Source organism: Periplaneta americana, chromosome 9 (genome assembly GCF_040183065.1).
Source record: "Periplaneta americana isolate PAMFEO1 chromosome 9, P.americana_PAMFEO1_priV1, whole genome shotgun sequence".
NCBI lineage: Eukaryota > Metazoa > Arthropoda > Insecta > Blattodea > Blattidae > Periplaneta > Periplaneta americana.
The window spans coordinates 173,845,805-173,989,983 of record NC_091125.1 but is presented as its reverse complement, the minus strand read 5'-3'; the positions used below and the strand labels follow the sequence as shown (position 1 = coordinate 173,989,983).

The following is a 144,179-nucleotide window of genomic DNA, read 5'->3' as shown; positions in this document are numbered from 1 at the left end:
TGTTTGGCTTAACAGCAGAAAAGAATTACTGACTGAGGAAGTTTTCAATCACTGTGAGAGTGTTTTAGATCTATAATATTATTCACATGATATGGAATATCAGTTTAAAAATACATTGGACACATTTTTATCTAACCTTAACAAACGCACAATGAATCAGAACGCAAATCACTAGCTGGACAACATTAATAACTTCTTTGCAGTCTAACGCATTGTTATGAAACTTTGTACATGACTTACAGGTGGCACATATGAATTATGTACAAATTCTGATTACGTTTGCACAAGAAAAACTACCCCTTTATAGCGAGTGTATTTAGACAGAAAATTAATAACTTCTCTCCTATCTAAAAGATTTTTATGATACATTGTACGGAAGTTACAGGTAGCATATATTTTTTCTGCACAAACTATATTTAAGGTTCCATAAGTGGAACTACTCCTTTTAGGGATGCATTTAAACAAAATTAATAAATTCTCTCCTATCTAACAGATTTTTATGGAACTTTATGCAGAAGTTTCAGGTGGAATATATTTTTTTTGTCTACAAAGTCTTCTTATGTTTTATAAGAGGAACTATCTCTTTATAGTGGTGCAGTTAGACAAGATTAACAACTTCTCTCCTATATAATATATATTTATGCAACTTTGTACCACTACTAGGCCTACAGGTAGCATACAGATATAATCAGAATTTATACACAAAAAATATATGCTATATGTAAGTCCTGTACAAAGTTTCATAAAATCTGTTATGTAGGAGAGAAGTTAATCAAGTGTAAATACACCCCCTGTAAAGGGGTAGTTCCTCTTTTGGAACTGTAAATATAGTTTGTACACAAAAAATATATTCTACCTGTAACTTCCTTATTATATTTCATAAAAATCTGTTAGATAGGAGAGAAGTTACTATTTTTGTCTAAAACCACTCTGTTTAAAGGGGTAGTTCCTCTTACACAATCGTAGTCAGAATTTATACATAAAGAATATGTGCTATCTATAAGGTCTGTACAGAGTTTCATAACAATCCGTTGGAATGCAGAGAAGTTATGAATTTTGTCCAGCTAGATTTGCGTTAATGCACACTGTGCGTTCCTGCAATTCACTGTAACTTACTGTCGCTGCGAAATGTACCTGAGCACTGCACCACTTGTATGAACATCACAACCATGTGAAGTACTGAATTTTAGAAAAATTGCGACTCGTGGGGCTTCTGCAATTCAAGATTCAAATAGCAAATTTGTTGTTTTAATTGGCTAGTGTCGTACGCGGCTTCGAGTCTTAAAGCACCAATCATTCCCAGTAAATTTGAGAGGAAGTTTCGACATGAGTATCTTGTAAACGTTCACATAGAAGGCGGTTTGCCGCCACTGTTTTATGCTTTACTTTTCAATTTCCCTCTTCAGTAGGTTTAAATTGTAGAGGAAGCGAGGGCATGTGCACACAGACCTTGATGATCTGTGCTGGGGGCAATTGTTATTACACACGGAGTCCTTTCTCTTCCCAGGCCTTCTGTAATGACGCTGGCATTGGTACACATTTCCAAATAGATCAGGTTTCCGCACCTCTCCACGTCTGGCGAACAATATTGCAGCATCAGTACGACCAGTGTTGCCACGTCGAAGAATAGGAAATGTACGGGTCCAGGGTCTCTAGCGTGTTTTGGGAAAGCCATTGATTTAATTCCCAGTATAGAAAGTTTTCCTTCTGAAAAGGAATTTTAAAGTGTTACATTTGTTCCGATCAAATTTCTGCATATTTGAAGAACAAAATTAAATTTCTTTCCCATCATTTATTATCATAATACACTGCTTCTTGAATTTACTGAGCATATTGGGAATTAAATCAGTGGCTTTCCCAAAACACGCTGTGAAATGTTTCATATAAAACCATTTTTATCTCGGAAAGTCTAACATAATTAACGAAAGATTGACTCCTATTACTGAAGCATTTCTTTTAGAAAAAGAAGACCCTACGGTGACTGTATATTCGCAATTACGCAAATAACCGAAAAAAGAAAAGAGTTTAATGTACTTTACCCATATATTAAGTATTTGTAGACTGTGAAAAGCAGTCGCGGACAGCCGATGAGGGGTGGTCCTCCAGCTTGGGGGTTGGGCGAAGGGCTAACAATCCATCACCGTAAAAAACAGCTTGTTACGAATCCTTCAAATAGGCCTCGGAATGGGATCCAGACGTTTTAGAAGGGCAGGGCATGTAGCACGTATGGGAGAATCCAGAAATGCGTATAGAGTGTTAGTTGGGAGGCCGGAGGGAAAAAGACCTTTAGGGAGTCCGAGACGTAGATGGGAAGATAATATTAAAATGGGTTTGAGGGAGGTGGGATATGATGATAGAGAATGGATTAATCTTGCTCAGGATAGGGACCAATTGTGGGCTTATGTGAGGGCGGCAATGAACTTCCGGGTTCCTTAAAAGCCAGTAAGTAAGTAAGTAAGTAAGTAAGTAAGTAAGTAAGACTATGAAAAGCTTTTGATAGAGTTTACCGGAACTTACTATTGGATATATTATGAAATTATAGAGTCCCATCACATCTCATCAATGCAATTAAATCCAATTTATGGAAACAATACAATAAAAATCACAACAATCATACCCGGGATAAATTCTGCAGATAAGGTGTGAGATTAGGATGTCATCTTTCATCGACACTATTCGATGTCTATATAGACGACGTCGTTAAGAAGTAGTACATGAGCTTAACAAATCATTTTAGCATAAATGACAATGATCTGTCAATACTATTATTTGCAGATGATCATCTAATTATAGATCGAACAGAAAATGAAGTATAAATAGCTACCCATAAACTGTATCAACTTCTTGCAAATATGAAGACTTTGCACCTGTCAGACAATACCTTGAGCTGGATGGACTCCTACCTACGTGACCGTCAACAGTGTGTTTCACTTCATAATTAGTTCTCCCCATCACGATTCAAAAGGCGGGAGTGCCGCAGGGCTCTGTATTAGGACCACTCTCTATCTACATTAATGACGTAACAAAGAACTTACGGTATTGTCGATATCACCTCTGTGCCGACGACCTACAAGCTTACATACATTCCAGACCCAATACGATCAATGAATCAAATGCTAAGTTGAATTGTGACTTAGACACTGTTTCCACTTGGGCAGCCAAATTCGGACTCGCACTTAATCTAAGTAAGATTCAAGCTATCATTATTGGATATGAACATTTAGTTAACTCTCTTAATAACATTAATCTTCCAGTTGTTACACTTAACAACACACTAATCCCTTATTTGTTTTTCGTAAAAAAACTTGATTTCTTTTTCGATGGACTGTAACTACTGCAAAGCAATTCCCATGTATAGTTACACACTGCTTATACATCCATCGCTTATGCATGGTTTATTAGTAACGTTTTCTGTCCCAACTCTGCATAAGTCTCGTATAAAAACTAGCAATACACGGTTTATTCGTAAGACTGGTAATGTTTAATATAAATTGACGACATGCATTCACTATGATTTTTTTTCAGTCAACAACTGAAACTTCAATGTATCTTAATTTTTATATTATGCATGTTTATTACAAACCTCAGTTTTTGTTTTGTTGGGATTTGCCTGAACTTCTTTCATAAATCTAACTTCGTCTTCTAGCGAGCAGCTAGTGTCACACATGACTGCTAGACAGATAAGCTTACTGAGAGACCTGCAACTGTTTTAAAATGTTCGAAACAAGATAAATACGGAGCTTGCCTGACTGTGTGAATTAGCTGTCTTGTCGGTGGCCTTGAGACCAATGGCCTTCAGGGTTGTGTTTCAAGTCATAACGCAATTTTTGTGAAGTTAGAATTAAATTCATTACAGTATATCTAAGGGAAAAAAAATAGGTACGTACAATTCAAGCTCGATTTAAAAAAAATTACTACTTACAAACGCGAATTACATCCAATTCAGAACTAACTCACATGTAATTAAATGCAATTTTGCAAGGACCTGTGTAAAATTACGTACAAACAAGAACTATGTAGGCCTGTGTACTGGTACGTAGCCTATAACCTATAGTCGCGACGCTGTTATTCCCGGCGTGACTCCTCCTCTTTGCTTACGTCTTAGGAAGTGAAGGCTCTATAAAGTCTAGGTAGGTGGTGTCGTTCGCCATTTTTGTTCTTTCGTTGCCGAGCTAGCCACACCGTTAAACATTATCATGCCGTAGCTCCTATGATAATAAATTAAACGCACTGTAATTCAGCAAATAATTGAGCGGCAAATAACGTCCTCGTATGCTTTCTGCGAACGCCAACGAAAGAGCCAAAATGGCGGGCGATTATATTATGTATTTAGCGAGCCTTAGCAAATGTATAACGTCATCATCAGAGAATCACAAGACGCACACGTTTAAATGTAGCCGACCTGCAACGTGATTGGCTGCCGGAAATAAGAGCGACGGGATTATAGGTCGTATTCTTTATGCCACAAATTACAAAACACTGGACAACTTGGCCTTAACATTTTCAATAGCAGATACGGCTGGCGCTTCATTTATTTTTTGCTCTAAGTGATACACTAATTGACGATTCGAAAAGTTTAATACTTGTACTGAAGTACTTGAAAAACTGAACAGCAAGAAATGAAAAACGTACCGAGAACCCAACCAGAAACCAACGGTCCTCTCGTGCTTCACCATATTAATAAGAAAGTGAATGTACTAACCGTGAAGCGTGTCGTTGAGCTATACTCTGTTTCTATTGGATCAGTGTATTTCTTTTTAAGTAGGTTATTTTATGACGCTGTATCAACATCTTAGGGTATTCAGCGTCTGAATGAGATGATGATAATGCCGGTGAAGAATCCGAGGTTCAGCACCGAAAGTTACCCAGCATTTGCTCAAATTGGGTTGAGGGAAAACCCCGGAAAAAACCTCAACCGGGTAACTTTCCCCGACCGGGATTCGAACCCGGACCACCTGGTTTCGCGCCCAGACGCGTTAACCGTTACTCCACTGGTGTGGACGGTTCAGTGTATATAGTTGAATAAAAAATATAGATAGATTCAGTAACTTATGCTAATCAGTACCGTCTCGTATGTATATGGCCTGGTTAGTGTACCAATGTAACCCGAATTCAATAGCATAACTCTCCTTTTTATCATGGAATTTAACAAACGTTATACTTGTAATAGCTATAATGAAAGAGATTTTTTCCTAAATACAATTTCAAGTTCAGACTTCTCCTGATAGATTATTTGTTACGATAAAATGGCGTATACTGGATTTTTCCCCAGAATTTCAAGTAGGCCCTACCATATTTCAAAATAGTAAGCCTAAATGTAGTTGCAACGAGAGACTTTCTAACGACCTCTGCACCACATTATTTGTTCTTATAAGATATTAATTAAAACATTTTCCCACGACAAGAGAAATAACTGCTTGTGTTGGATGATTGCATTCATTCAGGAAGATGGACGGCGAGGTGAGTGGGTCCTGAAGTTCAGTGCCGCGTTGCATTCCTGCTGTGGACATGCGACAGCGACAGTGACGCGAGGGGCCTTGACAGGTGAAAGGAGCATCAGCGACCTTCCGTGTTTAAGGAGACATCGCCCCAAACTGGATTGTGCTGTCTTCCTTGTTCCACTGCTTCACACCCAATCAACCATAATGTATGTGTAATCTATCTATCTATCTATCTATCTATCTATCTATCTATCTATCTATCTATCTATCTATCTATCTATCTATCTATCTATCTATCTATCTATCTATCTATCTCTGTCTGTCTGTCTGTCTGTCTATTTTTTATAAATAAGCAGCTTGCTCCATTACTTTGTAGTCGGTCAGTGCGTCTGGCCGCGAAACCAGGTGGCCCGGGTTCGAATCCCGGTCGGGGCAAGTTACCTGGTTGAGGTTTTTTCCGGGGTTTTCCCTCAACCCAATAGAGCAAATGCTGGGTAACTTTCGGTGCTGGACCCTGGATTCATTTCACCGGCATTATCACCTTCATTTCATTCAGATGCTAAATAACCTAGCTGTTGATACAGCGTCGTAAAATAACCCAATAAAATAAAAAAAAAAATACTTTGTAGTAATGCTACATGCTTGGGATATGATAAATTACGTAAGTGTAATAACATTGTATGTATGTATGTATGTATGTATGTATGTATGTATGTATGTATGTATGTATGTATGTATGTATGTATGTATGTTGTATGTATGTATGTAATGTATGTATGTATGTTGTATGTATGTATGTAATGTATGTATATGTATGTATGTATGTATGTATGTGTGTATTCCCCTCCTGAGCACGAGTCTTACTCATTCAGCAGTGGGCTAGTTTATCTTTCATTGTATTCATTAATTTGTATTCATTTAAAACTTACTAGCAATAATAAATAAATAAATGTATGTATGTACTGTTATTGCAAGTTATCTTGAACTTCCTGGGCGGAGACAGAGGGGCAGAGGGAAGGAAGCGCGTAACGTGGGTGGAGCCAACTGAGTTGTTTGCTCATGCACCGCATCATAATCTCTTGTCAAGAAACATAGAGCTATTTCCTTCACTGCGTACCAGCAGCATTAACATGGAGCAGCAACCACAGGGTAGTAATTATGGTGAAATCACACCACCGCACCGGGGAGAAAAAGTAACACTGTTATCCACAGCGGAGAAAGAGAAATTATCGCAAATATAATTAAATGTTGTGAGGAGGAAAAATTAAACAAATGTTTGCTGGAACTTCTTGATAAGGAATATGAGAGAACAGCTAAATACTCTGGCAAAAGTATTAGTTCTGTGAAGAGAATTAAGAATAATATTGAATTACAAACGAATGAACCTCACGCTACTCCGGGAAAGAATAGGTATGTAATGTTTAGAAATTATTGATATAATAGTTACGTACAATAATGTGTGTACTGTGAGCGACATAATGAATTACTGTTGTAAGTTATTATTTTGTTATAGTTGTGCAAAACATATTATTTCATTCCAGAATTAGGACTTGTGTAAAGTGGAAGTGGACGACTTCGATCAACATGTCATTCGGGATACAATCGAAGAATTCTATCTTGTTCAGAAAGTAGTACCTAGGATTAAGAAGATATTCCGAATGGATGATGCCATTGACGAAATAATTAATTTTGGACCAAGCGATGTAGACGATGATGATGATGGCAGCAAAGATAGCGATATGGATTGTGTATAATTGTAAATTAATGTAAATTCAAATAATAAGCCTGTAAAATATTGTTATAAGAATATGTACATATCAGCTGCAGGTGTAAGTCATGCAGGCCTATATAATGTATAGAAATAGCTGTAGTAACTCCGCCATTGCCGGTCCCCAGCCCGGATGAGAGAGGAGTGTACACACGATTATATTTAAATACTTACTCATTATAGGTTAATTAAATCCTGCTACGAAACCGTGTTCTCCTCTCAAAAACGGAGTGTCGTGAGTTCTTTTACAGTAGAGAGCCGTGAAGTGAAAGAACCGACGTTTTTTGAAAAGAGTCACGTTACCCGAGGGAGGGGCATCCTTGCCGTGCTGTTACGTTGATGAGTACACGCCGTACCGAGCAGTTCCAAAGACAGACTTAGGGGATGTAAGGTTCAAAATAACTTGCAATAACAGTATGTATGTTATATTTAGCATATGAAGATTGATACGGTATTTTAAGATTAGTTTTAATATTAGTTGCAAGTATAGCTTCCACAATATCTCAAATATCTAATTTCATAAACTGCATTTGCACATAAGTGGAGTTGCATGCAGTGCCTGTAAAATAAGACTAAATTAAGTCAAATTTAAAACATAGACAAAATCTTTAAGACTGTAGTATACGATACTACAGTTTGAAATAATAAAAAGTACATTTTCATACTATGTTCCAGTGCTGACTGCTCAGCTGTTCGCACGCCACTGATCTGCAGTCTCTCCAATGGCTTCCATCGGCACGTTAGTGAATGGAGTACACGCAGCTGATTGCGTGAACGTCAGGTGCAAAGTCCATTCGTATTGAAAATATATTGCTCAATTTTATTTTGATTTGTTATTGTTGCTCCAAGGTATTAGAATTTTTTCACCTCTTCAAAGGATAATTTCAAATTTGTTTATCATAATACACTGCTCTCTGAAATTAACTGAGTATATTGGGAATTAAATCAATGGCTTTCCCAAAACACGCTATGAAATGTTTCATATAAAACAATTTTTATGTCGAAAAAGGAAGCAAAAACGAGCAAAATTGTATTAAACTTTTTCATTTGAAATATATTATTTTAATGTACCGAAGTACATATGATATTTCCATGCAGATATTCTGCGTCATCATACGATGAAAGAATAATGGAACGGAGAAAAATTCTCTCCAGCACCGGGATTTGAACCCGGGTTTTCAGCTCTACATGCTGATGCTTTATCCACACCGGATACCCATCCCGGTGTCGGACAGAATCGTCTCAGTTTAAGTTCCAACTCTTGGGTTCCCTCTAGTGGCCGCCCTCTGCACTACGTCATAGATGTCTATGAACGTAGGACTGAAATCCACACATGATACTGATATGCATATTCAGTAAAATTTCAACTGTCTAGCTGAAAAATTGTGAATCTTAGAAATTTCAGTAGTGCATCACCTTAAAACTCGTGCTAATGTGTACAGTCACAATCATAGCACCTCAAGAGCCTATAATAATGCACACGTGTAATGTTGTGGAGGTTGCATTATTTATTGAATGCTAATGTTATCCCACTTCACATAGAAACATTTACATCTCTTACTTCTGATCATAATCCTGTAATACTAAACTTATAGATCAGATTCCTACTGCAAGTACATTGAAGAAAAAAGAACTTAAACCCGAAACTGATTGCTTCATCTTTAGAATTACCGGTATTTAAACAAGTCTGTAACTGGCAACATCACGCTACAGTACAAAGAAGAACTGGATGATGATGATGATGATAGCCTACATTAATAGTGTCACCAGTGTATTAAGAATTCCAACGAAATGTTTCAATGAAATTCCTGCTGGTGGCTTCAACAAATCAGAACATTATGTATGCCACTTGAAAAAGAGAGCCAGAAAGTACGAAATATAAGAAATCTGACTGTTAAAAATATGTGTAATAATTAAAAAAAAACAATCTTCATGGGCTAGAAAAAATATGGTTTATTTAACGACGCTCACAACTGCAGAGATTACATCAGCATCGCCGGATGTGCCGGAATTTTGTCCCACAGGAGTTCTTTTACATGCCAGTAAATCTACTGACATGAGCCTGTCACATTGAAGCACACTTAAATGCCATCGACCTGGCCTGGGATCGAACCCGCAACCTTGGGCATAGAAGGCCAGCGCTATACCAACTCGCCAACCAGCTCGACTCATGGGCTAGAAAATTAAGAAGTGTGAAGAGGGTGTTCAAAATGTTGCTTACTCAAATAATACATAATACCAAAAGATGGACACAAAGCGAAAAGATATAAAAGCAATAGTAACTAATCTGTTAGAATACAGTACTAAAACACAATCCTCGTGGCGGGGAGGGGTTGGGGTAGAAGAAATTATCACTAATTATCTTGAGAGACATTTTAATGTTCCACACTGACAGAAATTACCTAAATTTTCATCAAGAAATTCTTTTGACTGTACAAAATGGAATTACAGTATCAACGATCATGAAAATTAAATCCAATACCGGTACACTACACTGTCAGAAATCAAGAAAATCATTGAAAAGCTAGCATCTTTTAAAAATTTAAGAGGCATGATGGGGCCGGTAAGCTAATTACTATAAATGACAATTAAAATTTATTACATGTGCCGTCTATGCTTATCCTTATTTAACAAATATATTGGTTGTACAATATTTTGTTACATAATGTATCATCATATGGCTCCATAGAGCCGAAAACGTTTAAATAGATATATTATGTAACAAAATATTGTACAACCAATATATTTGTTAAATAAGGATAAGCATAGACGGTACATGTAATAAATTTTAATTGTCATTTATAGGATCTTTTAGATTTCCTGAACCTGATCAAGTCAATAATTTAGCACTTACACAAAAAAAAAAAAAAAAAAAAAAAAAAAAAAAAAAAAAAAAAAAAAGTTTGTCTCATCCCAAACTTTCCACTACATTACCAGTACTGAAAGTACAGTAATGCCCTCAGAAATAGAAACATGTTCGTATTACACACATTCCAAAACAGAAGAAAAATATCCAGTTTATCTAGAAAATAGAAACCCAGTCAGTTTACTTGACACACCTGGAAAGCTATTAGAGAAGAGACTGTTCCCATGTAGCAAGTTAGTTACACAATCGTGACAACAGCTTCTCAAAAAGAAAACTCATAAGTCTTAATATTCTTGCCTTGATAAATGATATAACAAAAGGTTTCGATACTGTAGCTGTCTTTCTTGACATAACAAGCTGAAACTATTTGGTTTGCTGGCCTTACACATATAATTTGCCAATTTTTATTTTCCTCAGTCATTAACAACATTAATTTCCAGTTACTTGGGTAAGAGAAATTTTCAAGTTAAAATAGATGGAGTGTGCTCTACTACATAAATGTAGACACTCCTCTTCTAGTGTCAGCATTTGGTCCAATTTTATACAGAGTTGTAATTGTAATAGCTGGTGTTTTGGGTGTTGTAACTAATGCTGGGTTCTTGTCAATAAAGCCATTAACTCTTTGCTCTCCAATATTTCTCACACACAGTGGGTTTAGAGAAAAGAGCTGGACATGGCTGAAGATGATTCAGATCCATTTTTTCCTGAAGACTGCACAGTGAACAAAGTGATGAAGAAATAATTCCAATTTTATTCAAGTGTTTTGGCCAACAGTCATGCCCATGAGTAATGGAAAGGATGCAAGTGCACTTTTCCTTGGAGACTTAGGAATTATACTTTCTTCCATGTTGAGACACTCTCATATTGTATTATTTGGAGTTTCGTAGAAATTGAGCGATATTATTTAGATCTTGATTTTTTAGTTAATTAATCTTTTAACTGTTGAAAATGATAAAGTTGGCATGGGGTTTTATATGATAACACTTCCTTTGTTAGCAAACAAACACGGAAATTTTCTTGAAGCAAGTAAAGGGATAGGTTTGGAAGTAAATCCCGAAAAGACTAAGTATATGATTATGGCTCGTGACCAGAATATTGTACGAAATGGAACTATAAAAATTGGAGACTTATCATTCGAAGAGGTGGAAAAATTCAAATATCTTGGAGCAACAGTGACAAATATAAATGATACTCGGAAGGAAATTAAACACAGAATAAATATGGAAAATGCGTGTTATTATTCGGTTGAGAAGCTTTTGTCATTCAGTCTGCTGTCAAAAAATCTGAAAGTTACAATTTATAAAACAATCAATTATACTACCGATTGTTCTGTATGGTTGTGAAACTTCGACTCTGTCTTTGAGAGAGGAACAGAGTTTAAGGGTGTTTGAAAATAAGATTCTTAGGAAAATATTTGGGCCTAAAAAGGATGAAGTTACAGGAGAATGGAGAAAGTTACACAACACAGAACTGCACGCATTGTATTCTTCACCTGACATAATTAGGAACATTAAATCCAGACGTTTGAGATGGGCAGGACATGTAGCACGTATAGCCAAATCCAGAAATCATATAGAGTGTTAGTTGGGAGGCCGGAGGGAATAAGACCTTTGGGGAGGCCGAGACGTAAATGGGAGGACAACATTAAAATGGCTTTGAGGGAGGTGGGATATGATGATAGAGAATGGATTAATCTTGCTCAGGATAGGGACCGATGGCGGGCTTATGTGAGGGCGGCAATGAACCTCCAGGTTCCTTAAAAGCCAGTAAGTAAGTTAGCAAGACGGTCGGCAACTTCATTACCAGATAACCGACAGCATGCCAGTACCCTTGAAAAACTATTCTTTTGTTAAGCTTCATTACATAGTGTATAATTTTCCGGCAATCATTTTTTTAAGGTGACGTATTGGTTGTTATAGCAGTAGTAGTTGCTCTAGAATCACTGACTACAACAGCTTCCTGAAAATAAGAGACCTTATACAACAGATTTTGAAGTATTGAATAGATGGCTTCAACTTCTCCATCAAAATTTGTAGCTCCATAACCTAGGGATTTATAAAACGAGAAAAGTGGATATTTTGGTTGGACAGTAGGGATCCATAATTAAACATATGAAGCCATTCTTTGTTAGGGAATCAGCTGTGAATAGTTTCCAATGCTAGCTATTTTAGGACATCTTTTGGAGTGTGACTTTTCTTGGTATCTTCAATCAAATCCAGATAATATTCTAGTTCTGTTTTTTGTATAGGGTTAGTTTTTATTAGATTTTCTTTACTTGTTGGGAGATTTATCTTTTTCTTAATTTCATGTACTTCAGAGAGAAAGCTTTCCTGAGATTTAAGCTAACTGTGAAGTTTCTTAGCTCCCAATTGCTAAATGGAAGTATGATAAATGTTTCATATTGAACAATAGCATCCTTTTCTAATAGCAGACTGATGCATTTGCAGGTATTGGAGTAGATTTGACAGCTCCTGTAATTAATCAGAGACTTTAATTTTCTAATTGTTTTATCTTTTTAAGATTTGCTGTTATTAAAACTTCACCACAGTTTGTAATTACCAGTACTGTTTTATAAGTAGTAGCAAGAGAATTTCAAACGTTTTATAAATGATAAATGCCTTCCAGCTTATCATGTTATATGCCTATGTTTATTCCAAGTAAGCTTAGTATCAAAAATCACCCTTAAGTGTTTTACTGAATTCGTAGCTGATAATAGTTTTCTATTACAAAGTATTGTATTGTATCGTATTTATTAACATTCCATGATATTCATACATTGCTTACAGCTAGAATATGGAACAAGTCAAAAAACTTAATACTATTATAAAGTCTTAATTTATAGTCACAGTCTAGATGAAATATATACAGACGAGATTTACAATATAGTCTACTAGTACAACACATAGTTTTAGTATCAATTTCATGAAGTATTATTGAATGTCATGAATTCACCTATAGAATAGAAGGCGTGAGAAATTAGGTACTTCTTTAATTTGGCCCTAAATAATCTTATGTTTTGAGTTTCATTTTCTATATCCATAGGGAGGCTATTAAAAATTGTTACTGCCATATAACGCACTCCTTTTTGATAGCACGATAGACTTGCCGATGGAGTATGAAAGTAATTTTTTGACGTGTATTTATGCTATGAACTGGTGAATTAGTTACAAAGTTTTCACGATTACTTACGAGGAGGATTATTAATGAAAAGATATACTGACAAGCCATGGGCATTATTTGTAGTTTCTTGAAAATAGTAAGTAGCTCCATTTGCAGAGTATGTGTGTCTGACATTGTATTTATTTACATTTCATGTTATTCATAGATTGCTTCATGGAACGTGTAAAAAAATCTTAATAGTGCTACAAAGTCTATAGTCACAGTTCAGTTCAAATATATGCAGAAGAGTTTTACAATATACTGGTGCAAGGGGTGAATATTGATACTTAATACAAGACAGAAATATTCATGAAGCGTTTTTGAATGTTATAAATTCACCTACAGAATAGAAGGCGTGAGAAATTAGGTACTGCTTTAATATGACCTTAATCTTATGTTTTGAGTTTGATTTTTTATATCCATAAGAAGGCATTTAAAATATTTACTGCCATATAACGCACTCCTTTTTGATAAGAGCCAGTTTTATCAGAGTACCGGGTACCGGTATTTAAAACAATATATACAGTTATGTCATTTGGTAACCATAACATTGTTAGAGTTTCTCTGACATCTTTAATTTTTTCCTGCTTGTAATAAACACTTATTTCTAAACAGTGGACTACTCTCAGACATGTAGAGTTCTTAATTTTAATACAGTTAATATTTTATGTAGGCTGTCCTATTGTAACATGTGTTAAAATTTAACTTACATCATATTTTGCGGCCTAATTTTTTTTATTTTCGAAGATATGTACATGATTGCAGTCTATTTTTTGCATAACTGGATGTGAAATCAGTGTGCAAAATTCCAGCATCCTATCTCTGATGGTTGTGGAATTATGAAATAATATGTGTGGAAAATTGCAACTTTTGGGAAATTCAATTAAAACTTAAAAGTGAATGTTTTAGCTGACTTGTATTGTGTTAGAACATGACCATTTAAATAGCAAACATAAATAAACTATGTAAACTATATATCTCTGGATTCAGAAAACTTTGCGTAATTCTTTAATACAAAAAAAAAAATTAAAAAATATTCACGTATATATACCCTTGAATGAATTGCAGTTTTGCATGCTATGTAGAATTGTATTAATATATTAAATTCCATAATTTTTCTTGTGTACTAACGATGCCATGAAAGCTTGTATTTCCTACAGCTAATAAAAATCAAATGAAATCAAATTTACAGAAGAAAGCTACAAGGATAATGATAAATGTGCATAAAAGAACAGTGGTAATGAAAAAAGACCTTCAAAATTTAGAAATATTGATCTTACCATGTGAATACCAGTACGTTCTTTCCCTGATGGTATTTTATATTAAAAACCAAATATATTTAGTACTAATAAAAACATTAATAATTTTAATACAAGACACAAATCAGATCTGCAGCTACCTCTGTTAGTCTAAGCCAGCGTTTCTCAACATGTGGCACACTAAAGTTGTAATTTAAAATCCCACGACACACTCATGTAATTTTGACCATTGGTTCCTAACTAGGGGGGAATTTTTTTCATAAAACAAGTAAAGTAAGATATTTTTTTAAGGTTGGTTCATAGTAACACTTGTGGCGGACGAAGTTACAGTTGGGGTTTTTCTCCATAATTTCTCCATTCCGTCATCATTCAACACACTGGCTGGTGACGTGTGAGGGGGCTGGCCTAGGGAGGAGTGAAGTTGCCTGCTAGGAACTTGGGTACGCAGCGAATCTCAGTGTGGTCAGCTGGTGTAGGTTTTGGAACATGCCGAGGGTCAGCGCAATAGATCTAATAAGGTGGTAGTGCTGGGTCGTAGTGCCCTCTCCCGTAAATTCAAATTCAATTCAAATCAAGGTTGGTGCAGTACTGATCTGGCAACTCTGGCTGTACGGCCGTCATTTTCTCTGCTTATCGCACACCTACACTGCGTTCCTGAGTGCTGACTTCTGAACCTGTGCCACTTTCGCTGAAAGATGACTCTTGTGGATTCACTTTTTTTTACTACTTTTTTCATTTTAATTTTTTTTTAATTTTGCTGCAACAACTTTTACTATTTTAATCTTCTCGTGGCACACCGGTTGAAAATGGCTGGTCTAAGCTGTTATAAAAAGAAGTTCACTATTCGAGTATTACTGTAGTCAATGCACTGCCTAATTTTCTTTAAACTTTGAAGGGTCAAGAGAAAATGTTTAGAAGAGAATTAACAACATTTCTGCGTTACTCATACCTCCTATTCAACTGATGAATTGTTTATGCTTGTAAATTGAATTATTCTGCTTGATGTGTATTGTATATATTTGCACAACTTTGGTTGTTTCACACTTAAAAGCTATAGTGCTGATGTAAGATCTATGGAATTCAATAAATGAAATGAAATCAAATTTTTTTTTTTAATATTCTGGATTTAGCTTCATTAAGTCTGCTTGTGTTTTTAGTGTTTGTTCTTCTGGGTTTTGTTTTGCCCACGTTAACCCAGGGAGAGATTTAATTTTGAAGAAGTTTGATGCTGTTTGCTGTCTGATTTCTTCCACTATAGGCTTCTTTTGTGTATAGATTGTATTGTATTGTATTGTATTTATTCATTCCCTGTACAATCTATTACAGATTATAGATTCGTCATTAAGTACAAACACAAAATACAAACGCAAAAAATACACACACATACACACACAAATAAGATTTCTAGTATGAATTTAATTTTAACACTCTTAAGTTTTCAAAGAATAGTAAAACTGCCAAAAGACACAATAAATAACAATATACCGGTATATAATACATGTTCCGTTTACAAGACATTAAATAAATAAATTAACAGAGATTAGGTAACAGCAAGATAGTCCTACATTATTATCAATATTGTTTGGAGAAAAAATTATGTGCAACAGTAGGCCTAATGAAGGTAGGTATTTTGCTTTATAGCTTTCATGCAAGAAATCGGTGATTTTGAACGGCATGGACTGGAGCAGAATAGTTTTTACCCTGGTTTTGAAACCTTCATAATTTAAATGTTTAATATGCTAGGTATCTTGTTATATAATACGATACCTGTATGAGAAGTACTGTTGAGACTTTTGGTAATAGATTCTTGGATGGAGTTGTTTTGACGCTCCTGTTATGAGTTTCAAGACGTCAGTCTGGGTACATTGTGGGTTTCTTAACAATCTCTGAATTTTGGGTGGAAGTTTTTATTTCATTTTATTTTTTTTTCAATATATTATTTGGGTCTTCCTCTTTAAAATGGTACCTATATCCATTTTAATTTTTCAGTTTTCTGAGAAGAGGTATACAATTTTTAATTTCAATGATAATTCTTCTTAAATTTACGGATTTTGGGCAGGAAATTATATATTCATTTATTTTTAAAATTTAGTACCGGTATATGAGTTTTCCTCCTCAAATGGTAACTCACATGTGATTATACTAAAATTATACCGAGGTTAATTTGAGGAGGAGGGTAGTGTACGTATACAAGCCTATTTTAACACTCATTTTTCACATGTATTTTTCCATATAAAGGGAACTTTTTTTCAGCTTATATTTAATCCAGGAAGTTACAATTTTCAGGAATTGTTTCTTTGGATGTTTTACATTTATGTTTTTGAAATTGTTACATTTTGCAGTGAGAAAGAAACATCGGCCCATGTCCTTGGCTATTGTCCACGTGGTGAACTTCTGTGCAATACAAGACATCATGGCAAATTGCAGCCGCTCTGTCTAGTGAGAATTACGAAGTTCTTGAAGAAGTGCATTGCCTTGCTGCTGATGGGAGCACAAAGAGAGGCGATATAATTGCCATTAACAAGACGAATAGAAGAGGCTTCATCATAGATCCGACAGGAAATAGCTGTGGACCCGGTGGAAGCTGTTGGCTTCGAGAGAAAAACCATATATTAACCATACTAGGCTTTCAATAGAAATACAACATTGACAGTTTCCCCGCCATTGGGTTGATGATTGGAAGCCATGGCACCATTCCAAGATAGTTTTTAAACTTCAGTAAAAATTTCGCCATTCCAAAGCGAATTTGTTTAGATGTAGCCCTTCTTGCTTTGAAAGGTTCTATTGAAATATTAAACAACCATTTATACAGTATGAACTGAAGATCAAATTATATACCTACTACTCCCATTTTCATAATTTTTCTCATATTATCACGTATTAGCAAATTTGTTACCTTTGTTACTGTTACAACTATTGTATGAAAAAATGTAAGTGTATATAGTATTCTTTGTCATTTAGGCAGTCTGCTATGGCAGCAAGAATGTTAAATCTGGAGGGAGGGGGGGTAAAGTACTGAAATTCGTTGAAGAAATATACGAATGGGGAAAAAATTATTCCTCAGTAAGAAATTAATCAATCAATCTTCTTAATGTATCCAGCTGTTTGCTGACAACATAAAGTCCACTATAGTCCACTGTAGTCTATTCAGTTTTTGTTTTTCACGAGAAATGAGGGGTATTTTGATCGGTGTTCATTATAGTTGCCTGTTGGTAGGAGCCAGGGTTGAGAGTGTAGTTAATATATACTGCAGGGCTGTGTCTTCTGCAACTGCTACTGATGATTTTAATTTACTTCTTTTGTGGTTTATGGATGGACAGTATAGAAGAATGTGTTCCAGATCTTCATCATGATTATTACACCACAGACAAGTAGGATTATCAGAAATGTGAAATCGGTGGTCTTCAGTGTGTTACTCAAATTTCTGAAAAATCTATTTAGAATAAGTGTCAAGTAATCAATCTTCTTAATGTATCCAGCTGTTTGCTGACAACATAAAGTCCACTATAGTCCACTGTAGTCTATTCAGTTGTTGTTTTTCATGAGAAATGAGGGGTATTTTGATCGGCGTTAATTATAGATGCCTGTTGCTAGTAGCCAGAGGTGGGGTGTAGTCAATATATACTGTAGGGCTGTGTCTTCTGCAACTGGTACTGATGATTTTAATTTACTTCTTTTGTGGTTTATGGATGGACAGTATAGAAGAATGTGTTCCAGATCTTCATCATGATTACTACAAATTCCACAGACAAGTTCCCTCATTTAGGAAATAAAATAAAGAAAAACTACTGTTTCAGCATAGAATGAAGTTACATTACAATTTCATGAGCTGTGAAAGAGTCAGCGGGTATTGACTGTTCGTCATTCACCCAAATGAAGCCAATTATCTAGACCAATACCATAGCAGGCTGGTCTACGATGGTACCTGCTATGAGATGAGATGATGATTAAGATTTGTTTGGGTGCCACAGAGAAACTGGAGCTCCTGGAGGAAACTCCTGTGTTACCTGGACCATGGATTTGTCCAACTCAAGTTATAAATCGGGGGTATGCCAAGGATCGAATCCGGGTCTACAGGATTATAAGTCCGTCAAAGTTCCTTAAGTAAGACATAAATTGACATTATATAGAGAGGCAATTCCGTGTCCCTTTAAGCTTAGTTTTAATTTACTGTGGTTTCAGCATAGTTGTTCCAGTTGAGTTTGTTGTCTAGCTGCATAACTAAGTAGTGAATATTTTTTTATTCGTTTAGTATTTTATTTTTTATTGTTAGGTTGAAATCATAATTTCTTGGTGTATGGAGTAGAATTTGTAGCATGTTGCATTTGTGTTTACTTGCTTGTTGTTTTGTTCTGTCTATGATTGTAGTTCTCTGTTTGCTTTGTTCTGTCAACAATTGTAGTTTCTGAGTGATTCATTTATTCTGTTGTCTGTTTGTTTTGTTCTGTCAACAATTGTAGTTTTTGAGTCCTTTAGTTCTCTGTTTTGTTTTGTTCATGATTACAATTTTTACTGCTTAATTTATTCTATTCTCTGACTTTTGTTCTCTTCATGATTATAATTTTTTTGCTTCATTTATTCTATTTTATTATTTTTGTTCTGTTCATGATTATAATTTTCGGTGCTTCATTTATTCCATTCTCTGACTTTTCTTCTGTTCATGATTATAATTTTTAGTGCTTCATTTATTCTGTTCTCTGTCTTTTTTGTTCTGTTCTTGGTTATAATTTTTAGTGCTTCATTTATTCTATTTTCTGACTTTAGTTCTGTTCATGATTATAATTTTTAGTGCTTCATTTATTCCATTCTCTGACTTTTCTTCTGTTCATGATTATAATTTTTAGTGCTTCATTTATTCTGTTCTCTGTCTTTTTTGTTCTGTTCATGATTATAATTTTTAATGCTTCATTTATTCTGTTCTCTGTCGTTTTTGTTCTGTTCTTGGTTATAATTTTTAGTGCTTCATTTATTCTATTTTCTGACTTTAGTTCTGTTCATGATTATAATTTTTAGTGCTTCATTTATTCTGTTCTCTGTCTTTTTTGTTCTGTTCATGATTATAATTTTTAATGCTTCATTTATTCTGTTCTCTGTCGTTTTTGTTCTGTTCTTGGTTATAATTTTTAGTGCTTCATTTATTCTATTTTCTGACTTTAGTTCTGTTCATGATTATAATTTTTAGTGCTTCATTTATTCTGTTCTCTGTCTTTTTTGTTCTGTTCATGATTATAATTTTTAATGCTTCATTTATTCTGTTCTCTGTCGTTTTTGTTCTGTTCTTGGTTATAATTTTTAGTGCTTCATTTATTCTATTTTCTGACTTTAGTTCTGTTCATGATTATAATTTTTAGTGCTTCATTTATTCTGTTCTCTGTCGTTTTTGTTCTGTTCATGATTATAATTTTTAGTGCTTCATTTATTCTGTTCTCTGTCGTTTTTGTTCTGTTCATGATTATAATTTTTAATGCTTCATTTATTCTGTTCTCTGTCGTTTTTGTTCTGTTCTTGGTTATAATTTTTAGTGCTTCATTTATTCTGTTCTCTGTCGTTTTTGTTCTGTTCATGATTATAATTTTTAGTGCTTCATTTATTCTGTTCTCTGTCGTTTTTGTTCTGTTCATGATTATAATTTTTAATGCTTCATTTATTCTGTTCTCTGTCGTTTTTGTTCTGTTCTTGGTTATAATTTTTAGTGCTTCATTTATTCTATTTTCTGACTTTAGTTCTGTTCATGATTATAATTTTTAGTGCTTCATTTATTCTGTTCTCTGTCGTTTTTGTTCTGTTCATGATTATAATTTTTAGTGCTTCATTTATTCTGTTCTCTGTCGTTTTTGTTCTGTTCATGATTATAATTTTTAATGCTTCATTTATTCTGTTCTCTGTCGTTTTAGTTCTGTTCATGATTATAATTTTTAGTGCTTCATTTATTCTGTTCTCTGTCGTTTTTGTTCTGTTCATGATTATAATTTTTAGTGCTTCATTTATTCTGTTCTCTGTCGTTTTTGTTCTGTTCATGATTATAATTTTTAATGCTTCATTTATTCTGTTCTCTGTCGTTTTTGTTCTGTTCTTGGTTATAATTTTTAGTGCTTCATTTATTCTATTTTCTGACTTTAGTTCTGTTCATGATTATAATTTTTAGTGCTTCATTTATTCTGTTCTCTGTCGTTTTTGTTCTGTTCATGATTATAATTTTTAGTGCTCTATATGTTTTGTAAGCCATACTGTTTTGTATGCTTCTTGGATATGTATATGAATACCGACACAATTAGAATTCTCCCATTTTTCTTGAATACCTTTTTCGTTTCTTGTGTGAAGTTTGTTATTTTTTATTATGTTGTCTGTTAAGTAGGAATCAAGCTTGTTCACTTGTTAGTAGCTTCGTTTATCTAAATATCAATTTAGACTCGCACATATAATCTTTTCTTGTACTTTTATATTGCCATTGAGATAAGGCCTTCAGATCTACATGAAGGAATTTGTTTATTTTTGCCAGGTTTCGGTATTATGTGTAGTTATGGCTTTTGACCAGTCAGCTAACAAATTTTATGTGGAATTTCAGATTTTGTAGGTATTTGGACTCTTGGTGACTTTGTTAAAAAAAATTGTATGCTTTTGTAGAATCAGTTTTATAATTAAATTTAGATTTTAAAGAGAAACATGAACAAGGTTTGCTTTTCTTTATTTATGTTGAGGCGTAGTATTACTGCTGCTTTCCTCCATTGTACTGCACCCGATTGTTTGCTTGCCTTCTCTGCTCTTGCTAAATCCCAACTTTAATTAGAATATATCTAAAGAAAAGCTGTTGATTATAATCAATAATTATCTCACTGAAAAATTGTGTAAAGGATTTAAAGTCTTGAAATAAAATTTATACCAATATATGACATTATTAAGTTTTGCACGAGTACCATACATAAAACTCACACAAATTTCAAACCATATGGACTACTCATAAATATAAAGCCAAAGGCATGGAAACAATACGTTTATTTGAACCCAAGTGTTTAACGAGCATACCTTCAATCACAGTAGTGATTATACATCTTGATTACACAACTTTTAACACTGTATCACTTCGGAATATGTATGATAAGAACTTTCTTGTGTTAAATTTTAATGTGTCTTGTTAACATGTTTCGACCTATTTTAGGACATCTTCAGAACTGGTCGTTGTTGGTCTTGGCGCCTCTTGTTTCCTGTGAGGGTGCGTTCATAATGTAGAGTCAAAGAGTGTATGTGTTTTGAAATTGAGTTGTGTGTTGAGAATATTGTTGGGGTGTGATTTCGTGTGTCTGTATATTTCATATTGTTCTATTGTGTTGAATTTCTGGCTTTTTGGTTGGATGTGCAGTATTTCCATGTCTGTGTTGATGTCTCTGTAGGTGTGGTTGGCATTTGTGATGTGTTCTGCATATGTGGAGGTGTTTTGTAATTTTGTTATGGCTGTGATGTGTTCTTTGTAACGTGTTTAAAATGATCTGCCTGTCTGCCCTATGTAGTTGTTGCAGGTGTTACATTTGAGTTTGTATACGCCTGTGTGGTTGTATTTGTTTGTGTTGTAGTGATATTGGCCCTAGAATTTATAACAAATTAATAAAGAAATATTCTCAATCAGTTAGCTGAAATAGTTTTAAATTTAAAATGTATGTAAACATTTTATTACTAATGCCACCACGGTGGTCTAGTGGCTAGAGTGCTGGACTTATAACCCTGTGGACCCGAGTTCGATCCCCGATGTACCCCGGATTTATAACTTGTTTTGGGCAAGCCCGTGGTCCAGGTAACACAGGGGTTTTCTCCGGGAACTCTGGTTCCCCTGCGGCATCCCAACAAATCTCCATCAATATTATTTCATCTCATTGCGGGTGTAGCGTAGACCAGCCTCCTATGGCGCACCCTGGGTAAGACTATGTCAGTAAACTGGTCTACATAATCAGCTTCATATGGATGAATGACGTCAGTCAAGTACCCTCCATTAGTAGTTAAAAAAAAATTATTACTATTGGATATTAATTGTTTATTTAAGTAATTTTGTTATGTTTTGAATCCAGATCTCAGATGCTCTTCAAACTGTCAGATGATATCCTGTGTAATTTCTATAACATAAAAAAAAAGAAATACCAATCTATATCACAGACACACTCATTACTAAAACTCCAGTTATGATCGAAATTCCTCCATGGAAATGGGTGATTCCAGAACATAGCATACAAATTCCAGGAAATCATTCCAAAAATGATCCTCCATACAGTCTTAAGTTAGATGCGATGAAACTACTCTGCAGCACATATAAGGATCACCTCCAAATTTATACAGATGGATCTCTAAATCCTAATAATGGGACATCAGGAGCAGGGTATTATATTCCAAAATATCAAGAAAGTTATTTCATACCATGTTCATCCTCCTCCAGTCTTGACACTGAATTGCTAGCTATTGATGCTGCTCTTCAATGTGTTACTCAAATTTCTGAAAAATCTATTTGCATACTTACCGACTCCAAGGGGGCTATATTTAATATAATAAATATGTACCAAACCTATATGCACAAAGAATTATTCCAATTCAGAAACAACTAAGTAAACTAAAAGAACTCCAAAAGGAAATGACATTTCAATGGATACCTAGTCATTGTGGTATACCTGGAAACGAGAAAGTCGATAATATTGCAAAACAGGCAACATATTTGCAACCAAGACCCCTTCAAGTGATATCTCTATCCAGTGCTTTTGCTTCAGTAAAGTTTCATTTTACAAACCTATGGATTAACAATTGGCTCTCTTCTGACAAAGGAAAAATTTTACAGTCTGTACAAAAGAAACCAAATGACCTGGAAATGTACAAAAACTTGCCCAGACATGTTCAAACATTTTTAACAAGAGCCAGAACAGGTCACATTGTCACTCAATTGTACCTACACCGATTTCACATTTCTGATAATCCTACTTGCCTGTGGTGTAATAATCATGATGAAGATCTGGAACACATTCTTCTATACTGTCCATCCATAAACCACAAAAGAAGTAAATTAAAATCATCAGTACCAGTTGCAGAAGACACAGCCCTGCAGTATATATTGACTACACCCCAACTCTGGCTACTAGCAACAGGCATCTGTAATGAACACTGATCAAAATACCCCTCATTTCTCGCGAAAAACAACAACTGAATAGACTACAGTGGACTACAGTGGACTTTATGTTGTCAGCAAACAACTGGATACATTAAGAAGATTAATTATTTACAATTTAAGTCAGGTGGGGAGTCCAGAATGGTTTGTATTTTGTTTGCTTATTTGGTTCTTTTTTTTTTCTCATTCTCGGGTTAAAGCGCAAATCTGTTTCATTGCTGTGTATGGCTTGCTTTGTGTACTTATTTTGTTGGTATGTCCATCTATGTAATTTCTGAATTTCTCCAGTCTGCCCTGTGGAAGTTGCACGATATCTTTTCACTCTTCACTCTGCTGCTGCTGCTCGTGGTCACAGTTTGGATCCTGTATTACTTCTCTGCTTGTCTTGTGTGCCAGTTGTGAGGTGACAATTTCTACGTCTGGGTTTGTGCTGTTCTTGTGTTGGTGTATCTTTTGTTGGTATATTAATTCCATGTTTTTAGAGCAAAAGAATATTTCTATCAATTTGCCTGCTTCATTTGTACAGTTGTTACTCCATGTTGGGGATGATGGAGTGATATTGTCGGACCATCGGATCTGTGCCCCTTCAGTGTAGTCGTCGTTCTTGGTAAAGTTAACGCCTGTACTCACTCCATTCCACCCGCTTTCCTCCCACCACGTCAAACAACAGGCCACGAACCTTGCCGAATAGGGATGTTGCCAAACTTCCGTCAAACGGTGTCATAAATAACTGGTCCTCCATGCTAGAATATTATTTCTTTCAATCAAAATACATCTTGTATTTCTACATTTTTTTTAAACCTAAATCCCATGTCTCGAATCACTTTCCTTAGTTTTTCTCTCCAACCTTGGAAATTTTTGTCCCTCGCAACCTTCAGTAATTTCTTCAATGTCGGAACTTCATTCTACATGGTATAACATTCTTGTATCTTTCTTCTTAAAATACATCTGTCCATATCATCTACAAGAATTAAAGGTTCCCTTGGTCTGTTCTTCCCTGGTGATTCTAGCTTTTCATCTCCTGCACAGACTCCATCTCTCCTGATTTCCTTTGCAAATCAAGATTTCAGGTACAACTCCCTGTAAAGTTGATTTGAATAATTTCGAGGGAAAAATTGTTCCGGAGCCGGGTATCGAACCCGGGACCTTTGGTTTAACGTACCAACGCTCTACCACTGAGCTACTCGGGAACTCTAACCGACACCGATACGTTAAACCAAAGGTCCCGGGTTCGATACCCAGCTCCGGAACAATTTTTCCCTCGAAATTATTCTGATTTCCTTTGTTAGGTGCTCTGACCTGCCTACGTAAATTACATAAAATGTTGTATTATTAGTATTAAGTAAGTAATTTTAATACGTAATCAATTGAAATAAAGTAAGGCTCAGCTGTGATTGCAGCTGCTCTTTTCCTTGCCTGATTTATAGGAAAGAGATATTGACCTGTTTGTTTCTCTTCATCGCAAAATGTTATTACGTACTTGCTTAATAATATTTCTTTCGCCACTCCGTGCTACAGTATTCATGTTGAGTTGACAACACCGGACTGCAAGTGCAAATAAACTGTCCCGCAAAATTGTGAGTAGTGGGAGAGAGAAAGGGAGAGAGCTAGAAAAGAGAGAGATAGAAATGCAGGGAGAGAAATGAATTACCGAGGCTGAGAAGGAATTAGGGTTCAGTTCGCATATCTTACGGGGGCACAGATCCGATGGTCCGACAATATCTCTTGTTAAAATTGTTTGTGGCGTTATTTCCAGATCTTTAATATTCAAATTTAGATTTCTTGATGGTCTGTAGGTACTGTACACTATAACTTTTCTGTTTCCTGTCCACATTCTTACTTTTATTGTGTCTGATATGTCTATGGTGTCCATTTCTTCAACAACTTTGAATTTTGAAGTAAAAAATTTTTTTTCAAGTACTAGTATAGCACTTGCCACTTGTCTGTTCTTCAAGGTACATGTCGCGTATCTTGGTTCATTGTAGCACTTGATACTGTCTGCAGGTATATTTGCTTCATACTTACTTACTTACTGGCTTTTAAGGAACCAGGAGTTTCATTGCCGCCCTCACATAAGCCCGCCATTGGTCCCTATCCTGAGCAAGAGTAATCCATTCTCTACCATCCCACCTCCCTCAAATCCATTTTAATATTATCTTCCCATCTACGTCTCGGCCTCCCTAAAGGTCTTTTTCCCTCCGGCCTCCCAACTAACATTAATAAAATAATTTCGTGTTTCAGTATCTGCTTGATTTCCAAGAGTTTTGTAATTGAAAAGCCTTCTACGTCCCTTTGGAAGATTTTGCATTTAGGTCTTGTTTATGTCTGAAAAGAAACTTTTTCTTGATTTTCTGGCTTTCTTTATTTTCTTCATGTTTCGTAAGATTTGCTTATGCCAGTGTTGTTGTTCGTTTAGCACCACTCAGGGATAGGCTACCTGGCTTTTGGATTGTTATATTCGAAAACAACATTGCCCCTCTATTTTATTAATGTAATCGTAATATATCTTAATCAAAATGTAACATTCAAATTATTAATAATATGTTTATGTTCAAATGCAGACTACACTGTTTTTCCATACAGGATGAAAACAGTCAAATCTGATTCTTATTCCATTTCATGATCTCCGAAGTGAAGCTATCTATAATCTACATTTCCAGTGAGTAAATTAATAGAGAAGTAAAATGTGATACCCAGAATTATTTTCTAATTTTCAATGGTTACAAGAAGATGGGATGCAGATAGATAAATATTTCTGGGTCTACGTGCTGTAACAAAATATGCAAGCATACTTCGAATTTGTAAATTACTTATAAAGGATTTGTTACCAACAGACCAGCAGAATAAGAATCGTAGTGTTAATATCAAACCTGAATCAGTGGAGACTGTCTTTCATGGACACATGATTCCTTGTTAACATCACAAAAATTTACTTCTTCTGTTTTAACAAAAATTCCACCCTGACAATACAATAGGGGTAATAGTTTTCTATTTTATGCAAAATTTCTGTCTTCCTCATATTCCGGTGCAAAAAATATTCTATACGAAACTGATTTGATTGTACTGTTTGTGTATACATTTTATTTAAGACCTGGAAATTTTGACAGTTTGTCTGTATTACTGGAAGGCAAGAAAAGGGGCAAATAAGTTTTCATCTTTTGTTTGCGGCTATATAACAAAAGACTTGCTTAATCTTGTCACAGACATATTTTTGTCCTCCAATGGATGTTCGGGTAGGAACAAAAACTACACTGGGCAGGAATGCTGAAGACTATCATTCACTATCCTCCTGTGAGAGGGAATTCCGTTTTGCCTTGTGATCGTAGGCAAAAAAATGAGTTAAAACACTTAAGGATAAATTAACTTAAAAAATACAATTCCAATTTAACACTTTAACAAGTATATATTCTTGAAAATGTACATTCCTAATACTAATTTTTTAATTTGATGGCACTAAAATTTTTTCAAATATGGATCTTTTTCAATTATTTTGTTATATAATCTTGGACCTAAATATGTACCTGATTAAGAGCTGTGCTTGTGAAACACATTGGTTCCTCTTTCGTGCCCCCAAAATAAAAAACTCCCATGGTAACATACAGTTTTGGCCAGGCTGCAGACGAAGGGTTATAAAAGAAGAAATGAAGAAGTCCATAATGTTTTCTGTTATTCTAATGCAACTTCAATAAATACCTATATATTTACAATAAATTACACATATTTCGTTACTGTTATTTCCTTGTAAGTTCCTATAGGCCTAAACATTTGTAAACTGAAATCCAATTTAGACAATTAGGCCTGTAATAAAATAATTTTTGTTTCAAACAAATATGTTGTCATATTGTTGTTGTTTAGTCAACTGTCCGAAGACAGGTCTGAACCTCATAACTGATACCAAGAAGGTATCACTTATGAGGCAACTGGGCCAGGAGATAATGGAGTAGGGTGGCCAGTTCCTTTCCCCCTCCATTGCATACATCTCTGACTAGCCACATATTACACTAGTCAGACTTCAGATGCATACAAACAATTGTTCTTCCTCTGACACATATCGTCAAGTGAGATGTACTGCTTGGTAATAGATGTACATATCAGCCAGAACCTCAATCAGAGGATGTCATATTAAAACATTTATTTACCAGTATAAGAAAACTATGTGAATTTTGAAGTTATTTGAGTTGGGACTTGTAGTGCTGTCATCTCAGAATTACTATAAAAAATGTTATTTTGTAGCATTAACCAATTTGTTTAAAAAAAAAAAAGCAACAACAATTTTTTTGTTTTCCTGAAAGCTTGAAAATTCTTACTTATTCGGTTAAAAGATTCAATGTGTCATGACACTCATTATATCAACAAAGAATAAATATTAGTTTATTTTCAATGGCAGGATTTTGAGTTTCACATTATTTTCGTTCATGTTCTTCAGTATAAACTTAATATATTCTTTGCTTGTTGCATTTCTAAATCCAGAAAAATCACAGTCAATCATTGTGGGCCATTCACGTTTGTTAAGCACTATTACCATACCAAATTTGTCCCCGATTTAAATATACGGCACCGAAATTCCGTTCAGTGAATCAGTAAAGAATCTAGGTATTTATATGGATAAGAATTTAAATTGGAACATTCAAGTTGCAGAAACCTGCAAAAAGGTATTTTCATTAATCCACTTGTTTAGACGATTGAAGAATTTTCTACCCTTTTCCATGAAAAAAATGTTAGTGCAAACACTCGTGATGCCCCACTTCGATTACTGTGATATTCTGCTTACTGACTTAAGCGTTACTTCAGCGCAGAGACTACAACATGTTCATAATATGTGCGTCCGTTTCGTCTGCAATATTCGCCGGGCTGATCACGTAACACCATCCCTCGAAATGTTGTCCTGGCTCCGTCTAGAAGATCGTAGGAAAATCCACTGTCTTTCCCTTCTCTTTCATATATTGCATTACTCCACTCCTGTCTATCTTGCGTCTCGTTTTCAAAATTTATCCACCCATCATAACCTAGACACACGATCACAACACTCCTCAATATTATCCATTCCCTCCCACCGAACATCCTCATATTCATCTTCTTTCACTGTGGCTGTTCCTCGACTTTGGAATTCCCTACCAAGTAATGTCAGGGACTGTCAGACATCAAACCTATTTAAGAATAGGCTAACGAGATATTTTTCTAACAATTATTGTCAACAATAATAGCTGTTTCAGGTTTCTCAATGTTTAATGGTTATATATATCACAGATAAATATCTAAATTATCTCATTATTATTATTATTATTATTATTATTATTATTATTATTATTATTATTATTATTATTACTATTATTATTATTACTATTATTATTATTACCATTATTATTATTATTATTATTATTATTATTATTATTATTATTATCATTATTATTATAACTATTTCTTACCAGTGTTTATTATTGTCACACTAACATTAGTTATCCAACTTTCATTATTTACTTTCATGTTGTTTTATGGTCCAGATATTAATGTAATAACTATGTAAGCAAATGTATTTAATTAGAATTAGAGTCTGGCTGGGCGGAAGAGAAGGCCTACTGGCCTTAGCTCTGCCAGATTAAATAAATAAATTATTATTATTATTATTATTATTTCTTTGTTCAATGCTGGGCACCTTAGAAGATGTTCCTCATTCATGATAGAATTTGGAATCTAAACAAACTTGACGTCTATGAATTGGGAATTTTAAAGTAGTGCAGATTAGATTAGATTAGATTAGATCTTTATTAGCCGAATAGACTTACAAGCATTCATGGCGTCGTCAGTACACAAGAAAAATGACATAACATACAATATAATACAAAATTAGACTTAATTCTAAATAAATGTAACAATTTAATATTATAGGACAAGCTTGGTCTTCAGTCTCCACTGTTCTATCTAGTATCTTCTCTTTTTGCTTTTCCCTGTGTTTTCTTCAACTGTGAGTTACCTGAAACATAAATGGTCAAGGGCAGTATCAAGAAACGTTAAATTCTAAAATTTTAAATTTAGATATTCATTTGTGCAAAATGGCATATGTGTCAATAAAATGTTCTTTACCTCTTTTTTGAATTTTCTTATGTTAAGTTCTTTGATTTTCTGTGGAAGTTTATTATATAAATTGCTGCCTCTATGTGATATGCTGTTAAGACTTCTGGTAAGCCTGTGGTAATTCAGATGTATGTTTTGGGATGTTCTGGTGTTATACTCATGATATGTTGAATTTGTTTTAAAGGAATCTATGTTTTGATGAATAAAGCACACTGTTTCTAAAATATATATGCAGGGTACAGGTAAGATTTTTAGTTCTCTGAAAATTTTTATACTTTCAGTCCGAATAGGAACATTTTTAATGATTTTGAGTATTCTTTTCTGCAATTTGAGGACTTGTGTCACTTTTGGTGAAGATCCCCAAGTAATAATTCCATATGATAGTATTGAATGAACATATCCAAAATAGACTGATATTAAAAGATCCTTGGATGATATCTTCGCAAGGACTCGAAAAGCATAACATAAGCGACTCAGCTTCTCAGTTAGATGTTGTATATGCTTTTCCCATGTCAGACTGGAATCTATCCATATACCTAAAAATTTAGAGCATTCTACTTCCTTAATTATGGTATTACTAAGAACTATGTGAATCTGGTCAGTTGGATATTGATTGAAAGATACATAGACAGTTTTATTTACATTTAATTTAAGCTTATTATTTGCTAGCCATTTGTCTAGTTTCGTTGATGTTGCATTAATTTTCATTTGCAAGTTCTCTTCCTTATTATCACTCAGTATTAAAAGCAAAGCAGACATGTCAAACATTTATTCGTATTTTGCAACTCCTTTTTGCTCTATAGGCTGTGCAAGGTAGCAGAGTGCTAAGGGCAGCAGCAAAACATTTACCAGTACGTAAGAAAGGAAATGTCAACTATCTCATAGACGTGACTTGTTTGAAAATTCCTGCATCAAGAAAAAATCAAAAGAATAAATGCTCAACAGACGAAGGTAATAAAATGGGGCTCGTTACAGCACTTGTGAACTTACAAGCTGGACGCAAGCTGCTGCACTCTACATGGCCAACACATGAGCGTGCCAAGCAGGGAATGATGCAATCTGTAACTTTCCTGCCAAGGAAATTCAAGAATCTGTACAAGAGAGGAGAAACAAACCCCCAATTCTTCCAACAGCCTTCTATTGTCTTTTCACGTACACCCAGTGCTATTATGGTGGTGTTTTTCTTGACTATACGCCCTACCCTATATTTTTCTCCCCTAAAATATATTTTACTTTCCTCTTTCTCTACCCCTTCGACTGTAATTTAATGAATGTTTTTATGTTGAAGAAGAAGTAAAGAAAATGTTTTGGCTTACCTTTTGATTATAAAACAAGGTCTATATGAATCCTGGGGCATATATGTACAGCATTAAGGGGTTTTCAACTATCCTTTTGGTAATTCTCCACAAAAACTACACCAAGGAAAAAACCCTTTTTCATGGTTTCTGTGTGACATATGTAATGATAAATGTGATTTTAGTTTGCATCCACAAATACTTTCAACATAAATGTCGTTTGATACTTACCTGTGCGGTATATTCTAATGCTGTTACAAATATGACACTCTAGACGTCCAGGATACAGCACTAGGGAGACGGACCATTTCCTATTAATTCGTCCTGGACCCCTTGCATTAGTAACAAGTGCGGGGGGGGGGTTTACAACAATGCATTAGAATGAACAGGTTAAGTATCAATAATTTTTATGTTGAAAGTATTTGTGGCAGCAAACTAAAATCAAGTGTTATCACTGACATATCGTCGCTTTACAAGTAAAAAATTACTTCTGAGAAAAAGGCATACCTATATAATGTACATAATATCTTGGAGCAACAGTAACAAATATAAATGATACTTGGGAGGAAATTAAACGCAGAATAAATATGGGAAATGCCTGTTATTATTCGGTTGAGAAGCTTCTATCATCCAGTCTGCTGTCAAAAAATCTGAAAGTTAGAATTTATAAAACAGTTATATTACCGGTTGTTCTGTATGGTTGTGAAACTTGGACTCTCACTTTGAGAGAGGAACATAGGTTAAGGGTGTTTGGGAATAAGGTTCTTAGGAAAATATTTGGGGCTAAGAGGGATGAAGTTACAGGAGAATGGAGAAAGTTACACAACACAGAACTGCACGCATTGTATTCTTCACCTGACATAATTAGGAACATTAAATCCAGACGTTTGAGATGGGCTGGGCATGTAGCACGTATGGGCGAATCCAGAAATGCATATAGAGTGTTAGTTGGGAGACTGGAGGGGAAAAGACCTTTGGGGAGGCCGAGACGTAGATGAGAAGATAAAATTAAAATGGATTTGAGGGAGGTGGGATATGATGACAGAGAATGGATTAATCTTGCTCAGGATAGGGACCAATGGCGAGCTTATGTGAGGGCGGCAATGAACCTGCGGGTTCCTTAAAAACCAGTGAGTAATATATGTGTATAAACTTAGAATTTTAAAATTAAATACACATAAAGAGAAACAACTTACTAAAAATATTTTGAGGATTCAGTTTTGTTAAGAGCTTTCAAAGTGCCATTTTCTCAGACGCAATATTTTTGAGTTAATGTATTTTGCTAGTAAGCCGGTGATATGTCACACATAAGCCAATGAGGCAAAACATTAATTCCAATTAATTCTGAAGATCTTGCGAGGCTGGTCGCGTTATATTATGTTTTTTTTCTACCTTCGATAGAAAATATTTTCCTCTTGCTGTTCCAACCAGTCCCCAATCTATCTTTCCTATTCGACTGCCTTTAGTCTGGCCTCTCTTACTCCATTCAGGATCCAAGAGGCACTCAAGCCCTCCAACCACGTCAAGGTAGCTGTCCTGAGGAGGACCACCCACCCACCCACACAATAACTTATAAAATTAGGCAAAACACTAAAGAATTTACAAAAAAAAAAAATTACTAAGGAAAATTTTGGAGGGAGCAATTAGGTCCGTGGCCCATTTCTTTTAGTATCATCCCAATAATTGTCTTAGCGCCCAAGGGAAACATGGAAAAAAGAGCAGGATGAGTTATCCTATACTGACGACTAAGCCAATTAGCTTGTAGCATGAGTCTGTTAAAATTGAGAGAAACATTCGATCGGCAATGTCAAACCCCATTCTCCATTGTCTTTTGTTCCTCGTGTGAGGAGCAAAGACAACATGAACAGTGTTTGTTGTTGCAGATCGATTCTTTTTCTAAATTTTAACGGACTAACGCAACAAGCTAATTAGCCTAATCATCGGTACGACAACTCATCCTGCTCTTTGAATTCCTCTGGTTTCCCTCGTTGCGAAGACAGATGTCGGGATGAGCCCTGAAACAAATCGTCATGGACCTAATCACTTCCTCCAAAATGTTCCCTTAGTATTTTTTTTTTTTTGTAAATTCCTTATTAAGTTTTTTCCTCATTTTATAAGTTACTGCCAGGCAAGAGCTGTCAGGCTAGTGTGGGCAAAATCAATAGTACTTAATGATTAGGTACGGACTGTCGAGAAAACATCAATGTCGTCGCCTAAAATTAACGTGTGAAATGAACAGTTGGAGAATTCTGGTTCAAAACCGTCTAATTAAGAAATAAATTATGTTTTATATTTGTGTCGTTTATTTTAATAACTTGTAAATATATTCCTACTTTATTTTGTAAGATCTAAATCGCCTTTTAACGAGAAGAGCAGACATTATAGCCATCGATCGCCGGACTCAAAGAAGCCTCATTCTTGACCCCGCTATCCGTTTTGAGAAGGATGATCAACAAGCCAATAACGTTAACAATGGAAAAAAGTCTATTTACAACCCATATATTCCTCATTTCAGTGAGAGATACAAAATGAATATTAATACATGGGAAGTGAAAGGGCTTCTTTTTGGCGCTAGGGGAACTTCATTTAAGTTAACCAAAACCATTCTTTCTCTTAAATTTTCTAATGAGGACATTAACAAAATTTGTCTAATGGTATTGAGAGATTCATTATCCATTCCACGCAATCACTTGTATAATATTACGTAATATTTTTTTTTTTACTTCATTTCATTTCTCTTCAATGTATTTTCATCTCATGTTTCTCCGAAATCAATTGTACTTTATTTTTTAAATTTATCATTGTTCCATATTCTCTCCGCAATCATATTGTATTTTTAATTTAACCTCTGCTTTGTATTCTGGATCCTAGTGGTCAGCCGTAGATTTCGGCCAGATGTCCCAAATTGTGGAATTTGTGTGTAAATTTAATTCATCTTAATCTTTTTTCATGCATGACGTGCATTTGTTTCCTTTGAAACGATTTCCTAATAATGGAGAATATTTCCATGGAAACAATACTCAAATCTTTTTTCCTCCTTTTCCAAACAGGATGAAAACAGTCGAATCTTAATTCTTATTCCATTTCATGATCTCTGTAGTGAAAATATCTAGAATCCACATTTCCAGTAAGTAAATTAAATTAGCAAGAAAGTAAAATGTGATAACCTGAATTATTTTCTAATTTTCAGAGGTGACAGAAAGCTGGTATGCAGAGAAATAAACATTTCTGGGTCTACGTGCTGTAACAAAATGTGCAAGCATACTTCGAATTTGTAAATTACTTACCTATAAAGGATTTGTTACCAATAGACCAGCAGAATAACAATCTTAATGTTATTATCAAACCTGAATCAGTGGAGACTGTTTTTTATGAACACATGATTCCTTGCTAAAACATCACAAAAAATTTACTTCTTCTGTTTTAACAAAAATTCCACCCTGACAATACAATAGGGGTATAGGGGTAATAGTTTTCTGACAAACTTTGGTGTATCTCACATAGTGAATGTGAATGTGAGTATTGTTCACGTGAAATAGCTAGCCCTTCATGGGACACAGTGGCTTCATTCATTCATTCATTCATTCATTCATTCATTCATTCAATAGTTTTCTATTATATGCAAAATTTCTCTCTTCCTCACATTCCAGTGCAAGAATTATTGTACACGAAACTGATTTCGTTGTACTGTTTGTGCATATATTATCTAAGACCTGGAAATTTTAATTTTCTGTATTACTTGTGGGGGTTGCAAGAAAAGGGACAAATAAGTTTTCATCTTTTGTTTGCGGCTATATAACAAAAGACTTGCTTAAACTTGTCACAGACATATTTATTAAGAATGCAGTTATATTGTCAGACTCCAAAGCAGCTATTCTATCAATAGTCTCTAAACACACACCTTCAACTCAAACAGCAGAAATAACTAAAATGCTCTCTCAACTAATAACACTCAATAAAAGAATTGTATTCCAATGGATACCATCCCATTGTGGAATCCTGGGAAACGAGAATGCGGATGCTTTAGCAAAGAAGGGCAGCACTGCTACTTACAGACCTGTTACTAAATCTACGTATTACTCTGTGAAGAGATTTATTAAATCTACATACTTAGACTTCAACAAACAAAATTTGATAACACAATCTCAAGGGAAAAAATGGAACTCTCTGCATCATAATCCACAGTTAATTCCCGATTTACCACGCAAATCGTCTGTAGCTGTATTTAGATTGGCAACAGGCCATGATTGTTTGGCCAAACACCTGCATAGAATTGGAATATATCAGTCCCCTAACTGCCCATTGTGCAACTCAAACCAAGAAATGGATTCGGAACACCTCAAAATCTGTGCTTCAGTGGCTGACCATGACAATATCTTTGAAAAATATTGGAGTGCAAGAGGTCAAATGAGTTTACTGTCAAACGCCTGGCATTAGAAAACAACAACATATTTTTGTTCTCCAATGGATGTTTGAGTAGGAATAAAAACCACACTTTCATACTAACATGTACCGGTATGGGCCTGTTACAGGCAAGAATGCTGAAGGCTATCATTCACTATCCTGTGAGAGGGAACTTCTCTTTGTCTTGTGATCGAGACTTCACTACCTTCAAACAGACGATAAAATAGTGCATCAGAATCTACATGCTCCCTCCATACAGTACCTTGAAGTAACAGCAACTAGAAAACAAAATGTCACAGCAGTAAAGTTCACTGGGAACCACGAGGTGCTATATTTTGATCGTTGATGGTCAGCTTATTACAGGAAGACTGCTCTTTCTACGAAATCCATGGGAAAACCTCGTGATGAGAGATCTGTGTTCACTTCTCCCAACCTCGTGCTCAGGGAATTATCCAAACACATAGGCTACTTAACAAAGATAAACTTAATGATAAGGCACAAAGTGGGTTAAAACACTCAAGCATAAAGTAACTTATCAAATACAATACCAATTTTAACAGTTTAACTCGTCAATCAGTCAACAATGGCACAACAGCCCTGTGTGAGCCCCTGCCTTCTGTAGAAGCTTTCTCCATTCCTCTCTCAACAAAGCCGTTCTTCTCCAGTTCCTTATTCCCAATATTTGTATGTCCTTTCTCACAAGTTTAACGCGTGCAAATACATAAAACAATTTTAAACAAATATATATTTTTGGAAAAGTAAATTCCTAACGCTAATTTTTAATTTACTGGTACTAAAATTTCCAAACTTGGGTATTTTTCAATTATTTTTATAATCATTGATTAAAGTTCACGTTAACACTTTGTTTGTTAAAAACATAAAATTACTTAGTCATACATTATAAAGTATTAACATTTTAAAAAAGGTATATACCTTCGACAGACGGCCCGTTTCGACGTGATGTCACGTCTTCCTCAGTGTCTCCTGAACTGTTGGTGATCTTGAATTCTGCGATGTGCATTTGTCGATAGTAGGGGTGAGGGTGTGTTGCTCTTATGGTGGGGGCTGGTTGTTTGTGTGTTATGATGTATTATGACGTAGAATAATGTGTGGGTATTGAACTGTAATTGTGTGTTAAGTATATATTGTGGGTATGTTATTGTATGTTTATATATTTCGTATTGTTCTAGGATGTTTAACTGTGAACGTTTTGGTGTGATGTGTAAAATTTCCATATCTGTTTCTATATTATTGTAGTCATGGTTATTGTTGATAATGTGGTCTGCATAATTTGATGTGATGTAGGGTTTGGTTATAGCTTTAATATGTTCATTATATCTTGTGTGAAAGGATCTTCCTGTCTGTCCTATGTAAAAATGTGGAAAACTATTGCATTTTAGTTTGTAAACTTCAGTTGAATTATATTTATTTGATTGTTTATTGTGATTATTTAGATATTTCTGTGTTGTGTTATTTGTTTTGTATGCTATCTTGTATTTTAGTTTTTCTGAATGAAGTTGCAATTTTGTGGGTATTGGTATTGTGATATGTTAATGTTATGTATTTATTCTCACGTGGTGTTTGTGTTGGTTTGTTCTGTTTTTGTTTTGCCTTTTTTATTAGTGTGTCTGTTATGTTAGGGTTATATCCATTGTCTTGTGCTATATATTTTATTGTGTTTAATTCTTCAGTGTGTATTTTTATAACCTTGAACCTATGTAAGTGTGTACCTGATTAAGAGCTGTGCTTGTGAAACACTTTGGTTCCTCTTTCGTGCCCCCAAAATAAAAAACTCCCATGGTAACACACAGTTGGGGCCGATTGCAGAGGAAGGGAATAAAAGAAGAAATAAAGAAGTCACTCTAACTGAAAACCATAATGTTTTCTATTATTCTAAATGCAGTTTCAATAAATATATATTTACATTAAATTAAACATGTTTTGTTTTCTGACTGTTATTTCCTTGTAAATTCCTATAAACTTTAGATAATTTAATTTATTGGTCTGACCCAATATTTTGGGTTTGCCCTGTGACACAGAATAGCTCACAATAAAATTTAAAATGAAAAATTATATGAACAGGTTTCAGACAAAATTGATAAAGACATAAGAAAAAAATAGAACCAAATATAATTTAAATTGAATGTACACCATAAAGATGCTGACGAAATATCGCTACAGAAAATTTTATTATGGTGGTGACGATGGCATCTTGAAGATCTCTCGTCAGCTTGTATTTTTCCCTCCACTTTACAAAGGCTTTCAGAATGGTGCCTCTCGCTCCGAAGAAGAGACCGGTAACTGTGATTTTTTCTATGTTGTATTTCGCCAATAGGTACTGAATCGTGTGCTCGTAGATTTTCTTTTTCTCTTCGTTCACTTCAGATGGTTGAGTGGCTGAGATTTCAAATCTGATTGTAGGATCAATTATTTCGGCTGTCTGTTTATTTCTATTTATAACTATGATATCGATCCTACGATTGCTTCCACCATCAGCAATACAATGAACTTCCTCGTGAACATTTAGATTTTTGGATCGAAGTGCATCTGCGATCATAGAACGTATGATGTTGTGACGTTCTATTCTGAGTACTTCTCCCTGTGGGCAACTCCCAAGCACATGTGGTAAAGTTTCATACTCACTGCAGTGCCTACAGTGTGTTGTGCCTGTAGAGCGACCAGGGAGAGAACGTACTGGTGGCACCATCGTAGTCATCTTTAGCATATCTCTCCATTCAGAACTTGATAATCCTTCATGCCTGATGATCCACGAGTTGGCTGCAGGTACTTCTTCAAACAATACAACTCCTTTTCCCTTCTGGAGTATGCACATCAGGTTTTAAATTCACGGTACAAGATGTTGTCTTAATTGTTTCACACATACTGTAGACTCATCTCTGCTCACTTGCAATCCCGACAAGCAATGGGTTCTTATAGTGTCGTAGTCTCATACAGCATTAACGTGCTGGTTATTTAGGTTTTCTAGCTTAATAATTTTAATTTTTGTTCAAACCAAATAAGTTGTCATATTTAAACATTTATTTACCGGTATAAGACAAGTATGATGAATTTTGAAGTTATTTGAGTTGGGACTTGCAGTGCTATCATATCAGAACTAACGTAACAACAATTTCCACAATTTGGGACATCTGGCCGAAATCTACAGCTGACCATTAGGATCCAGAATACAAAGCAGAGGTTAAATGAAAAATACAATGTGATTGCGGAGAGAATACGGAACAATGATAAATTTAAAAATAAAGTACAATTTGAGTTCGGAGAAACATGAGATGAAAATACATTGAAGAGTAATGAGATGAAGTGAAAAAAAAATTACGTACTATTATACAAGTGATTGCGTGGAATGGATAATGAATCTCTCAATACCATTAGACAAATTTTGTTAATGTCCTCATTAGAAAATTTAAGAGAAAGGAGAATGGTTTTGGTTAACTTAAATGAAGTTCCCCTAGCGCCAAAAAGAAGTCCTTTCACTTCCCATGTATTAATATTCATTTTGTATCTCTCACTGAAGTGAGGAATACGTGGGTTGTAAATAGACTTCTTTTCATCGTTAACATTATTGGCTTGTTGATCATCCTTCTCAAAACGGACAGTGGGGTCAAGAATGAGGCTTCTTTGATTCCGGCGATCGATGACTATAATGTCTGCTCTTCTCGTTGACCCATTCTCAACACTTCTTCGTAAACCTCCCACTTTGCCTTCCGAAGAGTGGTTGCGATGGAGCTTCTCACTTTATGGTGGCGATTGTTCCTCAGTAGTTCTCCTTTAGCGCAATAACCCAAAACATGCTCAAGGGTTTCTACTTCACTGCATCCTGGATGACGACAGTTTTGATCTTGAAAGGAACGACCTGGCACCGATCGTACTGCTGCGTTGTTTGTGGACATCTTTATGGCATTGGTCCACTCTGAGGATGATATCCCTCTTCTATTACTAATCCAAGTGTTGTTTTTTGGATCTTCACTGTAAGTTACCACTCCTTTACCTTTTTGTGGAAGACGACACCAATTATTAAACGACCTCCGCCGTAACTCAGATCTTAAACTTCGGCCTGTCATTGAATGTGCTTCTGCATTGTTGGGAATGTTCAATTGTGAAAGAGCTTCTTGTTTTTCAGTTTCAAGATTCCTGCAGGAATGGAGATGTTCGTCATTTATTTTAAAAGACTTCTGGCATTGTTATAGTGTTGGATGTGTACTTCCCATTCAGCATTAAATAAACCAAGGCCACGAAGATTCTTCGGAGCATATAGCATGTCATTCAGACAATCTTGCGGTAAACCCACAATTTCCTTAGCACCTGTCCGGACAATTTTATCAATATCGTGTAAGAAAGATTTTGGAATCTTATTCAGTGGTATACTTTGGAGCGAATAAATGATCTTAGGCCATATATACTGATTCATAATATTCAGTTTTTGATCAGGTTTTAGTAAATTGGTGGTGGTTAACTTGTCAATATCTTGACCGAAAGAAGTTGGAATTTATAGCTTAACCCTTAAATTGGCAAGACTTCATTCCTCACACTAGTTTATTAAACTGTGTCGGACTGCAAAGAAAACAACTATCGCAATGTCCATATTTTATATGTTGCACAATATTACAGTATTGTGAAATTTTGGTTGAATTTAATTTTCCTGCCAATTTTTTTTTCTATTGTTCTATTAAAATTATAGCATATTATACCCTATTAACCTGTTGTATTGTAACTTATAGGATACATTATGAATTTCAGGGTTAATCAAATTGTTGAAAAAAATAAACAACAATTTTTTGTTTTCCTGAAAACTTGAATTTTTTTTACTTGTTCGGTTAAAATGATTCAGTTTATCATGATCTAATTTTAATATGAACAAAGTAGAAAATAATATTTTTTTTATTTTCAATGGCAAGATCAAGAATCTGTAGAAGAGAGGAGAAACAAACCCTCAATTCTTCAAACAGCCTTCTATTGCCTTTTCACGTACACCCAGTGCTGTTATGGTAATGTTTTTCTTGACTGGAATTCATTCTGGTTTTATATTAATTGGTTTTATATTGATTGTTGTAGAAATAATATTAACAGCTCCTAGAATTAAGGAAACACCGTTATACGCCCCACCCTATATTTTTCTCTCCTAAAATATATTTTACTTTCCTTTCCTTACTATTCTTTTGGTAATTCTCCAGAAAAACTACACCAAAAAGACACATTTTTTTCATGGTTTATGTATGACATATGTAAGTATCAACAATTTTTATTTTGAAAGTATTTATAGCAACAAACTAAAATCATGTGTTTAGCACTATCATATCGTCGGTTTACAAGTAAAAAAAATGACTTCTGAGAAAAAAGGCATATCTATATAATGTACAGTACATTATGTGTATAAACTTTGCAAATAGGGTTCCCAACCTTTTTTAAAGGAAATACAGGAGCCTCCGAATTGAGGGAGCAGAAAAAAAAATTAATCACATTTTTGTATAGGCCTAAGGGCCTTGGACACAACCAATTTTGTTACTTAAAGAAGTAGAAGAAGAATTAATTAAGTTCAGCAAAGTGATTTAGTTCAAGAAGTTTTATCAGCTGTCAAAAAATTACAGTTTTAATATATTGTAGACCTACATTCATTTGTTGATATTTAAATGTATATATATAATTTGAACTGGTAATGGAATTTACGGGAAACGGCTGAACGGATTTTAATAAATGACCCCTCATTCTGAAGCTTGGAACCCAAAGTTTTTCAGAAAAATAGTAGCTTTGAGTGAAATGTAAATTTTTCAACATAATTTTTCTATTTTCTAAAATCCATCTGTCGTCACTAACTAATTGTATTTCAGAATAAAACAAAACACACACTACAGTAAACAATATTACACGAAGGTCATGATCAGCAAGAATGCTGACATATTTAGAGCTAAAATTCAATTGGTTATTAAAAATTTCAAGACTGTAAAAATAATTTACAGGTCAGATTCTGTGGTGTATAATTTTCTGGGTACAGCTGTGTGTTGGATATTAAAAACTACAAAACTTGAGGTGGTTTGATGACATTATTACCATTAGAAATGAAATATTATTATAGTTAATGCCATTCTGTGACTATTTTTCATTAATTATACTATTAATGCTATACTGATGATATGAAAGTGAAATGTTTTGGGGTTATATAAGTATATGTAGAGAATAACTTAAATTAGATTTTGATTTCTATATTTTACTGAGTGGCGGTTATATAGTATATGTTATTGAAAACTATAAAGCTTACGTAAGATAATAATATTGTTATTAAAAATCAAATATTTTTATAGATATTAATGAAGTGGGGTTGGGTCTTTTCATATATTTAATGGCGGTGTGGTGGTCCGTGATTCTCTTCAGTATTGGCTCGAGAGAGCGCAAAAATTAGAGTTCCTAAGGAAAGACCAAACGGTATTACTTACTGATAAAATGTGAGGCCTACAAGATTTTGTAATCTCCCGATCATTTCAGCAAGATCTCTTAGCAGGATAAAATGATTTTACCCTCTACATTTCAAGGTAGTTTACGAAACATGCAGCAGCTATACCAAGATGCTATGTCTATTGTTCGAAAGCATAGCAAAACTGACATTTTTTTTTTTAACTTTCACCTAAAATCCGCAATGATCTGAAATACCTATTGCTTTACTCTCACATGAAAAACCGACTGATCGTCCTGACATTGTTACTTGCGTTTTCGCGTTCAAACTAAAAAAACTGAAAGTGTATAGGTTCAAGAAAAAGTATTTAGCCTTATAAAACCATTCAGAGGGAGTATGTTTCATTATTATGGAAGCAAATAACTTTCCGAATGTCTGGTATTCTTGATTGAAAATAAATCTGAAAAAAGTTTATTTGAACGTCTAACGAACTTAGTTTGCAGCATTTGCTGTACAAGCCACTAGTACGCTATGACTAGGGAAAGGAAGTTCATGTATTTGCATATTTGTTCTCTATCGTTGTGTGAATATGCTGAAAGATTAACTACATGAATCACGAATTTCTGAATACAATGATATTACTTTTATTGTGCATAAAAGTGCACTTTTGCTTTTATTTATAAAAGTATCATATTTTAACTTTTATGGAGGGAAACTCCATATTATGTATGTTTTCTTTCCCTCATTTTTAAATGTGTGTAACCTCGTAAACACGACTAATTTATGTTTATGAATTTTGAATGTAACGATGACGCCCTCATAGGGAGCCTCTCAAGTTAGCAATTGGTATTCCTGTACTGCAGTCTTTAGCAGATTTTGAAGGGACAATATCCAGTTTAACATCAGTTCCAGGAAATGTAGGAGACAAATTGAACGAGAAACCAGCAAATATTCTTCTCAAAAACCCTGGCTATTATCAACTTAAAGAAATTGAAGATATTCTCGAAGGAAAAACACCCCAGAAACCAACAAAATTTTTTATAGAACAGCTCACAGCTTTTGTGCAAGCCCCTCTTACTTCTTGTGACGTAGAACAAAGCTATGCTGAGAGACAACAGGCGAAGAATGACAACAGAAAACATACGTCACTGCTTAGTTGTGAACTGTAACAGCATAAATGGAGCATTCAGCAATGAGGCAAGCACTTCAAAATCCATAGACTAAACGTAAGTTACCTGTACCTTATTATTCTGTTAAAATAATCTCAGACTGATAATGCATATTTTGTAGCATATTTATCTATTTTTACGGCATAAATGCATACATATTCTTCACGTCTTTAGGGCATGGACTTCCTTTCTCTGGCTATAACAAATGCAACTTTTGATGGCCTTCGAAATTCTACATATACCAGCTTAGAAAATGTTTGCAAAAGCAAATGTATTCATTCGCGAAAAATTAAACATTTTCGTAAATTTTACAGCTTACAGAGTTTTGTTGTGAATTCTATTATCAAAATTGCATTAAGTTAATCAGTCAATATTGAACATTTTGATACACACATTATATGCAGGGATTTCTTTTTTTTTTAAGAATGAAGCGGATTTCTATTAAATGTATTGATTCTCTAGCCAGTGCTCATCAATGCATAACAATTAGGCTGTTCCTCATGAAGCAGCATTTGGAGAAAATGCATCTCATTTTCCGTACACTGAATATTTAAATTATTTCATTGTACAAAAATCAACCCGTATTCGCCTACACAAAATAACGGTTAGATCGGTCTTATGCCAAGGGAACGAAGCGTGAATTCTCTGGAAGAGAGACGAAAGCAGATTAAGAGTCCATGTTGAATCTTTCAACAGGTTACAATGGTACACAGATTACTCAACATACCCATGAGCCAACAACACTACAATGAAGAAGTGAACACAATCAAATACATAGCACAAGAAAATGGTTATAACCCAAACATAATAGACAACATCATACGTTTTTTTTAGTAAGTTATTTTACGACGCTTTATCAACAGCTTAGGTTATTTAGCGTCTGAATGAGATGAAGGTGATAATGCCGGTGAAATGAGTCCGGGGTCCAACACCGAAAGTTACCCAGCATTTGCTCATATTGGGTTGAGGGAAAACCCCAGAAAAAACCTCAACTATATGTAACTTGCCCCGATCGGGAATCGAACTCGGGCCACCTGGTTTCACGGCCAGACTTGCTAACCGTTGCTCCACAGGTGTGGACAAAACATCATAAGGAAGACAAAACAAAAACTCAACAAACACAAAAACACAAGAACACAAGAAATACATCACACTAACATACGAAAACAAAAACACACACAAGATCGCATCCCCATTCAGAAAACAGAAATACAACATAACATACAGAACAGAAAACACACTACAAAGACATCTCAACACACAAACAAATGAATACAACCACACAGGTGTATACAAACTCACATGTAATAGTTGCGACAGTTTCTACATTGGACAGACAGGTAGATCATTCCAAACTCGATACAAAGAACACATTAAAGCAATAACCAGAGGACACAATACATCTACATATGCCGAACACATAACTAATGCTAACCACACATACAGTAACATAAATACAGACATGGAAATCATACACATACAACCCAAAAACCAAATACTCAACACACTAGAACAATACGAAATATACAAACACACTAAAACACACCCTGATCAAATTCTCAACACACAGATCAATTTCAGAACACACACACTATTTGACATCACATTTCAACACTTTTCAACAATCGAACGCACCCACACAACAGGCAGCGAAGTTCGAGATGACGCCGAGATCTAGTAGGCTCTGAGGATGGTGTGAAGAGGCACCGAAACAGCTGTAAGCCGCACATGCTTACACAATTAACACGAGTAAGATCGCCATTTAATCAATTATTCAGATTAAGAGCTTGCGAGATGAGATTCATGCGTCGCAAAATGGGACAGGAAGAAAAATGTTACATGCATATCGTGAAATCTACCTGCGCGTGAGGGGAAGGAAGAAATTGACAGAGGAGCTTCCCTGCCTCTTTACTCTTCGCTTACCCCCACCACAAGGTTCTTACTATAAGCGTGTGTGTATGTCTAATTCCTACCCACTTCACTTTGCGTGATCCGGGTTCCGCAGACTGCGGATAGAAGGCAGGACGGTGATCTATTTGCAAATTGCACACCACTTCCGCAGGCCACGTTATGCATGATGTGTATCTGTGAAGAGTTATGTCGTCTACTAGGGTGAATGTATCTTAGTGTTCGTGTAAATGTAGTGTAGGGAATAAGTGAGGATGATGATGATGAGGAAGGGAGAAGGGAAAACCCGGTGCCGGCACGAAGCCTACTCCTGTCGAATAGCACCAAGGGGGCCGCCAGGCTTAACGTCCCCATCTGACGGACGAATCACTATCAAAGTGACATATGCCTTGCCTTCATATGCACTGCGGAGAGATTTGGGATTTAAATTAAGCTAGGGCGCACGAATGCACTTGATTTCACGAGATAACGAATGACCTATACTACGAGAACTTGATATTGTATCAAGCATCCTAGACTAAATCTCCAGGTATCAGCCGAACTGGAAGGAGCAATTCATGTGAATGTAGTCGTTCAGGTTTCCTAAGGCAGTAAAGTAACGTTCACAAGGAAAATGCTCACTAGGTCATCCAATGAAAAGATGGCATGAAAATTCCTATCTCAGGCCCTAACAGTTCTATGAATAACACGCGGTAGAATGATGATTATATTATTATTATTATTATTATTATTATTATTATTATTATTATTATTATTATTATTATTATTATTGTTATTATTATTCGGTTGAGAAGCTTTTATCATCCAGTCTGCTGTCAAAAAATCTGAAAGTTAGAATTTATAAAACAGTTATATTACCGGTTGTTCTGTATGGTTGTGAAATTTGGACTCTCACTTTGAGAGAGGAACATAGGTTAAGGGTATTTGAGAATAAGGTACTTAGGAAAATATTTGGGGCTAAGAGGGATGAAGTTACAGGAGAATGGAGAAAGTTACACAACACAGAACTGCACGCATTGTATTCTTCACCTGACATAATTAGGAACATTAAATCCAGACGTTTGAGATGGGCAGGGCATGTAGAATCAAGAAATGCATATAGAGTGTTAGTTGGGAGGCTGGAGGGAAAAAGACCTTTAGGGAGGCCGAGACTTAGATGGGAAGGTAATATTAAAATGGATTTGAGGGAGGTGGGATATGATGGTAGAGAATGGATTAATATTGCTCAGGATAGGGATCAATGGCGGGCTTATGTGAGGGCGGCAATGAACCTCCGGGTTCCTTAAATGCCAGTAAGTAAGTATTATTATACTTTGAATTCATTCATTATGTCCTTTTGCCCACTAAGTTTAGGCTATATAGGTATTCGTCGTCACGTATTCTCAATTTATACAACTGAATTGGTAAAACATAGGCCTACACCATATTGAATTCTGAATTGGTATAGTATTCAAGATAAAAAAGCTAACATAATAGGAATATTCAAACATGGCGCTTTATTTATAAGGTTTCCTTCGTTATTTCGTCTGCTTTTTCATAAAAGAAGGATAGGGGAGAGTCGGGTAGTATCGGACATCGGGTAGTATCGGACAATGCGTTTCTTTCATCTACCACCATATGGTAGTACCTGAATGACATGGTTACGTTTCTCTATGCGACATCACAGAAACGTAACCATGTCAATCAGGTACTATCATCGTGTGGTAGATGAAAGAAACTCACTGTCCGATATTACCCGATGTCCGATACTACCCGACTCTCCCCTACAATATAAACGCGTAACTGCAATTAATTATGAATGAGGAGATTCTGGACAAAATGCTCAGGTTCATCAAACCTTGTGTATAGAAAAGAATATTTTTATAGAAGGAAAGTATTTTTTCGACTGCTGTGAGAGTTATTACATTCGTGAGAACATTTTTAAATGACACCCTGTAGTTGTTTAATATTATCTGAAAAATATATTTTTATGTAGGCCTAATATTTAATTTGTTTTATACAGAAGCACTATGGTTACTTTGATAATAATTTAATTGTTGATGTATTTTGTTAGTCGTGTTGTGGAAGCAGTTTTATTGACAAAATCAACTTAAAAAAAGATACAAGCACTAACAAAATGTATCAACGATTAAATTGTTACCATAGTAACTATAACGATTCTGTTTCTGTATAAAACAAATGAAGTATTGCATATTGATAGAAAAAATATGCTTTCAGGTGATATTCACTTTACAACAAAGAACTCCCCGAAGCTGACGATGTTAAATATTTACGTATGCATTTAGATTGCCGATTAACATGGCGTAAACATATTGAAACTAAACGTAAAGAATTAAATTTTAAAACATCAAAAATCTATTGGTTATTGGGACCTAAATCAAAACTGTGATTAGAAAATAAACTTCTTGTTTATAAAGTCATACTAAAACCAATCTGGACATACGGCATCCAACTGTGGGGAACTGCTAGCAACTCAAACATTGAAATACTGCAGAGGTATCAGTCCAAAACTTTACGTTCCATTGTCACTGCACCATCACAGTCTACTATATACAGTCACGAAGCTTGAGTTTTGAGGGTGCTAGAAACAATAGACTGTGCCGGTACTATTTTGCATTGCCTGTAATGAGCCGATATTAGCGATCCTAGTGGTGAGCAACTACCTAATGTTTGCATATTTACTACGTATTGAGCTTCGTGACTGTATATACTAGACTGTGGTACCATGGTATGTCCGTAATGATGTCATTCATCGTGACTAAACATTTCAACTGTGAAAGAAGAAATCTCTAACTTCAGTAAAAAATACCTGCACCGATTAAATCAGCATCCCAATCATCATGCATTAAATTTGCTGGATAATAGTCAAACAATAAGAAGACTTAAAAGGACCAATGCTCTTGACCTTCCATTCATTTTTACTACAGCTATTTAAAACATTGTTATTTTTCTTTTGGAGTGTTGTCATGGGATAACATCTCTACTCATGTCATATTCTTTTATAATATTTACTTATTGTGTATTGTAGACAGATTGTAAATGTGGCAGGTGTTAAATAAATAAATAAAAAAGGTGATATTCAAAAAGTGTAGGGTGTCATTTAAAGTGTTTTGATGACTCGCACAACAGAAATATTTATTTGTAAATACAAGGTTTGTCGTGTCTCCGCTTTTTGTCTCCGAAATCCTCTCATTCAATTGCAATTGCAATTATGCGTTATTAGGGTTCATAGAGTATGACTGGTCGATGTGGGCCACCGAATTTGTCTGCTGACTGGAGATCAGCCACACCAGGGACGGGAAATTGCTGTTGTACGTAGATACTCAAGCTGACTGCTCTGTTTACAATACGAGTTTCACGCCCACATGCCGAAGCAGAGGTGGACGATCATCCAACCAGAATGGAGGTATCGCGTGGTTAGCACGATGATCCCCCCAGCCGTTATAGCTGGTATTCGCAACCTATCGTAGCTCCCCAAGTACATCACGATGCTGGGTGGGCACCGGTCCCATACACTGGCCGAAATTTCATGAGAAAATTTCTTCCCCCATGAGGACTCGAACCAGCTCGCATTCCGTAACGCGTGTCCCAGGTATAACGATCGATTAGTAAATACAAAAGTTTCCATACAACATTTATCATAATTCAGTAGAACTGGTGTTAGTGCTTCATGAATCGTTAAATAAATAGGCCTGAAATGCTGTCTACTTAATTTTAAAATTAATTCTGTGACAGGTTCGATTACATATTCTGACGTCAATGCAGTGAGATTACACGCCTATACCGGTATTGTATTGTATTGTATTTATTAACATTCCATGGTATTCATATATGCTTACAGCTAGAATATGGAACAAATCAAAAAACTCAATACTATTATAAAGTCTTAATTTATAGTCACAGTCTAGATGAAATATATACAGACGAGATTTACAATATAGTCTACTAGTACAACACAAAGTTTTAGTATCAATTTCATGAAGTGTTATTGAATGTCATGAATTCACCTACAGAATAGAAGGCGTGAGAAATTAGGTACTTCTTTAATTTGGCCCTAAATAATTTTATGTTTTGAGTTTCATTTTTTATATCGATAGGGAGGCTATTAAAAATTTTTACTGCCATATAACGCACTCCTTTTTGATAGCACGATAGACTTGCCGATGGAGTATGAAAGTCATTTTTTTACGTGTATTTATGCTATGAACTGTTGAATTAGTTACAAAGTTTTCACGATTACATACGAGGAAGATTATTAATGAAAAGATATACTGACAAGCCATGGGCATTATTTGTAGTTTTTTGAAAATAGCCCTACACGATTCCCTAGATTTGGCACCTACTATTATTCTAATTACTCTTTTTTGTAATAGAAATATATTGTTACTATCTGTGGAATTTTCCCAGAATATTATTCCAGAACTCATTACCGAGTGGAAGTATGCAAAGTGTATTGTTTTTAAGGTATTGATATTTACTATCTTTTGCATAGATCTAATAGCAAAACAAGCTGAATTTAGTTTGGGGGTAATTTCTTTAATATGATTTTTCCAATTTAACACATTATCGATTTTTAAGCCAAGAAATTTGGTTGTTGTTGTTTCTAATAGGGATCTATTGTTAATTATTGCGCTAGAAATTTGCGACGTTGAATTTGCACAGGATTTAAATTGAATTATGTTAGTTTTGTTACAATTTAATACCAATTTATTGACTGAGAACCAGTCACATATTTTAAAGAGAATTTCCTCTGTTAGGAGTTCGTTGGGAAACTGACATTACTTTCATGTTTGCTTTGAATCAAAGTGAAATGAGGGATTTCGCAACTAGCTTGAAGAGTAACGTTGTGACGTTTGTGGTAATTTAAGTGAATATGAAATAGCGACTTTGGTAAGTAACATTAAAGTCCTAGAAAGGCGTTCGACGATACTTAACCCCCTATTGATCCAGGATTTGTTGGTGTACTTGTGACTATAATTTATATGAACAGATGGCGCAGATACTAGTCATTGTTGCCAATAGTGCATAAATATACCCCAATTATAGAATACAATAATTCCTTTCTGCTGATTATAAAACAACACTGGCTTTAGCGGGAAACCGCTGATATTGTCAATTATGGAAATAGTTCATGCTTAATCTACATAATCATTTTTCCCGCCACTTTTTTAACCGTCCTAATAATGGCGTCACTTATTGAGAACTAGAGTCGACAGCAATTCGGAAGGCGGTTGTCTGCTAGCGTTTGCGTCGAGAGAGACAGATAGAGAGAGCAAGGCAGCGTACAACATTGCCACATCGTACTTCACGAGCACGTGCGATACAAATAGCGCAGGAGAGAATTTAAATCATCAAAAGACAATAATGACCTTAGCCGTTGATTACTGCAAGCATGACACCAAACAAACCCTCTTCCCTTCACTAACAATATTCTTTGCACGGTTCTCAACCCCACACCACATGCTTCTGCAGTCGTTTCTTGCACGTTGGCAATGTTGCTGCCAGCATCAAGATGGCCGGCAGCGTTCTGCTCGTTAACGTTTTTATAATAATTATACACAAACACTATTTTCCGCGCCTGCTTGTGTAATACTTGTCTTTTTACAGTCTCTTCTTCCATTTATTTACCTTACATACACACAGTAAATGTTAGTTTTACTTATTCAATGTATTGAAACACTCGCACGTGAGCAAACGAACTCGGGAAGTGCTTGTTATAGACTGATTCTGATTGGTTCTCCTGTTCAAGCTTGTGACGTCACATGCCATACAGGCTACGGCGCATCTAGTGGCCACCCGCCTTCCGAATTGCCGTCTAGTCTAGCGGAGCCCTTTCAGAGTTTGTCAATTTGTTATGTTATCTTAGGTTGTGACTTATCCTGTGGTTAGAAAGTTCAAGAATACGATCAGAAAATTGTAGGTCAGAACACCAGTGTACCTTAAGGCCCATTCACAATGAAGATTAAACATAACCGTAACATAAACACAGAAGTTTGCGCCCAGGCTACCAAATGGGATCATTCACAATTATTCACATAAGCATTGACATAAACATTACCGTAAGACGTTAACATGAAAGTTTGCAAACTCCAAACGTGATTTGCAAACAGAACACAATCGTGGAGCGCTGAAGTATACGACAGAATATGAGGAAATGGCGTCGTTGTTATGTTTCCATGGTTACCAAGTATGTTTGATGTTAGTTTATGTTCCCATCGTGAATGATGGTATGACTTCTTGATTTTACCGTAACGTTTATATTCTTAAGTTAACGCTTACGTTATGTTTAATTTTTATTGTGAATGAGTCTTTGCGCATGACAAGTAAGACGACAACCTATGCTTAAAGCAAGAAACTCACAGTGAAGTATATATTCAGGGGCTGTCGCATCTGTAGTTCAAGAGCTGCGACTCTGGTCTTCCATCCAGGCGGCCAGAGTTCGATCACCGACTAGTTCATGATGGAATTTGTGGTGGACAAAGACGTTAGAGGATTTTTCCCTGGATATTACAGCTTCCTCTACCCTCCTCCCCCTTATTTCATACATAATTTACAATGGTAAAAATACGCTGTGGTGAAGTCTTGGGGTAGTGAAACGAGCGTTGAGTGACTTCTGCCGAATTAGGAATAGACACCGACTGACTTTAACTGCCAACATTGAAAACAAAAAATCACTACCTGTTCAAGAATATCACACTCAATCGCTTCCACCTTCATCTTGACGATAATAAAAGCCTAACTAACCTAACTTGTTACTAAAATCCTAAACTAACCTAATCTAACTTGTCACAGATTCGCCTATACACGGGATAACAAAAGCCTAAACTATCCTAACCTAACTTGTCACAGTTTCGTATATGCAAAGCATAATAAAAGCCTAAACTAACCTAATCTAACCTGTCACTAAAATCCTAAACTAACCTAATCTAACTTGTCACAGATTCGCCTATACAAGGCATAACAAAAGCCTAAACTATCCTAACCTAACCTGTCACAGTTTCGTATATGCAAAGCATAATAAAAGCCTAAACTAACCTAATCTAACCTGTCACTAAAATCCTAAACTAACCTAACCTATCACAGATTTGCCTATAAAATGCCTACCGTAACCTAATCTGTCACAAATAAGTAGCCTACGTAAGACATAATAAAAGTCTAAACTAACCTAACCTGTCATAACACTCCATTTCTTACCCCTACACACTTCTCTGAAGTATGAAAATGGCCGAATTTCTATTCCGCTGGAACACTGCAAACTAGCGTGAAACGTTCGTAATGTCTCGTAAGTTATGTTGGTACGACATGTAAGACAGCTGTCCGCAATAGGAAAAGAAGTCACTGAACGCTCGTATAACCGTGATGCTGATATAGGGAGGACTTGGGAGTCAAACCCTGGGGCTTTCAGGCTGTTCGTCTGAGGATGTGCTCTGCTACGGCTGAGGGTCCCACCTGTCAGCATGGGATTCACAAATGCCACTTGTCCGACCGGGACAATAGTAGCATATACAATACAGTGTGTTTCAGAAATAAGTACAGATGTTTTTGGGTTGGTTGGGTCTAGGCTGTAGGCAGTCATTTTAAATACGGAAACTTGGGGTTCGTGACACGTAGTTTGGGCACTATGCGATGCCAAATTGCCATATATTCATCTGGAGATAGCAACCGGTACAATGGTACAGTTATGTTACCTCTCGAAGAAGTGGTGGTCTGTAGTTTATCAGCTGACAACTCATCTCATGTCAGAGGGCTATTATTCTTGTGCAGACCCACACATTGCTGCAATTCCCTCAGCCCGCCGTGTATACATGCCCAGTTTCTGGATCTGCACTTAGTACAAAGCATGTCGTTCTTTCTCTCACCCTACCACCACCATCACCACCTCGCCTGGTGTAGTCTTGACTGATCCGTATCAGAAAGCAAGAGGTTTGATGTGATGGAATTTAATGTAATCCACTTCACTCGAATTCACTGCAATTTGAATATCCAAAAATTTGCGACAATATTAATAACTAGGGCTAGGATTTTGATGACCTGTAAATCATGAAAAAATGTCCTAAAAACAATGCATTTATGAACTAAAAATCTTAAAAAAATGCCCTTAAAAATGTCCTAAAAATTGATCTTACATAATTGGCTTAGTAGGAATATTAATATTTAGACTTGCACCAACATTCAAGTTTATTTAATTTTACATAAGCCTAATTTTTCTAAATAGTACACTTTAATTAATTATTTTACCTGATGTAGTTCCATGTAGTCCACCACAAAGCCACTCTTATCCAGAACTGACAGGCATGAGGAGTCTATATTGAAGGGGGTTGGACTGATCCATTACGTGGGGGTGTACTATGTTAAAACGACAAGATTTGTTTAGAAAAACGATTAAAATATTATACAAAATAATGGATACTAATTGAAAAAAATATGTAGAGAAAATATCAAAGGAAATGAATAATATTTTACATTAATAATGGGGATTTATGGCCATAATTAAATGAAAATACCCCAAAAAATGACCGAATAAAACAAAAAATGCTCTTATGAGTTGTAAGAGGTAGAAAATGAAAAAAAAAAATGCTCTAACAAATATGTTTTAAAACACTCAGGGTCCACACTTGTGGGGTAACGGTCAGCGCGTCTGGCCGCGAAACCAGGTGGCCCGGGTTCGAATCCCGGTTGGGGCAAGTTACCTGGTTGAGGTTTTTTCCGGGGTTTTCCCTCAACCCAATACGAGCAAATGCTGGGTAACTTTCGGTGCTCGACCCCGGACTCATTTCACCGGCATTATCACCTTCATTTCATTCAGATGCTAAATAATCTAGATGTTGATACAGCGTCGTAAAATAGCCCAATAAAAAAACACTCTGTTTATCACATAACATATAAATACTAAAGCAGCTATGTTTCTGGCTTACTAGAAAAAAGATGCAATTTCATCAAAATCCTAGCCCTATTAATAACTAAATACGTAAATATTAATAGACGAACATGAACTAACATGTAAGTGTTTTGTGACAATTATGATGTGTATTCACAAAAAAATCAGTATTGCCTCTTGGAAAGGTATAAAAAAATAAAGCAATATGTTTAAGAGATTCAGCAATAACTTTATTATAATTTACAATCACAATTGTTCACCACATGAAATTCATTTACACACAAACAGCTTTCAAGAGCTTTGTTCGAGTTCATTTAAAACAGATCAGCTAAGTTATACAATATAAATCGATTCACAGAATCGAGTTACCCCTATTTGCACTCCTCCGAAGAGGAGTCCCTGAGTAGCCTACATCATTCTGTCTTTTTGGTTGTATTGTTCCTCTGGAATGGGAAAGTCGTCATTCATTTGTTCCTCGTAGCTACCGGAACTTCTGCTTTCCAGAACCTCTCGTTTGGTTACCTGCGTACATAAAGCAACGTAATCAAAATATTGCAAGACAGATGGTTTTTAATGAGGTTTAAGGTATCAGTTATTGTGCAACACCAATCACATCTGTACTTTCATTGGTTGTAATAGGACATGCTGTGAAAATTTTTAAATTTTTGTAGCAATTGTTCACTTAAATTATTTATTGGCAATGTCATCGATGTTGGAGACAAAGAAATGTTTATGAAAGTTTGTACTTATGACACAATATTTAGGCAGTTTTTAGAACACACTGCACAAATTCATTTTCATTAAAACATTCATAATTTTTTGCTAACGGCCATAAAATTATACAGCTTGCTTTAACAGTGGTTTCATTGTCCCTTTTACAATCGTGAACACAGATTGTCGCAGCCTTTAAGACCCACAATTCATCTTTCTTTATTTTCTTGCTAGTGATTATATTTTTAAGTCTTATTCCTTGTAACAGACATTTCCCGCAAACGAAACATGTAATTTTACCTTTGACATGTGCAGTCGTGTTCCTAGACAAGTTATAAACAAAATTAGTGTCCTCACGTTCTATTCCTAGACAAGTTATAAACAAAATTAGTGTCCTCACGTCCTATTCCTAGACAAGTTGTAAACAAAATTAGTGTCCTCACGTCCTATTCCTAGACAAGTTAAAAACAAAATTAGTGTCCTCACGTCCTATTCCTAGACAAGTTATAAACAAAATTAGTGTCCTCACGTCCTATTCCTAGACAAGTTATAAACAAAATTAGTGTCCTCACGTCCTATTCCTAGACAAGTTATAAACAAAATTAGTGTCCTCATGTCAGATGAGGTAGTTGACAAGTTTATAGAACGTTGGTGTATTCATACTGGATGAGGTAGTTGAGAGGTTTACACAAACTTATATAAAATTGGTGTACTCACGCCAGATGAGAATGGTTGACAAGTTTATACAAAGTTGGTGTACTTACCCCAGATGAGGTAGTTGACGAAGTCGCCCAGAAGGTAAGATACCGCTGCCAGGAGGAAGTTTCCCACCCAGTAACAGAATATGTGCCTCGCCGGCAGGATGCTCATGAAGGGGTAGGGCCACCGACCGCCCACCACCCTCGCGAACACTACCCTGAAAAAGACATTCGCAGTACATGTACTGTACTTAATGCTACTTCAGGATAATATAGTTCGTGTTAGGCTGCATTGATATAAGTTATCTATGTCATAAGTCTAACGGTTGGAGAGAAATTATTAAGGGGAGAAATACTCGAACGTTTTGTGGTTCCATGTACTATGTATGACGTGTTACGGCAGATCTTTTGCACACGGCAGCATCTGAGCACCGCAAGTCCAGGACAACACACACAACTGAATATACATTCAGATTACATTTAATTTGTGTATTCGCATAGTGAATATGCAGGCATGATTTTTGTTTATGGATTTTGAGATGGCAATACATTGGCTGCTGTTGAGGAATACAGACGACGTTTTCCCAATCTAGCTGTGTGTTTTCCCGTGTTTACCGGATGTTATCTGAAACTGGTAAGCTATCAAGTGTTTCATTGAGGTCGGTACCGGCACCTGATATGAATTTACAATTCATGGAAGGAATCCTTAAGAAGGGCACCTTAGTAACTTGTTTTATGTAATTATTTGCTTACTGAGTTTGTACTTAATTATGAAATAAACTTATTGGAACAACATAATGCAGCATTTTCAATAATTTATCACACCACAATGTCCTAAAACGTAGAAATACTTCTATAATGCCTCTCTGCATTTAAAAATTCGCCCATCAATAACTTTCCAACCGTTACACTGCGGACGTAGATATATCAGGTCGAATCGATGTATATTAACTCAAACTGCGTTATTCTGAAGCATTTTACATTCCTCCTGAGACACTCTGTATGTGATACACAAGAGATACAAACGTACGTACCTCCGCTCCATGGCCACTGCTTATCAGACATTAATAAGAATGAGGGGCTCACCACGAGCAGTAGCAGAGGATGACGCCCAGCACGGCTAGGAGTCCTCGCATCCTGTCCGGGTAGGGTCTGTAGCTGAGGGACATCTCGAAGAGCGGCAGCACCAGGATGACGGTGTGCAGGCTGTGGTTCATCCACAGCGGGACGTGCTTCATCACGGCCATGTCCTCGATGAGGTTGTCCTCCAGGAACGAATACATGGTCCAGAAGTTCACAGCCACTACCTGACAACCATTGTAGGCTACTTGAATCAAATCGTGTGTGTGAAATGTATGCGTGCGCGCCTATAGATACTATTATTAATTCATTCATAGTTTATGCTCAAGGGCGGATCTTTCACTGCAAACCCAGCATTCTACAATCTTTCCTATTTTCTGCCTTCCTCTTTGTCTTCGCATATTATGCATATACAGTATCTTAATATTGTTTATGCTCGACCATGCCGAAATGTAGTAATTATACACCTGGTAGCAGTCCTTTAATGCTTGTCATTAAAGTACACCTACTCATTAAAGTACAGGTGTTTTCAGCCAATGACAAGTCAGCTTTGTACCGTTATAAAACCGCAAGTATCGATTATTCTCGGATATGCAATCGAAAGAGAATTAGCGAAAAGTCACGGAGGCTGGAAATCCAATACTGTCGCAGAAGGTTATGTTCTGTTACTATAATAATTAGCGTTAATTGTAAATAATATTCAAATAAATTCAATTTGTCATCTCGTTTTTCAATGTTGAATTCAATAATCAAGGTTATACCAAGTTTAACGGGATTACACAAGGTCAATGACATTATTGTTCCTCGGAAAAAATCAATACTTTCGCGTCTGCGCACATCTCACAATTCACGACCTAGAACAAGGTCACTTCCGATCTTGTCAGATACAAATAAAATGTATACATCTGAATAATTTCAAGTTAGAAATATGCTCGAGCATTAAGAAGTCGTATGAAACTCGCCTATAATGGTAATTAAGAAGCTCGTATGAAAATTATGAAACTCGCACTCGTTTCATAAACAGACATACTCGCTTCTTAATTACTATCATTATAGGCTCGTTGCATAATGTACTATTATGCTCGACCATGCCGAAATGTAGTAATTATACACCTGGTAGCAGCCCTTTAATGGACCTCATTAAAGTACACCTATTCATTAAAGTTCAGGTGTTTCCACCAATCAGAAAATACCATTGTAGCTATATGAAAGCGCAAGTATCGATTATTCTCGGATATGCAATCGAAAGACAACAGTAAATCAATAAATCACCTATATATGAAATAAAGTCAATTCTGTTACTATAATAATTAGCGTTAATTGTAAATAATATTCAAATAAATTCAATTTGTCATCTCGTTTTTCAATGTCAAGGTCAATGTCGACATCTGTTTCTGGGAAAAAATCAATACTTTCGCGTCTGCGCACATCTCACAATTTACGAGGTATTGCACAAGGTCAGTTCCGCTCCTCAGTCAGATAAGAATAACATGAATACTTATGAATAATTTCAAGTTAGAAATATGGTCGAGCATAAAAAGTCGTATGAAACTTGACTATAACGGTAATTAAGACGCTCGTATGAAAATTATGAAACTCGCTTGCGCTCGTTTCATAAACATACTCGCGTCTTAATTACTACCATTATAGGCTCGTTGCATAATGTACTGTACTATAATTGTTACAAATTTAAGTGGTATATTTTACGAAGTTTTATCAACTGCTATAGTTATCTAGCGTCTAAATGAGATGAAGGTGATAATGCCAGCGAAATGAGTCCAGAGTTCAACACCGAAAGTTACCCAGCATTTGATTGCTCAAAATGGGTTGAGGGAAACCCCCCGGAATACCTCAACCAGGTAACTTGTCGCAACTAGGATTTGTTCAGTTTCATGGCGAATCCTGTTCTTCACCTCTTGAATATCATATAGGCTAATCTAGGTAGAACACCCAAATACATGTAATAGGTACTTCTTCTAATCATATAGACTTTCAGGCACGTGCTACTGCTAAGCCGTAAAATAAATAATTTATTATGTAAAATTCGTTCACTGACTGTCACGAAGTGCGTTCAAACACTTTTTGTATGTGAATAACATAAAATAAATTCAGACTGGTGTTAACAAGTACCGTACTTTCGCCCTTTTAGGAATCATCACGTTGTATTAAGAAATAATCCTTGTGAACGTCAATAAGATATACAGTATTGAATAATTACCTTCAAAGTCTATGAGACTGAACATATTGAATGCAAAAATAAGGGAGAAAAATGCTCCAAGAGAAGAAAATTACGGGAGCGGGCAAATACGGGAGGGTTGGCTACCCAAGCCTCTCAACACACTATTTGATACTTTAATTGTCAAACAGTTATTTCGGAAATACTGTGTAGGGGACAGTCTAACGACCATTCGTTTTGTAGTTCGTCCATATCGGTCTTTTAGAAGGATAATATAATATTTCCATAAGCAATGGATTGTGTATTTGTTGTTCGGACTTGCACAACTAAATGAAAACTTAATTTGTGAAGGCAGTCGGACTTACAATGGCTGCCGGGAACACAACACATGTGTGCAGCCAACTGTTGAAGTTGTGGAGCTTGTTCTTCGTCCGCTTTTTAACGGCGATGCCTCCCACCACAATGACATCTTCCGCGAGAATGGAGAACGAAAAGATCTGCTGTGCAATCTGTAAGAAAACAAAAGAAGTTTATATATCAGGTCGTTTCCCAGAAGCAATTGTACAACCATTTTTGCAGGGACTATTTATTTCAGAGTGCTTTCATGTCGATGGCTAAGAAGTAATACCTCATATTTACAAAAATGTTCATTTAGTGTAACTACCGGTATATTAATATTTAGAATAACAGACTACATCAGAACAGAGCAGAAGATCCCTCAAAGCAGAAGTATATATATATATATATACTTCTGCTTGCATATATATGCACAGTTCGTTTATTTTGACTGCTTTGTTTATATGACGTTTCCATTTTCGGCCAATGAAGTGTAATGAAATTTTGAATTCCAACCAATCATAGTCATACATCGCGATAATTTCTGCATCTCGATTTATCACTATCAATGTATTGCATGGTCGTTCTTTTGTTTAGTCAGTGTCGCCAAATGTTTCCACGTAAATTGATGAGCATGAATCCAGTGTACTAAATAAAGTGCGAAATCCTACTTCCACATCTACATCTTCATCTTCTAATTCCATGTCCATTGTATCTAAAGAAAATGACTCTCCTTCATACCAATTGTTCATTTAATTAATGTATTATTCTGGTTATTTGTAATTATACTATAAAATGTTTATGATTTCAGCAGATAATGAAAACGTATTTCTGTTATAATAACAAGATAAAAGCGCAGTACATGTGATTAACATTGTTAAACCTGTATTTCGATTTTCTCAATTGGCATTACTGAATAACATTCAATTTCTTTATTGCAGTAATCGATATTCTTCTATTTCGACTTCACAATGTCTGAATAGGTTAAGTATTCGTAAATATACAGTTATTAACATTTTGTGAGCGAATTTTAGGGATATATTGTTTACATTTTTATTTTATTCACGAAATAGTCCTAATAAATGTCACTCGAGGTCTGAGATTATTATGTATAAAAATTAAGTTAATTTTTAAAACAGTTTTTTATTCACCTGCGAATTTAGAGATACAAGGTATCACTTCTCAGCTATCTCAGGTATCTAAGGTTGTTATTGATATGCTGATAAATTATTTGTACGAGTAAAATGTTAATCCCAACAAGAAATCTTTCCAAAATGATCAGATTAAAGCTTCTCAGCCTAGGATATTGATTTAAAACTTTGTATTGTAAGTTAATCTTTATAGTAATTTTTTATGATGAGATTTTTCTATGTGCAGTACGTACGGTATTTAAACGAACTAAAATGAGCCCACACTGCTTCTTTAATACTCATACTTAGATAAGTACCGTAGTTAGGCTGACCAGACGTCCCCAATTTCCGGGGATGTCCCCAGGGAGCAAATGTCCCCGTTTTGTCCCCAGAAGCTTTGATTTTGTTTCAATAAAATTTTACACATAAATATTTAAAAATCGTGATGGAACTGCTGCGATTCAAGCACATTTCTGAATGCTTCTCAGTATCAGACAAGAACCAGCGAGCACAGTATGAGATATTCTGCACTCTTTGAAAAGAACACAGCATCTTTGTCTTTGGTCATCTTAGCATTCGCGTTGCGTGGAAGCGTTAGAACTGCCGCAGCGTCCATTTGTAAGTAGTTCAAAAATGAGAAATTTTGTGACAAACCAACAGGTGGAAAGTGGTATGATATTTTTTAACATTTCAAGAAAAATTCATTCCGTTTGAAATCTTCTCAAAATAGTGTCGTTAATCATGTGTATTTCAGTCAGTAATTCATCAGTTGAAAGACTTTTCTCCACTGTGAAGTCAATCTGGATTGATGAATAGTCAGAAAAAAAAAGTTGAATCAAACTTTGTTAGGTCTACAAGTAAAAAAAAAAAAAAAAAAAAAAAAAAAAAAAACTTTCATTCCTTATTTGAAGACCTTAGTGTGAAGTTGTATAGGAATGTATTTATGTATGTATTTATTCACACTGCAATGGGTATATACCCGGTGGCAATGGTAACTAATTACACTCAATAATAACCATAATAAACACAATTAATAAAAAGTACAATTAATAATACTAATAATTAATACTAATAATAATAATAATAATAACAGAGAACATCCTAAATTAAATGAAGCACGATCACTTAAAATAACATTTAAAGTAAATCTAAGTTGTATCTTAAACCTAAGTTCGAACTAAAACCCACGAGTATGATATGTTCATATCTGCACAAGTACCTTTCAGCACTACACTCATTTCGCTGTCAACTCACTCACTGCACTGGAACTACGACACATTTCACTGATTCTATCCTGATTTCACTAACACTTCAAAAACATTTCACTGTTCAAATACTTTGCACTGCCACTATAAACTATAAAGCTTCACTGACAGGAACACGTTTCACTTACACAACACACTTCACTGACACAACACACTTCAGTGACACAACATAATTCTTCACTGATACGACACTTCAATAACAAAATATCAATGAAACCCTTTAAATACTGTGTATAATTACCGTCTATTAGTAACGTCCTTAAGCCTATTTTTAAATACATTTTTGGTTGTTGGTAAAGCCTTTAGCAAGTCTGCAGGTAAAGCATTCCAGTCCCTGATAGTACGATTGAGAAAAGAAAACTTTCCAGTGTCCGTCCTCTGTCTTCTTTCCCTCAATTTATATGAGTGGTCGTTCCTTGAAGAATAATTTGGCGGCTGCAACCTATTTTTTATTTCTCTCCAGGCAGGCTCACCTCTGTATGTTTTGAACAGTGCGCATAATCGAATTCGCGTTCTCCTGTCCGTGATGAACAGATCCTTACAAAGATACATTCTTCAGACAAGTACTTGTAAAATATGTGTGTTAGAATTCAGTGTGTACAATAGGCCTATCACGTGGAACACTTCCATGCATGCATCAGTACTGAAATTGAATTCTTAGTAACTATAATTATCTATAGGTCTTTAATACAGGAGTTATGTGTGTTTATGCATTTAATTCAAACGTTTAGTATTAGTATTAGTATTTATTTATTTAACCTGGTAGAGATAAGGTCGTCAGGCCTTCTCTGCCCCTCTACCAGGAGATTCCAACTACAATATGAACAATAAAATTACAATTAGTATTAAATTTACAATTACAATTACAATAAAATCAAAGTACGAAAAGATTACCTGAATAATTAAAGCTAGATAATTTATCATAGAAAAACAAAGAATATTTTATATTTACTGAATTACAAATTAAACCTAGAATAAACAAAATTGTATAGTGATGAAATTACTGAATATTGAAATATTTTGTGATAGATTGAAGAAACTATTTACAAGAAATCAATTACTGACCAAGTGCCTAGTTAGTTTTCGTTTGAATTCAATTTTATTTCGACGTTTAAGATACTCTCTAAATTTAACGTGCAAAGTTCTATCCTTGTATCTACTGTTACATGTATTTTGTTTAACATTTCATTGGAGAAGTCGGCTTCGGTAGCGTACTTGGTATAGTGCTGGCCTTCTATGCTCGAGGTTGCGAGTTCGATTCCGGCCCAGGTCGATGGCATTTAAGTGTGCTTAAATGTGACAGGCTCATGTCAGTAGATTTACTGGCATGTAAAAGAACTCCTGCGGAACAAAAATTCCGGCACACCGGCGACGCTGATATAACCTCTGCAGTTGCGAGCGTCGTTAAATAAACCATACTTTAAACTTTTCAACGGATAGTGACTAGGTAAGCGTTTGTGGTTTTTCTTGAAATTGCCGATGTCCCCTGCTGGACCATAAAATATCTGGTCAGCCTAACCATAGTCAAGGCGATGACATCATCATGAGTTAGTGTATTATATCATATAGGACTATGCTTTTCTTGACTGAAACTTGGCACTTTGACTTCCAATTATAGCACACAGCTTGTCGATTGTTGTGACATTTTTAAAATGATGCAGCTAAATCAGAATTGCCACAGTGTTATTTTCTAACTAAATCTAGTGGAAAATTAAAAAAATGGAATTAGATTTGAGACATCATTGGGTTTTGGTAGGAATACAATAATCAGAGCTGGGGGGGGGACTGTAGATCGCCGAGGGGGGGAATTTCCCCCATGGTACCCCCCTCTGGATTCAACACTGCGTGTGATAAGATGTAATCCCTGCAGTATTATTTATTACGTCTACAATACGTTTACTGTTGATAGCAGTCTGTTCGGCGGACGTGAAATGTCACCGTATAGTAATAATAGTAGTAGCAATAATAATAATAATAATAATAATAATAATAATAATAATACTTACTACTACTACTTACTGGCTTTTAAGGAACCCGAAGGTTCATTGCCGCCCTCACATAAGCCCGCCATTGGTCCCTGTCCTGAGCAAGATTAATCCATTTTCTATCATCATATTCCACCTCCCTCAAATCCATTTTCATATTATCTTCCCATCTACGTCTCGGCCTCCCCAAAGGTCTTTTTCCCTCCGGCCTCCCAACTAACACTCTATATGCATTTCTGGATTCGCCCATACGTGCTACATGTCCTCCCCATCTCAAACGTCTGGGTTTAATGTTCCTAATTATGTCAGGTGAAGAATACAATGCGTGCAGTTCTGCGTTGTGTAACTTTCTCCATTCTCCTGTAACTTCATCCCTCTTAGCCCCAAATATTTTCCTAAGCACCTTATTCTCAAACACCCTTAACCTATGTTCCTCTCTCAAAGTCAGAGTCCAAGTTTCACAATAATAATAATAATAATAATAATAATAATAATAATAATAATCGTTAATTTCATTACTATAATTAATTATTAATATATTTAATATAAAAATTTTTATCTCGAAAAGGAAGCAAAAATGACTGAAATTATATTAAGCTTTTCCGTTTGAAATATCTCAAAGAATAACCCCCCTGAAATTAACGACATTTCTTACAGTTCACCATGCATCGCACATATTTTAATTTAATTTGAGTATTTAATAACTTTTAATAACTTGGATTGTGGCTCACACAGCCCTGTTTTTAATACAGCAATGTTTTAATTCATTGTATGTTCACCTACTTCTACAGAGATTTGTTTTAAATGGTTTATTTATTTGTATCACATACACATGTACTACTTTCATGTATACAGACGTGGACAAATTATTAACAAAATTGACGATTTTTATGATAATTCTGTTTACAAAATTTGACTTTTCAATTTCGACTACCTTACACTTGACAATTTTGCATATTTATATCATTACAGTAAACAGAAATATGCAAAAATGTCAACTGTATTTAAATTGAAGAGTTAAATTTTGTAAAAATATATAATAAAAATCTTCAATTTTGCTAATAATTTGTAAATTAGCAGAAATGTCAACTACAGTCTAAATTGAAGAGTAAAATTTTGTAAAACTATAAAATAAAAATCTTCAGTTTTGCTAATAATTTGGAAATATCCAAAATGTCAACTGTATTCCAAATTGAAGAATCGAATTTTGTAAAAATATATAATAAAAATCTTCAGTTTTGCTAATAATTTTTAAATACGCAAAAATATCAAATGTAGTCCAAATTGAAGAGTTAAATTTTCTAAAAATATACAATACAAATCTTCAATTTTGCTAATAATTTGGAAATACGCAAAAATGTCAACTGTAGTCTAAATTGAAGAATCATATTTCGTAAAAATATATTTTAAAAATCTTCAATTTTGCTAATAATTTGTCCACGTCTGTATAGGCATAAACTTTTCTGAAGATTGCTTAATTAAGCCGAAAAAGTTAAAAACTAAATAAATGTGACAAATATTGTGAACTAATTACATTTGTTAAATAGATAAGCACAGACGGATCCTGACAAAACTCCTATTGTTATTACATATGAAAGATTACGAATAAAGTAACAAGTAACTGACTACATTGGCTGATGTCTACAGGGAGTGCCTCAGTCCTGGGCGGCAGAATGATTGCCTGGACTCCCCCGGGATGGGTCAGCCAGCATCATTAACCCACATGAATAATGAAGCGGTGCACTTACCTGACTCCAGACCGTGAAGAACTGCAGGCCGAGACCCACCCAGTGGGCCTTAACGATGTCCTGCCTGGTGGTCAGGATATCGAGAACCAGGGCGACGAGATGTCGGTCCAGCCACAGCAAATAGACCGCCGCGGCGACATGGTACAGCCTTGGCGCCTTTCCCTTCATGCTCTGCAAAAATGAATACGGTCGTCTTGTAGTCCGGATCTCCTTACTTCGTACCTCAAGGGTGAAACTTAACCATTACTGTGTGTCTTAGTGGCTTATAGTGATTTTCTAGTTGTCAGGTTCAGTTTTCTACTGCCAATTTTTTTTCGAATTTAGGCGATGACAAATACTTCACTGGAAGTTATTTTCTAACTGTTACGCTGGCAGCATTGTTTACCTTTGAAGACGCTGCCAACTTTCATGAAACGGAAGTGAGTGTTATTTGAAATTCGAACGTAGCAATTAATAATATTAATGTTAATAAATCATACATAATAATAAGTAAATGAAATGTATTTTAAATTGGTAATCGGTTTTCGGTGTTGGTACTACTCTAGAGCAAAGTTAAAAAGTAAAGGTGATAGTGCATCTCCTTGCTTTAGCCCACAGTGAATTGGAAACGCATCTGACAGAAACTGACCTATACGAACTCTGCTATACGTTTCACTGAGACACATTTTAACTAATCGAACTAGTTTCTTTGGAATACCAAATTCAATAAGAATATCATATAAAACTTCTCTCTTAACCGAGTCATATGCCTTTTTGAAATCTATGAATAACTATGCACTGTACCCCTATACTCCCATTTTTCTCCATTATCTGTCGAATACAAAATATCTGGTCAATAGTTGATCTATTACGCCTAAAACCACACTGATAATCCCCAATAATTTCATCTACATGTGGAGTTAATCTTCTCAAAAGAATATTGGACAAAATTTTGTACGACGTCAAGAAAAGTGATATTCCTCGAACGTTACTACAGTTAGTCTTGTCCCCCTTCTTAAAGATAGGTACAATTATGGACTCCTTCCATTGTTCTGATATTTATACTTAGTGCTACAGAATAAATTCAAGCTAATTGTAACCATGACTACGAACCGCTCAATGCATAGCGTTAAATTTCCTACATTGAGTACAGACCGATAAATACAGGACAATCTGGTTACACTAAACCCACTTGCCTGAGGTGCCACGCAGGGTCCTTGCTGATGTCCGCTGTTAGACTGCTGTTATCAGCCGATACGAGCGTGTGGTAGCAGGCAGACTTGGCATGCATCAAGGTACAAAGTTTATGTCTAGCGAGACGTGAATCAATGATACTTCACTTTGAAGCAACATGTACCGCACAGTGATTCTGTTGAACTTGCCCCCGAAACATGGCGGTCAAGGTCAAAGGAGTAGATTTTTATTTTGGACTTCTTGAATTCTAACCTCGAACATGGCCGTGAAATTCTGTTGGCAGCAATCGTCAGTAAGAATACTTGATCGGCGGTTTCTGTCACTGTTCAAAGGCCACGTAGAAATTATAGAGTTGTGACTCGGGCCATGAGATAAAAGTGATATTTATACCAAAATGCTTTGGAAAAAAATCAGGTAGGCTGTATGGAAGGCAGGGCTGATAGAATAGCTGTTAGTAGTGACAATCAACAGCTTTTCTTTCCAGATACTCCAAAATCCCGGCTCATCTTCCTGTGCTGGGACACCTGGGAGTCGCCATCATGTATACGTTGAGAGTAAACGTGTCGGTTGCTATAGTAATCATCGTGCTCTACCATTTGCTGTCAGTTGCTTATACGTCCCTTCCATTTGCTCTGCATATGCCTCGACGTTGTGACTTTTCTCTCTTTACTCAATTTCACTCGCGAATTATTCCAGTTGTACTTGCTGAATGCTAATTATTTCTCGACTAAGATATTAGCTTTCTTAATTACGAATTGTTTGACACCACTTCGAACGTTCTATCGCTTCGCATTCTCGAGTTACGCTGCCTCGGCTGCAGCGCGATCCTTCAATTCGTGCCTCAAATTTCCCCCTCCCAGGTACCGCTAGATGACGTCACCCGTTCCAACTCAAGGTCACGTTAGATACATTGATTCTTCGTCTGTCGACGCCGTTTACTTATTGGAATATGTCGTCTAGTTTATAAATTATAGGCGCGACAAAACTGGCCTGAAAATGTGTCGGTCGACTTTCCTGGGATGGCACCCAAGTACTGGACCGAACTTACAGATATACTAACATCAAAAAAGTTTCTATTTCAGATTAATTATAATAGAAAAAATGTCTTTCATGATACCTAATACGAAGGCGTAATAACAGTAATTTGTATTTTGTAAACTTGTTTGTTTTACGATTTAATGCACTGAACATTTGTGGGAGAAATTATGTTGTCTGAAAAGTTTGAGTTGCGATGCAAAATATGGTTAATATTGTTAAAGGTATTGGGTAGAGTTGTCAAGAGCTAGGGCGCTGGTCTTCCATCCAGACGGCCCGAGTTCGATCCCCGACCAGGTCATGATGGAATTTGTGATGGACAAAGACGAAGAGGGTTTTTCTCGGAGTACTCTAATTTCCTCCACCATTCCACCAACGTTTTCCCCCTCCCCCTCGTTTCGCATATAATTTGCAATAGTTAAAAGAATGACTAGGGTGAAGTCTTAATAGAGATGGGCGATAATCACAATAGTGTCGATAGTACTATTGACTATTGTTCCTATCGATAGTTACAATAAGTAGGCTACTATCGATAGTTATTACAAACATGTTTTGTTAATTGATTATAAATTGAATCCATTCATTGTTAGAGTTCTGCCAAAGGGCAGGTCTTTCACTGCATACCCATCAGTCTTAAACTCAATATATTTCTGAATTAATATCTAAATACGTACTGAACTATTAATATTAAATATACTGAATTGAATCTGAATTACATACCAATAACACACAATATTATAACCTGTCTGTAAAGTCCCAACATTATCCAGCATTATAATGTTTTTAAACAAGTTGCCATTTCCACTTTTTTTTTTGGGATGCAGACGGTTTCGCCTTTCATTATTTAAAAGAATATAAAGTATATCTCAATTTATCCAAATTTTAATAACAGTTCCCGCACATATCCATCCGCTAGTCTTCTGTTCTCTATTAAATTGTTTATTATTTACATTAAGATTTTCGGAATATATGTGGTAAGACTTTCCTGTGTTAAATTTCAACGTATCTCGTTTACATGTTTCGACCTATTTATGGGTCATCTTCAGAACTGGTCGTTGTTGGTCTTGGCGCCACTTGTTCTGTTTCCTGTGAGGGTGTGTTCCTGTGGTATAGTGTAGAGTCAAAGAGTGTGTGTTTTGAAGTTGAGTTGTGTGTTGAGAATTTCGTTGGGATGTGTTTTCGTGTGTCTGTATGTTTCATATTGTTCTAGTGTGTTGAGTTTCTGGCTTTTTGGTTGGATGTGCAGTATTTCCATGTCTGTGTTGATGTCTCTGTGGGTGTGGTTAGCATTTGTGATGTGTTCTGCATATGTGGAGGTGTTTTGTAATTTTGTTATGGCTGTGATGTGTTCTTTGTAACGTGTTTGAAATGATCTGCCTGTCTGTCCTATGTAGAAGTTGTTGCAAGTGTTACATTTGAGTTTGTATACGCCTGTGTGGTTGTATTTGTTTGTTTGTGTGTTGTGATGTTTTTGTAGAGTGTTATTTGTTCTGTATGCGATGTTGTAATTTAATTTCTTGAATGAGGTTGCAATTTCGTTTTCATATGTTAGTGTGATGTATTTTTTGTGTTCTTGTGTTTATGTTGTATTCTTATGGTTTTGTGATTATGTTTTGTCTTACGTATGTTAGGGTTGTATCCCTTTTCTTGTGCTATGTATTTAACACAGGAAAGCCTTACCATGCATATTCCGAAGTGATAAGTGTTAAAAGTTGTGTAATCAAGATGTATTAAGAGTTTATTGTGAATGGCAACAATATTCCTTAATTATTTTTGTGCGAGATCGTTCGTATTTGCTTGGTTTCCGCACAAAACCAATCCGCGGTAAGTCTAAAATTCCACATTCAGTATTCTCAACCTAACACACATAACAATTTCCCTCTTCTTACCGCTTAAGTGACATATTGATTTTGCTGCTTTAGGCTTCTAACATATTATTTTTAGAGACGTTCAATATAGTAGTAATTATAAATTGGAAACTTACCACTGCAATTTCACCTAAATTGCACTGTTAATTATTGTTTTTAAATATTTGCAAAATATAAGTAAACTCTACGACTCCACTAAAGTTACTGCATTCGTGATGCAAGTAACATTAAGGAAGCCGTGAAAAAATCAACAAGATTCCAGATGCCGATGTTATTACTGCAATATGTTATATAAATAATATTGTTAAAATATTAAAATGAAAAATAAATCATTACATAACCTTACCGTTTGTTTTAAGTTCGCATTTATGGACTGGGGGGCAAAAAAAAAAAAGACAGACGTATATCACGGCCTGCTGGAGTATAGTAAACACAGAAAATATTTTAAAGCAACAATGTTGAAGATAGATATTTTTGTTTTGCAAATTTGCCGTCATTGAACAGAAACCAAGATGGAGATTTCATTGCAACTAATTAGAAATTCGTCTTTCAGGTATGTAATAAACAATCTTCGCACAAAGTAATGTACGATACACGAGTGGTATATTTTCTTTCATTTCTCGGAAATTAAAAAAGCTCAACTACGTTTCGCTTTTTCAAACTTTTCCTCGAACATGAAAACTTCAACATACCGCTCTTGTAACGCATATCACTATTGCCGTTTAGTTTAGGATCGTAACTTTGTCTTAATTTTTATTGCGAATGGCCCTAAAATCTTAATTTAGAAAGGCTTGTTACCAATAATTATCCGAGCTGTAGCGATCTCTGTCATCGAAGTGACTACCCTTGTAACTGAGTATTGAACTCAATTTAACTCAATACTATGATGCATTATCACAGACTGATACATTCATGAACAATAAAAACCTTCCTTTAAAAAGCTGATAAGTAATTGACATGTGATATTTTCAATTATAAAACTTATGAATGGCCTTTTGTTGTTTTCTGTTTCCTACATTTGATTTTGAAATCATGATCGTTCCTACCATAGTACGTTGGCTTCTCTAACCGAGCCGTTATGTCTACCCATGCTTTCTGATCTAGATAGGATAATGATGTTACAAAGTAAAGGTTCAACCACGATTAGACTTGAAAAATGCAGTTGGATTAATTATAAAGCGCATTTTGGGAGACGAAAACCTTAAAACATGGGTTCCAATCATGAATAATTTTCTCCACTTATCTCTACATATGCTATATAAACACATTATTTTATACTCGAGGACAGTCCCAAAACTACTCGAGATGGGTTTCTGGAGGAGATCTGCAAGAGTATCGAGAAAGGACAAAATTAAGAATTTGCTATTACTATAAGAGAACACATGAAAGCTCAAGGATCGCTTTTAGATTATATCATAACATTATTAAAACGCTTTGGTCATATGAAGAGGTTGACAGGAGATAGATTGCCGAAGAAAGAGTATAAATGGATTCCAACGGGGCAAAGGGAAGAGGGGGAAGACCAAAAGTGACATCGACACAAGGAATAATTAAAACAACGAGGGAAAGTGGATTACAAGATGGCGCATACGATAATAGAGAAGAGTAGAGAAAGGCTATAGAATCCCGAAAATGAGTATAGGAAGATGTCCTAGGACATTGTTACACCTGATAATAATAAATTAAATGTTTTTGTTATTAAAAATAGATTATGACAACTCTAATTCTTATGTAGTTGATATTTGTCTGACACATAATTAGAGGCATTATTCCATTTCCTTCATTTGGATTTAATAAAGACGGATACAAGAAATTAACTAGTGAAATATTTGTAAATAGAATTAAAAGCACTGAAAATGTTTCAAAATTCATGAACTGCGGCAATACGTCAAGGAAAAAATGTGTAGTACACCCTGTGACTTAGTAATTTCAGAGGGCGTTACTGTCGTGGAAGTTAGTTGTAATATTTGGTTAATTTATAGATATTAACATAAATCTGTATATGGAATATTTATTATTAATTGTAAAATGAAATTATTAACACGTTTAATTTACGAATAAACATTAAATAAGACAAGTAACATATTTTATATGAATACGTCGAGCGACATGATTGGTGGAAAATCACGTGACATGATAAAAATTGAACATCAGAATCCGAATGATATCCAGGTGCACGCTGCCTTCCGCACCGCTCGTTCACTCCAGGTCTTGAGCCCGCGGCGTTGAGTTCAGCAGACACGAAGAGTCAACTGGTTGGTGATCTAGAGACTTCGGAGCGAGATATATTTGCTGTTTGGGTATTTGTGTGCCTTTTCAAAAGTTCATAAATTGCGTCTCATTTTTAGAAGTAAAATATCAATAAGTGATATGTACGCAAGATGCAAAATTTAGCATGGTATTAGAACGTAAATGTTTGGCACGTATTCATTCTTTCGATTTTATTTTCTTTTTTGGGTGTATTTATATTCATACGGTTTAATAATTTAAAATGTTATAGTTTCTAGTCTTTCAGATTTTGAGTTCGTATATTTGACAATGTTTTATTAGAAAGTGGATACAATCTTAAAAATTGTCCAGAATTCTTCTTGACGAGTGAAGTTAACGGTAAACTCTCATTTAACGAAATATATTAACTTTCCAAAGAAACTCTGTAAATTTCAACACCAGTCTCAAATATCTTGGCATCTTGAAATTAATTTTCGTTAAATTTCAACACTACGCCGTTAGTTTAACTTCATAAAACGCAGAATTTACTACGAAATTGCAAAATTAATTCCATGTGTTATTAAGTTTTCAATCGATGAATATGTAATGAACTGCGACGGGAACTTGTCAATATTCTGCTACGTAGTAATGAAATTTACGTAGTAATTTTGTATTCTTTAGATTGCCACTATATTTAATTGTCCACTGAAAAGACTTCCGACATAAAATGTTACTCGATCTGCAGATTTCCTGTACACTGAAAATACTAGTGGCTGAACACTGAATCACATTCGATGTTTGTACTTCATGAAAGAACATGCTTTTAGAGGGACTAATGGCTTTTATTCTGTCTTTGGTGTTTTGTTGTAGTTCTGGTTGTGATATTAATGTAGTTGTAGTACTTATTCTTCTACCTGTAGTCTGTAGTTCCATGGTCTGAGGTGGTTGGCTGATCTGTTCTCTACTCACGCACTGCAATTAACCCCATTTAACAATCGCTGGCGCACATTTTAACGGATGAAGTATCAGGCATTGAATGTGATTAATTTAAAAGTAAGTTCTGTTCGTTATTAATTTTTTGGATTTCGACTTACGGATATTAAAGGATACAGGTTTATGTGGAAATCTGCAGTAAAAGAAATTCAAAATTTTGGTGTAGTATTGGCTGTCTGTCCATTATGGAAATAATGGAATTTCTTTATACGGGAACTTTTCGCTTAAGAATTTTGAGAAATTCTGGAACTTTCTAAGTTAGTATAGACTGCCATAGCTTGACACTTGATGGGCTTATTGCTAATTTAAATTTTAATTGCTACGATTAGGTCTCAAGAAATAATTGATTAATATTTACATTTTGGTCCAATGACTCTAACCTGGATCGTACACAAAATGTAGCCCTACGTAATAGGGACAAATATAACTGCGACAAAATTGATCAAATGTTCAGTTTAAAAGTGTGATTACTCGCACTAGAAGCCAATTTGTTAGTATTAAATTTATTGAAACTTTCTTGAAGTATTCAGACTGGAATGATCTGAACCTTATTGCTAACTTCATTTTGATGTAAAATGAGTGGAAAAGTTACGTTGATAAATTGCCTATTCCCCGTTGGATTATAAACTCTGAACTCTTGTTTGAAATCGAATTTACTGTAGATTGACATGTTAGCACAATAGACGCGGTCTGAAATGTTATTCGAAATTGAAATTAATAACCCGGACGGCAAATATATTCGCGTATTCCTGATGTTAACAATATCGGACCTACCGACTGAACTGATATCATTGAGGTAAGATATCTCCACTCATGAATTCATAAGATACAAAATTAGGAAAATATTTCTGTAGGAGACTGTCAGTATGGTGGAAATCGAGGATCAATGACAAGTTAATTTTGGGTTCAGGTTTTGGTATGCCTACCAAAGAACGTTTAATGCAAGGGAAATCGAAAACCTTCAAAAAAACGAAACCTAGCTTCTTGCTGATCCTCGATGGTCATTGATGAGTTTCTTACAGTTATCAATATCGCATTAAGTTCTTGATCTCTCTCTTCCAGAATATGAATCATAGATCCTGAACCTGAGAACCTGGCAACTTCAAGCGATGTGTACTACAGATCCTGAATTCTGAACGGGAAAACTGAAGGATTCCCCCAGGTAAGCTCAGTCTATATTTTCAAATACTGCATTTTTTAAAACTCTCAAAATGCGTCGTTGACATGAATGCGAAAGTCTTGAAAAGAAATATTTCAGGAGTGCAATAAAGCTGTTCGTATATATTAAATTTGCTTTATATAAAAAGTTCCGATATACGGAAAATTTAACACACAAGTTTTATTGCAGTTCTAGATTCTTGTTTGGACGTAATGAGGTGTGCAATTAACCAGCGTTTGTGTTCAGATATTAATTTTACTTTTAAATTTTTCGGTCAAATGTTTTCGGTTACTTGATGAATTATCAATTAATTTTTTTAATTGTAAACCATTCTATTACTATTATGAAGAATTCTAGCCCTCCCCTGAAAGAGACTTCATGCTCAGGGAAGGATTCAGTACGTAATAAAACGAAAATTCTGAATCGCAATTGGATATCTTGAACATTTTCACTAACGAAGTGCTTAACATAAATGTCCAAACTTTCAACAGTTTGGATGATATGGATGAGGGCATTTTACTAATTGTTTTAGAATTCTAAGATTCTAGGTCTAGGATTCAATAAAACACAATTACGTGGATAAATTACGAATATCTTAAAAATTAATATTCACTAATAACTGTGCTTGTTGTAGCTGTATGTTTACAAGTCGGCAATATCAAGTGTTGAATTAAATCATTTCTCTCCCAGATTAAGCAGCAGCTTGGTACATTGATTGTCGTATAAGTAAATATCCACGTATTTATTTTCAGGTCCCATCACGAAGACCTCAAGTGGACTTCCCACCACCCGCTTCAACTGCAGCCAAACGGAAAGGATCCCCTGCTAGATCTCCACGAATAGTAGGGTTGCACATTTTGTCCCTTTTGTTGCTTTATGATCAGTAAGGGTCTCTGGCTGAACCATTAAGAAATTCGCGAACCACCCCTGCAAGGTGGTTGTAGTTCCGCTGTAGGGTTTTTAGTTCTTAAGCGTCAAGTTGGCTGGCCTGATTAGAGATGTCGCTGCATAATTAAGGACGTAGTAATGCATTGTTTTGTTTGTGTTGTGTTGTGGTTTTCCTCGTTCGTCGTTGGTCAGGTTAGGTCGTCCTATATTTTTCAGGATGTTAGTTGTAAGACGTGCCAATGTGCGGGGTTGCATTGGTAGCGCAGTGCATCGGCAGGCTGTATGAGACTTGGCAACCATGGTTCAGCCAGAGGCGGACATAAAGCAATATAGTGAAGAGGTCTGTGATAATTATTCCAAATTTTGTGAATTATCAACTTAAACGTCTTTAAAATCAAACGACAAATATTGCTGATATACGATGGGGTGCAATTGGGTATAACATTGTAAAACTAGCAACATGATAAAAATGCACAAAAATAACTGGGATCAAATAACACGCATAATCACGATTAATAATTCAGTCATTGTTGAACTATGAATACGGCCTCTTCACTGAATCTATCGGCATGCGTCAGGGTAGGATTGAGTGCTTGAAACTCTTCATTCGATTTCGAGTGTTGGGTGTGGCGTACAACCCTGACCTAACTAGTTCCTTAGAGTAGCTGGATGCCTTCTGAACACAAAATTGTCTTCACCTAGCCTGGTTAATTCACATGAATTAATCAGAACCTGAAAGATACTGCGATTTGAATCTGAATTTCATCAAGTCACAGAAGGCATCCATACAGCAGAATTGACGCATGCAATGGATTCGTCCCTGCATTTGAGAGAAACAGCCAAAGTAGTGATCGCAAACATAATGGAGCGCAATTTTATTAAATGTTAAACATGAGTAAATATAATGAAGTTTTAAGGCTGATATGGAGATATTTAAATAGTAAATGCAATTCAATTGAAGTAATGGAGCAATAGAGAATTAATGTAATATAATACTATTCAATTATGATACATTATGCAATTGAGAATTGATTAAATATATTTTATTATAATAATTTAATGAAGTAATTGAGAATTGATACACAAGGGCACATTTATAGTAATGTTAAAGTAATGAATGCATGTTTTGGTGCATATTATGTTTGCGATCTTGTAGATTGTGTTGTTGCTGGCTGTGGATCTTGACGGCTCGATTGGCTGCCGAAAAGGTGAGCGGAGCTATCTTCCGACCTGGAGATGTATGTTCGCGCCTTGTCACGCGTCTTTTTTTTTACGTCTTAGTTCGCAATCCCCCGTAGGTAGTCAGAAAGGCGTGCGCAGATATGTCCAGGTGTGAGGAGATGCTACGTGAGCCACCAAAGCCAATTTCTTCCAAATTTATAAAACTACTGAAGGGTAGTGGCGGACCATTATTAACTTCCCCTTCATGATCCTGTGACTCAACGTGTCGAAGGGGTGGCAACAAGGAAATGTGCCGGAAGTACGAAGTTCGATGTATAGTACATAAACGTTTGTGTAATTTTTTGTTCAAGAATTTTATAAAACTGAAATCTTCCAAATTGTCACCGTTTCGTAATTTTAACCTGTTCATATTACTGTTCAGCATATAGACTAACTGAATATAGTCCACACCTGTGGAGTAACGGTTAGCGCGTCTGGCCGCGAAGCCAGGTGGCCCGGGTTCGATTCCCGGTCGGGGCAAGTTACCTGGTTGAGATTTTTTCCGGGCTTTTCCTTCAACCCAATATGAGCAAATGCTGGGTAACTTTCGGTGCTGGACCCCGGACTCATTTCACCGGCATTATCACCTTAATTTCATTCAGACGCTAAATAACCTGAGCTGTTGATAAAGCGTCGTAAAATAACCTACTAAAAAAACAATAGTTTTTCTAGTCTCGCTGTAAATGTGGTGGTACAAAATTTGGAGTTGCCGTTTCACTTGATATAGGATACATTCGGATGCGTCCATAAATTTTCTACGAACAATTTCTCACAACTCGATGTAAACAATTTTGCGCAAATTTCGTTAAATGCTGGTTTTTTACGATATTTGATGTGGTTCTTAATATGTATAAAAAACACTTCTCTGTAAATTCGTGTTCTCAGGCACATTTTCTTGGCGAAACAGGATCGAGCTCTCTATTGCGAACTTCTATTGGAAATTTATCCCTTATTTCGATACTGTTTCAGGTGCTTTGTGATAATTGGTGATACATTGTACTGATGGATGCTATGGAACAGTGTACAGATGCATCACAACCACTCGGTGGTTTAAACCTCAACTGGACAGTTTTATGGTAATTTCCATTTTTACATGAGCTCCTATATTGTCTATCATTATTGATAACTTTATTTTATATCTGCACTAACGTATTTTGAAGCCTTAAAAATATTTCTAGGACATTATATTCAAACTAAAAATAGCGAAATGTATTGTAGTCTCGGTTTGATAAATTGCAAGATTACGTTTGCACAGCAATTTTTCTTCTGTGGAATTCGTGATCGTTGAAATCTGTTGATAGTTCACAGCTTTAAATTGTAAGAGTAACATTTAAATTGGCCACCGGCGTGGCTCAGTCGGTTAAGGCGTTTGCCTGCCGATTTGAAGTTGCGTTTGGGCGCGGGTTCGATCCCCGCTTGGGCTGATTGTCTAGTTGGTTTTCAGAGGTTTTCCTCAACCGTAAGGTGAATGCCAGGTAATCCATGGCGAATCCTCGGCCTCATCTCGCCAAATACAATCTCGCTATCACCAATCTCATTGACGCTAAATAACTCTGTTCATACAGAGTCGTTAAATAACCAACTAAAACATTTAAATTTTTATGGAAATGATGTAGATGTTCGGCCATACGAAATTAAACTTTTATAGAATAAAATTCAGATTTTTTATCTACCTGTGGAAAATTTCATCTCCTGGAATTGTTTTTTAAAAGGTTGTATTTCTATAGTGAACAAAGTAAAGGATTAGTAACAGCAGTTGACATTTTAGACAAGGTTTATTTGCTAGACATTGTGATAAGCAATTATTTCTTCCTTGGATGATATAAATCTTCAGGTCTTCAGTTTTAATTTGGCTCGAATAATTTCGATTACCCGATTTCTTGAACTTTCATTTTGCGTCATTGATTCCTTAGGTCTAGTGCACGAAAGTGGATATTGGTATTGCTCGAACTAATCCATGAATGTTCTGTAGTTATGCATGAAGAGGAAGTTTTTTTCTATTTTGGAGTTTTGTTAACGATTTTTGCTGCCTTGTGCTAATTTTGACTACATTTTAGTCTCATTCTAGTGACTTGATTACTTCCGGATGTTTATAGCTTGTATAATGTTAAGTGAGAATTAATTTTACTCTCTAGAGTTTTTAATAAAAGTTAAATAGTATTATTCACTTCGTGTACAATATATTGACGTTTGGTTTCAAATTTCTTTAGGTGGAGCTCCTGTCCGAAGTGAAAACCCTACAATGAACGTACCAGCTAACTGAAAGAATATTGCTTTCCTATGGAAGCCATTGTCTACACCAGGATAGCTCTAATGGGCACTTTATCAGCAACTTCAGGTACGAGACTTGGCTAGTTCTCTCGCGTCCTTTTATTTAATTTAATATACAGTTTTGAGGGAACTACTTGATAAAGCGAACATGAGTTTGTGGGATGTAAATGGGTCATTTGCAGAATTTGTATAACAAATGACGTCCATCAATTCTTACCCTTCCCATTATTGCATTTATAACGATAGTTACAAATTCCCAACAGTGAATAGTTTCAATACTAATGTAGTAAACGTCACAAGAATTATTTCCCTCGTGTGAAATATTTCACGAGAATAAAATAAAATTCTCATATTGACGGCTAAAATGCAGTGTCCATACTTTTTAAGTTTTTAAAATGGAGCATGATTATGTCCAGATAAAGGTTTGTTTAATAATGTAATTGATAAAAAATTAAAGAAACATTCGATATTATCAAAAGTTCTTCATTTATGTCTGAGTTTGTATTTCCTTAAACATGATTACATAATTACTCTAGTCAAGTAAGTCAGTCAGGTCTGTTGCACTATTCTGCTCCTATGGATAAACAGATGAAAAAGAAATCCCACAGATGTCAGCACAAGCCAAGATGCTGCACAAAGAGCCATTTTGATTGTACTGCTATGTTCACTCATTTTGTTTTGGCGAGTTTGTGTGTCATACTCTTGCTTTGTGTTTTAGTCTAAGCATGCATTTTTACTTTGTCAGATCTGTTTGTGTTGTGTTTTCCACAAATAACATATAAAGCAAAGATAAAGAGGACATAATAGTACAAGTGTCCAGTAGTTAAGAAGCTATTTTGAAGATTTTTAAGCAAAAAAAATTTAGGTTAGCACATGCTTGTTTGCTTTGTCAGATCTGTTACTCCGTTATGTCTGTTAAATCATTCAAAACAGTGCTGTAAAGCAAGGTGAGTGTGCAGTGGCGGATTACTGTGGCAGAGACATTGCACTACATTAATACATGCAGAATATGCACTAAATAGTACTTTAATTTTGACGTTCTCAATCGTTCATTTGTTTACAATTGTTGCAAATGACTCAAATGCATTTAATAGATTTGTTATAATTTATGAACAGTTTTCCTAACATTTCACTAGTTGCACCAGTCAGTTAACTGAATGATTCCTATATCTTTATGCTCGACCATGCCGAAATGTAGTAATCATACACCTGGTAGCAGTCCTTTAATGCATGTCATTAAAGTACACCTATTCATTAAAGTTCAGGTTTTCGATTATTCTCAGATATGCAATCGAAAGAAAACTATCGAAAGGTCACGGAGGCTGGAAATCCAATACTGTCGCAGAAGGTTATGTTCTGTTACTATAATAATTAGCGTTAATTGTAAATAATATTGCAATAAATTCAATTTGGCATCTCGTTTTTAAATGTCGAATTCAATTTCAAGGTTATATCGGTCTACTATATAGTCACGAAGCTGGAGTTTTGAGGGTGCTAGAAACAATACTGTGGCGGTTCTATTTCGCATTGTCTGTAATGAGGCGATATTAGCGATCCTAGTGGTGAGCAACTATCTAACGTTTCAATATTTACTACGTATTGAGCTTCGTGACTCTATATACTAGACTGTGGTTGTATCAAGACTAAAGTTTATCTTATTCTCTAGATTATATAAAGGTCGTCGACATTCGTGTCCCGGAAAAAAATCAATACTTTCGCGTCTGCGCACATGTCACAATTCATGAGGTAGGCTATTTCACTCGCATAACATGAATAATTATGAATAATTTCAAGTTAGAAATATGGTCGAGCATAAAGTCGTATGAAACTTGCCTATAATGGTAATTAAGACGCGAGTATGAAAATTATGAAACTCGCTTGCGCTCGTTTCATAAACATCCTCTCGTCTTAATTACTACCATTATAGGCTCGTTGCATAATGTACTATTGTTGTACAGGAAACCGTGTGCTCATTTTTCCATTTCGCTTTTAAACTTCTGTTCACAAATTTTCATCAGCCCTTAGTGTGAATTGATGATAGAAACCGCAACGCTGGAAACTAGGGCGAAGGGTGTGTAGCTCAAGGGTTGTTTACGCACAGATTATTGAAGTATTAGGTAAAACATTTAATGGACGAGTCGAAATGCTGCACCACGTTAAACTGAATACTTAAACCTCCGCCTTCTTTATTGCATCAGTTAAATGTGGTTTGGGCCAACTTCTTCGCCGATCACACTATTTAAAAAGATTGACAAAATTCTCTTCATGTTAAGCCAGGCGATAGTTGTGAAAATACACTGATAGCTAATGCAACTACACGATTTTCTTGTATCCTTTTTCTAATGTTTAAGCTATGTACTGGAAGTTCTGATATATAGCCTTAAATCTTGGAGAGGAAGCGGAACACTTTTCCTACATTTAACTCTTTTAATGACGAAAAATTGTCGTAATTTAAGGGGAGAGGATGGGATTTTTTTGAAACTTTTTTCCTATTTGGTGTGAAATATTTTTTGGATGTAGAGCGCTCATAGCTGTGGCAACTCGACAAAATAAAAATATTTTGAAAAAATTATTTGGGGGCCTAAATTTGAAAAAATGTACCCAATGCAAGATTGTACTAAAACCGATATATCTAAGCCGTTTTTAAAGATAGATTCAGACAGTTTTTTGCAATGTATTTGAAAAAGCATGTTATACAAATTGTCTAACAGAATTTTGATATTAGTCCCTATGTTTGTAAAATAAACAATTAAAATTTAATAATTTTCTTATTTCCTTTCTTGCAAACAAACGGACGTATTTTTAAAATGAAATCAATTAAAATTCTGTTAGAGGAAAGTTTTCTAATAGTCTAAAGAATGTGTTCTAAATTTCATGCATGTATCTTTAATAGTTCAGAAATTACATCCATTTTTGTCTGGCAATGCAGCAAAAAAATAGTTATTGGAAACCGATAAAAGCGGGCGTGTGATTTAATAATAAATAGCGCAGGAAGTTTAAAAATGACGTCTCAACATCCGATAAGGGCACAAATACCCACAAAATGTTACGCAATGCATTCCACACATATCAAAGGGTATTTTAAAGAAAAAAAAAGTTAGAAAATTTAATTTACTGGAAACAACAATGAAAGTGGGAGTGATTTAAAAATCCATAACTCAGGAAGTTTAAAAATGGCGACTCAACATCCGATAAGGGCACAAATACCCACAAAATGTTATGCAATGCATTTCACACATGTCAGAGGGTATTTTAAAGAACATTTTTTTTGAATATTTAATTTACCAGAAACAACAATAAAAGTGGGCGAGTGATTTTAAAAATCCATAGCGCAGGAAGTTTAAAAATGACTTCTCAACATTCGATAAGGGCACAAATACCAGAAGATGTTATGCTATGTATTCCACACATGAGTATTTTAAAGAATTTTTTTAAATTTACTCATTTTTCACCAAAAAATACCATCCTCTCCCGTTGAAGGAATGTAAAATCACTAATCTGATGGTAATATTTCAGGAAAAGTTCCTGGTTCCTAGACAACCAGGTGGAGACTTATCACAGTTGGCAGCCCTCATCGCCTTGTGCGTTGACAGGAATGTGGAACAACTCGTTGTGTGGAACCAAGATTGGATCAAGAAAAATGTGAATTTTTCTTCAGTGCAGGAATGAAATGTGAACTGAAGGAAAACTGTCCTAGATTTGCCTGTGGCATGTAAACATTGTAATTTTTAGAAAATAAATCTGTTCGTGCTTTGTTACTATTAGAGTTTTTGTGTATCGAATTAAAAATTTGAAATTCCTCTGAATCCGTAAATCTTCCAACAGTAAGTTTCCACATTTCTGGCAGTAAATGTGAACGAAATAATTGTAACCATTAACTCTTTAATTTCTGTTCTTTGCAATTAATCGAAAATGCAGATCAACAAGGGTGGAATTTATTTACCACCGGCTTGTTCGGAGGGTTAACGCCCTTGGAAAGGTCCTGATTTCGCACTCCCAGTAAAACGCAGGAACTTAAATTTCTATTTTGAGTCACAATTATGGCCGTGAATACTTTAGTGCACCAGGTTGAAACGGATGTATTTCAGATTTCAGATGAAAGTAGGAAAAATTTTAATTTTCCGTATATTCTTCCTAGTTCAAAAGTTTAAATTTTCTGGGAAATGAGTTTCATTATTTCGCTTGTGCGTGCGATTTCCTTACATACGTCACTATCGTATTTAACATTCCATGGTATTCATACATTGCTTACAGCTAGAATATGGAACAAGTCTAATACTATTATAAAGTCTTAATTTAGTGACAGTCTAGATGAAATATATACAGACGAGATTTACAATATAGTCTACTAGTACAACACAAAGTTTTAGTATCAATTTCATGAAGCGTTATTGAATGTCATGAATTCACCTACAGAATAGAAGGCGTGAGAAATTAGGTACTTCTTTAATTTGGCCCTAAATAATCTTATGTTTTGAGTTTCATTTTTTATATCGATAGGGAGGCTATTAAAAATTTTTACTGCCATATAACGCACTCCTTTTTCATAGCACGATAGACTTGCCGATGGAGTATGAAAGTCATTTTTTGTCGTGTATTTATGCTGTGAACTGTTGAATTAGTTACAAAGTTTTCACGATTACATACGAGGAAGATTATTAATGAAAAGATATACTGACAAGCCATGGGCATTATTTGTAGTATTTTTAAAATAGTCCTACACGATTCCCAAGATTTGGCACCTACTATTATTCTAATTACTCTTTTTTGTAATAGAAATATACTGTTACTATCTGTGGAATTTCCCCAGAATATTATTCCAAAACTCATTACCGAGTGGAAGTATGCAAAGTATATTGTTTTTAAGGTATTGATATTTACTATCTTTTGCATAGATCTAATAGGAAAACAAGCTGAATTTAGTTTGGGGGTAATTTCTTTAATATGATTTTTCCAATTTAACACATTATCGATTTTTAAGCCAAGAAACTTGGTTGTTGCTTCTAATAGGGATCTATTAATTATTGCGCTAGAAATTTGCGAGACTTGTAGCGAATACCAACTTACACGGTTGTACGTTCTACAGTATTCATGCACAAGGACGTTTTGACGAATTTTCTCTTTATTAGACCAATTTATAACGTATTGCAGTAATACTTTTGTATGATTTCTGGCTTTTACAGTAATTTCAGTACTCAACAATGAGAATACTTGTAAGATTAACCGATCTAAGGGGTAAAGAGATTATGTAAAAAGCAGACTTTCAGAATAGTGAAGTGTCTCACAACAAAAGATAAGGAAAAAAAAAAAGTGGATGGATGTTCACTAAATTTTCTACTGGTCTAATACTTTAAAATCGTCAGGAATTTCTACGTGCGGCTCCTGTCGGGATCATTTTGGCTGTCTGCGCATGCGCGGACTTTGTTAATAAAAACCTAAGCTAACCAAACCTAACCTTCGTATATGCAAGATGTGTACCCGAAGCACGAAGGGAATTTCTTGATTTGACCTGGAATGTACACGCGAAAATAAATTCAGGTAAGGATCACGCTGACACTGCAAGAGGCTCGCGCATGCGCCATAGCCGAACTGTTCTGTTCAGAGACCTTCCTGAAATTTCTTGCATTGCAACTCTAGGCATATTTTATGTACTCTAGTTCCCCTAATTCTAGGACGTTTCAAGACTACTTCGATGAACAATGTTGGAAGAGTATTATTTACGTAGATCGTTGTAGATCTGAGACATGACAAGCATAGAGGGCTGAATGTCGGATCGTAATTCTGCGCTTCAAATTATCAATAATCCAGGCGCGTTGTGAACGTTGGGTATTTATAACCACCGGTGTAAGTGGTTCACTCCGTAAGGAGAATAAGGCATACTTTATTCCTGAGGTCGTGAAATTGTCCTCGAAGGCGGATGAACTAGGCTATAGTCAACGGCATAAGGATGGAAAGGGCAATGGGGAAATCACTGCACTAAAAATCCAAGTGGATTTCCTAGTAGGATATGGTAAGTTCCAATCAAAAACTTCAGTATCTTGGCAATAAAATGAGATGGAAAAATATACCAGCTACTTCAAAACATTCTTCAGACCGAAGTTGAAGGCAGAAGACTTACATCGTGGTTCAAGAAATCGTCTGCAAAACAGCAATTAATAAAATTGAGGGGTCCCGGCAAGAAAGTGCCAAGCCACATTTTTACACTTTTGATACAAGGAAAGTAGAATGTTTGATCAAATCCTCAAATCGCGGAAAAAGTTAAATTTTCGTTCTACATGTGTAATGAGTTTCCTTGATATATTTTTAATTAAAATTTGAAATATATTTTTTATTATTTTATATTAAAAATTTATATTGATATGTATACTGTTCTCTGGCTTAACACAATCTTCGCTAAAAATTACTAATTATATTGTGTGAAGTTTTATTAACATTAGAAATGTTATATTTTCAACTATTATTTACTATTTTTAAGACAATACATTACTTTCGTTACTTTATAAAAGACAAACAATAACCTAAAATATAGGGTATTTCAAAAGTCAGTTAAAAGAATATTAAATCGCTATAAATATTATAATATTTTAGACAGGGAAAAAACAAAAACATCACAGTGTTGGACAAACAACGGGGTTTACAAAACATTGGGAAGATGTCCGCCATTCTCTTGTTCAACGTACAGCATTCTGTCTGCGACACCATGCACAGCATTTTGCAGATAATGTCTTGGAATATTGGCAATTTCTTGCGAGATGAAATCTTTCAGTTGCAGTAGGGTTGTTGGATGTATCAGGAAAACTCGTTCTTTAATGTAACACCACAACCAAAAAGTCGGCCGGATTGAAATCTGGAGATCGCGGAGGCCACATTTTTTTTGGAAAGTGCCTACTCATGTCACGATCGCTAAACATCTGAGTAATTAATGTTTTATTATTATTCACAATCACATTGTTCACCATATGCGGGTATGAAATTAATTTACACACAATAAACAGCTTAAGAGCTATGTTCGAGTTGATTTAAAACAGATCAGCTAAGTTATAGAATATTATGCAAATCTATTCATGGAATCAGTTATCCTTATTTACAATCATCTGAATAGAAGTCTCTGACTAGATAATTCTGTCTTTCTTGTTGCATTATTCCTCCGGAATGGAAAAGTCGTCTTTCATTTGTTCCTCGTGACTACCGAAGCTTCTGCTTTCCAGAACCTCTCATTTGCTTACCTGCGTACATAAGAAAGCAACTTAATCAAAATATTGTAAGACGGATGGTTTTTAATGAGGTTTAAGGTACCTGTTATTTGGCACACCAATCACATCTGTACTTTCATTTGTTTCAATAGAACATGCTATGAAACTTTTTCAATTTTTGTACCAATTGTTCAATAGTGTACTCACGCTAGATGAGGTAGTTGACAAGTTTGTACAAAGTGGTGTACTCACGCCAGATGAGGTAGTTGACAAAGTCTCCCAGAAGGTAAGACACCACGATCAGCAGGAAGTTACCCACCAAGTACAGGAATATGTGCCTTGCAGGCAGGATGGTCAAGAAGGGGTAGGGCCACCGACCGCCCACCACCCTCACGAACACTACCCTGAAAATAGACATTCCAAGTACACATAGACTACTATACTTAGTGCTTGCTCTTCACTACTTCGTGGTATTCGCCACACTCTTTCGTGTCTGTTTAGTCATTTTGTTATTTACTTATTTTGCTAGTCATTCAAACATTGCAAGTGTTGAAGAGAAATCGTAACAGAGTGGACCTAACAACTAGAGCCCTCGTGGAAGAAAAAAGGACCGATAATCCTGTTCTTCATCAGGCCGCACCAAACGTTTAGTTTTGAGCTATCCCGGGCATGTTCGAGGTAGACGTGTGGATTTTGTGTACCCCAGATTCTTACATTGTGCCGATTGACAGATCCTGATACATGAAACGTCGCCTCGTCTGAAAACAAGACGTTTCCAAGAAATTGAGGGTTTCATGTCAATACATCAATAGCGAATGTCTGTCATCGTGGCCTGTCATCTGGTTTTAATTGCCGAATAATTTTCAGCTTGTAGGGGTACAAACGAAGTTGATTATGAAGCACTCGATGCACAGTTGATCTCGGCACATTGAACTGCCGGGTTGCATGGCGAATTGATTTTTGAGGACTTCTCTGAAATCCTGTTCTAATTTCTTCAAGCTGAGACACGTTGACGAGAACCTCCGGATCGTCTGTTCACACTTTAGAGCATATCAAACATCGAATGTGGTCTTCCTCTTCACAAAAATAAATATATAAATAAATAAGTAAATAAGTAAATAAATAAATAAATAAGTAAATAAATAAATGAGTAAATAAATAAGTAAATAAGTAAATAAATAAATAAGTAAATAAATAAGTAAAAAAATGAATGAGTGAATAAATAAATAAATAAATAAGTAAATAAGTAAATAAATAAATAACTGAAAAAGTAAATAAGTAAATAAATAAATAAGTAAATAACTAAAAAAGTAAATAAATAAATAAATAAATAAATAAGTAAGTAAATAAGTAAATAAATAAGTAAATAAATAAATAACTAAATAAGTAAATAATTAAATAAGTAAATAAATAAGTAAAAAATGAATGAATAAGTGAATAAATAAATAAATAAATAAATAAATAAATAAGTAAATAAGTAAATAAATAAGTAAATAACTGAAAAAGTAAATAAGTAAATAACTAAAAAAGTAAATAAATAAATAAGTAAATAAATGAATGAATGAGTGAGTGAATAAATAAATGAATGAATGAAAGAGTGAGTAGATAAATAAGTAAATAATTAAATAATTAAATAAATAAGTAAATAAGAAAATAACTAAACAAGTAAATGAATAAGTAAATAAGTAAGTAAATAAATAAGTAAATAATTAAATAAGTAAATAAGTGAATAAATAACTAAAATAAATAAATAAATAAAAAATAAATAAATAAATACTGTAAGAATGAGGGCCTCACCACGAGCAGTAGCAGAGAATGACGCCCAGCACGGCTAGGAGTCCTCGTATCCTGTCCGGGTAGGGTCTGTAGCTGAGGGACATTTCGAAGAGCGGCAGCACCAGGATCACGGTGTGCAGGCTGTGGTTCATCCATAGCGGCACGTACTGCATCACTCCCATGTCCACGATGAGGCTCTCGTCCAGCAACAAGTACATGATAGATAGATAGATAGATAAGATAGATAAAACTTTATTGTCGATGGCATAATGTATGCATAGACATGGTCAAATATATACAATTACAATTTAATGTAAAATAAGTCAAATAAAAAAAAAAAAAAAAAAAAAAAAAAACATTATTCATTTCAACGGCCCATGCGTGCATCCTCAAGACTGTAGGGACACAATTTTATTAATTTCGTTTTTATATGATTCTTAAATTTCAGAGAATTTTTTGTATATTTGATGTCATCAGGCAAACTGTTGTATATTTTAATACCAAAGACCATATATGTTCTACTAGTGTTTGTAAGGTGGTGAACTGGAATAGTTAAATTATTTTTGTTACGAGTGTCGTAGGTATGGAAATCACAATTTTGATGAAAATCAGACAGATTTTTATAAATTAGTAGTAAAACATTAAAAATGTATAAACCATAAACAGTAAGAATATTATATTGTAAAAAATGTTCCCTACAAGAGGTCCTACTGTCAACACCCGCTATGCATCTGACAATACGCTTTTGAGCAATAAATATATCATTCAGCATGGTTCCAGATCCCCAAAAACAAATACCATATGAAAGCCTAGACTCGACGTGTGCGAAATAATAAGACATTAATACATCGTGATTTATTATCGTCCTCAAAATTCTGATTTGATAACAAATGCTATTGAGCTTAGAAATTAAACTTGTGCAATGGGGTCTCCAAGACAAACAATCATCAAATGTAACGCCCAAGAATTTAGTAGTTTCCCATTTACATAAGTATTGATCTTGAATAGAAATATTGATGTCCTTCAAATTTCGCTTTTGAGAATTGTGAAAGTAAATATATCCGGTCTTATTAACATTTAAGTGAAGCAGATTGCTATCAAACCATGTTTTGAGATCTTTTAACAGGTCACAACAGGTTGTCTCTAAATCCAGTTCCTCGCCATCTTTTACAATGACAGAAGTATCATCAGCATACATACACATAAAATGATTTCTTACATACATGGGTAAATCGTTTACATATAAAAGAAACAATACAGGGCCCAGAACAGAGCCCTGAGGAACACCCACATCAATATGTACATTCTTGGATCTATATTTATGTGTAAAATTATTTATTTTATGATCCTTGTGTAGTATTTCCACATATTGATATCTGTTTTGAAGATAAGAGGCAAACCATTTTAAAACTATCCCACGAATACCATATCTTTCAAGCTTAGCCAGAAGAAGGTTATGATTCACACAGTCGAAAGCTCTGCTAAGATCGCAAAAAACTCCAACAGGAGGCTTACCATTATCAAGAGCAGACGTAATTTCATTGAATACGCTATAGATTGCAGTATTGGTGGATTTTGAGGGTCTGAAACCATACTGATTATTGACTAAAATATTAAAACGATCCAGGTACTTAAATAGTCTGTCTAGCATGCAATATTCAAAAACCTTAGAAATAGTATTACCAATTGCAATGGGTCTATAATTTTCCACTTTCAATTTATCAGATTTTTTAAAGAATGGAATAACTTTATTAAGTTTTAATTCATTTGGAAATATACCTGAACAAAAAGACATGTTAATAAGGTATGTAAGTGGTTTAATTATAAACTCACTACCTGTAATAATTAACATAGAAGGAAACTCATCAGGGCCGGATGAGAATTTACGTTTAAGTTTAGTTTTTATAATTTTATGAACTTCGGACTCTGAAAACTCACTCAAATACATGGATTTGTCAGTAGACTTAAAATTACTAGCATTGTGTTCAAAATTAGAACCATTTAAGTGAGAGATAACTTGTGCTGGTGCATCTTTAAAAAATTTGTTGAAATTATCAACTATATCTTGAGGATTTTTCGTGATAACATCATCAATTTTCAGAGAAATATTTTCATGTATATTTTGACGATTTGTTACCTTTCTGATTATTTTCCAAGCCATACTACCTTTATTCAGTGCATTATCCAACATATTACTGTAGTAATGTCGTTTGGTGTTATTAACCAATATTCTATGGCCCAGAAGTTCACAGCCGCTACCTGATAACCATTGTAGGCTACTTGAACCAGTGTGTGTGTGTGTGTGTGTGTGTGTGTGTGTGTGTGTGTGTTTTAACAGGAGCTGTGCCAAGGTCCGGAGAGAGACGGCGAGTGAGTGGAAATGGGACGGAATACCAATCGCTGAGATGGAAGCACGCGTGCAAGGAGGTGTATGGATGACACATTTTATGACACATGCAAAGAATTCAAGAATTACAACACTTGGCCTTTACAACATAATACAACAAAATAAAATTGTCTCTTTTATTGTAGTTGGAAGACAAATTACATTTCTTTGATTTCACCAACTTTGGTATGTCTGGGAAAATCATTTGAGCAGAGTTAATGCGTAACACTGCTTACAACGCAACATCGGAGAAACATGACCTACTGCCATCCTCTGAGGAGTTTAGTGCTGAGAGGAATGCGGTTCCGACTAGTCTAGCACACTACTGGAGTGGGAGGGGACAGTGACAGCGGCAGTCTGGAAGGAAGTACAATCATACTGAAAACATTCGCCCAATTTATGAGAGCAGTATATCTATTAGTTTTCTAACGTATTTTTGGCGAGATAGAGACACTGCCCGTGTCTCAAGTCCTGAGCCGAGAGCTCCCTAGTCCTTATAACCACGCCTCTTAGGTCTGCTCGGACCGTCACGGCAGCTGCAGCGTGGAGGCACAGTAGCATATTACATGTTCTGAAAACATTATCCTATGCCACTGCAGGGGTCTTTACTGTTTATAATACTAGATACTCTAATCGTGGTTATCACTATCGCTATTATCTCTGATGGCGATTTCCGAAATAATAATAATAATAATAATAATAATAATAGTAATAATAACAATAATAATAATAGCATAATAAAATCGACACTAAACAACATGAAAATAATACCATAATAGAAAAAAGAAAGTAAAATACATTGGGATATAGTGAAAGCAACTCATTTAGTACAAATGTTTAATATGGAAAACGTAAAGTAGAATATAACTAAATGGAATGTAATAAAATAATAATAAAAAAGAAAAGAAATACGAATATTAAATAAAATTCACAATAAAAAGGCTATGCTAATAAATTCATCGGCTGATAAAGAGAACAAAAAGGGGAAAGGAAGGAAAGAAATATAAATGTACTGATGGGGTGTGAAAATCGTTATTAATTTGTTACATGTGACCTACTTCCTTTTATTAATATTATGTTTAATATATATATATATATATATATATATATATGTATATATATATGCCTATATAAATCACAGAGCATAACAAGATGGTTATTTCCACAACTAATGCAAAACATGTCTAATTAATTTTAAGGAAATCAAGTTAACGTCTAATCTCTTGATTTAAGTAACTCCTGGAGTTTTGCATCGCTTCATGCAGACCATTTCTATCACGGACAGTTTTAGTCTAGTGCAGAGAGAGCGCCTGCTTTCCATGCAGTTGGTCGCCTGTTCGATCCTGCTCTTATATATTCCTTGGAATTGTCTTTCTTTCTTTCTTTTTTCCTTCCTTTCTTTCTTTCTTTCTTTCTTTCTTCCTGCCTTCCTTTCTTTCTTCCTTTTCTTTCTTTCTTTCTTTCTTTCTTTCTTTCTTTCTCTCTTTCTTTCTTTCTTTCTTTCTTTCATCCTTTCTTTCTTGCATTCTTTCTTTCTTCCTTTCTTTCTTTCTTCCTTTCTTTCTTCCTTTCTTCCTTTCTTCCTTCCTTTCTTTCTTCCTTTCTTTCTTTCTTCCTTTCTTTCTTCCTTTCTTCCTTTCTTTCTTTCTTCCTTTCTTTCTTTCTTTTTTCTTTCTTCCTTTCTTCCTTTCTTTCTTTCTTCCTTTTTTTCTTCTTTCTTTTGTTTTGTTCCATTTAAAATCTTTATCACACTAATTACGCAAAATTATTTTCCTTGGCATTTGTTCTAGCTGCTTAGGATCGACATACAACGAAACAGGACGAATGCCTCAACTGTGAACCTGGTCGGTCGTCCTCTGATCATGCGCAGTACCTCCTTTCTGGGACTTCGAAAATATCTGTGCGCTGTCACTTGTTTCTTCTGAGTTGATCCTGGAACCAAGACTCAGTCATTTCTGTTTCTCTCTAAAACAATACAGATTACTAGAGGGAGATCACGTCATAAAGTCACCCGAAACTTCTCCTCACACTACTTACTAAAATTACGTGATACTATTGTCAAACAGTTATTTCGGGATTACATTACCGATCGTTCGTTTAGAAGGATAGTACAATATTTCCACAAACAATGGATTACTGTGTATTTGTTGTTCGACCTTGCACAACTAAATGAAAACTTAATTTGTGAAGGCAGTCGGACTTACAATGGCTCCCGGGAACACAACACATGTGTGCAGCCAGCTGTTGAAGTTGTGGAGCTTGTTCTTCGTCCGCTTTGTAACAGCGATGCCTCCCACCTCAACGACATCTTCCGCGAGAACGGAGAAAGAGAAGATCTGCTGTGCAAGCTGTAAGAAAACAAACTAAGTTTATATATCGGGTCGTTTCCCAGGAAACCGATTACTCACTCGGCAGTCATTGTGCCGACTTACAAAGGCTAGATTCTCCCACAACTAAGATTTTTAAGAGATTACAGACTACTTCGAAACAATCGCTAAAGCACTGGAGAATAAAATGTAAAGCCCTGTGATATAGATGGAATCGGTTTAGTATTATGTAATATACGGTACATATTAACAATACGTTTACTATTGATAGGAGTCTGTTTGACAGACGTGAAATGTCACTGTATAATAATAATAATAATAATAATAATAATAATTTGAGAGACGAACATAGGTTTTGGGTGTTTGAGAATAAGGTGCTTAGGAAAATATTTGGGGCTAAGAGGGATGAAGTTACAGGAGAATGGAGAAAGTTACACAACACAGAACTGCACGCATTGTATTCTTCACCTGACATAATTAGGAACATTAAATCCAGACGTTTGAGATGGGCAGGGCATGTAGCATATATGGGCGAATCCAGAAATGCATATAGAGTGTTAGTCGGAAGGCCGGGGGGGGGGGGAAAGACCTTTAGGGAGGCCGAGACGTAGATGGGAAGATAATATTAAAATGGATTTGAGGGAGGTGAGATATGATGACAGAGAATGGATTAATCTTGCTCAGGATAGGGACCAATGGCGGGCTTATGTGAGGGCGGCAATGAACCTCCGGGTTCCTTAAAAGCCAATAAGTAAGTAAGTATTATTATTCACTTTGAGAGACGAACATAGGTTAAGAGTGTTTGAGAATAAGGTGCTTAGGAAAATATTTGAGGCTAAGAGGGATGAGTTACAGGAGAATGGAGAAAGTTACACAACACAGAACTGCACGCATTGTATTCTTCACCTGACATAATTAGGAACATTAAATCCAGACGTTTGAGATGGGCAGGGCATGTAGCACGTATGGGTGAATCCAGAAATGCATATAGAGTGTTAGTTGGAAGGCCGGGGGGAGGAAAGACCTTTAGGGAGGCCGAGACGTAGATGGGAAGATAATATTAAAATGGATTTGAGGGAGGTGAGATATGACAGAGAATGGATTAATCTTGCTCAGGATAGGGACCAGTGGCGGGCTTATGTGAGGGCGGCAATGAACCTCAGGGTTCCTTAAAAGCCAATAAGTAAGTAAGTAATAAGTAAGAAAATAAATAAATAAATAAGTAAGTAAATAAATAAGTGAGTATTCTTAAATATAGACCCACTAGACGAGATAACATCGAACTTTTCTCTATTGCCCCGAAGAGCTGTGAGCTGATCTAACTCCTTCCCCGTCTGAATTGCGGTTTTACAAACCCAACGTTTGGTAAAGTTTGTTTCTAACCAAAGCTTAACATGAAAGTTGACTGACATGTTTGCCATGACTTGTAAGAGAGCTTAGTTACTAGTTAAAAGGTATTAACATTGAACGTAGGTCAAAGACAAAGTTGTACGAACGATATCTTGCAGCTGGCGGTGGATAATGTTTATGGCGTCTACCGTCGTTATCTGTTTATTCATAAACCATTTCAGGCTTTCCTGAAAATTGTGACACATCAGACATTTATATTCCAGTCGACTACACTTCTTGTGTACAAAGTAAATGAGGAAAGTATTAATAATTACTATTTCTTTCCTGGTGGGAAAATGACGTCCTGTCTTGGGCAGATTTCATTGAAAACACCTGCAGTGTGATTGGACACGTTTCCATGGAAACAGTTGTAGAGTATGTTTTAAATGCTTTGATTGGAAACAATCGCATTATATTTTGGACAGGTTTCCTTAGAAACATTGGCATTATATTTTGGAAAGGTTTCCTTAGAAACATTAGCATTATTATATTTTGGAAAGGTTTCCTTAGAAACAATTGCAGTATATTTTGGACAGGTTTCCTTAGAAACATTGGCATTATATTTTGGAAAGGTTTCCTTAGAAACATTAGCATTATTATATTTTGGAAAGGTTTCCTTAGAAACAATTGCAGTATATTTTGGACAGGTTTCCTTAGAAACATTGGCATTATATTTTGGAAAGGTTTCCTTAGAAACATTAGCATTATAATATTTTGGAAAGATTTCCCTAGAAACAATCGCATTATATTTTGGACAGGTTTCCTTAGAAACACTGGCATTATATTTTGGAAAGGTTTCCTTAGAAACATTAGCATTATAATATTTTGGAAAGGTTTCCTTAGAAATATTGGCATTATATTTTGGAAAGGTTTCCTTAGAAACATTGACATTATATTTTGGAAAGGTTTCCCTAGAAACAATCGCAGTATATTTTGGACAGGTCTCCTTAGAAACATTGGCATTATATTTTGGAAAGGTTTCCTTAGAAACATTAGCATTATAATATTTTGGAAAGGTTTCCTTAGAAATATTGGCATTATATTTTGGAAAGGTTTCCTTAGAAACATTGGCATTATATTTTGGAAAGGTTTCCCTAGAAACAATCGCAGTATATTTTGGACAGGTTTCCTTAGAAACACTGGCATTATATTTTGGAAAGGTTTCCTTAGAAATATTGGCATTATATTTTGGAAAGGTTTCCTTAGAAACACTGGCATTATGTTTTGGAAAGGTTTCCCTTGAAACAATCGCATTATATATTGGACAGGTTTCCTTAGAAACATTGGCATTATATTTTGGAAAGGTTTCCTTAGAAACATTAGCATTATAATATTTTGGAAAGGTTTCCCTAGAAACAATCGCAGTATATTTTGGACAGGTTTCCTTAGAAACATTAGCATTATAATATTTTGGAAATGTTTCCCTAGAAACAATCGCAGTATATTTTGGACAGGTTTCCTTAGAAACATTGGCATTATATTTTGGAAAGGTTTCCTTAGAAACAATCGCAGTATATTTTGGACAGGTTTCCTTAGAAACATTGGCATTATATTTTGGAAAGGTTTCCTTAGAAACATTAGCATTATTATATTTTGGAAAGGTTTCCTTAGAAACAATCGCATTATATTTGGACAGGTTTCCTTAGAAACACTGGCATTATATTTTGGAAAGGTTTCCCTAGAAACAATCGCAGTATATTTTGGACAGGTTTCCTTAGAAACATTGGCATTATATTTTGGAAAGGTTTCCTTAGAAACATTAGCATTATAATATTTTGGAAAGGTTTCCCTAGAAACAATCGCAGTATATTTTGGACAGGTTTCCTTAGAAACATTGGCATTATATTTTGGAAAGGTTTCCTTAGAAACATTAGCATTATAATATTTTGGAAAGGTTTGCTTAGAAATATTGGCATTATATTTTGGAAAGGTTTCCTTAGAAACATTGGCATTATATTTTGGAAAGGTTTCCCTAGAAACAATTGCAGTATATTTTGGACAGGTTTCCTTAGAAACATTGGCATTATATTTTGGAAAGGTTTCCTTAGAAACATTAGCATTATAATATTTTGGAAAGGTTTCCCTAGAAACAATCGCAGTATATTTTGGACAGGTTTCCTTAGAAACATTGGCATTATATTTTGGAAAGGTTTCCCTAGAAACAATCGCAGTATATTTTGGACAGGTCTCCTTAGAAACATTGGCATTATATTTTGGAAAGGTTTCCTTAGAAACATTAGCATTATAATATTTTGGAAAGGTTTCCTTAGAAATATTGGCATTATATTTTGGAAAGGTTTCTTTAGAAACATTGGCATTATATTTTGGAAAGGTTTCCCTAGAAACAATCGCATTATATTTTGGACAGGTTTCCTTAGAAACATTGCCATTATATTTTAGAAAGGTTTCCTTAGAAACATTAGCATTATAATATTTTGGAAAGGTTTCCCTAGAAACAATCGCAGTATATTTTGGACAGGTTTCCTTAGAAACACTGGCATTATATTTTGGAAAGGTTTCCTTAAAAACATTAGCATTATTATATTTTGGAAAGGTTTCCTTAGAAACAATCGCATTATATTTTGGAAAGGTTTCCTTAGAAACATTAGCATTATGTTTTGGAAAGGTTTCCCTTGAAACAATCGCATTATATATTGGACAGGTTTTCTTAGAAACATTGGCATTATATTTTGGAAAGGTTTCCTTAGAAACATTAGCATTATAATATTTTGGAAAGGTTTCCCTAGAAACAATCGCAGTATATTTTGGACAGGTTTCCTTAGAAACATTAGCATTATAATATTTTGGAAAGGTTTCCCTAGAAACAATCGCAGTATATTTTGGACAGGTTTCCTTAGAAACACTGGCATTATATTTTGGAAAGGTTTCCTTAGAAACAATCGCAGTATATTTTGGACAGGTTTCCTTAGAAACATTGGCATTATATTTTGGAAAGGTTTCCTTAGAAACATTAGCATTATTATATTTTGGAAAGGTTTCCTTAGAAACAATCGCATTATATTTTGGACAGGTTTCCTTAGAAACACTGGCATTATATTTTGGAAAGGTTTCCCTAGAAACAATCGCAGTATATTTTGGACAGGTTTCCTTAGAAACATTGGCATTATATTTTGGAAAGGTTTCCTTAGAAACATTAGCATTATAATATTTTGGAAAGGTTTCCCTAGAAACAATCGCAGTATATTTTGGACAGGTTTCCTTAGAAACATTGGCATTATATTTTGGAAAGGTTTCCTTAGAAACATTTGCATTATAATATTTTGGAAAGGTTTCCTTAGAAATATTGGCATTATATTTTGGAAAGGTTTCCTTAGAAACATTGGCATTATATTTTGGAAAGGTTTCCCTAGAAACAATCGCAGTATATTTTGGACAGGTTTCCTTAGAAACATTGGCATTATATTTTGGAAAGGTTTCCTTAGAAACATTAGCATTATAATATTTTGGAAAGGTTTCCCTAGAAACAATCGCAGTATATTTTGGACAGGTTTCCTTAGAAACATTTGCATTATATTTTGGAAAGGTTTCCTTAGAAACATTAGCATTATAATATTTTGGAAAGGTTTCCTTTGAAATATTGGCATTATATTTTGGAAAGGTTTCCTTAGAAACATTGGCATTATATTTTGGAAAGGTTTCCCTAGATACAATCGCAGTATATTTTGGAAAGGTTTCCTTAGAAACATTAGCATTATAATATTTCGGAAAGGTTTCCCTAGAAGCAATCGCAGTATATTTTGGACAGGTTTCCTTAGAAACATTGGCATTATATTTTGGAAACGTTTCCTTAGAAACATTAGCATTATAATATTTTGGAAAGGTTTCCTTAGAAATATTGGCATTATATTTTGGAAAGGTTTCCTTAGAAACATTAGCATTATAATATTTTGGAAAGGTGTCCTTAGAAACATTAGCATTATAATATTTTGGAAAGGTTTCCTTAGAAATATTGGCATTATATTTTGGAAAGGTTTCCTTAGAAACATTAGCATTATATTTTGGAAAGGTTTCCCTAGAAACAATCGCATTATATTTTGGACAGGTTTCCTTAGAAACATTGGCATTATATTTTGGAAAGGTTTCCTTAGAAACATTAGCATTATAATATTTTGGAAAGGTTTCTCTAGAAACAATCGCATTATATTTTGGACAGGTTTCCTTAGAAACACTGGCATTATATTTTGGAAAGGTTTCCTTAGAAACATTAGCATTATAATATTTTGTAAAGGTTTCCTTAGAAATATTGGCATTATATTTTGGAAAGGTTTCCTTAGAAACATTGGCATTATATTTTGGAAAGGTTTCCCTAGAAACAATCGCAGTATATTTTGGACAGGTTTCCTTAGAAACATTGGCATTATATTTTGGAAAGGTTTCCTTAGAAACATTAGCATTATTATATTTTGGAAAGGTTTCCTTAGAAACAATTGCAGTATATTTTGGAAAGGTTTCCATAGAAACATTGGCATTATATTTTGGAAAGGTTTCCTTAGAAACATTAGCATTATTATATTTTGGAAAGGATTCCCTAGAAACAATCGCATTATATTTTGGACAGGTTTCCTTAGAAACACTGGCATTATATTTTGGAAAGGTTTCCTTAGAAACAATCGCAGTATATTTTGGACAGGTTTCCTTAGAAACATTGGCATTATATTTTGGAAAGGTTTCCTTAGAAACATTAGCATTATAATAATTTGGAAAGGTTTCCTTAGAAATATTGTCATTATATTTTGGAAAGGTTTCCTTAGAAACATTGGCATTATATTTTGGAAAGGTTTCCCTAGAAACAATCGCAGTATATTTTGGACAGGTTTCCTTAGAAACATTGGCATTATATTTTGGAAAGGTTTCCTTAGAAACATTAGCATTATAATATTTTGGAAAGGTTTCCCTAGAAACAATCGCAGTATATTTTGGACAGGTTTCCTTAGAAACATTGGCATTATATTTTGGAAACGTTTCCTTAGAAACATTAGCATTATAATATTTTGGAAAGGTTTCCTTAGAAATATTGGCATTATATTTTGGAAAGGTTTCCTTAGAAACATTGGCATTATATTTTGGAAAGGTTTCCCTAGAAACAATCGCAGTATATTTTGGACAGGTTTCCTTAGAAACATTGGCATTATATTTTGGAAAGGTTTCCTTAGAAACATTAGCATTATAATATTTTGGAAAGGTTTCCCTAGAAACAATCGCAGTATATTTTGGACAGGTCTCCTTAGAAACATTGGCTTTATATTTTGGAAAGGTTTCCTTAGAAACATTAGCATTATAATATTTTGGAAAGGTTTCCTTAGAAACACTGGCATTATATTTTGGAAAGGTTTCCTTAGAAACATTGGCATTATATTTTGGAAAGGTTTCTCTAGAAACAATCGCAGTATATTTTGGACAGGTTTCCTTAGAAACATTAGCATTATATTTCGGACAGGTTTCTCTATAAACAATCACAGTATATTTCTGACAGTTTTTCTTAAATAACCTCATTATAACATGTTGGATAGGAGTCACTCATACCATATTTCGGATATATTTCCTTGGAAGAAATAGCTTATGCTTTAGGCGCCGTTTATTGGGTGCAATCGTAATAACGGTTGTACAGATTTCTTTGGAAGGAACCTAAGAAATGCATTTGAAAGTAATCACAGTGAAATTTGGAAAGAAAAACGCAAGAAGTTTCTGACAGAATTCATGGGGAACTATTATAGGGAGTTGTGGACAAGTTGTCTTGGAATGATTGAGAGGGTGTTACGGACAACTTTGTTGGGAGTAATAATAATAATAATAATAATAATAATAATAATAATAACAATAATAATAAATTCAGTCTACTTGCATTGGAAGCGATCACAGAAATTTCTTTTACGGAAATCCGTCGAAAAGAATGCAAATTTTAGAGAGATTTCCCTTAAAAAAACAACGAAATGAAATATAAAAAGAAACCACAGGGAAGTTTTAAGTAAGTTCTCATATAAAATAGGAATGTCAGGTAGAGTTCCTTGAAAAATAATGTTGACTATTGTAGAGAGGTTTCCTTGAAAACAACGATAGACAGTATCAGACAGAATTTCGTGAGAAATAGGACAGATTTTGTTTGAAGAATTATTATTTGTTTTTGGACAAGTTTTCTTCACAAAAACCATCAAGGTTTTTAAACAGGGGGGGGGGAATTGTATGAATGCTCGGTCAAGTGTGTTCTAGGAAGAAAATATCGTAACGATGGCAATTGTATGATCTGGCTGCTTTACGAAAGAAGCACATGAAGGATCTCATGTAGCGGATTAATATGAAAACGTAAAAAACGTGAATAAAATCTCGTTATAAATCCATGAGAGGTATTTAAATTACAGTGTGACAGTTAAGGCTTACTTACTCGCTACACGATGTTACATATCTCCCTGTCTATTTTGTACGGGAACATCATTTTATTTTTACTTCAATTTTTATTGTACCTGAGTTTTTGAATGTACTTCATTCCCACCCCTTCTACTAATGAAGTTCAACCGTCCTCCACACAGAACCAAGACCGCATATACAGTCCTAGTAGCCTTACGGTCATAGTGAACAGTACGTTCCAGAAATATGTTCACGTTTTCCAGTGACGAAAGAGCTTTCAATATTGAATAATTTTGCCACAGGTACTGTCGTCCATTTTCCTACGTCGCATCCCGGTTTCCCCCACTTGCTCATATTCGGCCCTTTGTAAAGACTAGTGGCTGGGCTGTCATAGATCTTTTCTGAGAAGATTAATTCCTGTTAGGAATTGGACGTCTAAGTAATATTATGCAACTGTTTAAAATAACTTAAATAAAAGAGCCTCGTTAAATAATTAACTGTCACGTGATTTCCCTCCTTTCTACGACCCTGCGACAAAACCACTTGGACGGACAGTAGGTAGCATGTCTGAGTAATTTTATCTTTTCGGATCGGGCAGAAGTGAAGATTGAATTTACGGTACGTAAGGTACTCTTTTATAGAGTAGATACAGAATTATTTCAGCATGAGTTACTAGTACGAAGGACGAAACTGGTAATTTAATTGGAATTAGGTACAATAGTCTATAGTGCGATAATATGCACATTAGAACTGAAGCCTGTATCGAAATGAACGGCCACCATTTTCAAAAATGTGTTTAAATATCCATATTATAATTATTTTTAAATTTAACTTCATTCTCTATAGTGTACAGTAATGTGCTGTACACAATATAATATACACTGCATAATGAATGGACAGCTCATTTCGTGAGTAAAAACACTCATTTGTTAATACTGTACTGTATTTTGATTAAACAAGAACTTAATGAAAATTATCAAACTCAAAAGCGTGATATTTCCTAATTTACGTAAATGGATGAACTACTTTTCTTCCCTCCTGTACGTAGTAAAGTGATTTGTTTGTATATTACGCCAGTATCATCGAACTTCAGTCGTGGAAGGGGGTAGCAAACGGTGTTTCCGGTTTCTCAACCATTGATCCAAAGGTATAGCCAGGTTAATATTAGAAATGCTAGTAAAATAAAATGATGCCCCTGTAGAACCTCATGTGTGTTTGTTCGTACACACATCTCTCTAAAATATTCACGATGGTTTGCATGGTGCGCACCAATCAGCTGTCCGTGCATTCATCACCACGTGACTGCACACCAGCCCTGTTCATCCATCAACTGCCACGGTTCGGGGGATAGTTAAAAGTCGCGGCAATTTTCCGATAGTGACATCCTAATATGCTAATAGGGCCAGGCATGCATCGATGGCCCTGTTATAGGAAATATTCAAGTGATAGAACGACAAAGATAGTTTATCATGACCGTCATTGTCTTCATCTTGTTCGCGTTAAGCGGAACTTTGAAAAGCTTGCTGTGTTGAAAAGAGTGAGTGAGCAAAGAATGATGCTGAAACTAATCAGGAAGAGAAAAAGGAATTGGTTGGGTCACTGGCTGAGAAGAAACTGCCTACTGAAGGATGCACTGGAAGGAATGGTGAACAGGAGAAGAGTTCGGGGCAGAAGAATATATTAGATCAGGTATGTCAATTGATGCCCACAGGAGCAAGCGCGCGCTTTAGAGCCCAGGAGAGCCTGAGCGCTTTACAGCGGAAAGGAAAGACACAGATGAAAGAGATGGTATATGCCGCTTGGTCGAGCTGTATTCAGGGATGGCCAGCACTGATTCAATAGATAAAGGGAAGAGAAGTTATTAAAACTGTATCCATGGTAATTTTTAGATTTGCCTGAGAAGTATAAGTGCATTATAAGAATGTAAGTTTTAATTTTAATGCTCATTTTTCACAAGTTTGATTTTTTTATTCAAAAGAAATATTTTGCCAAATTTTCGTATAGAAAAGTGAAATTTTCAGGTATAGCCTATTTATTTAGTAGCCTTACAGAATGTTTTCGTAAATCTAATATATCGTATATATGTATTACTGAAGATAGTGTATTGACAATTTTGAAAATATTCGCATGGAAATTGTTTGTAAGGAAATGAATTAACAAAGCAACTACTGTTACATCATAAGCAAAAGATACGTGCCCATGTGTTGTAAAAATGTCAGCTCTATAGCTTCAGCAGATTTCGAGAAAATAATTTAATATTCTGATGATAGGAAGTTGCTCACAAATATCACCTTAAAAGCATAATGCGATAAGAGTTTTGTTATGTAATATTTGTTACACTTAAAACAGATACAGTACCTAGGTAACTTTGCTTTGTACTGTAATATTGTTTTGATTAGTTTATTGGTTACTTTTGTAAGGCTAAAGATACCATCAATATAAATTCCAACTTATCATGTCATACTCAATCTCTTTCTTTGGAATATCACTTTCTTTATGAATGATGTGTTTCATCCACTTAATACAGTATAATATTATACTACTATGGAATTTAAGTGAATATTCCTTCTTAACTCTCTATGATGTTATTAAGATTTAAAACACAAGTGCAATATCAAGAAATCAGTGTTAGAATTTTTGTTTTACAGACAATATAGATAATATTAAACAGAAAGAAGCCATATAAAAATAACGACATAAAATTTCACGTTCCGTTTGAAGTTTGTGCACCACTGTTTTCTTAATCCAACAGGCTGCTTAATCCTTTCTCTTTCCATACTTAGCGCTTGCTGCCCGCGCACGACGTCAAGGTCAGAAAAATGCGCTTGCTTTGACATCACTGCTGTAGACTATATGGATTATATGCGGAGACTATGAGGAAGGCAGAAAATAGAAACGTTTGGAGAGTGCTGATTTTGCAGTGAAAGACCTGCCCTTGGGCTGAACACTATGAATGAATGAATGAATTAATTAATAATTAATTAATGAGTCACGGAAAATATAAAATTTACGAAAACAATAATGATCCTTCATTTGAAAGAATATCACAAAACGACAGTTCATTTCAAGTGGGCTCTAACAAGTTTCCTCTGAATATTTTTCTTGGAGGATCACGGTATGCAATTCGAGAACTAAGTTTCCTGGTTTCTTTCCTGTTTGACTTTGGTTGTCAGTACACAGGCTTGTGTGCTTTGCGTACCGACGACCTGCTGTATTTAAGAGGACGCGTAGAGCGGAAGAAATGTAAAGGTGAAGAAGGTTTAGGACGCGATACACCATTTTCCTACCCGGCGTCATATCGACTCTCTGGCAAGGCAGGTACGTTTTCCTTTTCTAAATAGGAAACTTGATTTTTCTTACGTAAGGTGAGCCAAAAATATTAAACGGCAACACGAAATCTTCAGAAATGACTGGGTTAGTAAATATAACTACCGACTACAGAACTGCAGCTTACTCTGATGCTAAGCGATGTTGATGGACATTTCTTTGCAAGTTAAGTCTGGCTCCACGAAGTAGAGCGAAGTACACGCTTTACTGTACTTATCTGGGGAACTTGATTTATTACTCATTTATCTGTTTGGTTATTTTTAAATTTAAGTCTTGATGTCAGATCAGTTCTCAATGGCCTAAATCTTGAAAGAAGAAGACAACTTTTCTACAGAAATATACTTATTGTTTAAAAATGTCTCAAGAAAAAAAAATTATACCATGAAAATAGTTTTTTAAACTTTTCCCTAACAGAAAGATGGGCACTTAAAAATATTGGTCCACACCTGTGGAGTGACGGTTAGCGCGTCTAGCCGCGAAACCGGGTGGCCCGGGTTCGATTCTCGGTCGGGGCAAGTTACCTGGTTGAGGTTTTTTTCCGAGGTTTTCCCTCAACCCAATATGAGCAAATGGTGGGTAACTTTCGGTGTTGGACCCCGGACTCATTTCACCGGCATTATCACCTTCATCTCATTCAGACGCTAAATAACCTTAGATGTTGATAAAGCGTCGTAAAATAACCTATAAAATAAAATAAATAAAAATATTGTCTGCGTTTTTATTCCATTTCGTAAGGTACGCTGCTTATACCAGTGTGCTTAATATACAGGTTGAACAATAAGTATGGAATATTACTAATAACTTCTTAAATTAAATTTTACAAAAAAAGGTTTATACAAAAGTTGTTGAAAATAAATCATATAATATGATACCATTGATCGAAAAAAAGGTTATTCAGGCATAGCCTACAGAATGTGACAACTTAATTTTTTAATAAACACTATATTAAAATTTACATATTCCAAATTTCCATTAAATTTTACATATGAATGTGTAGAAATTTTACCCATTCACCTGTTTCATGTCTTTTAACTATTTGTTAACCTTGTTTCATACTCTTCAAAGTTAAGGCAAATAAGTATGTAAAATCATGTTGCGTAGGCCATAAAACTAAACAAAACACTATGACTAACCAAACTTGACAAGTAATGCTCAAAATGTGAACCATTCACAGCCAAACAATGTCCCAGTCTATCATCACAGTCTAGTATATACAGTCGCGAAGCTCGATACGTAGTAAATATGCAAACATTAGATAGTTGCTCGCCACTAGGATCGCTAATATCGCCTCATTACAGACAATGCAAAATAGTACCGTCACAGTCTATTGTTTCTAGCACCCTCAAAACTCAAGCTTCGTGACTGTATATAGTAGACTGTGCTATCATGGAAACAGTCCATTGTCTTTCTCACAGTTACATGACAGATTTGTTCATCTCGTATCTGCAATGCACTGTTTTCGTGATAGACTGGGACATTGTTTGACTGTGGATGGTTCACATTTTGAGCATCTGTAATAAAGTATGGTTAGTAATAGTGTTTTGTTTAGTTTTATGGCCTACTTAACATGACTTTACATATTTATTTGCCTCAACTTTGAGAGTATGAAACAAGGTTAACAAATAGTTAAAAGACATGAAACGGGTGAATGGGTAAAATTTCTACACATTCATACGTAAAATTTAATGGAGGTTCGGAATATGTAAATTTTAATCTAGGGTTCCATTTAAAAATATAAAATTTACTGTTATTTCCTTTATGCCTGAATAACTAACTTTATTCGAAGACTGGTATATTATATAAAACTTTTTTTGTAAAATTAAAATTTAAAAAGTTATTAGTAATATTCCATACATATTGTTCACTAATATTAAATATGTAATTATGTAAAAGTTTTTTGAACAGGTTACATCAGCTTCTTGTCTATGCGGATGACGTGAATATGTTAGGAGGAAATCCACAAACGGTTAGGGAAAACATGGAAATTTTACTGGAAGCAAGTAAAGAGATAGGTTTGGAAGTAAATCCTGAAAAGACAAAGTATATGATTATGTCTCGTGACGAGAATATTGTACGAAATGGAAATATAAAAATTGGAGATTTACCCTTCGAAGGGGTGGAAAAATTCAAATATCTTGGAGCAACAGTAACAAATATAAATGATACTCGGGAGGAAATTAAACGCAGAATAAATATGGGAAATGCGTGTTATTATTCGGTTGAGAAGTTTTCATCATCTAGTCTGCTGTCAAAAAATCTGAAAGTTAGAATTTATAAAACAGTTATATTACCGGTTGTTCTTTATGGTTGTGAAACTTGGACTCTCATTCTGAGAGAGGAACATAGGATAAGGGTGTTTGAGAATAAGGTGCTTAGGAAAATATTTGGGGCTAAGAGGGATGAAGTTACAGGAGAATGGAGAAAGTTACACAACGCAGAACTGCACGCATTGTATTCTTCACCTGACATAATTATGAACATTAAATCCAGACGTTTGCGATGGGCAGGGCATGTAGCACATATGGGCTAATCCAGAAATGCATATAGAGTGTTAGTTGGGAGACCGGAGGGAAAAAGGCCTTTAGGGAGGCCGAGACGTAGATGGGAGGATAATATTAAAATGAATTTGAGGGAGGTGGGATATGATGATAGAGACTGGACTAATCTTGCACAGGATAGGGACCGATGGCGGGCTTATGTTAGGGCGGCAATGAACCTTCGGGTTCCTTAAAAGCCATTTGTAAGTAAGTAATTATTATTATTATTATTATTATTATTATTATTATTATTATTATTATGTAGGTCTTTACTCTCTTGCAATGTAAAGTTTAAACTTTGGGGTGACCGGAGGAAAAGTAGTGGGGATAACTTAGTCTTTGCCGTAGGCTGCCTGTCAGTCCACGAGCTGTGGCTGAAGTGGACGCGTGCTGCAGTTGAATCGTAAACACGCGAGGCTGTGCGGGTGTAGGCCACGGAACGAAAGTCATACTTTGGAGATGAAACCTGAAGATCGCCAATCGGACGACATGTTTCCGTAAGTAAACAGATAAGAGAAACTATTCACAATGTGTCTGGCTTTGAAATATGGCCACGTTATTATCATCCAGACATTCGCAGCAATGCGCATTTGACCCAACCAGCTGTAGAGGTCGCCCTCACATCAGCCCGCCATCGGTCCCTATCCTGAGCAAGATTAATCCAGTCTCTATCATATCCCACCTCCCTCAAATCCATTTTAATATTATCTTCCCATCTACGTCTCGGCATCCCCAAAGGTCTTTTTCCCTCCGGTCTCCCAACTAACACTCTATATGCATTTCTGGATTAGCCCGTACGTTCCACATGCCCTGCCCATCTCAAACGTCTGGCTTTAATGTTCCTAATTATGTCAGGTGAAGAATACAATGCGTGCAGTTCTGTGTTGTGTAACTTTCTCCATTCTCCTGTAACCTCATCCCTCTTACCCCCTAAATATTTTCCTAAGAACCTTATTCTCAAAGACCCTTAACCTATGTTCCTCTCTCAAAGTGAGAGTCCAAGTTTCACAACCATAAAGAACAACCGGTAATATAACTGTTTTATAAATTCTAACTTTCAGATTTTTTGACAGCAGACTGGATGGTAAAAGCTTCTCAACCGAATAATAACAGGCATTTCCCATATTTATTCTGTGTTTAATATCCTGTTGCTCCCAGATATTTCAATTTTTCCACCTCTTCAAATGATAAATTTCCAATTTTTATATTTCCATTTCGTACAATATTCTGGTCACGAGACATAATCATATACTTTGTCTTTTCGGGATTCACTTCCAAATCTATCTTTTTACTTGCTTCACGTAAAATTCCCGTATTTTCCCTAATCGTTTGTGGATTTTCTCCTAACATATTCACGTCACCCGCATAGACTAGCAGCTGATGTAACCCGCTCAATTCCAAACCCTCCCTGTTATTCTGGACTTTCCTAATGGCATACTCTAGAGCAAAGTTAAAAAGTAAAGGTGATAGTGCATCTCCTTGCTTTAGCCCACAGTGAATTGGAAACGTATCTGACAGAAACTGACCTATACGGACTCTGCTGTACGTTTCACTGAGACACATTTTAATTAATCGAACTAGTTTTTTGGGAATACCAAATTCAATAAGAATATCATATATAAATTCTCTCTTAACCGAGTCATATGCCTTTTTGGAATCTATGAATAACTGATGTACTGTATCCTTATACTCCCATTTTTCTCCATTATCTGTCGAATACAAAATATCTGGTCAATAGTTGATCTATTACGCCTAAAACCACACTGATGATCCCCAATAATTTCATCTACGTACGGAGTTAATCTTCTCAAAAGAATATTGGACAAAATTTTGTACGACGTCAACAAAAGTGATATTCCTCGAAAGTTATCACAGTTAGTCTTGTCCCCCTTCTTAAAGATAGGTACGATTATGGACTCCTTCCATTGTTCTGGTACAATTTCTTTTCCCAAATAGCGAGTACAAGTTTATAAATTTCGTTAGATAATGCACTTTCATTCTCTTGTATTAATTCTGCTGGAATTTGGTCGATACCTGGAGACTTGTACTTTTTCAAAATTTCTATCGCAATTTCGACTTCAGAAAGTGTGGGTTCGGGTATAAAAATGTATTATTATATGAAAAATAAATTAAGTGGATAAATTTTTTTTTACTAATGGTAGGAGCTTGACTGTTCGTCATTCACCCATATGAAGCCAGCTGTGTAGACTAATTTACCGATAGAGTCGTTGCCCAGGTTGCGCCATAGCAGACTGGTCTACGCTACACCCACGATGAGAACATGGAGATTTGTTGGGATGCCAAAGGGGAACCGGAGCTCCTGAGAAAACCCCTGTCTTATCTGGACCACGGGTTTGCCCAACACAAGTTATAAATCTGAGGTACGCCGGGGATCGAACCCTGGTCCACAGGATTGTAAGTTCGGCGCTCTTGCCACTAGATCATCGTGGCGGCTGTAGATAAAAATAGGACACAGATATATTTTCACAACCGTTGGTATATTATTCAGCATTTTCTAAGTAATAAATAACAAATAATGTATAATATTTACATAAATTGTAAAAAACATTTTTTACTGATTTTATCAACAGTAATCTCACTAGACGTTTTGATTTATCTAGAGAAAATCAAAACTCGAGTGGGATTTAATTGACTATTACACGATTAGAAGAAAGTATATAAAGATTAGAAGTAACGAAGTACTCCAATACAATAAAATATTAATTGACTTACGAAAATACAACTGTCTTCAAATGTATTATTGTACCATCTCAACATTACAAATATTATGCTAGATGCATGCTAGATGGCAGTAGTGAGTCGAGAAGTTCTGGATCTATTATACACGATGGCAATGTTACTAGTCAAGAAGGCTTTGTTGATTCAGTTTCATTTTTATTAAAATGCAACATTCCACTTCAATTATCCGAATCCCAGTAATCAACGTCACTTGACAGATGATTTTCAATAAATCTTAATATTAAACAATCTCTGATACGTGACTATCCATAATATCATATAGCAGAAGCTATAACATAACCTAACTAATATACACAAGTGTTAGAAAAGTTTTAATTAGGGATGATGAAATAAACAAGAAAAGTTTTAATTAACGATGATGAAATAAAAAATAAACATGAATAATTTTAAAAGAAAGAATTATTGAAAGTACAATTTTCAAATTTGAATGTAGTTGGTGGTTCAATTGATGTTATATTGGACGTGTGCGTAATAGAAGTGGAACTCGTTGATTTAGGCCTACATGATGTATTCAACTTATTCAGGATTTCCGAATGGTGCCCTTCATTTATTTGTAAATCGGATTTCAGAAGATGCATAGGTATGATCAGTGATTTTTATTAATTCTTGTTCTTGAATGCCAATGCGAGTCGTATTTGAAACTGCTGTGCATCGACTGGAGTGGTTTCTAATTTTACATATATATATATATATATATATATATATATATATATATATATTTTTTTTTTTTTTTTGACGTCCAGACCAGCGCAGTTTCAAATGTTGGCAAACAAAGAAACAAATGCTAGGGACGCGATAAAATTAAACAAATGCTAGGGACGCGATAAAATTGTGCGATAAGCAGCCATGATTGGTTGAAATACGTCCTTTCGTACCGTTTTATTGGTCAAAAGTAGTATGACGTAGTAAGAGTGTAATAGTCTGCGTAAAATATATTACGTAAAGAAATTTTGTGCTGTATTAGGGACAGACTGACACGTAGAATATGTTACTCAGTTTCTGGACTGAAATTATAGTTGTGTTGTTTTATTTTTGCTTCAGTCTAGAAGCGGAGAGTATGGGTCTATGCCAGCCGTGGCGAGACTGTGACTCGCGAGACATTGTGGCTCGCAGTGAGAGCTATGCATTTATCTTGCTTCTAACCTTCCCCAACCCCCACCCTCTCACTCACTGGAGTCAAACTCCGTTCCATTTGTATTTGTCTCTGACCTGCGAGTGGCATATGTCTCTCTCGAAACCATGTACGAAAGTTCCAAGTAGGATGGGAGGACGCATTTTTTGCTGTCAATATGATGAGAATATTAAATGTATGATTTGTTCACAAGTATTACGAGGAAAACGGTTGTATAATATAAAACGACATTATACTACATGTTACTGATGAAACATTAAAATTTAGATGTTAATAATAATAATATTCATAATAATAATATTAATAATAATAATAATAATAATAGTAATAATAATAATAATAATAATAATAATAATATCATAATCATCTCTGTACGTCGAATCTTTTTCAGCACATGTACGAAAAATGCGATTAGCTCTTCAATTTGAATTAACTGATTTACTATGTGATGTCAAATGAAAGCTAGATGTAAGGACTTAACAAATGTTGAACTTTCAAATCTTTGCCAAAAAATAAATATCCGAAGCTTCGTTCTTTCGCTTGCTCTGTTGAAGCCATGTTCGCTACAACTTAGTCTACGTTTGTGAAAAATTATTTTCACCGATGAAAATAGTAAAAACCAAATTTAGATCACGACTGACAGACAAATACCTTCGTGATCAACTACGATTGACAGTAAGTGACATAATTCCTGATTTTGAAACTTTGTTGCAGAGACATTCTGAAGACAGTTAATTTTAGGTTGTGATATTCTTCATTTCTTTCATCGTTACACGTACTAAACATTAGTTTGTAGCCTTATACTCTATAACATTATATTTAAGTGCTTGACGTAAGGAAAATGAAAATCCGTCAATAAGTCAGACAGTTGCTTCACTTCCCCTTCGGGTGTCCGCCTCCCTCCATAGGTGCTATGCACGTTGCAGGTTACACAGTGGCTGGGCGCACAACTACATTTTCGCCACCGCTGGACTCTATGCTTAGAGAAGTGATTACTGAAGGGCATGGAATATGTCTTCTGTTCACATTAAGCTACATTCCGAAATTACTCCCAGCTCACAACACACTTTTCACTATGGTTCACTCAAAGTGTATCGCACGTGTCTATTATCACTTTAATATTGCATTATTTATAAATATGAACTGCAAAGAAAGAAAATTGGCAAATAAAATAAAATAAATGTGTTGCGTGCAATTTTAAAAATTTTCTAGAAAACTTGAAATAAAAGTTGGTTTTATTTTTGATTCATAAAATATTTCCGTCATTGGCACAGATCATAATACAATCGCAATTAATAAAGCTAATTTTATTTCCATTGTTTCATAAAACGAATGCGGCCTTATTTCAGAACACGGATGGTACATTATTATTTTTTATGATGTTATTGTAAATTCTTGACCGAGAGGCATTTGTTTGCATGTGGAATAACTCTCCATTGCTGCATAGTTTTGAAAGAGTCTCCACTTTTATTGCATACAATCCCACGACTCTGTTCTGAGTGAGATGTGATGCTTGCTACAGTATAATCTAAAAGTTTCACCTTAACGCCATAAAAAGTTTCAATCAAAGATAACAAATACGCGTATGATCTGCCATAGTTGCAGTGTTGTTTGTCTAGTTGGAGCGGTACATCAATTTTTATTGTGAAGACAGTAGAAATAATGCGAATGTGACAAAGTTCTTAAATATTTCAGAATTCCACTTCATAAACTTTTACTGCGTGTCGCCAGTATAAAGGTATTCATAGCTAGACGTTCCAGAGTCGAGGGTTTGTGTCTCTGTGAAAGGAAAGTTAAGGAACATATTTCAGGCAATCTCCTTCTAGCACAAAGAAAATGCAATGTAGTTCATTCGACACATTTGAGCTGGTGGAAGGGGGGCTTCATTGAAGAACCACCCTGTTCACTCTGACGTAAGATCCTTGCATTTTAAAGTAAGTTGGGAATGAATGTTGCAATATTTCGCTCTCGAATTTAAAAATATTTGAATTAAAATGTTCAATAAACATAGGCAGGCAAGCATAAAGCCCATTAAATTCAAATGTTGTTGTTATTACGCAACTTCGATACCCATGGTGTTCCCAGCAGTACCAATGTGTTTCCTTAAGATCAGTTATAGCTTGATACGATAGCAAGGACTGGTTTTCTCCGGGTAGTTTCAGTTTGAGTAGGTTAGTTTTCACTGGCTCATGTTAGTTGCGGTTTTCTTCGTTGTTTATTTTCTCCGGTTAATTTCAGTTTATGCATATTAGTTTTCATTAGCTCAAATTAGTTGCTATTTCTTTCAGTTGTTTATAATCTCCGGTTAGTTTCGGTTTGTATAGGCTAGTTTTCACTGGCTCAGGTCAGTTGCGATTTATTTTCGTTGTTTATTTCTCCCGTTAGTTTCAGTTTGCGTAGGTTACTTTTCAATGGCTCAGGTTGCTTGCGATTTCTTTTCGTTTATAGCCTATATCCGGTTAGTAGCAGTTTGTGTAGGTTAGTTTTCACTGACTCAGGTTAGTTTCGTTTTTTTCGTAGTTTATTTTCTTCGGTTAATTTTAGTTTGTGTAGGTTAGTTTTCTCTGACACAGGTTATTACCGATTTTATTAGTTCTTTATTTTCTTCGGTTAGTTTTAGTTTGTGTAGGTTAGTTTTCACTGACTCAGGTTAGTTGCGATTTCTTTTCCTTACATTCTCTGGTTAGTTTTGATATGTTTAGATTAGTTATTTTAATTTTCTCAAGTAGTTTTTGTTGCGTTATAATAGTTCTAGCTCGCCTACATTGTTTGTAGTATGTTTACATAATATTATGTTCTGATTTATTAGTTTTACCGGTGTAAGCTAAAGCAATCCAATGCAACTCTTATGGAACTCCCAGGAATCGAAACCTGGTTCCTTTGTTTGTAAACCTTCAGCTGAGCAACTGGAGTGCACAAAGGAATAATACGAAGTAAACGTCTTGTCTGTTTGAACTCTTCAGCCAGCAACACATTATTGAACGCTATCAGGAAAGCGGCTTTAATATTCATCATGACAGTATTATCTATTTTTTTCGCATGTTTACGTCATGGGCCAATGACGCAGTTTTGGTACAGAACAAATGAAGATCGACGAGCGCGCGGTGTGACGTTTCGGTCCCGTAACAGGGAACAATTAATCTTTCATTTGCCAGTGATTATTTTGTATTTGTGGGACATCATGCGAGGCGCACCACGAATAAATCATCGGCCACGGGCGTCGAACGCCACCCGCAAAGCGATTGTTTCTTCCTGTTGTTATTGGTTGCTTCTTGTTGGGGCGGACACCAGGGTCATAAATTACAGTGTGTTGGGAAGTGCACCTTTCAGTTGTGCGGGGTAGTTGAGTCCTAAGTGTGGAAAGATAGGAAGGATTGGAAATAGAAAAGTTAGGCAAATGGGACCGCTTAAAGCATTAGATGTCGGCAGACGAATGAGAAATCGTGTAGAGGGGAGAGCAAGTGATTAAATTATTAAATGATAAATGTTGAATTTTCAATAGTTTTTTTTTAACAATGTTGTAGCATCTGTAATTTCGAACCAAAAATCAATTTCAAGTACTATTAATACGCCCCCCAAATAATCTTTTATAAACACTTATGAGACCATCCTTCACGTATAGGCTACTACAGTGGGTTTCACGTAAGATTATTTCCTCAATAGCTAATATAGCTGTGTTTTCAATGTTGCCAACTGTTACTGGATATCACCAGAGCAGATAAAATCGCAGTGCTATTCACAGATACTGACACAATAATAATAATAATAATAATAATAATAATAATAATAATAATAATAATAATAATAATAATAATTATACTTACTGGCTTTTAAGTAACCCGGAGGCTCATTGCCGCCCTCACATAAGCCCGCCATCGGTCCCTATCCTGAGCAAGATTAATCCAGTCTCTATCATCATATGCCACCTGCCTCAAATCCATTTTAATATTATCTTCCCGTCTACGTCTCGGCCCCCCCAAAGGTCTTTTTCCGTCCGGCTTCCCAACTAACACCTATATGCATTTCTGGATTCGCCCATACGTGCTACATGCCTTGCCCATCTCAAACGTCTGGATTTAATATTCTGAATTATGTCAGGTGAAGAATGCAATGCGTGCAGTTCTGTGTTGTGTAACTTTCTCCATTCTCCTGTAACTTCATCCCTCTTAGCCCCAAATATTTTCCTAAGCGCCATTTTCTCAAACACCCTTAACCTATGTTCCTCTCTCAAAGTGAGAGTCCAAGTTACACAACCATAAAGAACAACCGGTAATATAACTGTTTTATAAATTCTAACTTTCAGATTTTTTTTTTTTGACAACAGACTGGATGATAAAAGCTTCTCAACCGAATAATAACAGGCATTTCCCATATTTATTCTGTGTTTAATTTCCTCCCGAGTATCATTTACATTTGTTACTATTGCTCCCAGTATTTGAATTTTTCCACCTCTTCAAAGGATAAATTTCCGATTTTTATATTTCCATTTCGTACAATATTCTCGTCACGAGAGTTAATCATATACTTCGTGTTTTCGGGATTTACTTCCAAACCTATTTCTTTACTTCCTTACATAGATGAAACCTAAAATGCATTAAATACTACTTTAAACTCACCCTGAATATATAAATCGATGTGTTTGTTTTTGGATTAAATGACATTTAATTTAAATGAATAGTTATTTAGACTGCGATGTTTTGAAATGAAAACCCTGTACATATGGTTATAATAACACATTTAGGTAAAACATTAAAGATTACGTATAAAGTAGCAATTAACTTACTACTTTGGCTGTCGTCTACAGGGAGTACCTCTTTAGCCCTCTGAGGAGAATGATCGGCTGTACTCCTGGGGGCGGGGCACTTACCTGAGTCCACATCGTGAATAACTGTAGGCCGAGACCCATAGAGTGGGCCTGAAAGATGTCCTGCCTGGTGGTCAGGATCTCGAAAATCACGGCGAAGAGATGTCGGTCCAGCCACAGCAAGTACACGGCCGTGGCGGCGTGGTACAGCCTTAGCGCCTTTCCCGTCATGCTGTGCAAAAATGAATACGATCGCCTTACAGTCCGGATCTTCTTACTTCATACCTCAAGGGTGAAACCTAACCATTTCACCCCTTTACTGCATATGTTAGTGGATTATAGTGATTTTCTAGTTGTCAGGTTCAGTTTTCTACTACCAATTTTGTTTCGAATTTCGGTGCTGACAATAATACTTCACTAGTAGTTATTTTCTGTTATAAATTGTAAAGTCGCCGAATAAATTTTACGTTAGGTTAAAGTAATAAACGCAGTTTAAAAAGCTGTAAATTTATATTATAATTCAAAATTGTAATTTATTGACAAATTCAGAAAATTTGTTTTTCTGCCGTAAAAATTGTACAACTTATAAGTTCATTGTTTCGAATACTAAAAATAACAATAATATAAAATATAAGGATTAATTACTCCAATTATTTATTAGACGAAATGAAAAAACAATTTTGTTTAAATTTATGGAAGAAAATTTTAATTTTGCCGAGGATTTTTCACTTCTGGATCACTGTGCAACGGTGGACTGTGTATGTTTTTAATTTCAAATGAATATTTATAGTCATAATATTGCACATGAAGAAGACAGACACACAGACAAAAAATAACTCTAACACAAACAGCAAAAAGCATGTCGGAGATGATGGAAAGATATTCGTAATTTTCTGCAGCATCACCTGGAGTAAAAATAAAGTTAATTGTAACCATGACTACGAACGAGCTCAGTGTATAGTGTTTAATTTCCTCCATTGAGTCCCATAGAATACAATCACAATTTAGTATATACAGTTGCGAAGCTCAATACTTACTAAATATGCAAACATAGACAGTTGAAATATGCATCCATAGATAGTTGCTAGCCACCAGGATCGCTACTATCGCCTCATCACAGACTCGTGGATAAATATATATTCATCCATGACAGACTCTTTCCCTAGCAGACGATAAAATGTATTGTACTTTTGATATCGTGTTCTTTTGAAAAATTAAAATCCTTTCTTCCACTATTGAAATACGAAATACATAAGGTTTATATATTATTTTCATAAAGAATTTATTATATCTTATAAACTCACATTCCTGGATCTTTCGGAAGAAGGATAAATCTGACCTCTTTTTCTTAGAATTTGTAGTGCTATAAACGTCTCCTTGTCCAATATTATTATTCAAATTATTGTATTTTAGCCATTTACAGTTATTACAACCGATAACGAACGTTTCACAGTTTACACAACTTTTCACAACAATGCGAAATACAGCACAGTCAATGCCTTTTCGATCTGGACCGCCGTAATGTATGTTTGGGTTTTCTATTTCAGTGTATGGAGCTCAGTGAATTACTATATTGTAACTTTATTGCGTATCATAGCTAAGTTTTATTTAGTGTAATGTGTCCATAAGTTCCGTTTACTTCTTGTTGCATAATATGTTGCAGAAATAATTACAGAACTGTGTTATTTTAATGTGAAGAGAATTTTACATGGATCGGTGTCGGTTAGAGTTCCCGGGTAGCTCAGTGGTAGAGCGTTGGTACGTTAAACCAAAGGTCCCGGGTTCGATACCCGGCTCCGGAACAATTTTTCCCTCGAAATTATTCAAATCAACTTTACAGGGAGTTATACCTGAAATCTTGATTTGCATAATACACGTCACTGTTCGTTAACAGAAAACCACAATTTAAGTCACACGGAGTTAGTGTGCACTCGAAGTTGGTTGCTTGACGGTTGTCAGCCCACTTTGAGGTCTGTGGATATAGAGGGAAAAATTGGATCGGTGTCGGTTAGAGTTCCCGGGTAGCTCAGTGGTAGAGCGTTGGTACGTTAAACCAAAGGTCCCGGGTTCGATACCCGGCTCCGGAACAATTTTTCCATCGAAATTATTCAAATCAACTTTACAGGGAGTTATACCTGAAATCTTGATTTGCAGAATTTTACATGTTAACATAATCTTTTCGTATCAACATTTTAAGTTTAGAATGGAAATTTTGAGGTTTAATAAAACAGAATTTATATTGTGATTTAATATAGCACATCTACCTTCCTTAATAAAGACAGAAAATTTATCATACCACTCCTATGAAATTAGTGTACGTACGATTGTTACTTCGTCTCTTAGGTAGTAGATAAATACAATAATTCAGTACTCAATTGTAGTATTAAAATACAGACAAATTGAATGTCCGGGGTATCATACATGACATTATGCTTAATTATAATGTCTGATTGCGAATTTAGGAATATAAGATATAGTAAACATAACCTATAATATTTCCATATGAATGGCAGAGCATTGGAAACCACTAAAATTAGACAGAAAGGGGAAACTGGGACAGTAAACATATAACCTATAATTTCAACATATCTAAATATCCGTGCGGTGCAACTGAAAATTATTGAATCATGCATAAATGAATGTACAAGAATTTCGCAATATTTAATCGAAATAAAGGCAAGTATTACACATACGAACAACGTAATTTTCACACCAAAAATAATATTTAATCTTAACTCGCAAGTGAATTATGTGTGAAGTGTCTCATAATCATCGTTTTAAATTTTATTAATGCAATTACACTACATTTTAGAGAAATATATGTTACTCTTTATGCATTCCAACTAATTTATATGGTTGAAACGCCGCCCTTCGTGATCGGGTTAAGCGAGTCACATGGTCTGCCTTACGGCCTGTATTAGATCACGATGGCAGTGGCACAGTCTATTGTTCCTAGTACTCACAGCGCTCCAAGCGGCTAGCAACTATCGCCAGAAATGCAAAAAATCATCCCAAGCTTCGTGACTGTATATACTAAACTGTAATGCAATCCCAAGTCACTCTTCACACCTGATGTCACACTACACCCACTTGCCTGAGATGCTACATACGGTCCTTGCTGTTGTCGGTACAGAAGACCGCCTAATATCCGCTGTTATTCAGACGCGTGGTCCTCATCTGCTGTCATCAGCCGATATGAACGTATAGTGGCCGGGAAACTTCACACTGTTCACATGGCGCAGTGATTCTGTTGAACTTTCCTGGAAAAAAAAATGTCGGTCAGGGTCAAAAGAGTACATTTTTATTCTGGAGTTCTTGTATTCTAACCTCGAACAAGGTCATGGAATTCTGTTGACAGCAATCGTCAGTAAGAATAGAAGTTGATCAGCCGTTTCTGTTACTGTTCAGTGGCCTTTAGAAATTTTAGAGTTGTGACAGTCCATAAAATAAAAGTAATATTTATACCCAAATACTTGATAAAAAAATCAGGTGGGCATACTTCTACTCCGAATTATCTGTTATCGCGCTTTCAATTTCTTACAACTCTTCGAAACCGACATCAAGCACTTCTTTCTATCCCTCATCATAGAACGTCTTTATACTCATCTTCCTATAATGTAGAAATACCTCGCATCTGGAATTCGTTACCTAATGACGTCAGGGACTGCCGGACTTTTATCACAATTCAAAATTAAATTGGAAAATTTTGTCTTATTTAACGCTTTTTAGGTATTGCTGGAAGTGTTGATTTGTGTGTGTGTGTGTGTGTGTGTTTTTTACTCTAGATTAGAATTGCAAGTTTCTTGTTTATGTTAGTTAATTAGTTAGGATACAATTAATTATGATATTTAATCACTTATTTAAAGTTTGTGTGACTGCAACCTGTGAATATTTTGTGTGGCTTTACTTTGTTTATAGTGTATTTTTTTCCTTTTTATTTCTATTATTGTATTTGTATTTGTGGTGGTGTGGAAGAGAAGGCCTGATGGCCTTAACTACACCAGAATAAATAAATAAATAAATAAATAAATAAATAAGTGAATGAATAAATAAATACATAAATAAATAAATAAATAAGTGAATAAATGAATAAATAAATAAACGAATAAGTGAATAAATGAATAAATAAATAAATAAAAGAATAATTGAATAAATGGATAAATAAATAAATAAGTGAATAAATGAATAAATGAATAAATAAATAAATAAATAAGTGAATAAATCAATAAATGAATAAATAAATAAATGAATAAGTGAATAAATGAATAAATGAATAAATAAATAAAAGAATAAGTGAATAAATGGATAAATAAATAAATAAGTGAATAAATGAATAAATGAATAAATAAATAAATAAATAAATGAATAAGTGAATAAATGAATAAATGAATAAATAAATAAAAGAATAATTGAATAAATGGATAAATAAATAAATAAGTGAATAAATGAATAAATGAATAAATAAATAAATAAGTGAATAAATCAATAAATGAATAAATAAATAAATGAATAAGTGAATAAATGAATAAATGAATAAATAAATAAAAGAATAAGTGAATAAATGGATAGATAAATAAATAAATAAGTGAATAAATGAATAAATGAATAAATAAATAAATAAATAAATGAATAAATGAATAAGTGAATAAATGAATAAATGAATAAGTGAATAAATGAATAAATGAATAAATAAATAAATGAATAAGTGAATAAATGAATAAATGAATAAATAAATAAATGAATAAGTGAATAAATGGATAAATAAATAAGTGAATAAATGAATAAATGAATAAATAAATAAATGAATAAGTGAATAAATGAATAAATGAATAAATAAATAAATAAATGAATAAGTGAATAAATGAATAAATGAATAAATAAATAAATAAATAAATAAATGAATAAGTGAATAAATGAATAAATTAATAAATAAATAAATGAATAAGTGAATAAATGGATAAATAAATAAGTCAATAAATGAATAAATAAATAAATGAATAAGTGAATAAATGAATAAATAAATAAATAAATGAATAAGTGAATAAATGAATAAATGAATAAATAAATAAATAAATGAATAAGTGAATAAATGAATAAATGAATAAATAAATGAATAAGTGAATAAATGAATAAATAAATAAATGAATAAGTGAATAAATGAATAAATAAATAAATGAATAAGTGAATAAATGGATAAATAAATAAATAAGTGAATAAATGAATAAATGAATAAATAAATAAATGAATAAGTGAATAAATGGATAAATAAATAAATAAGTGAATAAATGAATAAATAAATAAATAAATGATAAGTGAATAAATGAATAAATGAATAAATAAATAAATGAATAAGTGAATAAATGGATAAATAAATAAATAAGTGAATAAATGAATAAATGAATAAATAGATAAATAAATAAGGCAGAGCGTGAATACGTCGCTGATACATTTGCTGTTAAGGTAAACGTCAGTAGAGACAATCAACAGCTCTTCTTTCCAGATACTCTGAAAACCCGGTACATCTTCGCTATACTGGGAGTCCTGGGAGTATACAATGAGAGTAAACATGTCGGTTGCTATAGTAATCATCGTGCTCTATCATTTGCTATCCATTACTTATGTGTCCCTTCCATTTGTTCTGCATATGTCTCGACATTATAAATTTTCTCTCTTCATTCAATTTCACTCGCGAATTATTCCAGTTTGACTTGTTAACTGCTGATTGTTGCTCTAGTGAGATATTAACCTTCTTAATTACGAATCGTTTGACACCACTGCGAAAATTCTATCGCTTCGCATTCTCGAGTTACACTGCCTCGGCTGCAGCGCGATCCTCCAATTCTGCCTCAAATTTCCCCCTCCCGCGTGCCGCTCGATGACGTAACCCGTTCCAATTCAAGGCCACGGTGGATACATTGATCCTTCTTCTGTCGATCACCGTTTACTTCATTGGAATATGTCGTGTAGTTTAGAAATTATAGGCGCGACAAAACTGGCCTGCAAATGTGTTGGTCGACTGTCCTGGGATGATACCCTGGCACTGGACCGAACTTGTAAACATATTAACGTCACAAAGTTTCCATTTTATGTTAATCAGAGCACAGAAAATGTGTTTCATGATACCTAATACGAACGCGTATTAACAGTAATTTTGTATTTTGTAATAACTTGTTTGTATGTCTATTTTATACAGGGTGATTCAAGAAGTTCTCTCCCGGTTCCTGGAGGTGATTTTTGAGGCCATTTGGAACCAAAAATGTAAATAAATTAATGTCATAACATTCACAATTACGGAGTTACAACACATTTTCGAAACGCGTCGTGACCTCCCAGATCACCAGATTTAACATTTTTAGATTACTGCATCTGAGGGTGGATGAAAGGCATCGTGTATCAGGTTAAGGTACAAATACGCGAAGATTTACTTCAACGCATTCTGGATGTTATGGCGACATTAAGGAACAAACGTGTGAAGCTGCGAAATGCTACACGTGCGGTTCACACCCGAACGGACCGTTGCCTTGAGATTCAGGGAGGCATTTTCGAAAATGTGATTAATTATATCCACTCTAAATGAAAGAGACTTACTTACTTACTTACTGGCATTTAAGGAACCCGGAGGTTCATTGCCGCCCTCACATAAGCCCGCCATTGGTCCCTATCCTGAACAAGATTAATCCATTCTCTACCATCATATCCCACCTCCCTCAAATCCATTTTAATATTATCTTCCCATCTACGTCTCGGCCTCCCTAAAGGTCTTTTTCCCTCCGGACTCCCAACTAACACTCTATACGGATTTCTGGATTCGCCCATACGTGCTACATGCCCTGCCCATCTCAAACGTCTGGATTTAATGTTCCTAATTATGTCAGGTGAAGAATACAATGCGTGCAGTTCTGTGTTGTGTAACTTTCTCCATTCTCCTGTAACTTCATCCCTCTTAGCCCCAAATATTTTCCTAAGCACCTTTTTCTCAAACACCCTTAACCTATGTTCCTCTCTCAAAGTGAGAGTCCAAGTTTCACAACCATAAAGAACAACCGGTAACATAACTGTTTTATAAATTCTAACTTTCAGATTTTTGACAGCAGACTGGATGATAAAAGCTTCTTAACCGAATATTAACAGGCATTTCCCATATTTATTCTGTGTTTAATTTCCTCCCGAGTATCATTTATATTTGTTACTGTTGCTCCAAGATATTTGAACTTCAAAAGATAAATTTCCAATTTTTATATTTCCATTTCGTACAATATTCTCGTCACGAGACATAATCCCGTGTTTTCCCTAATCGTTTGTGGATTTTCTCCTAACATATTCACGTCATCCGCAGACAAGCAGCTGATGTAACTGACACTTATTACATTTCTTGTTCAAATAACCTCTGAAATGACCTTCAAAAACCGGGGAGAACTTCTTCAGTCACATTATTATATTAATGTGATATACCGAAGTGCATACATTCCAGTGCAGGAATTGTGCGTTATCATATAATGAAGGATTGGTAATTGTAATGTTTTTAATGTCAGAAAGTAGTTTATTTTTTTCGTTTTTTATTCATTTTTTTTGCTAATAATTGTAACATAAAATATAATATATACAGAAAAACTTTAGCTCTCCCCTGAAAGAGTAGAACTCGTGCTCAGGGGCGGATTCCTGAATTGAAATTAATAATTATACAATACAATTTGTGTTATGTCTACTATGCAATTATAGTATATAAATTTAAATTTACAACTTTTCAATTTTTATAAAATCCGTACATAACTAGAACTATTAGAATTGACAAGATTAGGATATTTAAATACAAATTTGTTATATATTTTTGGGCCTAAATTACTACTATGATTAAATACTGTAACAGTGTTGCATTTTGGTTCAAACAATCTTAAAGAATTCATACCTTTTGTTTCATAACTATGAGAATACAATTCAAAATTATTTCGATTTTTATGTATGAATTTTATTAATACAATATAATAAATTTGTCTTACGTTAAGTACATTAAAGTCTAAAAACAAATTTTGAGATGGAAAATCAATAGGTTTATGAAGACATATTTTAATTATTTTCTTCTGTAATAAATAAAGTGGATTAAAATTGGACTTAAATGAGCTACCCCATCCTATAATTCCATACATAATTACCGATTGAAATGAAGTTAAATATATTGTGCGTAATGAACTTATTGACAAGTAATTCCTCAATAAAACAAAATAATATACTATTTTACGTAATTTATTACAAAGGTAATTAATGTGTTGGTTCCATTTTAAATGATTATCGAAAATTATGCCTAAATACTTAACTTCAGAGGACTCTTTAATAATCGGAGATTTACACTGTATAAGACAACAACCAGAATTATGTAATTTAATACTTAATATAGATGTAGGAGGTTTGTTGCATTTTTCAGATAATGAGAATGGAATAATTATGGTTTTATTTTCGTTGATAGAAAGGTAATTTATGTCAAACAATTTTTTTATTAATTTAAGTCCATTATTTAAAATATTAATTAATGAAAAGATATAATCTTTTTTCTGAAGTTTTAAAAGGTATACCTTATTTTTGGTTTACAAGACTAATAGTTTTGTTAAATTATTAAAACTAATGAAAATTATTTTTTTTTCTATTATATTTTTTTTATGGAATTTGAGTTTTTTCTTCTAATCATAAGCATGATTCCAGTTCCGATGCCGGATTGAATCCTCTCATTTTATGTTTCCTTTAGTGGCCAATCCTCATGCACAGTTGTGACACTGGCACAATGTCCAACACACTATGTGCAGAGGTGCACTCATTACGAGTGACTAAGTGGCCGGGACCCGATTCATTCCGGTATCGGAACTGGAATCCGGTGTGGCTTAGTGGATAAAGCGTCAGCAGGTAGAGTTGAAAACTCGGGTTCGAGTCTCGGTGCCGGAGAGAATTTTTCTTCGCTCCACTCATTCTTCATCATTCGTGAATCACCCTATATTTAATGGGTGAGCATTTGTGGGAGAAATGATGTTCTCTGAAGGTTTTGAGTCGGGATGCAAAATATGGTGGATACTGTTAAAGCGTCTTCTAAGCAATTGTTTGAAAGCCTATTCCTGTAACAATTTTGTATACTGCTGATGTCAGAGATACCTGATTCACACGTCATGTATGTTGACGCAAATGTCGATAAAACTTGTAAGTTTCTTGGAATTTGGAAAATTATCCACAGACTTTGTCCAAAAAAAGCAACATCATTAATCGACTTTTAAGTTCTCCTTAGTTATGTAAGCCGTGAATATGTTAGGAGAAAATCCACAAACGATTAGGGAAAACACGGGAATTTTACTGGAAGCAAGTGAAGAGATAGGTTTGGAAGTAAATCCCGAAAAGACTAAGTATATGATTATGTCTCGTGACCAGAATATTGTACGAAATGGAAATATAAAAATTGGAAATTTATCCTTTGAAGAGGTAGAAAAATTCAAATACCTGGGAGCAACAGTAACAAATATAAATGATATTCAGGAGGAAATTAAACACAGAATAAATATGGGAAATGCCTGCTATTATTCGGTTGAGAAGCCTTTATCATCCAGTCTGCTGTCAAAAAATCTGAAAGTTAGAATTTATAAAACAGTTATATTACCGGTTGTTCTTTATGGTTGTGAAACTTGGACTCTCATTTTGAGAGAGGAACATAGGTTAAGGGTGTTTGAGAATAAGGTGCTTAGGAAAATATTTGGGGCTAAGAGGAATGAAGATACAGGAGAATGGAGAAAGTTACACAACACAGAACTGCACGCATTCTATTCTTCACCTGACATAATTAGGAACATAAAATCGAGACGTTTGAGATGGGCAGGGCGTGTAGCACGTATGGGAGAATCCAGAAATGCATATAGAGTGTTAGTTGGGAGTTCGGAGGGAAAAAGACCTTTGGGGAGGCCGAGACGTAGATGGGAGGATGATATTAAAATGGATTTGAGGGAGGTGGGATATGATGATACAGACTGGATTAATCTTGCTCAGGATAGGGACCAATGGCGGTTATGTGAGGGCGGCTATGAGCCTCCGGGTTCCTTAAAAGCCAGTAAGTAAGTAAGTAAGTTAGTAAGCTTGCTTGTTTCATGTTCTTCAGAAATATTAACCTTATTCTTCCGTGACGTATTGCCAAGTCACTTGTACTGGTAAAAATGATTGGAAAAAATATCCGGAGAATTCATCCTACTTTTTACTTTTCGAATAAATAACTTTTCGTGTAGCTACATCATTTGAGTGGGGTATTTTCTGTCACTAATGTTTGCTGTGCGGATTAGAACTGAGCCACATGTGGTCCGCGGACCTCCTATTGGAAATCGCTGAAGTAGAATTTTGAACTGATTTGAAGTTGTTGAAGTGCAACAACGCGTTATCGGTTAGGCAACACAACTTCATCAATAGATTTCAGATTAATTAAATTAGCTAATTAATTACTGGCGTCCATTCCATTAGTTACATATCCATCTTTGTGAAATATCCGACTCTACTGAGGTATGTGGACCGTGATGACGACGACAATATTGAAGACAGTTATGATGATGGTGATAATAATGATGATGGTGATAATAATGATGATGGTGATTGTGGTAATGACGGAAATGTGGATGGTAGCCTAGATGATTCCATTGGTCTCTTTAGAGATCACGACCTTCATCCTTATCTCCTCCTCGAGTGCAACATTGTATCTGTTCACAGTCACTGCGCGAAAAACATGACAGGGGTCATAAAATGCGATTATCATTTCTGTACGTAGACTATGGAATATCATGTCATATGGGGAACACGATTCTCGCTCCCATTTCTGTCTAGGCTTGAGACAGACACTAAGAAAAACGCACAAATGTAGGCGGTTAAGAATGTATTGCATAGGCCAGCCGTGGCGAAAATCTGACTCACGAGCACATTGTGGCTCGCAATGATAGCTGTGCATTTGTCTAGTTTCCTACCTCCCCAACCCCCACCCTCTCGCTCACTGGAGTCAAACTCCGTTCCATTTGTATTTGTCTCTGACCTGCGAGTGGCGTATCATCGCAATGTCTCTCTACAAAAACGAAAGTTTCAAGTAGGATGGGAGGACGCATTTTTTTTGCTGCCAATATGATGAGAATATTAAATGTATGATTTGTTCACAAGTATTACGAGGAAAACGGTTGTATAACATAAAACGGCATTATACTACATGTCACTCATGAAATATTAAAACGTTAAGTGTTGTTGTTGTTGTTGTAATTTTTATTTTATTTTAGTAGTTTATTTTACGACGCTTTATCAACATCTAAGGTTATATAGCGTCTGAATGAGATGAAGGTGATAATGCCGGTGAAATGAGCCCGGGGTCCAGCACCGAAAGTTACCCAGCATTTGCTCATATTGGGCTGATGGAAAACCCCGGAAATACCTCAACCAGGTAACTTGCCCCAACCTGGAATCGAACCCGGGCCACCTGGTTTCGCGGCCATACGCGCTAACCGTTACTCCACAGGTGTGGACTTGTTGTTTTTATTATTATTATTATTATTATTATTATTATTATTATTATTATTATTATTATTATTATTATTATCTCTGTACGTCGATCCTTTTTTCAGCAGATGTACGAATAATGTGGCGGCTAGCTCTTCAATATAAACTCACAGATTTACAATGTGATGTTAAATGAAAGCTAGATGTAAGGACTTGACAAATGTTGAACTTTCAAATCTTTGCCAAAAAATAAATATCCGAAGCTTCGTTCTTTCGCTTGCTCTGTTGAAGCCATGTTTGCTACAACTTACGTTTGTGAAAAATTATTTTCAACAATGAAAATAGTAAAAACCAAATTTAGATCACTACTGACAGACAAATACCTTCGTGATCAACTACGACTGGCAGTAAGTGACATAATTACTGATTTTAAACTCTGACGTAGATACATTCTGAAGATAGTTAATTTTAGGTTGTGATAATGTGTCCTATGTTTTCTTATTCATATCTTTCTTCGTTACACGTACTAATTCAACGTGGCAAAGTTCTAGCGCAATAATTAATAAGAGATCCCTATTAGAAACAACGACCAAATTTCTGGCTTAAAAATCGATAATGTGTTAAATTGGAAAAATCATATTAAAAAAATTACCCCCAAAACTAAATTCAGCTTGTTTTGCTATTAGATCTGTGCAAAAGATAGTAAATATCGATACCTTAAAAGCAATATACTTTGCATACTTCCACTCGGTAATGAGTTTTGGAATAATATTCTGGGGAAATTCCACAGATAGTAACAATACATTTCTATTACAATAGGGAATCGTGTAGGACTGTTTTAAAAAAACTACAAATAATGCCCGTGGCTTGTCAGTATATCTTTTCATTAATAATCTTCCTCGTATATAATCGTGAAAACTTTGTAACTAATTCAACAGTTCATAGCATAAATACACGTCAAAAAAATGACTTTCATACTCCATCGGCAAGTCTATCGTGCTATCAAAAAGGAGTGCGTTATTTGACAGTAAAAATTTTTAATAGCCTCCCTATCGATATAAAAAATGAAACTCAAAACGTAAAATTATTTGTAGCCAAATTGAAGAAGTACCTAATTTCTCACGCCTTCTATTCTGTAGGTGAATTCATGACATTCAATAACACTTCATGAAAATAATATTAAAACTTTGTGTTGTACTAGTAGATTATATTCTAAATCTCATCTGTATATATTTCATCTAGACTGTGACTATGAATTAAGATTTTATAATAGTATTAATACCATGGAATGTTAATAAATACAATACAATGCAATAAACATTAGTTTGTAGTCTTGTACTGTATAAAATTATATTTAAGTGCTTGACGTAAGGAAAATGAAAATCCGTTAATAAGTCAGACAGTTGCTTCACTTCCCCTTCGGGTGTCCGCCTCCCTCCATAGGTGCTATGCACGTTGCAGGTTACACAGTGGCTCGGCGCACGATCACATTTTCGCCACCGCTGGAATATGCCTACTACTGAGGACGAATAGTAACTACAGTATTTTAGACGGGCGGTACTGTGGACTATTGCGAGTATAAAATTTCATATAAACGTGAGTCCAATTTTCTTTTTTAGAACGAAAAGTTACAATTTTTTGAATGAAATTTCTGCACAGTTGAAGCAATAAACTGAAATTCTTCCAACTATTTATTATCATAATACACTGCTCTCTTAAATGACTGAGCTTAATGGAACTTAAATGAATGGCTTTCCCAAAACACGCCATGAAATATTTGACATGAAACAATTTTTATCTCGAAAGGAAGCAAAAACGAACAAAGTTGTATTAAACTTTTTTTATTTGAAATATCTCAAAGAATAACCCCTGAAATTAATGATATTACTTACGATTCACCCTCCGTATAGTAGTAGTAGCAGTAGTAGTAGGTTTATTTTGCCTGGCAGAGTAAAGGCCATGAGGCCTTCTCTTCCACTCAACCAGGTTTCAATAATATACATGAAATACAAAATTAGATTACAAAACAGCACAAAAGAAGATACCTTAGAAATTTCATAAAATATAGTAGACAATTACAAATAGTCAAGATCGGTTACATAATATAAAATTACAAATAGTCAAGATCGGTTACATAATATAAAATTAGAAATAGTCAAGATCGGTTACATAATATAAAATTACAAATAGTCAAGATCGGTTACATAATATAAAATTACAAATAGTCAAGATCGGTTACATAATATAAAATTAGAAATAGTCAAGATCGGTTACATAATATAAAATTACAAATAGTCAAGATCGGTTACATAATATAAAATTACAAATAGTCAAGATCGGTTACATAATATAAAATTACAAATAGTCAAGATCGGTTACATAATATAAAATTACAAATAGTCAAGATCGGTTACATAATATAAAATTACAAATAGTCAAGATCGGTTACATAATATAAAATTACAAATAGTCAAGATCGGTTACATAATATAAAATTACAAATAGTCAAGATCGGTTACATAATATAAAATTACAAATAGTCAAGATCGGTTACATAATATAAAATTACAAATAGTCAAGATCGGTTACATAATATAAAATTACAAATAGTCAAGATCGGTTACATAGTATAAAATTACAAATAGTCAAGATCGGTTACATAATATAAAATTAGAAATAGTCAAGATCGGTTACATAATATAAAATTACAAATAGTCAAGATCGGTTACATAATATAAAATTAGAAATAGTCAAGATCGGTTACGTAATATAAAATTACAAATAGTCAAGATCGGTTACATAATATAAAATTACAAATAGTCAAGATCGGTTACATAATATAAAATTACAAATAGTCAAGATCGGTTACATAATATAAAATTAGAAATAGTCAAGATCGGTTACATAATATAAAATTACAAATAGTCAAGATCGGTTACATAATATAAAATTACAAATAGTCAAGATCGGTTACATAATATAAAATTAGAAATAGTCAAGATCAGTTACTTACAACTTACTTACTTACAAATGGCTTTTAAGGAACCCGAAGGTTCATTGCCGCCCTCACATAAGCCCGCCAGCGGTCCCTATCCTGTGCAAGATTAATCCAGTCTCTATCATCATATCCCACCTCCCTCAAATCCATTTTAATATTATCCTCCCATCTACGTCTCGGCCTCCCTAAAGGTCTTTTTCCCTCCGGTCTCCCAACTAACACTCTATATGCATTTCTGGATTCGCCCATACGTGCTACATGCCCTGCCCATCTCAAACGTCTGGATTTCAAGTTCCTAATTATGTCAGGTGAAGAATACAATGCGTGCAGTTCTGTGTTGTATAACTTTCTCCATTCTCCTGTAACTTCATCCCGCTTAGCCCCAAATATTTTCCTAAGCACCTTATTCTCAAACACCCTTAACCTATGTTCCTCTCTCAGAGTGAGAGTCCAAGTTTCACAGCCATATAGAACAACCGGTAATATAACTGTTTTATAAATTCTAACTTTCAGATTTTTGGACAGCAGACTGGATGATAAGAGCTTCTCAACCGAATAATAACAGGCATTTCCCATATTTATTCTGCGTTTAATTTCCTCCCGAGTGTCATTTACATTTGTTACTGTTGCTCCAAGATATTTGAATTTTTCCACCTCTTCGAAGGATAAATCTCCAATATTTATATTTCCATTTCGTACAATATTCCCGTCACGAGACATAATCATATACTTTGTCTTTTCGGGATTTACTTCCAAACCGATCGCTTTACTTGCTTCAAGTAAAATTTCCGTGTTTTCCCTAACCGTTTGTGTATTTTCTCCTAACATATTCACGTCATCTGCATAGACAAGAAGCTGATGTAGCCCGTTCAATTCCAAACCCTGCCTGTTATCCTGAACTTTCCTAATGGCATATTCTAAAGCGAAGTTAAAAAGTAAAGGTGATAGTGCATCTCCCTGCTTTAGCCCGCAGTGAATTGGAAAAGGATCAGATAGAAACTGACCTATACGGACTCTGCTGTATGTTTCACTGAGACACATTTTAATTAATCGAACTAATTTCTTGGGAATACCAAATTCAATAAGAATATCATATAATACTTCCCTCTTAACCGAGTCATATGCCTTTTTGAAATCTATGAATAACTGATGTACTGTACCCTTATACTCCCATTTTTTCTCCATTATCTGCCGAATACAAAAAATATAATATAAAATTACAAATAGTCAAGATCGGTTACATAATATATAAAATAAAGTCGAAAGTTACACATAATCAAAATCAGTTACATAATATAAGGGGAATATACACACTCACACACTCACACACACACGCACAAACAAATATACAATTTATAAGAACTAAAATGCTCGAGATAAATTCGACGATTAATTCACTTGAGATATATTATACAGTTAATATACTAATAGGAGAATACATGTGGGTTATAAAATGTTGATTAGCAAAGTCGTACTAAATGGCATACAAATACAAACGATTAAGTAATATGTCAAAATAATAAAAAAAAGAAAAGAAAAAAAAAAGAAGAAGAGAGAGGAGAAAAAAATAACAACTTGGTTATTTAAGACTATTTAGAAACTTCCGCAAGGGTCTAGTTCTGTTCATTAAAAACATTTCTAAGTAGAGTGTACTTAAAAGATTTTAGACTCCGACTGCTCCTGATTTCCTGTGACAAGGAATTCCAGGAACGAGCTGTGTGTATTGTGAAGGAAGCAGAGTAGAGAGATGTTTGATGGAATGGAATGGATAGAACATGGTTATGCTGCGAACGTGTATCACGGTTGTGGTGGGATGCTAAAAGTGTGAAGCGAAGAACTAGGTAAATAGGTGTGGAATTATTTAAAATCTGATACAGCAAACACAGGGTGGAAGAGAGGTTAGAGATGAATTGAATGCGAATAAGTTTTGTGAAATACGTTTTTTGATCCGTCCAATAGTTTTGAGAATGCGGAATGTAACGTGTTGCAACGCTGCGGACTGTAGCAGTGCTTCTTAAGGTCATTGCTCCGCAGAAGGGGTGAGTGTAACAGCTATCATACACTCCGCAAGATTTGCGAAAGGAGAATGTAAACAAAAACGTTTCATCAGATATGTTTCGATCACATTACTGTAGATGAAAGCATAATATATTAAATCAATTAATTACGCAAATTTTTTGGTTTTTAACATTTCTTATTCCGCTATTACCACACTTTAATATCATGAAACTTATTTAACATTCACAGCATCTGTTGACATCTTTGCTTTTTACGTAAATACAAACGTTATAGTTTTGAGGAAGAAGCAATAGAAATCTAAGCAAGTAACCCGCCACTGATAGATGCTTGTGTACTGGAGTAGTAGGGAAGTTGAATAGAAGGGAGGGGGTGAAGCAAAGATAGTTTACTGCACTGCCCTGCGATGTCAATATTGCTAGTGATCAGGATTACATAGATCCCTGGAGTAGAGTAATAGATGGGTGTCAATTATCAATTGCTCCGGTCTCCCCAAATTTAAAATACGAACGTTTTGAGTATGCGTCATTATTCTTAATCAGTCTTTGATTTTAAGTAGATACATAATTAGAATATATTTTCACAATAATATATTAAGTCTATAGAGTGTCCGACAAGTCCCGCATCATAGGTAAATTATGTGTTCGATATGAGTGCCTCCTAGTTCTTAACATGTATGGAGGCGAAACTTCAATGCTATTGAGACATTTTTCCTCTATCCGTGTTCGTCGATCTTGTAAATCACGGACACCTTTTCCTTCACATAACCTCCTAAGGGAGTTTAAGTCTGGCGACCTTGGAGACCATTATCTGGGTCCTCTGCATCCTATCCACAGACTATGGAAGTTCTCGTCAAGCCAATTCCGCTCACTACAAATGTCACGATATCGCCTATGGTGAAGGACTTATCGGACACTCTGTATTTATTGTTAGTCCGCTGCATTCATTATGTTAATATCACATCTAGTCATTCTTAAGTTTACGGTCACTTGTCACTGTTACAATAACAGTGACTGACTGCTTTGCAATCGGTTATTTAATGATGCCGTATGAACTGATAGGCTGTGCAGAATCGGTGGAGATAGAGGATTTGTCATTTGTAGAGTTACAGGTGAAAATCAATAATTCACGCCCTACTATTTTTGCAGGCGAGCGAGTTAAAATTTTCAAGGCTCGTTACATTGTATTGTCTTTGGATTATCATTCCTCAAATTTCTTTGGACTAATGAGGTTATTATTCTGTAGGCCTACTTTAAACTACACAAATCTACACTACCTGGGCTATTACATGACATATACAACAGAAAATCAGTAATTTTGGACTAAACCACGTTTTTCCCCTGTGCTCTTCATTTGTCTCATAGCTAGGGAAAACCTTCTACGTAATTAGCCTAGCTAGAGTGATTAACGTATTCTTAGATTTCTAAAAGACATATGACTCGGTTAAGAGAGAAGTTTTATATGATATTCTTATTGAATTTGGTATACCCAAGAAACTAGTTGGATTAATTAAAATGTGTCTCAGTGAAACGTACAGCAGAATCCATATAGGCCAGTTTCTGTCTGGCGGTTTTCCAATTTAATGCGGGCTAAAGCAAGGAGATGCACTATCACCTTTACTTTTTAACTTCGCTCTAGAATATGCCATTAAGAAATTTCAGGATAACAGGGAGGGTTTGGAATTGAACGGGTTACATCAGCTGCTTGTCTATGCGGATGACGTGAATATGTTAAAATCCACAAACTATTAGGGAATATATGGAAATTTTACTTGAAGCAAGTAAAGCGATAGGTTTGGAAGTAAATCCCGAAAAAAAACAACGTATATGATTATGTCTCGTGACCAGAACATAGTACGAAATACAAATATAAAAACTGGAAATTTATCCTATGAAATGGTGAAAATATTCAAGTATCTTGGAGCAACAGTAACAAATATAAATGACACTCGGGAGGAAATTAAACGCAGAATAATTATGGGAAATGCCTGTTATTATTCGGTTGAGAAGCTTTTGTAATCATACATCTATGACGCAGTGCATGAGGGTAGGCCACTAGAGGCAACCCAAGAGGTAGAACTTAAACTGAGAGGATTCGATCCGACATCGGGATTGAGAATCCGGTGTGGCTTAGTGGATAGAGCGTCAGAACGTAGAGCTGAAAACCCGGTTTCAAATCCCGGTGCCGGAGAGAATTTTTCTCCGTTCCACTCATCTTTCATCTTTTATCATCCAGTCTGCTTTAAAAAAATCTGAAAGTTAGAATTTATAAAACAGTTATATTACCGGTTGTTCTGTATGGTTGTGAAACTTGGACCCTCACTTTGAGGGAGAATTAGAGGTTAAGACTGTTTGAGAATAAGGTGCTTAGGAAAATATTTGGGGCTAAGAGGGATGAAGTTACAGGAGAACTGCACGCATTGCATTTTTCACCTAACATAATAGGAACATTAAATCCAGAAGTTTGAGATGGGCAGGGCATGTAGCACGTATGGGCGAATCCAGAAATGCATATAGAGTGTTAGTTGGGAGGCCGGAGGGAATAAAACCTTTGGGGAGGCCGAGATGTAGATGGGAGGATAATATTAAAATGGATTTGAGGGAGGTGGGATATGATGGTATGGACTGAATTAATCTTGCTCAGGATAGGGACCGATGGCGTGCTTATGTGAGGCCGGCAATGAACCCTCCGGATTCTTTAAAAGGCATAAGAGGAATTAACGGGACACACGATGCATAAAAGACAATGACAATATTACGTCAGTGAAAATGACAATCATCATCTAACCTCTATCTTTGAATAGACAATTTGGTTGTGACGTCGTCATAATGACGTAGTTGATACGGAGTTGCGGAATACACCTATGGTAACTTCCTTTCTCCTGGTTAATGCAATAATATCAACGGAAGTGATTTGTGAATGTAAGGATTGGAAGGTCGGATCAATTTACGTCACGAAAGTGTACCAGAGAAAGGGATGCACTTTCCAAATGAGACGCCCTGTCCGCTTTTAGATTGTTTGCAATGGCTCGGACCCATTAGCGTCAGTCTGGTAATGTGTTGTGTTGATTACAAGTGAACCGAACAGACCTCGTTGCTATGATACTCAAGAACGGTGATAACGATGCGTTTACTGCCTTTCAATGTAACAATTTTTAGCGGTCATCCATATTATGTAGCTACAAGATAAATAAATACTTTATGTGGGAACGTAGACGAAACGGAAGGACTTCAGATTTGGTTTTACACTGAAAAATCTACTACTGGAAAGAATGAAGAAATGAAGAAGCAGTAAGAAAGAGGACAGGTAGAAAACGGAGAGGGAGAGAGGTGTCAACATTTTATAAATAAAGGAAACGAAAGAGTAAAAAAAATGGTAATCGTGAAGATAATTACAAAATATATTATTAAAGCAGATATAGCCATTGAAAAAATTAATAATAATAATAATAATAATAATAATAATAATAATAGTAATGATAGTAGTAATAATATTACTTACTTACTTCCTTACTTACTTACTTACATACATACTTACTTACTGGCTTTTAAGGAACCCGGAGGTTCATTGCCGCCCTCACATAAGCCCGCCATCGGTCCCTATCCTGAGCAAGATTAATCCAGTCTCTATCATCATATTCCACCTCCCTGAAATCCATTTTAATATTATCTTTCCACCTACGTCTCGGCCTCCCCAAAGGTCTTTTTCCCTCCGGTCTCCCAACTAACACTCTATATGCATTTCTGGATTCGCCCATACGTGCTACATGCCCTGCCCATCTCATACGTCTGGATTTAATGTTCCTAATTATGTCAGGTGAAGAATACAATGCGTGCAGTTCTGTGTTGTGTAACTTTCTCCATTCTCCTGTAGCTTCATCCCTCTTAGCCCCAAATATTTTCCTAAGAGCCTTATTCTCAAACACCTTTAATCTCTGTTCCTCTCTCAAAGTGAGAGTCCAAGTTTCACAGCCATACAGAACAATCGGTAATATAACTGTTTTATAAATTCTAACTTTCAGATTTTTTGACAGCAGATTGGACGATAAAAGCATCTCAACCGAATAATATTACGCATTTGCATATTTATTCTGCGTTCAATTTCCTCCCGAGTGTCATTTATATTTGTTACTCTTGCTCCAAGATATCTGAATTTTTCTACCTCTTGAAAGCATAAATCTCCAATTTTTATAGTTCCATTTCGTACAATATTCCCGTCACGAGACATAATCATATACTTTGTCTTAGTCTTTTAATAATAATAATAATAATAATAATAATAATAATAATAATAATAATAATATTGATAATAATAATAATACTAATAATAATACTAATAACGATAGTAATAATTTCATTAATAGTTTTCTGCCAAGGGGCAGGTCTTTCACTGCAAATCCAGCATTCTCCAATCTTTCCTATTTTCTGTCTTCCTCTTAGTCTCCTCATATGATTCATATATCTTAATGTCGTCTATCATCTGATATCTTCTTCTGTCCCGAACTCTTCTCCCGTTCACCATTCCTTCCAGTGCATCCTTCAGTAGGCAGTTTCTTCTCAGCCAGTGACCCAACCAATTCCTTTTTTCTTCCTGATCAGTTTCAGCATCATTCTTTCTTCTCCCACTCTTTCCAACACAGCTTCATTTCTTATTCTGTCTGTCCATTTCACACGCTCCATTCTTCTCCATATCCACATTTCAAATGCTTCTAGTTGCTTCTCTTCACCTCGTCGTAATGTCCATATTTTTACCCCCATACAATGTCACACTCCACACAAAGCACTTCACTAGTCTCTTCCTTAGTTCTTTTTTCCAGAGGTCCGCAGAAGATGTTCCTTTTTCTATTAAAAGCTTCCTTTGCCATTGCTATCCTCCTTTTGACTTCCTGGCAGCAGCTCATGTTACTGCTTATAGTACACTCCAAGTATTTGAAGCTGTCCACTTGCTCTACTGCCTCATTTAGAATTCACACGTTTACCTTCTTTATTCTTTCCGTTAAGTATGCCCTCGTCTTACTTCATTTATCTTCACACCATACTGCTCACTGCTGTAATTTGATAGTAATAATAATAATAATAATAATAATAATAATAATAATAATAATAATAATAATAATAATAAGCTTAATAATAATAGTAATTCCTACATAATGCAACGGTTTATCATAAGTCACTGACTTACAGTAATTATCTAATTGGGAAAAATAATTACCTCAAATATAGAAAGGTGCTATAAAACTGTACTTATTTACAAATGGCTTTTAAGGAACCCGAAGGTTCATTGCCGCCCTCACATAAGCCCGCCAGCGGTCCCTATCCTGTGCAAGATTAATCCAGTCACTATCATCATACCCCACCTCCCTCAAATCCATTTTAATATTATCCTCCCATCTACGTCTCGGCCTCTCTAAAGGTCTTTTTCCCTCCGGTCTCCCAACTAACACTCTATATGCACTTCTGGATTCGCCCATACGTGCTACATTCCCTGCCCATCTCAAACGTCTGGATTTAATAAATAAATTTATTATACATAAAAACTTGACAGTAGAGTCATAATTGCTCAACACGTTTACGCTCTCGGGTTATCTTGATATTTAGATTTTTAAGGAATCGATTCTTATTGCCTAGAATTGTGAATGTAGTTGAAAGTGTAATGAATTTAATGCAATGTAGCCTATGTGTACTATTAAATCTATGTTTCTACATACATTTCTATGAAACGTTTCGCGTTTCCAAGCAAGGAAATATTAATTTGTTAGTACACATGAAATTGAAGAAAAAAAAAAAAAACCTGCGTTTCAGCTGAAGAAAACATGATTTTTGCATTGCTATGGAAACGTTAATAAAATCTAGAATTCCAACCTATTCCTCTAAACGTTTCAGACAGTATCAAATTCATATGTCTACACAAATTTCTATCAAAAGTTCCAGGTTTCGATGCAAAGAAACAGATATTTTATTAGTACAGTTTTCATGAGAATCTAACAATTCAAACGTTAATAGAATCTATAATTTCATAAGGACTTTTCTAATTCCTTAAAGAAATGTTAAATTCATGTTTCTACACACGATTTTGTCAAAGTTTTCGTTGTTCGACGCAAAGAAAGAAAACTGTGAAAGTTTAGATTTCTCGAGAATCTCAATAATGAAAACATGGATAAAAATGACAAATTCGAACCTATTCTTCTGTTTTCTTCATAATGATTGTTTTTCCTTTCTGTTTTCATTGAATGTATACCTTTGTCAACAAACACACATTCAAAGTCTACAGAAAACCCACAACAACAACACACATTCACAACACATCCAACCACCCCACACAACACAAACAAGCTGCATTCCGAACAATGGTACACAGACTACTCAACATACCAATGAGCCAACAGGATTACAACGAAGAGCTAAACACAATCAAATACATAGCACAAGAAAACGGATTCAACCCCAACATAATAGACAGCATAATACGAAAGACAAAACATAATCACAAAAAACATAAGAATACAACACAAACACAAAAATACATCGTACTAACATACCAAAACTAAAACACACACAAAATTGCAACCTCATTCAAGAAATTAAATTACATAAAATTTACACTGTCACACGTTAAAAGTGTTAAAATTGTTTAAAAAGGTATTTACCTTCGACAGACGGCCCGTTTCGACGCTATTTGTCGTCGTCTTCAGTGTCTCTTGAACCACTCAAGAGACACTGAAGACGACGACAAATAGCGTCGAAACGGGCCGTCTGTCGAAGGTAAATACCTTTTTAAACAATTTTAACACTTTTAACGTGTGACAGTGTAAATTTTATGTTTTTAACAAAGTGTTAACGAGAACTTTAATCAATGATTAAATTACAACATCGCATAGAGAACAAATAATACTCTACAAAAACATCTCAACACACAAACAACACAAACAAACAAATACAACCACACAGGAGTATACAAACTCAAATGTAACACCTGCAACAACTTCTACATAGGACAGACAGGCAGATCATTTCAAACACGTTACAAAGAACACATCACAGCCATAACAAAATTACAAAACACCTCCACATATGCAGAACACATCACACATGCTAACCACACCTCCAGAGACATCAACACAAACATGGAAATTCTACACTTCCAACCAAAAAGCCAGAAACTAAACACATTAGAACAATACGAAATATACAAACACACAAAAACACAACCCAATTAAATTCTGAACACACAACCCAATTTCAAAACACACACACTCTTTGACTCTACATTATGCCACACAAATACAACCCCACGGGAAACAGAACAAAAGCGCCAAGACCAGCAACGACCAGTTCTGATGATGGCCAATAGTAGGCCGAAACATGTTAACAAGGTAACATAAAATTTAACACGTGAAAGATGTATAATACGTTTTTTACGTGATATAGTGTTAAAAGTTGTGTAATCAAGATGTAGTCCTAAGATGTTGATAAAGCGTCGTAAAATAACGTACTAAAATATAAAAAAAATGAAGATATGGAATGTATACCATATACCTATACAGGTGTTGATAATAAAATTACTTTCTTTAATCTGAATTGGTTTGTGAGAGCTGTTAGTGTGTGTCATGCAAGAAAGTAAGACTATCCCTCTAGCAAACACCATATCAATGCAAGAGTCTGGTCTATTGATAAGTAAGTGACGTCGACGTTGTGACTCATTGCCGTTGTAATCAACCGATTACAGATGTTGAAATTTTGTAATATTTTGTTCATTAGGCAAATCGAGCATTGAGGTTTTACGTTCAAAGAGACTTCGCAGTGGACGATAGATACAACGAGACCAATAATTATCATCCCCGCTCTGAGAAATGCTAGATGAACATCTTTACTTCATTCTTGAAGTGCGTCACAAAGATTTCAGGCACTGTTCACTTCAAACGCAAAAACGCATCGTAATTTTTCTAACCTAACCTTGAACTTATTCATTCTTGGTCACTTTTACTATCAATTATTTAATTTACGTCGCTTTATCAACTTCCAAGGTTATCTAAACAGCGTCTAAATTAGATTGTGATAATGCCAGCGAAATGAGTCCGGAGTCTACGGCCGAAAGTTACCAGAAATTTTGTTCTTAATGGGTTGAAGAAAAACCCCGGATAAAATCTCAACCAGGATTTGAACCCGAGCCCACGGTCAAGAATTCCTCAAGGATCAATATTAGGTCCCCTACTTTTTCTAGTGTTTATAAATGATCTTGCCCCCCTAATAAAAGATGTAGGTCATACCATATTATTTGCAGATGACACAAGTATAGTAATTACAGCCAATAACTCCAACACATTCCAATCTTCAACAGAGGAAATTCTCTTCAAAATATGTGACTGGTTCTCAGTCAATAAATTAGTATTAAATTGTAACAAAACTAACATAATTCAATTTAAATCCTGTCCAAATTCAACGTCGCAAATTTCTAGCTCAATAATTAATAATACATCACTATTAGAAACAACAACAACCAAATTTCTTGGCTTAAAATCGATAATGTGTTAAATTGGAAAAATCATATTAAAGAAATTACCCCCAAACTAAATTCAGCTTGTTTTGCTATTAGATCTATGCAAAAGATAGTAAATATCAATACCTTAAAAACAATATACTTTGCATACTTCCACTCTGTAATGAGTTTTGGAATAATATTCTGGGGAAATTCCACAGATAGTAACAGTATATTTCTATTACAAAAAAGAGTAATTAGAATAATAGTAGGTGCCAAATCTAGGGAGTCCTGTAGGACTATTTTCAAAAAAACTACAAATAATGCACATGGCTTGTCAGTATAATCTTTTCATTAATAATCTTCCTCGTATGTAATCGTGAAAACTTTGTAACTAATTCAACAGTTCATAGCATAAATATACCTAAAAAAATGACTTTCATACTCCATCGGCAAGTCTATCGTGCTATCAAAAAGGAGTGCGTTATATGGCAGTAAAAATGTTTAATAGCCTCCCTATCGATATAAAAAATGAAACTCAAAACATAAAATTATTTAGGGTCAAATTAAAGAAGTACCTAATGTGTCATGCCTTCTATTCTGTAGGTGAATTCATGACATTCAATAACGCTTCATGAAATTGATACTAAAACTTTGTGTTGTACTAGTAGACTATATTGTAAATCTCGTCTGTATATATTTCATCTAGACTGTGACTATAAATTAAGACTTTATAATAGTATTAAGTTTTTTGACTTGTTCCATATTCTAGCTGTAAGCATGTATGAATACCATGGAATGTTAATAAATACGATACAATAACCGTTACTCCACAGCGGTGGCCTCAAGTTAAGAAAAACATAAGTGTGAATAAGCATATTTTTCTCAGGTGGCCACAGTTTGTATCAATCCTGCCGTCTGACGCATTCAGCAAATGTGCGTCACGTGCTTCTTCACAAGTTTTTGCACCTCGACAGTGTTGCCATACTTGCACAGTTCTTTCTGCTTCCACCAGTTGGCCCCGATGGTAATTCATCTTCCCGGCTCCTCTTCCAGGCGTCGTTAGCTCGACTCTTATGCGGTTCTTTTTTTTTCCTTCCCTCCGTGTGACGACGCTTCCAATATCGACTTCCACGTTATCAATGGCCCCAGTCTTTTTACATGCCACTACAACCCCAAACGACTTTATTCGATTTCATTTTGAATCGCACATTCACTCTGGATTTGATAAAAAAGAAGTTTGAGAACGTCTGTTACGTGCAGTGGTCCTTGGATCGGAACTTCTTATTGAAATACTGCGACTGACTGACGATGGAAACTTAATTGACTGGGGATTGAAGCAAGAAAGTATAGGCTACGATTTAAGATAAGACAGGAAGAGGATGGGCATTGAAAGAAGAGAGAAAGAGGAGAGAGAAAAATGAAAGAAAAGAAAATACTGAGGAGATAAAAGAGAAAACGTCGGGATGAGACAGCCAGAAAAGTTATAACTGAGTAGAGTTAAGGAAAGGAAGAAGCTGGGAAATGATCAGCTTCATTAAATGTTAATGTTGTAGGAATACTGAGCGCCGTTACATTTGAATACACTGTTTTTTTTTATCAACATTAAGTGCGGGTTTATTTGCTCTAAACAATTCGTTCATTATATTCAGCGCTTATAAGTGTTCCTAAAGTGACCGTATTGTTTACTTGAGATAATAACACTTGTATCATCTATAAATAACATTACCTGACATAATTTTATTTGTGGTTGAGATTACATAAGTAATAGTGTAGAAAAAAATATGGACCTAAAATTGATCCTTGGGGAACTCCATGTTTAATATTTCTAAATTCTGTTTGAGTAACTTTGTGGCAATTAATTTGATATATGATTATATCTCCTGACCAGAATATTGTAAGAAATGGAACTATAAAAATTGGAGATTTATCCTTCGAAGAGGTGGAAACATTCAAATACCTTGGAGCAACAGTAACAAATATAAATGACACTCGGGAGGAAATTAAACGCAGAATAAATATGGGAAATGCCTGTTATTATTCCGTTGAGAAGCTTTTGTCATCTAGTCTGCTGTCAAAAAATCTGGAAGTTAGAATTTATAAAACGGTTATATTACCGGTTGTTCTGTATGGTTGTGAAACTTGGACTCTCACTTTGAGAGAGGAACATAGGTTAAGGATGTTTGAGAATAAGGTGCTTAGGAAAATATTTGGGGCTAAGAGGGATGAAGTTACAGGAGAATGGAGAAAGTCACACAACACAGAACTGCACGCATTGTATTCTTCACCTGACATAATTAGGAACATTAAATCCAGACGTTTGAGATGGGCAGGGCATGTAGCACGTATGGACGAATCCAGAAATGCATATAGAATGTTAGTTGGGAGGCCGGCGGGAAAAAGACCTTTAGGGAGGCCGAGACGTAGATGGGAAGATAATTAAAATGGGTTTGAGGGAGGTGGGATATGATGATAGAGACTGGATTAATCTTGCTCAGGATAGGGACCAATGGAGGGCTTATGTGAGGGCGGCAATGAACCTCCGGGTTCCTTAAGAGCCAGTAAGTAAGTAAATGTTTATTTGCACTTTTTATTTCCTATTTGTTAAGTAATCGAGCGTGAGTTCTAATCATATTTAATACCCCAAAACTTTAATTTGTTTGTCAGTATATTATGATGTGCACAGTCAAATGCATTATCTAAATTATAAAATATTTCTCCAACATGTAATTTCAAGTTTACAGAATTCACTACTTCATGCAGGAACCTAAAAGCTGTTCTTTTTTGTTCTCTAAATCCAAAGTGCTCTAAAACTAATACCAATATTGGATTCCAAATAATGAAATGGGAAATGGAAGGAGAAATATTGAAAACATACACGAAAACATGTTCTTGCAAGGGAGTTTGGGTCTGAGAAAAAAAATTATTATGTGGACACCAAGCTTATTGGTCACTTGTCCTACTCGGAGTGAGTAATATCTGTTATACTAAACTTTCTGAAACGCTTTTTAAAAATGTTGTTAACCTTCAAATAATCGTAAAACAAACTGAGTAATAAAGTTCAAGTATTATTTTATTAAAAAGTAGCAATGAAATGATAATGGGCCCTATTCATAAACATTCTTATCGCGGGCTTCCGTTGGATGATCAGCGAACTAATGTTTTCCGTATTCATAAACCAGTGATAGCGATATGTTATGATATGAATCCCATACAAGTAACCAGTCGATAGTTTAGCACACTCTTAGCGCGGGCTAGCGAAATGTTCATGAATAGCACCCAATGTGTTTACAATATTTAAACTGCAGAAATTTCAATATCAGCGCTAATGTAAAAGTCGCTTTTGAGAAAAGTTAGACAGAAATTTTAAAATTGTTAGAATCGAACGTATAATTTTTTGATAATGATTTATCTTATACTAAGGGGTTAGTATATTAATATGAAAAATAGAGATTTTATAATGTGTTACGTTTAAGGACAACTATGTACGCCCTTATTGCACACAGTTCCAATTATGACGAGAAAATGGTGAACTGTAAGTAATATCTTTAATTTCAGGGGGTTATTCTTTGAAATAATTCAAACAAAAAAGTTTAATGTAATTTTGCTCGTTTTTGCTTCCTTTTCGAGATAAAAATGGTTTTATGTGAAACATTTCATAGCGTGTTTTGGGAAAGCCATTGATTTAATCCCCAATACGCTTAGTCAGTTTAAGAGAGCAGTGTAGCATGATAACAAATGATTAAAATAATTTTGTTTTTTTCCTTTAAATGTGCAGAAATTTGATCTGAAGAAATGTAAAATTTTAGAATTATTTTTCAGAACGAAAAGTTGCATTTGTTGGGATCAAATTTCTTCACATTTAAAATTCTTTCAATCGTTTGTTGTCATAATGTACTGCTGTCTTAATTAATTCAGTACTTACTTACTTAGGGGAGAGTCGGGTAGTATCGGACATCGGGTAATATCGGACAGTGCGTTTCTTTCATCTACCACCATATGGTAGTACCTGAATGACATGATTACGATTCTCTATGCGACATCACAGAAACGTAACCATGTCAATCAGGTACTATCATCGTGTGGTAGATGAAAGAAACTCACTGTCCGATATTACCCGATGTCTGATACTACCCGACTCTCCCCTACTGCCTTTTAAGGAACCCGGAGGTTCATTGTCGCCCTCACATAAGCCCGCCATTGGTTCCTATCCTGAGCAAGATTAATCCAGTCTCTACCATCATATCCCACCTCACTCAAATCCATTTTAATGTTATCTTCCCATCTAAGTCTCGGCCTCCCCAAAGGTCTTTTTCCTTCCGGCCTCCCAACTAACACTCTATATGCATTTCTGGATTCGCCCATACGTGCTGACTGCCTTTAAGAGGTGGTCCTCCACCTTGGGGGTTGAGCCAAGGGCTAACAACCCATCACCGTAAAAACAGCTTGTTACGGAACCTAACAATAAGCCTCGGAATGGGACTGATTCTCCGGCACGACCACAGCAAAGGAAAAAGGTTATAAGATTTGGTACATGGAACGTAACTAGTCTTTATAGAATAGGAGGGGTAACATTAGTAGCGAAAGAACTAGCTAGATATAGAACAGACTTCGTGGGAGTACAAGAGGTTAGGTTAGATGGAAATGGCATATCACAAATAGGAGATTATTTGTTGTATTATGGGGAAGGAAACAATAATCACCAATTAGGAACAGGATTCTTTGTTCATAAAAGAATAAAATCAGCAGTAACAAAGGTCGAATTTATCAATGACAGGTTATCGTATTTAGTACTTAAGGGTAGATGGTGCGATATCGTAGTTATAAATGCTCACGCCCCTACAGAACATTCTTTGTCTTTACTCTATCGAATTCTGCACACCTCAACACCAAATTACCTTTCTTCTCGTTTCTCTTATCTATACTCTAACCATGACGTAAATACCAGATCATTTATCTGTGGCACGCTAAGTATACCTCTTCATAAAACATCTTGTTATTCATCATCTTTTACAGTATCCACCTCGCGTCAATGGAATTCCTTGTCACAAAGTATTAGGGGCTGCAAGACAACAAACACCTTTAAGAACAGCTTAAAAGATAACCTTATTAGCATTTCACTCCAATCATACTGATTTAAACTATCACTGACTACATTGTTACTTCTTTCTTTACACATCATCCTGATAGTGCTGTATTTTCAAAATTGTCTCATAATAATCTCTTTCTATTATCTAATATTATTTGAAATATATTAACATTCTATGTATTTTAGCTTAATTCTTCTACACAGTTTATTTCAGTGTTTAAATAATAGTTCATAGTATTTTGTTGTTTAATTCGTAAATAACTCTTGTATACATGTAACTCTCATCTAAATCAAATTGTTGAATTCTTTATAAGTTCATGCATATGTATATACACTTTTTGCTGGTTGAGTGGAAGAGAAGGCCTTACGGTCTTAACTCTGCCAGCTAAAATAAATCATTATTATTATTGTTAT

The 144,179-nt window shown here is 35.0% G+C and overlaps 2 protein-coding genes and 1 long non-coding RNA gene across 5 annotated transcripts; 1 reads left to right on the top strand and 2 right to left on the bottom strand.

Moving 5' to 3' along the window:
- Positions 1-5,449: 5,449 nt before the first annotated feature.
- LOC138705707 (uncharacterized) lies at positions 5,450-18,278 on the top strand. The gene is made up of 3 exons (XR_011333737.1): positions 5,450-5,647; positions 7,885-7,990; positions 16,836-18,278. It is a non-coding gene; the product is annotated as an uncharacterized lncRNA (long non-coding RNA).
- Positions 18,279-53,969: 35,691 nt separating this feature from the next.
- Positions 53,970-85,274, bottom strand: LOC138706746 (androgen-induced gene 1 protein-like). Of its 3 annotated transcripts, XR_011334069.1 has the most exons (7): positions 66,066-66,214; positions 64,891-65,061; positions 58,792-58,935; positions 56,257-56,477; positions 55,237-55,388; positions 54,191-54,283; positions 53,970-54,157 (listed from the first exon to the last, which is right to left on the bottom strand). XR_011334069.1 is itself a non-coding variant. In XM_069836387.1 (6 exons), exons 2-6 carry the CDS (start codon positions 65,056-65,058, stop codon positions 54,243-54,245), a joined length of 726 nt encoding a protein of 241 aa, XP_069692488.1. In that variant the 5' UTR covers positions 65,059-65,061; positions 85,152-85,274; the 3' UTR covers positions 53,970-54,242. The 3 variants fall into 3 exon arrangements, 2 of the variants coding, with proteins under 2 accessions (XP_069692488.1, XP_069692487.1); XM_069836387.1 differs by lacking the exon at positions 66,066-66,214 and adding an exon at positions 85,152-85,274 and having other exon boundaries at positions 53,970-54,283; XM_069836386.1 differs by having other exon boundaries at positions 53,970-54,283.
- A 4,872-nt stretch (positions 85,275-90,146) lies between these two features.
- Positions 90,147-116,913, bottom strand: LOC138706747 (uncharacterized). Its single transcript, XM_069836388.1, has 4 exons — positions 116,795-116,913; positions 113,764-113,932; positions 91,266-91,409; positions 90,147-90,993 (listed from the first exon to the last, which is right to left on the bottom strand). Exons 2-4 carry the CDS (start codon positions 113,929-113,931, stop codon positions 90,970-90,972), a joined length of 336 nt encoding a protein of 111 aa, XP_069692489.1. The 5' UTR covers position 113,932; positions 116,795-116,913; the 3' UTR covers positions 90,147-90,969.
- Positions 116,914-144,179: the final 27,266 nt, after the last annotated feature.

Bases quoted from the DNA above. Each gene is read 5' to 3' on its own strand.
- LOC138706746 (XM_069836387.1), bottom strand. From the start codon at position 65,058: ATGAAGGGAAAGGCGCCAAGGCTGTACCATGTCGCCGCGGCGGTCTAT. The intron at 58,936-64,890 runs GTAAGTGCACCG...GTTTTCTTACAG, and splicing joins TCTTCACGGTCTGGAGTCAG to ATTGCACAGCAGATCTTTTC. The intron at 54,284-55,236 runs GTAAGTACACCA...TTATGTACGCAG, and splicing joins CGTCAACTACCTCATCTGGG to GTAACCAAACGAGAGGTTCT.
- LOC138706747 (XM_069836388.1), bottom strand. From the start codon at position 113,931: ATGACGGGAAAGGCGCTAAGGCTGTACCACGCCGCCACGGCCGTGTAC. The intron at 91,410-113,763 runs GTAAGTGCCCCG...GTTTTCTTACAG, and splicing joins TATTCACGATGTGGACTCAG to CTTGCACAGCAGATCTTCTC. The intron at 90,994-91,265 runs GTAAGTCCGACT...TCTTGGTTCCAG, and splicing joins TTGTGTTCCCGGGAGCCATT to GATCAACTCAGAAGAAACAA.